Here is a 144,179-nt window from a genome sequence, read left to right on the forward strand (position 1 = left end):
TTGTGAAGCATATTTTTACTGGACATGGCATTCTAGGCTAACCATTTTTTATTTAAACATGTTGTTTCATTGTCTTCTAGCCTCCATTATTTCTAAAGAAAAGTCTGTTTTTACCCAGTATGTATGTTTTCCATCCTGCACTCAAGACTCACCCCCTGGCTACTTTCACAGTTTTCTGCTTATATTTCATTTTTTGCAGCTTAACTATACTGTGCCTAGTTGTGATTTTCTTTGTATTTATATTTTTGGTATTCACTGAACTTCTTGAATCTGTGAGTTGCTGTCTTTCATCAGTTTAGAAAAATTCTAGCACATTATCTCTTTAAACATTTCTTCTGTCCTGACTCTGTTCTGCTTCTGGAACTCCAATTATACACATGGTAGACTGTTTGATATTGTCCAGATATTTGGAATGCTCTGATCCACATTTTGCCAATTTTTTCCTCTTTGTGCTTCAGTTTGGATAATTTGTATTGAGTTGAGTTCAAGTGCATTAATTCTTTCCTCTGCTAGGTATAGTCTTCTGATAAGCCAATTGAATTAATTCTCCATCTTCTATATTGTATTTTTTCTAGTATTTCCATTTGTCTCATTATGTTTGTTTGTTTTTTCTCTCTATGGAAATTCCTCATTTGTCCTCATATGGTATCCACATATTTCACTACATCCATCTACTAATGTATTTATCATAGTTACATTTGAATTTCCATAATTCCAACATCTGGGCCATCTCTGTGTCTGTTTTTACTGACTGTTTTTCTCTTGATGATAGCTCACATTTTCTTCCTTCTATACATTTTTCATTATGTTTAATTGAATACCCACTATTGTTCAATAGATAACAGTAGATACTGAGATAAATAGGTCTATAGTTGAGCTCAGTCTAGGTTTTATTGTTGCTTTAGTTAGATAACAAGTTCACCACTTGCTTAAATGATTTGAAGTAGAAGTTTCCTTTAGCAGAACTTAAGATCTCTGTGCCTGCAGAGTTTGTCTCAGTCCCTGTGCCTTGGCCACAGGCTTCACCAGGCCCCAGTGCTTGCCCTTTAAGGAAGGTGATCCTTTTGTCTCTTTTTGCCTTGCTCAAGTCAGAAAAGAGCATTGCCTCATTCTCATTGTAAAGTGTAGAGAGTTTCTCTCAGTTCTCCTGCACGACCTTCAGACCTTAGCAGGCCTCAGTCACTTGAACCTCAGAGGAATATTTCTCATGTCTCATACTTCCCTCTCCCCCATCCTAACTACAAGCAACCACTCTCTATGTGCTAAAGCAGACTTTACCAATCTTCCGGCACCTTTGTCTCTACAGGGTCTCTTTCTGCTCTTCTGCCACCTCCCACCCCCAGTCACAGGCAGCCATTTTCTCATACTGAGAGAAGGCCCAGAATGTCTGAAAAGTGTCTTTCCATTTTCCTTTGTGCCTTCAGACTTCAGCTAGTTCTTTGTGTCCATGATAAGGACTTTTTTCTTCTCCTGTTCTACTTCAAATAATTCCTGATAGCACTCAGTGCAGATCTGTGGAAAAGGTTTTGGGTTTTTATGTCTTTAGTCCCTACATATTCAGAACTATCAGACCAGTGTATACTCTGTCTTTAATCAAAAAAAGTTCCAGTATTTTCTTCTTACTAATAATTATAATGGACATGGGTCGTATCTCCTAGAAAGGGATTGCCATTTTCTAAATTTTAGATTATTAGGGTCTTTGAGTCCTCAGCTCTCTGAAGGACTTTTTGAAAAGCTATGATGTTTTAGGTTAGCTTGCTTTCATGTTAGCATGGGAGCAACATTCTCTTTTTATTTTCTACCTCTTAAATTGAAATGGAAATCCAATTTTATTAATTAATATTAAAATAATAGCTTAGCTATCTTCCTTCTGACAGATTCTTTTAGATTTTTTAATGAAAAAATGAGATTAACTATAAATAATGACAGATTTATTTCCCCCTCTGCAAACCTTTTGCCTTTTGTTTATCCCTTTCTTGTTTTATTGTGTTACCTAGAATCTAAAAGACAATGCTGGCAAAAAATGGCTGTGGACACTTTTCTTATTTTTTACTTTAAGTAGAATTCTTCCAACATCTTCCCATTTAGAATGATGATTGTTACGGAGATTTTTTAGTATATTCCGTTTATCATATAAAGAAGTTCCTTCTATTTCTACTTTCCTCAAAGTTTTTACTATGAATGGGTTTTGAATTTTATCAGATGTTTTTTCTAAATCTATTAAGATGGACAAATGCTTATTATGCTTTAATATATTAATGTGGTAAATGATACCCACCATGAGATTTAGTTTGCTAATCTTTTGTTTAGGATTTTTGCATTTATATTTGTGAAAGATATGGCTCTGTAAATTCCTTTTTTGCATTCTCTTTATCTGTTTTATTACAGAGATTATATTGTTCTAATAAAATGAAATGGGAAATTATTCTTTTTTTCCTTTAGTATAGAAGAGTTTGTATAAATTTGGAATGATCCTTTTCTTGAAAATTTAGAAAAATTTAGCCATAAAGCCATGTGGACCATCTGTTTTCTTTGTGGGAAAATTTTTAAATGCAGCTTCAGCTTTTTTCTGTTTTTAAAGAGTTATGGGACTACTCAGGCTCTCTATTTCTACTTGAGTTCATTTTGTTAAATTATATCTTTTCTGAGTGCACGGGTGTTTCACTGGTAGAATGCCCACCTTCCTGTGGGAGACCTGGGTTTGAGGCCTGGACCATGCACCCAAAAATAACAAAATTATATTTTTTCTAGGAAATTTTCCATTTTATCTAACTTTTAAAATTTATGAAGTTGTTCATCGTATTGACATATTGTCTTTTTAATCTAGATTATATCTGCAAGTTGGTCCCCTTTTTAATTATAGTATTGGTTCTTCTCTCTTTATTTATGATCACTGTCACCAAAGGTTTATCTAATTTGATTGTATTTTTTCAGAAGTACCAAATTTAGCTTTAATTCACCCTTTTGCATCTTTTTCTACTTCATTTATTTTTTGTCTTATTTTTATTTTTTCCTTTCATCTACTTTCTTTGGCTTCTATTATATTGTTCTTTTTCTAATTTATTAAGATGGACAGTTCAGTATTTTCAGACTTTATTCATCTCTTTAATAAACATTTAAGGATATAAATTTTCTTAGAGGGAACACTTTCATCATATACTTTCAGTTTTGTTGTATAGTGCTTCAGTTATCAGTTAGTACTAAGTGTTTTTAAGTTTTAATTTGATTTCTTCCTTTACCTATGAAACTCTACGTAATACTTATTTTTCTAATATCTATACTCTAAATATAATACCTATCCAACTTCCCAAACTCTCTTTTCAGACATACCTCCCCCGAGTGTTCCCGGTTTCCATAGCATTACCTTCTCCTAGTATTCCTGCTACATTTCAGACCATTCCTTTTCTCTTACATTGATTTCTTTGTTTTACCCACAAATTCTCTAGTCCTTTTTTCCATCCTCATTCTTTTCCTATCTTCCTGTTTTTTCCCTTTCTTTTCTAGATAATCTAATTCAATTTACACTGTGGCTTCAGTTTCCATCTATGTTATCATAGTTTACAAAGTAGCTTAAGCCAGACTTCTCTCCTGAACTTCAGGAACATATTTGCAAATGCCTACTGAACAGCTCCAATTTGCTGTTCTGTGTTTCATATGTAAAGATGATCATTCCTGCCTCTATGCTTTTTATTATTATTATTATTATTATTTTAGCTACGAACCTTGCCTTTTCCTCTTTCTTACTCCCCACATCCAGTCTAACATCGCATCTTGTCGGTTCTCCTCAAGCACTTCTCTTGAATTAGGTTTTTCCTTTGCATCTCACAGCTACTCTTTCAATCCCAACATCCACACTGTCTTGCCTGGACATTATTGCTGGGGAATTTTTTCTTTAAGAAGTGGTAGCTAAAGTGTTTCTTTGTTCTAAACTTTCTACTAGTTTCTGCCCACAGGATGAATGTAAGTGGGCCTCAACCTTCCTTTCAGCTTTATCTCTCCACCCAAACCACCACTCCACACACCAAACTTCTAGAAGATTGAGCTTCTCACAGATTCCGGGACTGCACAGGGTGTTTATGTCTTTGGGCCCTTGAAAATGTTGTACCTGCATATTTTGAATGCTATTCTCTCTCTCCCCTCACTCATACCCTTTGTCTAATACACAAGCGCAAATGTTAGTATGTTCACACATGTACACAAACATGAACACAAATATTTAGCTGGAAAATTCTACTCATGCGTAAACAAGATTAGAATGGGGAATTTTTAAAAACTATTTATTGTTCTTCTAATGCTGATAATTAATGATTAATATAATTTTAGTGGGAGGGGAGCAGATGGATAGGGAGGAGTCAGAAATGGGTTGAAAATGTATTATGTCTGTAAAAAAATTCACTTTTCTTCATCTTCTTTCTGCTGACCTATTAGGAAATTTTCTTAAGCCTCCACGAAGTATGCTCATTTTCACTTCTTCTCAAATACCTAATTGCCCAGGCATTTGGATGATTGGATGACTCTATTCCCCAATACACTTTCATGTTACTTACCCCTGGGATTTGTTGCCTGGTAATGCTGTTCCTAGACTTACCTCCCTAGTAATTATGTTCTTTGCATTCTCCAATAATTATCTCCTTCTGGGTTTTCCCTATGTCTTTACATTTTGCTATTTCTAAATCCATAGTATGTAGACATAAATAAATGATTTTTTTCTTAGAACCATGTATAAAATATCTTTATATTAAAATATTTTAGCAAATATTTACTGACAGGAAAAATTTTTTCTGGGGCTATGCTCATTTCCTGGCAAATAAAAGTGACCCTTTTCTCTGCAGAACTCTGTCTTTGTGAGTTCGGCTTTATGTGAACCTGGCATACAACTTGAGCCAATTCTTTACATGCTTGTGGGTGGTCAAGGGCAAGATTCAATGCCATTTCAGGAATTAAGAAGAGAGAAAAGGATTAAGAGAAGATTAAAAAATTTCTAGCAGCCAAATAAACCTTAATTATGCAAAAAAGGTTTGAAATGATGGACTTTGTAAAACAGGTCTTTTATCATCTGCCCATATTGTAGTTATTCCTGAGTTATATGCAAATGAAGAATATCACTGCATATCAGGGATATACAGGATATCTATGTAAAAGTAAGACATATTGTATGTTTACAGTACACATGTTGTATATGTGCCAGCATTCAGGTCTTTTATTTTTGAACATGTACTATATTCAAACCTAAGAGTATTTTTCTGATTCATGGACAAGTCACCCAAAGTAACAGTTTGCCTTCTCAGATTTCATTCACTTATTCATGTGCATCCAGATTATACATTCTCCTTTTTGCTAAAAAAAAAAAAAAAAAGTAAAATATGGCATTTATAATAAAAACTTTCATTTCAAGAACCTTAGAGGGCTTACCAGAAAGAGATTGGAATGAAATATTCTTATTCCTAATTAAAAGACAGAGAAACCAAACCAATGTGCATCCAGGAGAATACAGACGTAGTAATGAATTCAGGTGAACTCAGGTATCTAGCCAAAATCCACAAATTGTAGGTAGAGGGGCTAGGAGATGGCCAACTAAAGCAGCTTGAGATTAAGCCTGCTCCACAGAAAAGTTAAAGAAGGGACAAGAGCGCAACTGAGGCAGCAATTCTGAAGTGCGGCTGACCTGGGAGAGTCAGCACCACATGTAGCAGCCCTGGTTGCAGACGCAGAGGAACTGAGAGACAGAAAGCTGGAGAGGGGCGTGGGGGCATGGGGGCATGGGGGCGTGGTGGCAGTGGCACCTGCAGGAGTGCACAGATGGGTACATGGAACTAGGAAAGCCAGGCCGCCTTCCTTGGGCGCACTACCCTCACTGGTGCAGCCCCATGATCGGGGACTCACCCCATACCCCATGCACCTGAACCCCATCACCTGCACCCACTCTCCACACTCCAGGCGCCCCCCACTCCACCAGCCCTCAGTGCACATACCTGCTCCATACCCCCACCCCAAGTGCAGTCCAACCCACCTCCCCTACACCCCTCCCGAGCACTACCTCCCCCTCCCTGTTCCCTACAGGCTGTTACCAGAGCTTAAATGTTGCAGGCACTATCCTCCATACCTAGGCTACCTCCGCCCATAGTGTTGCACAGCCAAATCCCGCCCTTTCTAAGCTCAGCGCACCCATTTACAGCACACTCAGGCCCACGCATGCACACTGACCCCCAATCATGTCATTCAGCTCTGGGAACTGCACATTACAGCAGTTCTAGAACCGTGTATGCACATAGCTGTCAGCCTCCCTTCTAGGTCTGAGAAAGTGCTGACCTGCACAGCCGGGTCACATGCCCAATCCACGAAGGCATAACACCGACCTGCTGCCACAGCTCTACACATGTGCACAAAGGGCCCCATGCCTTAGACCTGTGCACACCAGGATTACATCCCCCTGACTGGTGCACCGGCATAGCTACATCCTCCCTGACCACTGGGCACCCAGGTTCACAAGCACCAGCACAACATCTCCAACCTGCACCCATAACTGCCCTGAAACAAATCACTGTGCTGAGTGGTCCACCCCATGCCCTGCTCCCTGCTGTACAACCATCCCACAAACACAAGTCCTTAGACTACTCAAAGAAATGAACTACCAAAGTAAATCAATCAAGATATCTACATGTGATGAAGACAGCAGAAGATCACTAAGCATATCACAATGCAGACAGATATAGCCCTGCCTAATGACCAAATTAAAACACCAGAGGAGACACAGACATTGGAATAACTAATCAAAGATGTTTATACAACTCTACTTAATAAAATAAGTAGGACAGCAAATGACATAAAGGCGATCAAGAAGACATCAAAAGAGCACAAAGATGGTTTGAAAGAATAAATAGAAAAATAGCAGAAATCACAGAGATTAATGACTCTGTTGACCAAATAAAAAACATACTAGAGGCATACAACACCAGATTTGAAGAGACAGAAGAAAGAATAACTGATATAGAGGACAGGATAGCTGACTTCAAAGACTCAAAACAGTAAATGGTAAAAAAGATTGAAAAAATTCAATGGGAACTCAGGGAAATGATAAACAAAACAAAGAGCACAAATATAAGAATCATTGGTGTCTCAGAAAGAGAAGAGAGGAGTAAAGAGCTGAGAAGAGTAGTTGAGGATATAATGGGGGAAAACTTCACAACCCTCATAAAGGACATAAATATACAAGTCTAAGAAACCCAAAGATTTCCAAACAGAATAAATGCAAATAGGCCTTCCCCAAGGCACATACCAATCAGTCTGTCAAATGTTGAAGCAAGCAAAAAATCCTGAAAGCAGCAAGAGAAAAACAATCTACTATATACAAGGGAAATCAAATAAGACTGAGTTCAGATTACTCAACTAGCACTCTGGAGGCAAGAAGGCAGTGGTACGATATATTCAAGATCCTGAAAGAGAAAGACTTACAGCCAAGAATTCCGTATCCAGCCAAAGTTGTCCTTTAAAACTGAGGGAGAGATTAAAGTTTTCACAAACAAAGAAGTCCTGAAAGAATTTGTCAACAAGAGACAAGCCCTACAAGAAATACTAAAAGGAGTTCTGCCAGCTGAAAAAAAAAACAGGAAAGAGAGGTCTGGAGGAGGGTACAGAATTGAAGAGTGACACTGAGAGTAATTTTAAGAATACAAAGAGTAAGAGGGAAAATATTGATTTGACAAATAAAATTAAAAAGATGGTGGAATCAAGAAACACCGTTTTAGTAATAACTTTGAGTGTTAATGGAATAAATTTACCAATTAAAAGATACAGATTGGCAGAATGGATTAAGAAACATAATCCAGCTGATATGACATAATGCAGAGTGAATTAGCCGGACACAAAAGGACAAATACTATATGACTCCACTTTTATGACCAGCATAGAAGTATAATCAGAGACTTATGATACAAAATATAGGGAACTTAGAGATACATAGAAGCTAGAGAGGGGTGAACCGTTAGCTAATGAGATTGAACACCAACGTAAGGGAATGGATAGGAGCGAAGATGATTCTCTAGTGGGTCTAGAAGTAATATTACCATATTGAAGATGAACAAGACTGAAAGGGGTTGTGAAGATCTATGTGTCCCACTGACTCACACTAGAAATGTGAATGAGTTCTTGGAAGAATTACTTCAAAGATATGATTCTTGTATAAAGAGTATTTAAGTCCAGGGTACGGGGGAAAATGGCTATTGCATGTTACAAGTTATGTTCAAAAGGAAACCATCAGCACTACCAGAGCAACAGCAGAGGTAAATAATGGGGTGAGGGATAAGAGTTAAGAGGAGGTTTAGATTTCCTATTTGGTAAGGGTGTGTTTATTGGTTTTCTGTGTCTTGGGAACAATGAAATTATCTAAAATTGAGAATGTTGCTGGACTGCAGACTTTAGGCCATCTACATGATGCCCGATGAATGCCGGTGGCTGATGGATGCACTGATGGAGAAGTAGAATGGCGAATGATGCTGTATACTTATGAACAAAGGCTGTGCAGCTACGAAAAAGAACAATGCTGTGAGGCATGCAACAATGTGAATGAACATGTCGGACATTTGGTGAGACAAAATAAATCAGAAACAAAAAACAACAATGGTATGGTCACCTTTAGAAAATGCTTATAAGAAAACAGGAGCCTAGATTGTAAGCTTTTAGAGCAGACACATTAAGTCTGTAATGGTGATTATTATTTCCGGATTCTGAGAGGCTGTTTTGTATATATAACATGATAATTAGAGATAAGAATGAAGCTGAACAGGTTGGGGTTAAAGTAATTCAGAACATAGGGGCAAGGAAGACAGTGTCTATATTTTAGAACCACATATACTCTTTGAGACCAATGGAAGAAAGGTTTATTTGGTCTGGAACCGAAATTTTCTGTAGTGCATAATCTAACTCAACCTATCCGTAGAGCTCATTTGAACAACTGAAACACAGAGAGCACGGAATGAGAAAGAGGTTGGTCCTTTAATCCTGAATAGATTATTATAATGCCTGGAAACATCCTAGAGTTTATTAACCAGATAATCAAAAAGTATTGGCAAAGTCCCCTGAGGGAGGGGAGAAAGACTATGGAGCTGTTAAACCTTACCATCAGGGACTCCCCTGATACTGTGTCAAACTTTAGGGATATCCAAATCAATAGGTCATGCCCTCAATCATGAGGCTTACTCTTGTGAAGCTTATATAGGTAATGGAGAAGCTTAGACTACCTATCGGCATGCCTAAGAGTTACTTCTGGCAAGAGTTACTCTATTGTTGCTCAGATGTGGCCTTGGTATCTCTAAGCCCACCTCTGAAAGTGAAATCATTGCCCTCCCCCCCTACGTGGGACATGACATCCAGGGATGAAAGTCTCCCTGGTGACGTGGGAGAGGACTCCCAGAGATGAATCCAGACCTGGCACCGTGGGATCAGCAATTACATCCTGACCAAATGGGAGAAAAGAAGCATAATTAATAAGTATCAGTGGCAGAGAGAGTTCAAATAGTGTCAAGAGGCTGCTCTGGAGGTTGCTCTTATGCAAGCTTCAGGTAGACCTTGCTACCTATCACAGCCTGCCAACCCCCAACCAGGACCATTCCAGCCAATCCTAAAGGACACCTAGGGCAATTTATAAGATTCCACAAGGGTTCCAGGCATTAGAGTAACTTGTCAGAAACTTACAACCTCCAGATGGGTCCCAGGTCCAGGTAAGGCCTGACACCTAGCCCAGCCTCTCCAGAACATCAGATAGTTCCATCTTCCTACCCCATATTAGTGACAGACCCTTCCAATAACAAAAATTTAGAATTGCCATAACCCAAACAACCCCAATGAGAGGTATGGAAATATCAAAGGTGATGGTGAAATTATACATAGAAGATAGGACTTAACAAATGAACATGAATGCTGAATCATTAAATTGATATCTCTTTTAGTCTCCAGTATTTTAGAGTAGCTAAAAGTAAAAACTTAAAATTGCGGAATTGTAACCCATGTCAAAATCTGAAATATGTTCTACAACTAATTGTGGTGCTATGCTTTGAAATTTATAGCTTTTTTGTATATATGTTATTTTTCACAAAAAAAAGAAGGAAAAAAAGTCAATTGTGATGATAAAAAAAATATTTAAATCTTCTAGCCTCCTATATTCTGGAGCAGCTAGAAGGAAAAATCTGAGAGGATCATATGGTAGCCCATGACAAACTCTGAGATCCATCCTGTAGCTAATTGTCGAAGAGTGCTTTGAAAACTATTACTTCTTTATTTCTTTGCTTTATATATTCATTATATTATACAATTAAAAAAACTGTAAGTGAAAGATGTAAGAGAGTTTTTTTGGCTTAATGTCATGCAATTACTAGAGGTAGTTTGACCGTCTCGATTTTATATATTACATCTAAGAGGCCCAAGTGCAAAGATTAGACACAGGGCTTGGGTAGGGAGAGGAGAAATTGGAATGTATTCCCTGTTACCCAACTCTACTGATTTCTCACCCATCTAAACATCAGACTTTGAGAAAAGAAGAGGACAGAAAAAGGGGGTAGAGTACTCTGAAAATGATTGACCTCCCTCACTCCTATGAGTACTCACTGTGTCAACCTTCACCACTGAGGTTGTAAGGTCAGCATGTATTCTGTAATTTCAGAGCACTGGCAATAGCCTCCCCACCTGGCTTGTATACAAAATGTGCTGGTTTAAAACTATCACAAACCTCAGAAAAGCCCTGTTATTCTAATCCAATCTTGTGGGGGCAGACCTATTGTTGGCTAGGACCTTTTGATTAAGTTGCTTCTGTGGAGTTGTGTTCCACCCAGTTGTGAGTGGGACCTTCTGATTAGGTTGTTTCCATGGAACATGGTTTCTGCCCATTCAGGGTTCACCCACTAGATTCCTTTAAGAGGGAGACATTTTGGAGAAAGCACAGATGCTTGGAGAGCTGACATAGAAAGCCATTGGAATCAGAAGTTGAAAACACCACAACGCAGGAGCAAAGGACCAGGAAATGCCAGCCGTGGGCCTTCTCAGCTGACAGAGAAACCTCAGACATGTCTGCCTTTCTTGAGTGGTTATCCTCTTGTCAATGCCTGAATTTGAACATTTTCATGGCCTTAGAACTGTAAATATGCAACCTAATAAATCCCATTATAAAAGCCAATCCATTTCTGGTATATTGCATTCCGGCAGCATTAGCAAACCAAAATGCAACTCATATCTCAGAAATCTTTTAAAGTTGTCCCCTCATTTACATTTTTACTGCCTCTCACTTAGTTTATTATAGTACACTTCTGATTACTGTCCCTGCCTCTGGTTTATTTTTCCCACTGGAATATCTGGTAGGCAATTAGAGATATGGAACTGGAGCTTCTTTGAAGTTAGTTATGTAGAGTTGGTAATTGGAGCCCATGGGAATGGATAAGTTCTGCTAGACAGTGATGCAGCCTGTAAAACAAAAATAAAAAATAAAGCTACTAATGAACTAGAGAAGGAACATACACCTATCTGTTCATTATTCAACAAATAATTGTTATGAATATTCATTACTATATTGTTACTTCATTTATTACTACTTAGGAAATAAATGGGGGTATTAGGGTAGTATTTTCAGGAAAGGCTGTATGCTGGAAATGAAATTTCAGCTGACATGAAAAGTGAGAAGCATTCCAAGGAGGGCTGGGGAAGGGAACAGAAAGAGAGGAAAAGCAAATAAAATGTGTAGACATGAAGCATCTGGGCATATTTAGTTTTGCAAGCATTTCCCCATTTCTGGAAATTAGAGATAAGAGAGGTAATGAGGGAGACAGGTATAAGATGTAGCAAAAGGCAAATCGAAGCCTGATAACTGGAAGTCTTGTATGCCATGAGTGATTTGAGCTTTATCCTGGAGGCAATGGAAGAACCATTGGAGAGTTTTATTTAGAATAATAATTAGATCAAACTTTGGTTTTAAAAAGTCCAATCTAACAGTTATATGAAGGTTGGGCTGGAAGGTACAAGTGACTGGAGGCACGACTGCCTACTGTCTGAGTGATAAAGAATATGGGCCCAAATTGGGTAAATAGCAATGGAAATGAAGAAGAAGTAGTAGATGAGAGGGGTATCAAGGAAGTAGAATTTAATGAACTTAGTGACAGAATGGATGTAGGAATGAGGAAAAAAAGTCCAGGATAACTCAGTTATTTGACTTACATGAATGAGTGAATGACATTCATCAAGATAGTGAATAAAGAAGAAGAAAAGTTTTGAACATATTAACCTTCATATGATTATGGAGTATATAAATAGTGGAACCCAGAAGGCAGCTGAATAAGAAGTAGAAGTCAGTAAAAATCTAGACTGGCATCATGTATGCACAGCTAATGTTTGAAGCAAAGAGAATTCATTGATCCTCTCTGTAGTCCTGACAACGACCTGATCATCTTCTCTCCTTTGGATCATTAAAGCAGCCTCCTTATTGAACTTCAGACTCAATCCTTTCAGTTCATTCTTCATATTCACATTAGAGTGCTATTTCTAAAATACAACATATTTTCTTTCATTTATAGTGGCTACCTACCTGTGAGTCTGCAAAAGAAAAATCTGTACTTCTTGCTTTGGTTCCTTGACAGAGCACAGAGCAGCCTCACTAATTAAAGTCACCTATTTTTATTTTCTACCTAACAAACACATCGAACTTTTCAATTATTCCAAGGATATCGTGGAAAAGTGGTTCCCATTTCCCTATGTCTGTTGGTTATTCCCTGGACAGAGATGGCCAAGACCCTGAACCTCCAATTCCTCAACAACTTGCCTTTAACTGCCACCATAAGGTCCCAGCCACACCAAGAAAATAGTTTTTTTGTTGTTGTTGCCTGGTATGGCTTTGGCCCCAATCCCAATGTATTTTCCTAGTGAACTTGAATGAACCACATGTAAACTACCTAGAATAGGCAGCTCTAAAAACACTAGAAGAAAAGCAGATGAAGGTAGCTTCTTTGCTCCCTTACTCCTAGATCTATTCCCCAATCATTACCCTCAAATTCTTATCACCCTAATGACTAGAAGCTGCAGCTAAGAATGACACAAAGGAATGGGAACCTACTTTTCCACCCAGATTTCTAATATTTGAGTCAGCTTCTAGGCTAACTTCTTGCAAATATATATATTTTTAGCCAATACAGTGATGTCTTCCAGTATTTTTTTTAATAAAAAATTTCCTGTTGTCAAAAATTTCCCTGTTGTCAAAAAGTGGAAGAATGAGTCTACAAAAGAAGTGGGAGTGTTCTTTACATTTTTGCATTCACCAATCAACTGGAAATACAGCAATATTCCTCTTTAGATTTGGCTTCCAGTTCTTCACCCCCAGCCCAATTCACTCATGTGTGTTAGGCCAGTGTTTTTCAAGCATTAATGTGTATGCATATCACCTGGGGATCATGTTAAAATGCAGATTCTGATTCATTAGGTATGGGCTAAGGCCCAAGATTTGCCTCTCTAACAAGCTCACACGTGATATTGATGCTGCTGGTCCAGGAACAACACTTTGAATAGCAAGTAATTAGGTAAGAGAGCATAGTGCAATAGTTAAATACTTTTCTGTGGAGCTAATAGTCTGGGTTTGGATCCTAGTGCAGCCATTTACAGGGTGAGCCCCTCTGAGAAAAGTTCTTTCATGAGTTGTGCCTCAGTTTCCTCATTCACAAAATGGTTCTAATAATAGATCTTAACTCAAAGATAGAAAAGATTAAGTATGTTATATGTGACAGTACTCAGAAAAGTGACCAGCACACAATAAGAAATAACTAAATGTTAACTCTATTATTCATTATTGAAAATCCCTACATGGCCCACTTTAGGCACCCAAATTTTCCCCTTCTCTAATCCTTCCCCTGGATGGAGGTGGAGAAGAGAGAAATGGAACTAAGCCCATGAATCCAAAGAGAAAACTCCAAGAAAAGAAAATCCAAAAATACACAAAAACTTATAACACCTTCCCCCACTAAACAGACAGTCCCTCCACTTCCATCCTGCTTGGCACCACCTGAGGAGTAAATGAGTTGGAAGGGAAAGAGGGGGAATGAGGACCAGCCTTGGTCTCACCATATAAGATGGAGTAAGCAGTCAAGTATCACTCCTTTTTTCCTACCTTGACAGCTGGTCCTTCTAATTAGAATGAGTTTCCTTCTAATGCTTCCCTTTACCTCTACCTATTCTTTAAATGCTCATGTTCTCCATTGTTCTGTCTTTGTGTTTTTTCTCTCACACTCTCACTGATGATCTTGTTTAACACAAAGCATTAAGACAAGCCCAGATCTCGTCCCTAAATTTCATATCCATATGTCTACCTGCCTACACAGTGTGCATCTCTACTTAGATGTCTCATAGGTACCTCAATATGACAAGACAAAAACTGAATTAATCATTCCCCCATTCACATATGTGCTTCCTATTTCAGGGAATGGAGCCATAACCCATTTGCCTTCCAGTACACAAATGGATTATAAACCCATAAAGCCAGAAACCTGGTTATAAACACTTCATTCCTACCTTTCCCCAACTCCTCACACTCAATAATCAGAACTTACAGATTCTATCTCCTAATATCTTTCAAATCTAACACCTTCTCTTCACCACCACTCCTTTAGATGATGATTCATGCCTATGTTACTTACATTACTGCAACTAATCAGCTTCCTAATAGATTTCTCCCTGTCTTAAATATTGCAGCTCCTCTTATCCATTCTCCACATTGCCATTATAATAGGTCATTACTTTGTTTAAAATTATGTAATAGTTTTCCACTGTTCTCAGGATGACATCCAGACTCCTTGGCATGGATTATAATGTGTTCTGATCTGATCTTTGTTTTCCTCTCCACCCTAATCTCTGAACATTCTCTCTTTTGTCCTTCGTATTACATTTGAATCCCTCTCATCTTGTTCCCTTCGCCTATGGAGTTTCTCCACCTAGAATATCCTTCCCTTTCTTCATCCAGCCAACTCCTTCAAGTCCTTCAAAGCTTAGTTGAGACAACTCAAGTTACTTGAGTTGGAATTCTCCCCAGCCCCTCCCCATCACCACTGTGCACATCTCTGTCATACCCTTATCACATTGTATTGCAGTAGTTAAATTGTCTATCCGACCTCTGTAGGAAAACTCCTTAACACAGGGACTAAATAGTATTTGTCTGTCTAGCACAGTTTGTGACATGTGGTAGTAAAGGCTCAATAAATATCCATTTTGGAATTAATAAATAATAAATGACCAAATATGTTTCTTGGCACTATTGCAGACTCCTACTGGTCTAACTCTTTGATGGGACCTCTTCTTTTGTGGGTCCTGGACTTGGCCTTTAAGGAGCTATAGCCCTAGCCCCTATCCCAGGGATGCATACATCACCACAGCCATCATTCCACCAAGTAACTGGTATCACAGCAGTGCTGTAAATAAACAATAAACCAGGCATGGCAGAAGTTCTTGAATTTTCAGATCCAAGAATACCACTAATCAAAATACAGATGTGTGGATCATTCATAAGCTAAGCTTCTAGCCCAGCACAGCAACTTTAAACCTAGAGTCAACGGACTCAATTCAAATTATGCTAGGTGCTTTCCATATAACTTATTCATTTAACTTTTATAATTCATATCCATGGACTACAAGACCTTTTATGATGTAGTTTATGTTCACTCTACAATCAAGTCTCTTGTGACTTACTAGCCTCACTATACTCCAGTCACACTGCCCTGCTCTTACTCCTGAAACACATGGTTGCCATCTTCCCACTAGCAAGTTCCCTCTACCTGCAATGCACCCCATTCCACCTGCCACACTCTTATAAATGCACATATACACACAGCCTCCAGACTGTTTCTGCCTTCGTTTAACTTCCAGAATGTAAGTTTTCTTCACTGCTCTATTTCCAACAGTAAGAGTAGTGCTAGCACATAGGAAGAACTCAATATATATTTGATGAATATTGAATGATTTAACTCCTCCTGTGAGTCAACTCAAGTTAGTTGAGTTAGAATTCTCCACAGACCCATGCAGAGGTAGAACTCCACAGAGAGTTCTTCCATGTTCACCCCATTTGAAGGAAGTCCCCCACTCCCTTTAACTCTCTATGAGCTCCTTGATGAGCTTGTTTATTATTTTTTGGCACTTATCACTAATTGTAAACATTTTCATGCTTATCTCCCCCTCCTCTGCATTCTCTCCAATAGACTCTATATTCTGTTGGAAGAGATGATATTGGTTTTGTTTAATGCCCAGCACCTAGTAATTGATTGATAAATATTTGTTCTCTAGAGTTGTTCAGTGAACATTTAAGCTGAGCAAAGAATAGTGACACTATTCTCAATCATACTTCATTTGATATACAAAATCTTAAAAAGCTTCCAAAACCCTTAGAGATATTTCGTTTTAAAATCTATAGAAACAATTAGTATTAATGATAAAATGTTGGAAAAGGAAACGGTCTTAGACATTAGTAGGCCCATTTTCCTCCTCTTACAGATAAGTTCATTAAGGCCCAGGAAGGGAGAAGGAACTTGCATAGCTAGTTAGTAGCAGGGTTGGAAGTAAAAACCCAGGTTTTTTGATTCCTGGTCTAGTGTCTTTACTATATGATTAATTCACCAATGAGAAAAAATAGTTAGCTTTGTCTTATTTGCTCAAAGAAAAGCTAGACTTTAGATAGTGGCTCTCAGTTTTGGTTGTGCACTGGAATCACTTGAAAAGCTTTAAAAAATACTGATGCTTGGAGCACAACTCTGGAGATTTTAAGTCAATTACATTAAAATTTTTAATGCTTGGACTTAATTCTGATCAATTAATTTAGAATCTCTGGACATGAGGCCTATGCATCATAATTTTAAAACTCCCAGGTCAGTCTAATGTACAATCAGGTTCAGGAAACACAGATTAAGATTAAAAAGGAAGTTATCAAAACTGATTCATCTGGAATTCACAACTCCTGGCTAATATCAACCTAATTCCTAGCCCAGGTTTTCTCCTCTAATTATCAATCCTTGAAAGAGTCACTTGTAAACAGTCATCCCGAAAGTGTTGGAGGAGTGTTAACTGTCCCGGCATGCTGGGGTCAATTAATAATCTTATAAATGAGGACTTCTGAGATGATTTTCATAGTCACACATATAATGATCCAAGATAGGTAGGGGACAAGGTTGATATTTCTTCATGACTTCGGCTGCCCGGTGGAAATTATCAAGGGTTAAGAACAAACCATGTCTGTCTACAGTAGACTGATTTTAGACCCAAGGACAAAAATTGGTTGAAAGTAAAATGTTGGGAAAGGATATTTCATGCAAATAACAATCAGAAAAGAGCAGGAGTAGCTATACTAACATCCGACAAATTAGACTTCAAATATAAACCAATGAAAAGAGACAAAGAAGAACACTATGTATTAATAAAAGGAACAATTCAACAAGAAGACATAACAATCATAAATATTTATGTGCAAGCCAGAGTGCCCCAAAGTACATGAGGCAAACACTGACAACACTGATGGGTAAAATAGACACCTTCACCATAACAGGTAGAAATTTCAATTCCCCGCTTTCATCAATGGATAGAAAGTCTAGATAGAGGAATAATAAAGAAACAGAGAACTTAAATAATACGATAAATGAACTAAACTTAACAGACATTTATAGAACATTACACCCCACAACAGCAGGATGCATATTTTTCTCAAGTGCTCATGGATCATTCTCATGATAGACCATGTGCTGGATCACAAAGCAAGTCTCGATAAATTTAAAAAGATTGAAATTACACAAAACACTTTCTCAGAAAATATGCAGTGAAGTTGGAATGCAATAACAGGCAGGCAGCCAGAAAATTCACAAATATATGGAGGCTGAACAACACACTCTTAAACAACCAGTGGGTCAAGGAAGGGATTAAAAGAGAAATCAGTAAATACCTCAAGGCAAATGAAAATGAAAACACAACATATCAAAATTTATGGGATTCGGCAAAGAAAGTGCTAAGAGGGAAATTTATTGCCTTAAATACCTATATAAAAGAAGAAAGAGCAAAAATTGAGGAATTTACTATTCACTTGGAAGAACTAGAGAAAGAACAGCAAACTAATTCCAAAGTAAAGAAAAGGAAAGAAATAATGACGATTAGAGCAGAAATAAATGAAATTGAGAACATGAAAACGATTGAGAAATCAACAAAACCAGAAGTTGGTTCTTTGAGAAAACCAATAAACTCAATGAACCCTTAACTAGGTTGACAAAAAGAGAGAGAGAGAGAGAGAGGATGCAATAAATAAAATCAGAAATGGAAGAGGACACATAACCACTGACCCCACAGAAATGAAGGAAGTAATGAGAGGGATACTATGAGCAATTATATGCTAATAAACTAAAAAATGTAGATGAAATGGACAACTTCCTAGAAAGGCATGAGCAACCAACATTGATTCAAGAACGAATAGATGACTTCAACAAATCAATCACAAGTAAAGAGACTCAATCAGCCATCAAGAAGCTCCCCAAAAAAATCCAGGACCAGGTGACTTCACATATGAGTTCTACAAGCATTCAAGAAAGAATTAATACCATTCCTGCTCAAACTCTTCAAAAAAATTAAAGAGGGGGAGAAGCTACCTAACTCATTCTATGAAGCCAACATCACCCTAATACCAAAGCCACACAAAGATACTACAAGGAAAGAAAATTACAGACCAGTCTCTCTAATAAATATAGATGCAAAATTCCTCAGCAAAATAATTGCAAATCGAATACAGCATTACATAAAAGAATTATACACTATGACCAAGTGGGGTTTATTTCAGATATGCAAGGCTGGTTCGACATAAGAAAATCAATTAATGTCATGTACCATATCAACAATTCAAAGCAGAAAAACACATGATCATCTCAAATGATGCAGAAAAGGCATTTAATAAAATTCAACATCTTTCCTTTGTGAAAGCACTTCAAAGGATAGGAATAAAAGGGGACGTCCTCAGCATAATAAAGAGAATATATGAAAAACCCATAACTAACATCATTCTCAATGGGGAAAAACTGAAAGCTTTCCCTCTAAGATCAGGAATAAGACAAGTATGTCCACTGTCACCATTGTTATTCAACATTGTGCTTGAAGTTCTAGCCAGAAAATTAGACAAGAAAAAGAAATAAAAGGCATTAAAATTGGAAAGGAAGAAGTAAAACTCTCACTGTCTGCAGATGACATGATACTCTATGTCAAAAACCCTGAAAAATCCTCAGTAAAGCTACTAGAGGTAATAAATGAGTACAGCAAAGTGGCAGGGTACAAGATCAACACCCAAACATCAGAGTGTTTCTATACACTAGTAATGAGCAATCTGAGGAGGAAATCAAGGGAAAAAAATCCATTTACAACAGTAACCAAAACAATAAAATATTTAGAAATAAATTTAACTAAGGATACAAAAGACCTATAGACAAAAAAAAAAAAAAAAAACTACAAGAAATTGTTAAAAGAAATCATGGAAAACCTATATAAATGGAAGGGCATACTGTGCTCATGGATTGGAAGACTAAATATAATTAAGATGTCAGTTCTACCCAAATTGATTTATAGAGTCAATGCAATACCAATTAAAAATCCCCAAAACTTACTTTTCAGAAATAGAAAAACTAATAACCAAATTTATTTAGAAGTGAAGTGTGCCCAAATAGCTAAAAATATTTGAGAAAGAAAAATTAAGTGAGAGGTCTCATACTACCTGACTTTAAAGCATATTGTGAAGCTACAGTGATCAAAACAGAATGGTACTGGCATAAAGATAGATATGCTGACCAATGGGAATCTAATAGAGTGCTCAGAAATAGACCCTCTCATCTATGGACAATTGATCTTTGATAAGGCGGTCAAGCCAATTCACCTGGGACAAAGCAACCTCTTCAATAAATGATACCTAGAGAACTGGATATCCATATGCAAAAGAATGAAAGAGGATCCATATCTCACACCCTATATAAAAATCAACTCAAAATGGATCAAAGATTTAAACATTAGAGCTAAGACCATAAAACTTTTAGAAGAAAATGTAGGGAAATATCTTATAAATATTGTAATAGGAGGCAGTTTCCTAGACCTTACACCCAAAGCACGAGCATTGAAGAAAGAAATAGATAAATGGGAACGCCTCAAAATTAAACACTTTGTACATCAAAGATCTTCGTCAAGAAAGGAAAAAGGAAAAAAAATTTTTAATAAAATAAAATAAAAAGAAAGTAAAAAGGCAGCTTATGCAATGGGAAATAATATTTGGAAACCACATATCAGATAAGGGTTTAGTATCCAGAATATATAAAGAGATTCTTCAACTCAACAACCAAAAGACAAACTATCTGTTCTAGTTTGCAAGCTACCAGAATGCAACTTACCAGAGACAGAATGGCTTTTTTAAAAAGGAATTTATTAAATTACAAGTTTACAGTTCTAAGGCCATGAAAATATCCAAATTAAGGCACCAACAAGAGGTTAACTTCATTCAGGAAATGCTAATGAAGTTCAGGATTTCTCTCTGAGCTGGAAAGGCACATGGTAAAGTCTGCTAGCTTTCTATCCTGGCTTCTTGTTTCATGAAGGTCCCCGGGGTAGCTTCTTCATCTTCTTCATCTCTAAAGGTCTCTGGCTGCACTGGCTCTAAAGCTTTTTCCAAAATGTTTCCCTCTTAAAATGCTCCAGTGGAGAATAGGTGGAGACACATCTCTATGGAAACCATCTAATCAAAAGTTACCACCACAGTTGGGTAGATCACATCTCCATGGAAACAATAAAAAAAGCTACCACCCAGCAATATTGAATGAGGTTTAAAGAACGTGGCTTTTTCTGGGTTACACAACACATTTAAACCTGCATACAACCCAACGAAAAAATAGGGGAAGACTACAGTAACTTTTCAGAAACCTACAACTTCCAGATAGGTCCCTGGCCCAGATAAGTCCTGAAACCTAGCCCAGCCTCTCCAGAACATCAGATAGTTCCATCTCCCTACCCCATATCAGTGACAGACCCTTCCAATATGAAAAAATTTAGAATGGCCATAGCCCAAACACCCCTAAAGAGGGGGATGGAAAGATCAAAGGTGATGGTGGAGTTATACGGAGAAGATAGGATTTAACAAATGAGTATGAATGCTGAATCGTTAAATTGATATCTATTTTAGTCTCCACTGTTTTAGAGCAGCTAGAAGTAAAAATCTAAAATTGTGGAATTGTAACCCATGTCAAAATCTGAAATGTGTTCTACAACTAATTGTGGTGCTATGCTTTGAAATTTATAGCTTTTTTTGTATATGTGTTATTTTTCACCAAAAAAAGAAGGAAAAAAAGTCAATTGTGATGATAAAAAAATATTTAAACCTTCTAGCCTCCTATATTCTGGAGCAGCTAGAAGGAAAAATCTGAGAGGATCGTATGGTAGCCCTTGACAAACTCTGGGATCTGTCCTGTAACTAATTGTTGAAGAGTGCTTTGAAAGCTATTGCTTTTTATTTCTTTGCTTTGTATATATATATGTTATAGTATACAATAAAAATAGTTTTTAAAAATGGGCAAAAGAATGAACAGACACTTCTCACAAGTGGAAATATAAATGACTAAAGGGACACGAAAAGATGTTCAATTTCACTAGCTACTAGGGAAATGCAAATCAAAACCACAATGAGATATCATCTGACACTCACTAGAATGGCCCTTAGCAAAAAAAAAAAAACAAACAAAAAAAACACTCACACAAAAAAAACCCCAGAAAACAACATGTACTAGAGAGGGATGTGGAGAAAGAGACATACCTACCCACCTTTAATGAGAATGTAAAACGGTACAACTGCTCTGGAAGTCAGTTTGAAGGTTCCTCAGGAAGCTATGTATAGAATTGCCATATGATCCAGCAATCCCATTACTAGGTATATATTCAGAGGAGCTGAGGGCAAGGACAGAAACAGACATTTGTACACCAGTGTTTATAGCAGCATTATTTACGATTGCCAAGCGATGGAAACAGCCCAAATGTCCATCAACGGATGAATGACTAAACAAGCGTGGTATATACATATGATGGAATATTATGCAGCTGTAAGACAGGATAAAGTCATGAAGCACCTAACAATGTGGATGAGCCTTGAGGACATTATGCTGAGTGAAATTATCCAGAAACAAATGGACAAATACTGTATAGTCTCACCGATGCGACCTGCCCATCTGTGACATCTGTTTGGAACAGCTCAATCTGGATCATTACTGAAAGTGGCATCTTGGGCACCAGAACTCCTGATTCAACTGCACAACTGTACATAGGATGGCTGTCCACATTCAAGTGTGACCGGGACATCATTATGTAGCAAAATAAATGAATAGGGCAGCGTGTGTGCGGGGACGTGGGGGGGGGGGGGGCAATCAGCTCTAAGTGAACCAGAGCATACTTGTCTTCCACAAAATGCTATTGTTTTCTCATTTCTCAGCATTGCTAGCGGTAAACCTGTAACCTCCCATTCCCACACTCGGGGACTTACGTGGAAGAAGTGGCGGAAAGATTGTAAGACTGGTGGAATGGAATAGCTTATAAACATAAAAATATTTTTGCATTTTCCAATATCCTCCAACTCTTCCAACATTGTCAACAATTATACATATTCCTACGTGTACTCTCTCAACTTTATAAAAATGTCAAAAATTTATCCCTCAACCTCCCTTTAAGATTAAAGGGACTGAACTCTTTCAGGGAGGTATTGAAGCATGATAAAATAGGACACTGTAAGCCCCTGGTTTCCTACTCAGCTCTGAAAAGTTAACAGACAACATGCAAGTCCCTTGTTTCTTATATAGCTCCAACGGAACTAATACAGAGCTGCAAACTTCCTAGGACAAAAATTCCCCTAAAGTCCCCAAACCTCACAAAACCATTGAAACCTCCCCCCAAACCATGAAAACTTGTAAAATTCTGGGCCCAATGCAAACTCTAAGCTAATAATAGGAAGCACAGGGTCATAAAGATTGTTAGCCATTTGCCCAAAGACAAATTTTAGGTACGTGACAAAAAATCATGAATTCTGGTGGCTCTCTCTTCCTAGAACAAAGAAGACACCTAGTATTCAAAGGTTACTATGGAAACCTGCCACCCGTAAAACTTTCCTACAAAACAAGCTGGCCCACTCCACTCAGTGCGTGTCCCTCCCTTGAGCACTCCCGTGTTAACCTCTGTAATGTGACCTCTCTCTTTTTAACAAACTTCTCTTTTAAAAAAACTTTACTACTTATGCCTAAAAAAAAAAAATTTCATGGGACCATATATTATAATTATAATGCCCAGGTTGTCTACCACAGGGAGGATGGTGAGGTTGGAGGAATAACTAAAGGATACATGGTTTATTTGGGGGGCAATTCAAATGTTCTAAATTTGATTGTGGTGGTGATATTTGCACAACTACATGAATATACTCAAGACCATTTATTCATACACTTTAAATGGGTGAATTATATGGCATGTGCATTAATATCTCAAAGTTGTTTTAAAGAAAACAATCCTCTAAAAATTTTTTTTCAGGGAGAGATTGGCAATTAGAAAAATATCTAAAAAGGCTCCTTGGGTAGCCAAAAATGAAAAAATGAATCGAACAATATTGCTTTTCGATCCCAAGCCTAAATGTCCATGATGACAGATCATTTCCACTCAACCTACACAGTTCCTGATCCTGCCCAAGCTCAGCAGCGTCTAATGGGCCTCAACTCTACCAGTAGGTGGAGCCTGGAGTTAAATTTGCTACCCAGAACTTGGTCTGGAGGAAGCACGTCTTCCGAGGACCAGGAATCACAGATGCTCTGCAGTGGTCGTATTGGGTGGCCTGAGCCTACAAGAGACTCCCTGAGAAGAGAACCTTGAGTGTCGCAGGTTAGATTCCCTGTGAGACTAACTCTGGTGTGGTTAGCATGTATGGTATTTATTAGAGAGTGCTCTTGAAATCTACCCTTGTGGAAGGGAGGGAAAGGAAGTAGGATTCAGCAGAAGGGACAATTTGGCCTGTGATGCAGATCTGACAACTGGCTCAGTCAACCCCAAGAGCATATATGGTCCTTCAGGGTTTTCCCAACAGCTGGGCATAAACCTTTCATTCCCAAACAGTTATCTAGATGGTACATCACAGATCCAACACACTCAACTTTTTACAAGGGTCAGAATCAGTGTATTGAACACCAACAGAAGCTTAGGGATATTTTGGTTGCTGTGACTAAGGAAGACTACAGAAAGTAGCCTGAGAGATGAATTCATTCTGTCCATCACAGAACCATAGAGAATGAATTTGTATACCATCATACTGAATATAAAACGCTAAATAATAGCACAAATATATCTTGGTAAGACTAGGTACATGAACCAGCCATCATCAAAGAAAACACACTCATCAATGTAAGACTATTTAGTAAATGCTGCTAATACAATAACGCGCATTTCAATACCCTAGATCTATGTGTCATATTATCTCACATGCAACTTATCAGGTATGATCCACTATTTCCTTAAGAAAGATTATCACATGATATTTTAAAACTTTACAAATATATCTAATATTTTCATATGTATTTAAGGACATATTCATTCTATTTCCCATATTCTGTCAGACATAGTTCAGAAGCCACTCCCATCCCTGAGCTTTCCATGTTGTGCTAGTAAGGTGTCTTCCTGGTTCTTTGACAACCCTATATTCAGAAGGTCATGAAGAATCCAGAAAACCTACTGGTGGACTTCTGGGAGTCTGGGAACTCCTTGAAAATAAGTGCAAAATTGTGTGTGCCTCTGCCTAGGTACATTTGTCCATTCCTAATGAGTTTATCAACCATTTGCTCTTCCATGATGCTCTTGCTACTGTTTTCTTATGCTCACTTCGAAATTTGGTATTCCATCAAGGGTGCTCTTGCTGAACCAGATTAATTTCCACTAAGGCCCCTCTGAACACCCTGAAGTTTCTCTTTGAAAAAGAAAAATCCTCAACTCTTTTTGGTCCTTGTTGAACAGGCACGTCTTGATTGAAGACATACATTAATATTCACTCTCCAACAAAGGACATATTCCAGGTGGGTCCACTTCTAAAACTTCCAAAAAGCTCCCTATTGTAGTTAGCATGACTTTCCTAGACAAAAATATGCAAAGGGAATTCCTTTCCTTTTGCCTCCATCTCCAAATCCACCTGACTTGGCAAATTATGCGGGCAGGGCAACAGTTTTTTTTGGCACTGAATTTTCGTCTTTTAGGAATAGTTACCATTTGTTCAACATTTAACCAAATATCAGGCACTGGGCTAAGTACTATATAGGAAATCATGACAAGCCTGTAAGAGGCCTGTTATTATTATTCCCATTTTACAGAGAAGGAAATTGAGGCTTAGCAAGCTTAAGGTGCCCAAAGTCACATACAGTCACTTTGATAAGCTGATGAGCAGTGGTGCCACATTTGGATCCAAAGCTGTTGAATTCCAAGGCTCACGTTCTTAATGACTTAATTTTAAGTATCTCTGAGCCATACTAGGCTGGCTTTTTAACCCTGTTTATTGTATGTATGTATATATATATTTAAACATGTAGGTACATGACAAATTTACATGTATAGCTTAATTAATGGTTAAAAATGAACACCTTTTAACTAACACCCAGGTCAAGAAATCGAACATCCTAACCCTGTGTCCCTCCTTATCCTAACCCCCACCCTCCTTGCTGAAGGTAAACCCAATCCAGACTTTTATAATGGCTTCTTTTTCTTTATATTTTTACTACTTAACAATACATCCCTAAACACAATTGATTTGTGTTTTTTGAGAAATTCATAAAATGAGATCATACAGTATGTTTTCCTTGATGTCTGAATCTGTTTGTCCAACTTTGTTTTAAAATTAATCTAAATGCTTGTAGCTATAATATATTCACTTTCATTCCTGAATAGTGTTCCACTGTATTAATAAAATACAACTTAGTTATTTCTTTTGCTGGTAATAGACATTTAGGTTGTTTCCAGTTTGGGGCTATTTTAAATAATGCTCTAAGGAACATTCTTAAACCTATATCCTGTTGCATTTATGCATACATTTCTGGGTCATAGGGGTATCATATATTCACTTTTAGAAGATAGTATCTGACAGGTTTTTCGACCAAAACTCGATCAAAGGAGCTGTTTTTCGACCAAAACAGAAGAGACCAAAATTCGATCAAAGGAGCTTTATTGTGAGGCTGTATGCAGGCCAGCTGATGCCCAAGACAGTGACAGTACCAAGCAGGGGAAGGGGTACAGCTCATATAGAATGGTTGGCAGGAAGTAGGGAAAGGGAGGCGGTGGGTTTTCTTTGTCTAGCTTGGGAGTGGAAAGTTGGCAGGCTTCCATTGGTTAGTTTTGTAAGCAGGGGTCTAAGTTGGGAGTTGGCAGATTTTCATCTGCGAGATTTAAAATTTAAGCCCCACGCAGGGTTGTAACTGCCGGAGGGTGGATATTGGGTAAGAGGAACTTATCACAAGACTACAGCTGCGGGAGGGCAAGAGGGTGAGGGCTGGGGAGGGATCCGTGGGTTTCTTGGCAATCACGGGTGGAGGAAGCTTCTTGGAATATTTGCTAGGGGTTGGTCACATCATAGGGGAAGGGGTTCTACCCAACAGTATCAAAGTTATCAAAGTGACTGTACAACTTTACTTCCCAACCTGCAGTATAGGAGAGTTATCATTGCTCCCCGTGATAAGGTTTTTTTAAAAGACACTGCAAATTTGTCACTTGCCTTCTTTGGGGAAGAACCTCAAGTCATGTTCAATGGACTTCTCTTCCATCTCACCCAGCTCCACCTAGGCTACTTTAGTTATTGAACTTTGCATTTTCCAGCCACATTTCCCTTCCACATTTGTGAAATTTGTGAATTCTGTACCAGAAATTAATTCAAAACTCATAGAAATAATGAGGAAACCAAAAATGGAAACTTCCTATAAAGATATTCTCTATCAGTTTAGCTGTGCTCCCTTCAGAGCCTATACCAATGTTTTAGACACAGGAAGAGTTTTCCAGGTTATAAGGAACCTAGTCCACATGCTGACCAAAACCTATAGGCCTGACATGATCTGTCCAGAAAACTGGACTACATAGTGATGATGGGCTCTGCAGTTTTGGTTTGTCAGAGGATGGAGTAAACTACTAGAATGAAAGCTCCTCAAAGGCAACGGTCTTTGCTTGATTTTCGCAGCAGGATCCATCCAGCACATGGGAGGTACTCAATAAATATTTATTGATAGTTTAATGGAAACATAAGGTGTAAAATTTATAGAGTACAAAAATGCCAAGCAAAACAAAAAGTTCAAAATCATGGATATATGCATCCTTACTATTATTTCACACAGTTATATATATAGATAGAAGATTGTACAATTTGAGCTGGGTGTTAAGCCAGCTATTTTCCTTTTCCTCTGTTTTCTCCTTTGAGAGATTGACAAAGCATTTGCGAATGTCCTATAATTTTCCTTAATTGCATTTTTGTAACAAAGCAGTCTGTAACTTATTTATACCTACAAATATATATATCCAGGGATTATGTCTCATTGCTGAGCAGCTTTTAATATATCTCAGCCTGTGAGAATACAGTTCAATGCTATCGCCAAGAGCTAGCTCTTGCCTTGCATATAGTGACTACACAATGCCAATGGCTGCTTTATTCAGTTACTTCACTCTAGGAACCAGGAAGTTTATTAAATGTCCCTGAGTAAATGTAAGTTATGTGTAATTACTATTTTATACATGAAGACTAGAAGTTGTCTGAAACCAACATGTTTAGGTTTATGCATTTAATGAAAAACACGTGAAATAATTATGTAACTACTTAGAATATCCATTTTTTGGTTTCAGTACATGGTTAAATGATCTGTTATTAAAACCTATGTTTGAACCATAAATTTCCTTTCTGCGTTTCAAAAAACTTGCAACTCATCTAAATAACTGGTAATATTTAATGTGCGTGTACAGATCTAAACACCCACACATTTTGTGATTTAAATGGGAGAAAGCCTGTTAGTTATATGCCACAGAACAGCAAAATTTTAGCCAAATTTAAATCTTTTTTTGCCACAGGCATGGAGAATGCATGACAGTTTTCTTCCTTTATTTGCCCATGTATTTCATAATGAATGAGAACTTAATACACTTGGGTGATATAAAAGTAGCATGTTATGTTCCACCACTTTGATATTATACCTTCCCTTTTCTGCAAAGGTACTATTGGCGGGAAGAAAAACATTTTGGTCAGCTTTCTAGGAGAGTAGTCTTTCCCAATAGAGTTTTTCTATTTAAAAAAACTGGTTTTGTTATCATGAGTGCGAAAGGGCAGGTTGAATCAAGGTGAATGAATCTTAAATTGGGCACACCTGCCCGCCTTCACGATTCCTTCAACTCAGTGCTGCGCATCACTCAAGGAGAGAAAAATCCCGGTGCTTGGTGTCTTGCATAACATGGAGTTTTGCATGAAGATCAATTTAAAATGTACCTCTTGTTGACACAACTTGCATAATTAAAAACGATAATGTTACCAAATTTTAGAAATGTTAATGTTCAGACTGAAAATCTCCACTACATGTAACCTTCTTCCGCTGGATCAAATCTCAGCCAGTGGTTTGAACTGTTCCAGTGTCAACTGCCATGTGCTTTGATTCAAGGAGGAACTTGTCTTAAGTTTTTGTACATAAGTATTTGTTACAGATATTTTAGCAAATGCTTTCTATTTCTTGCTTGTGCATATCTTGGCTGGCTTTACAGAAATTAGTGCAAACATTATTTCCTTACTGGGGAATGAGAGTTTTTTCCCTTTTTTTAGTTTCTGTATTTGAGGGTAGGGGGGTTGGTTTATGTTGAATGCTTAGTTTTTCTTCTGCATGATATATCATGTTGTGGGATCTTTAGAAGACTTCATCCTGTATGAATAAAAAAATAAAATATTTGAAATTTGCTTGAATAAAAAAAAGTTTCATTTCTAAATATTCCTATGAGAAACCCAGTGACTAAATAGATTCTTAAATCTGAAAGAGGTGGAAAGGTTTTACATCTCGAGTTGTTATTATAGACAACATTTCAATACCCCTGTATGGAACGCTTGGCTCACCCCCTCTTTTCTGTAGGCTACATGCATGGGAATGAGCATTATGGACTAGGATAGAGAGAGAATAGCAGGATCTTTCGGTTTCTGATTATATGTTGATATCAGCAAGTGTGGCTTATTTAACCTTAAAAGGGCTGGAGTGAAAAAGGATACTTTTGTATTATTATTAATTCAAAAATTATTTTACAGTGTAACTGGTATGCTGACCACTCTGCTAGGTGACAGAGAAATAGCGGTGAACAAGATGGACAGAGTCTCAACATTTTAGCCTTGTGTGGGACATAGACAGAAACAGTGATAAACTACATTTTAATAAGAACTGCTATGGAGGAAACATAGTAGTATGAGACCATGAAGAGAGGGTACTGAACACATTAGGGAGATGGGGCAAGGCTTTCTGGGGGAAGGGATATCTAAGCAGACACAGGAACGTTGAGTAGGAGTTAGCCAGCTGAGGAGGAGGTAAGAAAAGGTGAGGCAGAGGGAAGAACATGAACTAGAATGAGGAGGCTGTAGAAAACAAGAAAGTGAAAATGTTAAGAATGGCTGGAGTCTAGGACATGAGAGATTAGGAAAGATAAGGCTGAAGCAGACAAGATCACTGTAAACTATTACAAGGAACTTGGACTTTATCCTAAGAACACTGGGATACAAATGAAAGATTTTTAAGGAGGTGAATGACATGATCAGATTTGAATTTAGATGTGTTACCATAGTCTAAGTTTGTAAAGATAACGGCCTACACTAAGCAAGTGACAATGAGAGCAAAAAGAGGAATTGATAGGAACTGGTGAAGAGCAGGGGGTTCAAGAGAAGAAGAATTCAAGATGTCTACTTTGCCAGTTGCATGGAAGATTTACTGAGATAGGAAACATAGATGGAAGAGCAGTACAGAGAAGGAGGTAGAATAGTTGGGTTTAATTTTACATGTGTTGAGTTTGAAGTGCCTGTGAATCATCCAAGTGAAGATATTTAACAGACAGTTAAAACTAAGAAAAACCCATGAATCACATATGTACACTTCAGAGATCTAGCAGCCACAGAGCATGCAATGGAAGTCTGGAGTTGCATTGATAATACTGTCCCACTGTGCCTGCATTGATGTAACACTCAGTTCTGGCTTCCAGGCCTTGTTAAATAAAGACCTCTGGAAACCTCTTGTTTGTTATGAAGCAGGTGCTATTTGCTAAGATCTTCCAGATTCTCTTCATTCCAGGTAGGTACTTGGACTACATTTGAGAGAGATGACTCAAAGAGGGTGTTAAAGGAAATCACAATGCTTTTGGAAACAAACAATAGCTGGTTTTTAAAAAGTGTTTAGATCAGGGTGATTCTTAAACCCCTTCTTTATCTGCCACAGACAAACAGTCCTACTAATTTCCTTCTCTAATCGTAATTCATCCCTGAAAAAATTTAGGCATTCTTCCAGAAAAGAATCCAGTCTAGATTAGACTGATGGCAGCCATTGGGTAAACATAAATTATGTTGACTCAGATGATTAGAAGAACACATTGGCCCTTCAAATTCACACTATAGTGAACTTCAACCCCAAACTCCTACTCCCCACTCCTCACTTTTTAGAGGGCACTAATGTGTTGCTCTCGTTTGGCACTAAACCTCTCTATATCAGCTTAGTCTAAATAGTAACCAAGTAACACTGGTGAGATATTGAATTGAGTTCAACAAGCAATCCTGGGAGAAGAAGACGTTAAATGGTTTTCCCGTTGTCACAGACTCCATCTTCTTTAGGAACAATGTTATACTGTCTCCCATTTTCTATCTATTATCTTAATCTTGACAGTGACAATAACTGCAATAACTAACATAGATTGAGCAATTACTATGCTCTAGAAACTCAATGCAAAACTTGACATGGATTATGGCATTGAATCCTTCCAACAGTCTTGTGAAGTGAGTACTGTGCACGTTTCCTTTTTACTTTTTTTCAGAATTAAAACACATTTTTCCCAGCAAAGTCTCATGTCCTACCTGAGATTCCAAGTACTGCTGGTTTGTCCAGAGTGATATCCCAATGAATAAAAAAAAAAGGAAAAAAAAACACATTTTTATTTATATGTAAATCAATTTTACTTACTACCACTTTAATAAAAACCTCATTTAGAGAAGTAGAACACCTTACTTAGACTGTTTTTTAATGCAATTTTATCGGTATATATTATATATTTACATACCACATAATCATCCAAAGTGTACAATCAGTGGTTCACAGTATCATCATATAGCTGTGCATTCATCATCACAATCGATTTTTTTTTTTTTTTTTTGCATGGGCAGGCACCAGAAATTGAACCCAGGGCTTTGGCATGGCAGGCGAGAACTCTGCCACTGAGCCACTGTTGCAATGACCCACAAATCGAGTTTTGAATATTTTCATTACTGAAAGAAAAAAACAAAAATCAGCATAAAATTTAAAGTAAAAAAGAACACCCACAACATCCCATACCCCCACTATTATTTACTTATTTATTTATTTTTTTGCCTTTATTTTCCGACTCCATACATTGGATATAGGGAGTGTCGATCACAGGGTTATCACAATCACATGGTTACAACATAAAAGCTATGTAGTTATACATAAAATCATGTTACAGAATCAAAGTTATTGAATTACAGTTCAACAGTATCTGGTATTTCCCTCTACAGCTGGTATATAGCCACTCCAATATGCCAAAAACTGAAAAGGAATAGCTATATACTGTATAAGAATAACCTCCAGAATGACCTTTCAACTCTATTTGAAATTTCTCAGCTACTGAAACTTTGTCTCATTTCTCCCTTCCTTCTTTCGGCCAAGAATACTTTCTCAATCCCACAAGGCCAGAGCCAGGTTTATCCTTGGGAATCATGTCCTATGTTGCCAGGGAGATTTACATCCCTGGGAGTCATTTCCACATAGTGGGAATGGTAGCAAGTCCACCTGTGGTGCCCCATTTTTAAGATGAGGAATCTGAAGCCAAGAGAAATTGCTTTCTGCTGAAAGCCGCACAGGTAATAAGTAGTAGAGCCAGGATCTGAACATAAAAAGCCTGACTTAGAGCCCTCATGATTGCTACGCCTTGGTCTAACTGCCCTCGGAGATCCCTTCCACTCTCTCCCACCTCTGCTACCCATTCAAAGACTCAGTGATTTGTTCCTATACCAGGGAGCTTCATCACATTTCACCTAAGTTACACCGTTTAAATGATTTTGAATGATTGCAGGGCATTCCTAATATTAGAATGTTTAATTTTGGAAACCTTATATTCCCCTTACATTATTTGTCTGGTCTAAGCACTGGAAGTGACTGAGAAGGAAGTGACAGAAGGGTTGGCCAAGGGCTGAGCTGAGGTAGAGAGCTTTATTTTTCAATCCCAACAGTGCAGACAAAGGACCTGAGTCTTGGTTTCCCACTCCACAGCTTGGGAAACCTGGTGCCTCTCTGCACAGTGGAAGCCACCTTTGCCAGCAGGAGCCTCTGCTTCAACAAGCAGTTTCCAAAGGCTCTACCTTTGGCTCCAGGAGAATGAAGCTGGCTGAATTTCCTTCTCAGTGCTCAGAGGAATCCTAGAGCCTCAGGGTTACCAGGACAAAAACAAAACAAAATGAAACACTTTACCTTTCTCTCTAGGATTTTTTTTTTTTTTTTTTTACTGAAAGAAAGTTGGTAACATAGGCAAGTATATTAATTTTTTTTTAAATAAAGCATGCGCATGAGTGCTACTTGAAGCCTTCAAACTTAATGGACTAGATTTGGAAATGACTATTTTACCTGCCATTTTGTACTTGTCCCCCGAGTTTTCACAGGCCCCAATTCACACATACCTTGTTCTGCCTGCCTCCCCCAACTCCCCACCACACCCCTGATTCAGGTCTATCCTTTTTGATTCTGACCTCTTCTCTAGGCCTTCCTCCCCTTCTCCCCCATCACAACCTACCTTTTTTTTTTTTTAATAACCTTTTCCCACATGTTCTGGTGGCCCTGATTATGGTAGTACTTCATGAATTAAATCATAGTTAACTCAAAAAAAAAAAAAATCAGTACCTTGTTGTTTTAGCTTGCTAACCTTGCTGGAATGCAATATACCAGAAATGGAATGGCCTTTCAAAAGGGACTTTATTAAGTTGCAAGCTTACAGTTCAAAGGCTGTGAAAATGCCCAAATTAAGATGCCAACAAGAGGTTACCTTCACTCAAGAAATGCTGATGCGGTCGGAACACCTCTATCAGCTGGGAAGGCACATGGCAAAATCTGCTAGCTTTCTCTCCTGGCTTCTCATTTTGTAAGGATTCCCCAGAGGTGTTTTTCTTTTGCATCTCCAAAGGTCTCTGACTGTGTGAGTTCTGTCAGCTCTGTGGGCTCTGAAGCTTTTTCCAAAATGATTCCCTCTTTAAAGACTCCAATTAGCAACCCCACCTTGAAAGGAGGGAGATACTGCTCCATGGACACCACCTAATCAAAAGGTACCACCCAGAATTGGGTGGGTCACATCTCCATGGAAACAATCAAACAGATCCCATCCAACAATACTGAATTAGGATTAAAGAATATGGCTTTTCTGGGGTACACAACAATTTCAAACAAGTACATTCCACCCTCTGGACCCCAAAAGACATGTTCTTTCCAAATGCAATATATATTTATTCTATTACAATATCAAAAATCCTTAAACCGGGAGAAGATGGCGGCTTAGTAAAACGCGCGGGTCTTAGTTCCTCCTCCAGAAAAGCAACTAAAGAAACAGAAACAATACGAAACAGCTCCCGGAGTCACGACAGAGACCAAAAAGACAGCGTACCCCATTCTGGAACAGCTGAACGGGCAGGGAGAATCTGCTGCGGTGAGCTACCCGAGGGGCGCGCGTTTTCCCGGCCGGGGCGGCTGGCGACTGGGGTCCCCTCCACGCACGTGGCTCCCCGGTCTGACTGGGAACGTTGGATAGCGGGGCCCTCCCGTCACACTTGGCGTTTCGGGCCAGCTGGGCAATTAGGACCGGCACTCTCCCAAGCCAGGGCGGCCGGCGACACCCCCCGCCCTCCACGCGCGGTTTCCCGGGCCGACTGCCGTGCAGACAGACGAGCGCCACGAGCGCCACCTACTGGGCAGGAAAAGAAAAACAGAGCCCAGAGTTTTCACAGAAAAACCTTTCAACCAGCTGGGTCCCACACCCAGGGAAATCTGATCAAATGCCCAGACACCAGCAGAAAATAATGGATGACGCTCGGAAAATTGAAGATATGGCCCAGTCAAAGGAACAAACCAATAGTTCAAATGAGATACAGGAGCTGAGACAACTAATACTGAATATACAAACAGAAATGGAAAAATTCTTCAAAAACCAAATCAATAAATTGAGGGAGGACATGAAGAAGACATGGGCTGAACAAAAAGAAGAAATAGAAAATCTGAAAAAACAAATCACAGAATGTATGGGAGTGAAAGACAAAGAAGAAAAAATGGAACAAACAATGGATACCTACAATGGTAGATCTAAAGAGACAGAAGCTACAATTAGTGAACTGGAGGATGGAACATCTGAATTCCAAAAAGAAACAGAAACTATAGGGAAAAGAATGGAAAAACTTGAGCAGGGGATCAGGGAACTGAATGACAATATGAAGTGCACAAATATACGTGTTGTGGGTGTCCCAGAAGGAGAAGAGAAGGGAAAAGGAGGAGAAAAACTAATGGAAGAAATTATCACTGAAAATTTCCCAACTCTTATGAAAGACCTAAATTTACAGATCCAAGAAGTGCAGCGCACCCCAAAGAGAATAGACCCAAATAGGCGTTCTCCAAGACACTTACTAGTTAGAATGTCAGAGGTCAAAGAGAAAGAGAGGATCTTGAAAGCAGCAAGAGAAAAACAATCCATCACATACAAGGGAAACCCAATAAGACTATGTGTAGATTTCTCAGCAGAAACCATGGAAGCTAGAAGACAGTGGGATGATATATTTAAATTACTAAAAGAGAAAAACTGCCAACCAAGACTCCTATATCCAGCAAAATTGTCCTTCAAAAATGAAGGAGAAATTAAAACATTTATAGACAAAAAGTCACTGAGAGAATTTGTGACCAAGAGACCAGCTCTGCAAGAAATACTAAAGGGAGCATTAGAGTCAGATACGAAAAGACAGAAGAGAGAGGTATGGAGTAAAGTGTAGAAAGAAGGAAAATCAGATATGATATATATAATACAAAAGCCAAAATGGTAGAGGAAAATATTATCCAAACAGTAATAATACTAAAAGTTAATGGACTGAATTTCCCAATCAAAAGACATAGAATGGCAGAATGAATTACGACCCAGCAATACCACTGCTAGGTATCTACTCAAGGGACTTAAGGGCAAAGACACAGACGGACATTTGCACACCAGTGTTTATAGCAGCATTATCTACAATTGCAAAGAGATGGAAACAGCCAAAATGTTCATCAACAGACGAGTGGCTAAACAAACTGTGGCATATACCTACGATGGAATATTATGCAGCTTTAAGACAGACTAAACTTATGAAGCATGTAATAACATGGATGGACCTAGAGAACATTATGCTGAGTGAGTCTAGCCCAAAACTAAAGGACAAATACTGTAAGGTCCCACTGATGTGAACCGACATTTGAGAATCAGCTTGGAATATATCATTGGTAACAGAGACCAGCAGGAGTTAGAAACAGGGTAAGATAATGGGTAATTGGAGCTGAAGGGATACAGATTGTGCAACAGGACTAGATACAAAAACTCAAAAATGGACAGCACAATAATACCTAAGTGTAATGTAACTATGTTGGAACACTGAATGAAGCTGCACCTGAAATATGGTTTTTTGTTTGTTTGTTTGTGTGTTTGTATCTTTTGTTTTTGTTTTTTTTTCTTTTTCCTTTATATATATATATATATAATTAGTATTATTATTTTAATTCTCTTCTCTATATTAACATTCTATATTTTTTTCTGCTGTTTTGCTAGTTCTTTTCCTAAATCGATGCAAATGTACTAAGAAATGATGATCATACATCTATGTGATGATACTAAGAATTACTGAGCGCATTTGTAGAATGGAATGATTTCTAAATGTTGTGTTAATTTCTTTTCTTTTTTTTGATTAATAAAAAAATTAAAAAAAAAAAATCCTTAAACCATTTCAGTAACAATACAAAGTCAGAAACACTACAAAATCTCATCAAATCAGCTACAGACATGGTCTGTCCTAAGGCAAAATTCTCCTCCGGCTCTGCACATATAAAACTCAGAACAAGTTATCCGCAACCAATATACAAAGGAGAGACAGTCATAGAATACATATTCTCATTTCCATAGGGAGAAATTGAAAGGAACACAGACATTTCATCTTCACTTTTTCCCTTTTCTGAGCCCTCCAGTTGAGACTGGCAGCAGTTCCGTTTATACAGGTCCCACAGAACTCTTGTTGGGCTTTCTATGCAGTAAGCAAGGATCATTCCCATCAGACAAAAGGAGTTTCCACAAATCTTTCCTGGATAACTCCATCTCCAATCTTGGCTTTTTCTGAAATGACTGATTGTTTCCATGTTTGGTTAAATCCGCACATGTGGGGCATTACTCTCTGGGATCTTCCTTTTTTAGAAGCCCAGAATTTTCTAGACCCTCAATTTCTGGCTTCCTTGTACTCAAGAGTTCAGTTCTTAATTTATCTCTTTCCTCTCACATTTTACTATAAGATGCAAGGAATAGGCAGACTGCATTTTTCCACATTTAGTCTGGAAATTTCTTCTGGTAAATATCCAAGTTCATCACTCTCAAATTCTGCCTTCCATGTAATCCCAGCACCTAATTTTGCAAAGTTTTCTGCCACTTGAAAACAAGGATCGCCTTCTTTCCAGTTTGCAATGACACATTCATTATTTCTGTCTGAAGCCTCATCAGAGGTATCATTAGAGTCCACATTTCTACCAACAGTCTTTTCAAAGCATTCTAAGCCTGTCTATCAAACTCTTCACAATTCTGACAGAATCCTCCCCTTAACCATTTAAAAAGCTGTTCTAACATGTTTGGTATTTGCAAACCACAGCAGCACCCCACTTCTCTGTTACCAAAATCTGTTTTCGTTTGCTAAAGCTGCAGGATGCAATACACTAAAAACTGGCTTTTCCAAAGGGAATTTACTAAGTTGGAAGTTTACAGTTTTACAGCTGTGAAAATGTCCAAATAAAGACACCAATAAGGGGTTACCTTCACTCAAGAAAGGCTGATGCCATCTGGAATACCTCGTCAGCTGGGAAGGTACATAGTGACAACTGCTAGCTTTCTCTCCTGGTTTCTCATTTCATAAGGATTCCGCAGAGGTGTTTTCCTTCTGCATCTCTAAAGGTCTCTGGCTGTGTGGGCTTTGTTGGCTCTGTAGGCTTTGAAGCTTTTTCCAAAATGGCTCCCTCTTACAAGACTCCAGTAAGCAACCCCACCGTGAATGGGTAGACACTTCTCCATGGAAACCACTTAATCAAAAGGTATCACCCACAATTGGGTGGGTCACATCTCCATAAAAACAATTTAAAAGATCCCATCCAACAATACTGAATTAGTATTAAAGAACATGGCCTTTCTGGGGGTACCCAACAGTTTCAAATAGCACACATCTTAGCACAGAAAGGTACTTGATGAAAACAGAACAAATCTCTCAACTGTATTTCCACTTAGTTGATGGAAAAATAGGAAGTAAAGATTGGAAGGAGACAAAAAGGAAAGTGGCAAAGAAAGAAAGAAATTGTTAATAAACCTCTGTGTGGTGCAATATGTGTTTTTGACATGTTTCACTCTTAATATTACCTGTAAGCAGCCTTTTCAATACCCCGTGTTGAGCCTGAACTTTGATTAATAGGGAAAGTTCAGAGAATCCTGGATTTCTGGTCTTAATAGGTCAGATATCTTAGACTCATAATGTAAAAGAAATAAGAAAAGAATCGAAGCTAAATGTTCTTTATTCTAATTCTTTCTCTTTGCTCTACACATCCTTATGTCCAAATACCTGTCTCCCAGGCCCACACCTCAGCTCTGAGTTTACTGAGGAAGACTCTGTAGCCTGTATGTGGGAAAGCTGAAGCAGAATGTAAGGAAAGGAAATAAATTGTGGATGATTAGCTTGGCTGGTGACAGATTGTTGCAGAAGCATCAGTCTGTGGGAGTTCAAATGCAATTCCGTAGGCCTGAAGAGAGCATGAGGACAAGAGAAGGGGAAAGAAAATCTGGCTAACCTCAGCAGCTCTGTGACTATGAGCCTACTTTTCCCAGGGCCACCAGAGAGGCCCCATATAATCCAAACATCTGTGGGGGTGGGGTGTGATTTGAGATGCAGGGAAACAGCTACCTGCTCAGAAAGAGCTCCTTCATACTGGGCCATAAATGCCCACATTCTTTCATCAGACACTGATAGTTCCCCAGTTCCAACATCATGACTCCAGAGGAACCATAATGTACCAGTCAGGTACTCAAATCTGACTGTCTTAAGCAGAAATGGGATTCATTAAGTGATTATGGGACTGACTATAGTGGTGAATGCACAACTATGTAATTATGCCAAGAGCCACTGATCGTACACTCAGGATGGATTGTATGGTAAATGAATAAGACTTTTTTTTTAACGGCTGTGGGGTAGCTAGCTCACAAAACCACCCAATAGGCTGCAATAATTAGACTAAGGGCTATGCAGGCAAGAAGTGTACCCCAAAGCGTGACACTAAATAAATGCAATGAGGGTAGCACACAACCATTACTACCAGGTCCCATTCCTGCAGCCTGCAACATTACCACCAGACAATGTCTCTGGCAACACGGCCTACTCTCAAAGGAGTTATGACCCCTCTCCCCAAAAGATTAAGAATTTTTGAACTATAAGGTAGAGACTGATAGAATAATCTCATGAAAAATGTCTATCATCAAGGTAGTTTCAGGGAAATGTTCCAGGACTCAATGATATTTTAACATCTTGAAAATGCATTGAGGGACCTTTTTAATTTTAAAATTAGAATCTTAAATTTATAGGGAAAAAACAAAGGAATTTTAGATCTAAATTCCTTTCATTGTTCTGAATTTCTTCTGACCTTGTATAAAAATACAAGCTTTTTTTACATTATTGTGATTGGTGACAAACCTCATTTTCTTTTTTTTTCCTAAATTCAAATTTAAAAAAATTAAATTAAAACATTTTCCTAAAGTAACATGTGTTACTATGATTTTTATTTTAATATTTATAAATTTCTAAAATTTATACTCTATTGACCAAGAAACAAAACCTTCTTTCCCCCTCCCTCCATCTTCCAGTACCCTCTAATCTATTTTCATCCTTTAGAGTGGGAATTAGTATTTCATTGTTTTGATTTGTATTTCCCTAATGGATAATGAAGTTGAGCATCTTTTTATGTGTTTATTGGCCATTTGTACATCCTCCTTGGAAAAATATGTAAGTCCTGTGTCCATTATTTAATTGGGTGGTCTTTTTGTTAAGTTTCAAGGTTTATTATATACTCTGGATATTAAACCCTTATCAGTTATATGATTTGAAACTGTTTGCTCTCTTTCTGTAGGCTGTGAAAAGACAACCTTTTCACTTTCTTGGTAGTGTTATTTTTCTTTTGATAGTACACAAATGCTTCCTTAAGCTCTAGCGTGTGGTGAGGCACAATAAAAACACACAATACCTATTTCTCTCTTGAAGTAGCCAGCCCCTAAAATGTCCCCCTGAGAACCCCCCTTTCCTGGTATTCATACTGTGTGTAGATGTGTAGCAGTCCCCTACCATCTAGTATTAGTTTGTGAGACCAGTAGGGTCACTTCCAAAATTAGGTTATAAAAGGCTATGGATCTCTTGGATATCTTGTTCTGAGGGAAAGCTCATCGTGAGGACACTCACATAGCCCAGGAGAGACCCACATAGTGAAGAACTGAGATGCCAAGACAACCACCAGTAAGGAATGGAGGACCGACAACAGTGATGTGAATGATTTTGGAACTGGAATCACCATCATTAGAGCCTTCAGCTAACTTCAGTCCCAGCCAACAGCTCGACTGCAACTCATGAGAGACCCTGAGCTATAATTACCCAACCTGGAAGTTCTCAAGTATTACAACACACTGTAATATAAATGTTGTTTTAAACTGCTGAGTTTTGGAGTAATTTGTTACATAGCCATAGATAACTAGTACATCTCTCCAGTACTTCAGCAGAAAAGGAAAGAAAAAGTAGATGTATGTGTGTGGTTCAGAAAAGGCTGTTAAAATGTTAAATGCTTGCTGATAGAAGTCCCAGCTCAGCCTCACAAACAATTATAAAAAATTGAATAATGAACAAACCTCCTACATGCTCACAACCTCACATACCATCAATAGACCAAGTCTCAGCACTTAGCCAAATAAGCTGCAGCCAATTACATAGGATCTGAATATAAAAATAGCTCACCCAGGTGGTGCAATGGTGGCTTAGTGATAGAATTCTCACCTGCTATAACGGAGACCTAGGTTCGATTCTCGGAGCTTGCCCATGACAGGAAAAAAAAAAAAAAAAAAATATATATATATATATATATATATATATATATATATATCTCACTCTACTAAACTGAAATTTACCATCAGAGATGAACTGCATTGGATCTTGTAGGATCAGGTCTTCAAAAGTCTCCTGGAAGGAATAACATCTTAAAATCGTATTTATAATAGAGTTATGAAGGGAAAGAAAATTTCACTCTAATTGTTCATCTGAAGAGACTGCTAATTTACAGAAGAGTGAGCATGGTTGTAGGAACCACAAAAGATGTTGAAGCAACCACACACTAGCAAAAGAGGAAAGATATTTGGCAAAAGGCAGACATTGTTACCGCAGTCTACTAGAGGTGGGACCATGGAGGATGGCCCCCAAACATAACTACAGTAGTGCAGAGACATGGTCACTGCCAAAGCCTGAGTGCAAAAGCAGGAAAGGAGTGGGAAAGAAATACTCTAACCCTTCTCTCTTCCCAGCCTCCTGTATAATGTTGGTTCCTCCCTTTGGCCAAACCTGACCAGCAGCAAGAGGACAAAAGAGTCTAGTTGGTGCAGGGGTCAAGGCAAGACAGAAAAGTTGGTGAGGAGTGTCCAACAGAGAATAGCTAGCACAATATTAGAGCTTCTACAGATTGGAAAGAATCTTAAAAGATCATCTAGGATAGCCTACCAGGCAGTCTCTAAATCTCTACCTCATCCCTAGTAGAATGGATGGTGGATCTAGTCCACTACTAAAAGCATGTACTAGATCCTTGCTTCAAAGATGCGCGACCTTGAACAAATTACCTAATCTCTGAAAACCTCAGATTTCTTCTATGTAAAGTGAGCATAATAATAATGACCTCATGTATGATGAAGGCAGAACAGGAAACTGTTGACTTAGCTAAACATGAAAGATTTGACACACCAGATTCACACTCCAACCTGACTTCTCAACTAGTCAAGTGGTTCATCAAAACATTTTGTTACTACTTAAACGCCCAACTGGTGCCTAGTAAGATACAGTCTCATGTAGCCATACAAACCAATACTATACAGTTATATTTTTTTAATGTGGCAGTTCCATATATACAGAATGCAATGATTTCTAAGATAACTGATAAGTGAAGACAGACAGACAGACAGACAGATAGACAGGTACATGGATGGATGGATGGATGGATGGATGATAGATTGATGGAGATGGATGGATAGGTAGATAGATACAGACCAATATCTCTGGACTAAGTAAGAAACAAATAACAGTAGATGCTATTGGGAAGAATTCTGGACAACTGGGACCAAGAGTAGAAGGAAAATTTAGTTTTTAATATATACTCTTTTATATAGAGCATATAGCACTGTTTGATTTGTTTTCCAAGTACATATACTATCTTTTTAAAACTTTCTTGACACCAAAATTCTTTCTATTTGGTGTCTTGTATTTTCCTGTTTATTCTATAGCCTTTCCAGAATACTTGTTAAGTGCTAGACTCCAAGATGAGTAAGACAATTCCTGTTTTCAAGGATCTATAGTCTATTTGATGAGACAAAATAGTAAGCAGATAACCATTATACAGTACAATAATTATGGCCAATCTGATTTTCCTTTTTTAAAATATTAAGACACACATACACTATCCCTACTAAGCCCCCTTTTCCATGACACTTATCACTTTCCAACATACAATTTACTTGTCTGTGATGTTTACTGGCAGTCTTTCCCAATTACAATGGAAACAACATGAAGATGAGAATTTTCACTTGTTTTGTTCATTGATAAATCCCCAAGGCCTGAAACAATGAATTTTAATATATATTTGTTGAATGAATGTTGAATAAGTGCTATATAATTTAAAAGTCTGAAAAAGGAGCCAATAGAACATAGAAGGAGGTCAGTAAAGCTTCAAGATGGAGGTTCACTTGTGCTAAGTCATGAAGCAAATTTGGGTGACTTTGACTGAAAGACCTAATGTTCTAGGAGCAAGAAAGTGAGGAATATAGAAACATGAAACAGAGAGGAAAGTGCAGAGGCAGAGAGCTATAAGAGAGAATGGCACGGCTTCTGGTCAATAAACATCTGAACTGAGTGTCATTTTGAGCTGCAAACGATTTCACAGGCACCTTTAGGAGTTACCACCATGGCAGAAGACATCAAAACCAAAATCAAGAACAACCAAACTGCCACTTTTTACAGCTGCTACCCCAGCCAGGGCCAGACCAGAACATGCCAGCAGAACTACCAGGGTGTTAGCCTGGGACCACTGCAGGGCAGAAGGCCCATTTCCTGGGAAGATCTGAACTGGTCCACCTCACTTCTCCCCCGTCTTTCATTCTTCTCCAAAAGTGGTAATCACCCAACCTGGAAGTTGTTGGTGCTCCCCACCCTGGGATCCTGAATTGTGACTTAATGTATTAGGGTTCTCTAGTGAAACCAACAGGAGATACCTGTAAATACGAGATTTATAAAGTTGTCTCACCCAACTGTGGGAATGGATGAGTCCAGGCCATGAAGCTTGGCAGCAATGACAAAGGTCTGAACAAACTCTACAGCAGAGGCTCACTAGCTGAAGAAGTAGTGAAACGTCTCTCTTCCCCCTTAAATGCCTTCAGTCGATTGGATTATACTGTTTGGGGAGAGATACACCTTAGTTGATCACAGACATAATCAGCCACTAATGCAATCAACTCACTGATGATTTATCAACCAGCCATGAAATATCCTTGTAGCAACAGTCAGGCCAGTACTTGCCTAACCAGACAACTGGGCATCATCACTTGGCCAAGTTGACAAGCTGACACCAGAACCTTACCATCACAGCTAATAATAAAAACTTATTGGGCGCGGTGCAATGGTGGCTCAGTGGCAGAATTCTTGCCTGCCATGCCAGAGACCCGGATTCGATTCCTGGAGCCTGCCCATGCAAAAGTAAAAAAACTTATTGGAAAGGGTACAAGCATAGCTCATGGGTAGAATTCTCACCTGCCATGCAGGAGACCTGGGTTCGATTCCTGGTCCATGCCCTTCCCAAAAAACAGACAAACAAGCAAAACAAACAAACAAACAAAAATGGTGCTGAAATAACGGGATACTCACATGGAGAAATAATGAAATGTGACCTCACCATACAACATACAAAAAAAAAAAAAACTTATTGGAAAAATGGGAAAAAAAGGAGAGGGAGTGAGAATGGCACATATGGAAAACTGAACACACAGCAATAAATATTAGTTGTTAATTGTATGAACTGGGTTATGGGTTCTTGGAGGTTCTTATTCTTTTGTTTGTATATGTTTAAAATTTTCTAAAATACAAAGAATAAATAAGTAAATAAACAATTTTTTTACAAATGTATGAGAATGCAAGAATGAATGTTTTCTAGGCAGGGGGACACAGGTGTGATTGACCAGCCACAGGCAATGGTAGCCAAACCGGGTGGCAGTAGGTGGTGGTTGAATAAAAGCAAGTACCTGAGAGGGAATATGTAAGTCAATAGTTTTCGACTATAAGTGACAATTCAAACTAGTATGAGTAGAAAGGGGATTTATTGGTTGACTTACCTAGGAAGTCCAAACATACATCTGGCATTAAAAACAGCTGGGTCTGAGAATTTGACTGATACCACCAGAGCTCTGCTTTTTCCTCATTTCTTTTTGCCTCTGCCCAACTTCATTTGTCAGACGGGCCTTCTCCAAGCAGTAGGCAAGATGGCAATTGATAGCTCCTGCCTCAAATTCTCCCAACTTCAAATCCCAATGGAAAAAGAAGTTTTCACTCCCAATGTCTGGATATGAATCTGAGTCACGTGCCCATCCCTGTGGGGTAGGGAGGAGTAACATGTTAGCCAAGTTTGGAATAGGGTGAGAGAGTAGAAGGGGAAAGGAGGCACTCTAATTGACAGCTCCACCAGGATCGCATAGAATAAAAGTAAGAGTCCCTTAAAGAAGGGATGCTAGCACATTCAAATAATCGACATCATGCCACCCCAAGGAGAACTATAATGGATATTTGGAAATTGGGGGATGCAGAGTGGATTGAGTAGTAGGAGAGAATAGAATAGGCAAAAGAAAAAAAGAAGGCCAGCCTGACAAAGGCTTTGAAAATAGAGAGAAATTTGTTTTGTGGGGAGGAGGTAGAAGATGAGATGAAGGAAGATATTAGCTCTCATTGGCCTCATATGCTATATCTGGGCATAAAACAGTTAAATATATCCCACTTTTCCATAAAGGATGAATGAAAATGGAATGTGGTTTAAAACTGGTAATAGAAGATGATTGTATAATGATGTAGCTTTTACAATGTGATTGTGTGATTGTGAAAACCTTGTGTCTGATGCTCCTTTTATTCAGAGTGTTGACAGATAAGTAAAAAAAAAAATGGCTAAAAAATAAATAAATAATAGAGGGCATAAGGGGTAAAATAAATTTGGTAGATTGAAACACTAGTGGTCAAGAAAGGGAGGGGTAAGGGATATGGTATGTATGAGTTTTTTTCTTTTTATTTCTTTTCTGGAGTGATTCAAATGTTCTAAAAATGATCATGGTGATGAATGCACAACTATGTGATGATATTGTAAGCCACTGATTATACACCATATATGGGCTGTATATTTGTGAAGATTTCTCAATAAAAATATTTTTTAAAAACCTGGTGTTAGAAAGCCCTGTAAATTCTTTTTTTTTTTTTTTTTATTTTTATTTTTCTTGCATGGGCAGGCACCAGGAAGCAAAACTGGGTCTCCAGCATGGCAGATGAGAATTCTGCCACTGAGATACCGTCACACCGCCGATCCCTGTAATTTTATCAGGTAAATTGTGAAGTTCAATGCAATTAGAAAAACATAAAAAAAAAAAAAAAAATCTTTGGTTTGGCTGGCATGTGACCAAGCCCTGAACAGCTAAGATTAGTATAAAAAAAGATTCAAAGATATATCTTTTGCATATGATTAAGAACTGAGCTGAAGGATGAGACAAAGCAGCCTGTACCATCTGTTTAGGAGGTATACAAGCTCCAGAGTAGGAACGGGAAGAAAGAGGGCTTCAGTTTTCTAAGACCAATGAGAAGTGAAAGGCAGAGGCTCAAGAAAACATAAAAAAAAAAAAGGACAAGACTTAGGGCAGACCCAGAGCCTGAGATCCAAAATGCCAACAGGTGCATTATGCCTTCTACATTTCACCACATTAAGTCTTTTCCTTCAGAATAGTTCCATGCACATTTTCTCTAAGAAACCATCCAGCATATTTCAGCAGTAATAGGTTATTCCATTAGTGTTACAGGATTCATTGACCTGTGCCCAGTGCTTGCCTGTTAGGGATGAAGGGAAAGGTTTTGATGATGTGGCTCAAGTAAAATGTGACTACTAGAACCCTGCTCAATCATCTCCCCTATAACATTTGTGAGGAAGTAACATATTCAAGGGCCATCAACAAATGAGAAATCAAAATACCTCTTTATTTTCACCTAAATAAATGGCAAACTTCTTAGTACATGGCTTTCTTGTAAAAACTAGATTGGAGCATGCAGCCTACCCTAAAGGCCTATTAGGGATTTCCCTTCCCACTAAGCACCAAAATCTTTACAACCTCTGTCCTGCCACATTAGACAAAAAAATGGAAGCAATAAAAAATATGCTTGGCTATGCATTTGAGGAAGAGAAAACAAAATGGCCAGATCCCCAAAGGAGGTCCTGGCTCAGCTTACCGGTTCCTACTGCATGAAGTGGAAGAAAAACCTGCATGGGGGTTCATAACCTTACCGTTGTTATATGTGGACCAGTTAATTCCTGACCAAATAAATGAACAGTTCCTCCTCTCTGGAAGAAGGTGAAAGTCAAAAGAAAGGGAGGAGAGATGGAGCTTCCCTTTCCTTTAAACACTTGCCACTCAAAATGTGGGCCAAGAGCCAGAAGCATCAGCATCACCTGGTAGCTTGTTAGAAATTCACGATCTTGGGCTGCACCCTAGATGAACAGATTTAGAGAACTGCATTTTAACAAGACCCCCAGGCAATTCATATGCACATTAAAGTTTGGGAAGCTCTCAGTTTCTGACTCCTAAATCCCTGCCCAAATATTCAGTCATGGATCCTTGTTTATTTCCTACAATAGTGTTCTGTGGATGTCAATAGTTAATGAAAGGATATTTGAGAACTTCAAATTCCATTTGAAGGGAGGAAGCATTTCTGGGAATCCAGCACACAATCCCCAGTGAGTGGCTTAGTCAGAGACAGAAGCATGCTAAATTAAACAAGCTCGTTCTAGACATACAGTCACAGATCTGCTGGGTGGGACAGATAGGTATAGTAAGTTTCCTCCCACCCCACTTCCCTATAATATTCCTTCCCTTACTCATGCTTTTCTTCATCCATGCTAGTGTTAAGCACTTCATACACAGAGTAGTACCATGAGGATTACCTCTCTTGCAATCCTGTCCTCAAACCCCAAATCTAAGAATGAGATATAGTATCCTTAAGCCAGAGCACAGTAGGAAAACACAAAGCAATCTGGCATGCTAGTAACTGCTGAAATTTAAATGGCTATGATCCTTGTGACCCAATTCATATCTTACTTCCGACAGTAGCCAAATCCCAGGCCTGAATCTTCATTGCATATTTGCCTTCAGTAGCCCTTCTTTCTATCCAAGTGACTTAAAGCACTGGTAAAAATAAAACTGCAGAGCACCCAACCCCTAATTCCTTCTCTTTGCTCTACTGGCACCATACCTGAAAGTAAAAAAGGCTAGCAATCGGCAAATATTTATAGATCATCTGGAGTTCTGCCACAACATTATTGTGAGATCCAATAATGACAAGATTTAATGAGTAATAAAGCTACCATCTGTTGAGCGCTGATGATGTGCTTCCCAACAACCCTATGAAGTAAACAGTATCCCCATGTAATGAGTGAGGAAATTTGAAGTTCACAGAAGTTGGATAACTTGCCCAGGAAGTAACAGAGATGGAATTACAGCCCACATCTATCTAACCCCCAAACCTCTTAACCACCGAACTAATGATCTCTCACTTGTGAGAAACTATTGCAAATTCACATTTCTCAAAAAGAAACATTTGCCTCCTATGGGGCTGATGTGAGAAGCAAATGAAATGAAAGATACTAAAGCATTTAAAAAGGTAATATGCTATAAAATATAAGGTGTAATTTTAGCACTTGAAGACTGTGTCCAATGGAAAAGCCGTCAGTACTATATAAACAGCAATTATACATATGAAAAATGTTCACCCTTATTGATAAAGAAATTCCAGTTAATTCAATATACAGTTTTCACTGATCAAATTAGAAAACATTTTTTAAATGTTAAGGATATTGGCAAGGATGCTGTGAAACTAGCACATTGCTGGTGGGAGCACATGTTGACACAACCTTTCTAAGTAGCAAACTGACAATATGTTTTGAGACTGTAAAAATTTTAACCTCAATTTTTTTACAAGGAAAAATAAATTGGGACAGAAATTTTTGTATAAAGATAAGGACCATAAACTCTAGAGCCAGATGGCTTGGATTTAAATGCCTACTTCACTACCTACTAGCAGCATGACCCTTGGCAATCACTGTCTCTTGGTGTTCAAGACGGGGATAATAATAGCACCTACTTCACAGGGTTGTTAGGAGACTTACATGAATTACTGTATAGAAAGTGCTTGGCCTAGTGCCTGGAACAAAGTAAGTACTACATATAGGTGGTATTTATTATTTTTATTATTTCCATGTTTTTGATAACAGCAAACAGCTGGACTCAACCTGGCTGACCATGGAAAATGGTTAATGCAGGTACAGACATGTACAATGGAATATTACGCAGCCATTAAAAGGGAGGATTAAAAAATAGTTAATCTACTCATATTGTATAATGTAAAGTAAAGAGTTGGAAACAAAATTACATACTTTGTTCCACTGCACTTACATTTGTTGATATAGATGCATGGAAAACTTTGTATAAATATAGAAATTGGGTAGGAATTACATCAAAACATTAACAAAGAATATAACTGCGTGATGTACAGGGCTGAACAGTCCTTCTTCATATTTTTCTGCACCTTCCAAATCCTCTAGAACCCTGCTTCTCGGGCTTTAGTAGACTTACAAATTATCTGGGATCTTGTTAAAATGCAGCTTCTGATTCAGTAGGTCTGGGGTGGGCCCCAGACTGCATTTCTAACAAACTTCTGGGAGATAGATGATGCTGGTGGCCCAAGGCCTACACTATGAGTGCTGAGTTTTTAGAGAAGGCCTTTGAAAACTTGAGAGTATATATGAATCAGTCTGAGGGCTTGCTAGATTATGGATTCCTGGGTTCCAGCCACAAAGTTTCTGATTTACTAGGTCTAGAATTTACAGTTCTAGCAGTTTCCCAGGTGATGCTGATGTTGAAGGTTGAACCACTGTTTTCTAATATTTCTGACTCCTGGCATCATATAGGAGGAGGAGGCACTAAGAATACACCAGCCTTCACCATTGCCTACAAAATCAAATCCAAATTCTTCATTCAAAGGCTTCCAATAATCTAATCCCCATCATTTTCATGATTTCTCTTTAGGCCACAAAATCAAATCACTATACCTTTAAACACACTCTATGGACACAATGTAGATCAGGACTCAATTCTATTTCCTCACTCTAGGTGCTGTGTCACTTCCTATCATTTCCTCATGCCCAAATCCAGCCCATCTTTCGAGGTTTTCAAATGCTATTTCTTCCACAAAGCCTCCTGACTCACCACCCTCCAACAGGCACCACTCCCTCCCCACCTCAGAGCTCCCCAGCACTCTTCCTCCCCAGTGACGCCATTGTTACCTGCTATATGGCTTCTCTCCAAGAAGACTGAAGGTTTCTTGAGGGTAGGGGGTGACTTGCTTATCTTTGTCCACCTTTTAGCTCTAGCAAATCTCCAACAGACCTCTGACACTCCAGACTGACTGAATGAAACGAATGAAGGAATGGAGCCTCCTGAGGAAGGAACAGTCCAGTAAATGGAAACTAGAATGCCAGCATGCCAAACCTGATGACCAACAGTAACAGGTGTTTTCCATCTCTGATGTCCGTGATTTATCCCGCACAGCTGCACACACAGAGGTGTAAGTACAAATGGGCTCCTGGAAGACAGCACCCCATACAATGAAGTACACGCCTGTTCTGGACTCCACGGCGGCCACACACGGAGGCAAACCTCAACGACAATCTGGGACCACAAAAAGGGAGCCCTGCCCACTTAAAAACGTTAATGCCACACTGCAAGGAACAAGTGCCTGTCCCTAGTCCCCACATCGTCTTTCTTTTTAGTTTTTAAGAAACCTATTACGGGTGAGCGTGCATGCATTTCGTAGCCTCCTCCCCCTCACCCCAAACACACACACACCTCCCCCCATTCGTGGTTTTCAGACTAGACGCGTCTCTCCGAGGGTTGAATTGAATCGGAAGGAGCTGGGCCGTCTCCGACTTTAATCTTCTCTTCCTTCGGGCGACCCAAGCTTCTTCCGGGTCAGTGATAATCAGGCCAGTGGTCCCCCTCCAAAACCGATAAGCCCTGGAGCGCGCAAGGGCTGGGTCGCCGCCGCCCGGCAGGTTGAAGGAGGAGAGGAGGGCGGGGAGGAGGGCGGGCGGCGCGAGAGAGGGGGAGGGAGGAAAGAAGGGGAAGGCAATCCGAGGAGGAGAAGGAAGGAGGTGGAGAGAGCAGCCTCCGGCAGCAGGCGAGGAGAATGGGAGTGAGAGGCGACAGACCGCCGCGGGGTGTCACGGCCGCCTCGAAGCCTGCGAGGCGCCCAGTCGGCGCCCGCCGCTTTTAAATCCGGGAGAGCGCGGCGGCGGCGGCGGCGGCGGCGACTGGCGGATCGCGGCGCGCTGGGCGCCGGGGCGGCGGCTGAATGGAGAAGAAGAGCTCGGCGGCCGGGGCCAAAGGGAACCCGAGCTCGCTAGCGGCCGGCGAAGGGCAGCAGGCACCGCCGCCGCTGTGCGTCCCGGGCGGCGGCGGAGGGGCCCCGGCGAGGGTGCAGGCTGGGGCGGCGGCCGAGCCGGCCGAGCTCATCCGGCGCGCACACGAGTTCAAGAGCCAAGGGGCGCAGTGCTACAAGGACAAGAAATTCCGCGAAGCCATCGGCAAATACCATCGGGCGTTGCTGGAGCTGAAGGGGCTGCAGCTGCTCCCCGGGGAACCGGAGCGGGACTCGCGAGCGGCCTCGCCGGCCGGAGACCCCAAGCCCCGCCGCCTCCCAGAGGAGCAGAGCAAGACGGTGGAAGCCATCGAGATCGACTGCTACAACAGCCTGGCAGGTGAGCCGCTCGGGCTGCTCCCCGGCTCCTCCTCCCCATGTCCTCGCGCCTCCGGCTGGTCGCTAGTCCCCATTTCCCGGCCCCCCTTCCATCACGGTCGACCACTGTGGTGTGCCTCCGGTGCAGATCCCCTCCTCTGGGGAGGAGAACCCGGGATGGAGGCGCTTTGGGAAAAGTGTGACTTTTAGGATGATATCTTACAAAGGCCATAGTCATCCCACATCCCTTTCCCTGCATAAATCGTAAATCTCGCCTATAAATAACTGGGGCAGACTAGAAAGGGACCCAGTTGGCCTGGTGGTGCCGCTGCTGCTACTACTCACCAGTGGACTTAGGTCCAAATACGAGAAGCAGCGCCCAGGTTAAGTCTCCCGCACCCACCGCATGCCCGCGTTTTCCTGTAGTAGGGTCCTAAGGTGCAGCCCATCCAGCGCACCTGACTATTCTCTGGTATCATTGGCATCAGCTGGCTTCTCCCCAGCTGACCGCATCCCTGCGGGTAAGGTCCTTCCCCAAGTTTCTTTGGCCCAGGGGCAAAGGGCAGTTTGCTACTATGCCTTCAGCATCCTAGGCAAAATGGATTCCAAAATGCCACTTTCTTCCGTCTGAGCTCTGCTGAGGCTTCTGGTTGCCAGGTGAGGAGAGAGATCTCAAAGGGAACACAGTTCATGGTTGGGCTTGAGCTGTGCTGCATTCTGTCTCCACTTGGGTGGAGAAATCCTCCTTTTCCCTGCTCTATTCTTACTAGCTGGCTGCTAGAGATGAGGAAAAGGGAACCCTTCTGTGGGCATAAGAAGACATATATTCCAGGGTTTACTTTAGGAATTAGGGTTAAAGACAGGCAGTGTAAAAAAAATTTTAATTCAGGCACAGAAAAATTTAAAACCTAAAGAAAAAAGGAATCTGGGTCTTTCTGGGACCTTTCTGTGAGAAGGTGGAATGTTGGCAGAGGCCATGGCCTTATATTTGAGAAGCATTCTTTCCCCATTTTCCCACCCCATTTGCTGGGATTTTGGCATGGTGGAGCTCCAAATAAAAGGCCGTTTCTCCTAGACCCTAACCCTTGAAGTTGCCTGAACTGGCTGGAGCTGAGTAGGGTTTGGAGTGGGGATGGGTGTGGCTTGGGTTGGTGTGTGCCTAGGGCCAGGCAGTTGGGGGATGAAAGTAAATATCCATACTTCTGCTCTGTTCCTAAGTGCAAACCTGCTCTGTTTACTTGGAAGTTTCTCATGCCATCCCATCTCTGCCCTCCTATAAAGCCATGTCCGATGTTGTCTTTAATCAGACAAACCCAGGTCAGGGAGGCACTTGGCAAATTGTGAAGCAGTTTACAAACTTAAAGGATTAATAGTAGGAGTGGTAGTAGCAGCAGTTGTAGTAATGGTGCTGCTAGTGTCAGTACTAGTAATAACAGCAGCAGATAAAGTCATAGGACACCAAAGATGGAATACTTAAATCCATCACGAGATCTGTCTGGCTTGATTGCCTTTTTTCCAGTAACTCTCTGGCAGACAGGCTGTTGCCCAATAAATAAAGGTCATGGCGGTCATGGGTGAAGGAAGAGACACTTTGGATCTGAGTGATAATGGAGTTTTATATTCAGTATTATTCATGGGTGTTCTAGAGCTGCCCCTCACCCCACACTTCTGGCTGTCTGCCAGTAGCTAGCACTGCCTGCCTTCCACCTCAGAAGTGGCTGCATTTCCATCCTGAAACCAAAGATGTGTCCTTGGTGAGGCCACCCTGGTCAGACACTTCCACCCCCCACTCCCCACACATTTTGGAGAACTTAGGCGGTGAGGGAGAGGGGGTTATCCATAGCAGATTTTCTCCCTTTGCTTCCTTCATCCCCAGTCCCCACTGCTTATTAATACTAATAATTTATTGTGTGCACTGTGCTAGGCACCCTATGTACATTATCTTTTTAATATCTTCCTAACAATTTGATAAAAGAAATGTGATCAATTTTGCAGAGGGGAAAAAAAAAACCAAAACCCTGAGGCTCCAGAGCTGTTTAACTACCAAGCCCATGTCGTTTCTGTCATCATACCTTGATGCACAAAGTCAGCATCCTCTGAACTACTGTGTCCCTTGAGCCCCGTCTCAGGTGGGCTCTAACGCCCACTTCCTAAATTCCCGTGGAAAGCTCTCAGCCCTGGTACCTAGGAAAAAGAAATATAGTACCTCTGTTCAGAGCTTTAATAGGGCTATTTCCAATATTATCACATGCCACAGAAGAAAGAAAAGATAAGCTGAACATTTCTTGTCAAAGCCACACTTCTGTATCTTGTATAGAAAACTGAGCTGGAAGGAGGACGCCACAGAGAAGTCCCCAGGGGGGGAGAAGTTGAATCCTGATGTTGACTTCCTTTGGGGCAATGTGTAAAATCAGTCACTACTCAGAAGTTCCAGCTTATGGGAAAACAGCCTTTCTTGTTATAGTGCAAAAGTAATATGTACTTATAATATATATTTCCTTTTAGAAAATAACAAAGTATAAGGAAGAAAACAGAAAATTACCTCTAGTCCCACCACTGAAATCCATTGTGCTGTATTTCCTTCTTGTGTTTGTTTCCATATATAAATGTAAACTGTTTCCAAAGCTGAAGACCTCCTATATATACAGTTACAGATCCTGGTTTTTTTTTCCCACTTACCATTATGTCGGAAGCATTTTTACATTTCATTAAAATACTTTCATGAAGATTATTTTAAATAGCATTATAAAATTTAAAAATATGTGTTTACAATGATCATTTGATAGAAAGGGAAGGAAAGATGATCAGTGTTCTTGTTGTTAGATTCAGAGCAGTGCAGCAGGGCCCATGAGATATTTTCCCCCTGTGCCTGAGAAAAGGAGATAGGCCAACAACTCAGGTGTATTTTGGTGGAAAGGTTGTTAGCCCTTCTATCGGGGCTACAATGCTGGATGTTCAACAGGCTCCAGGTGTGAGCAGTTTGAGGCTGCTCTTTGAAAGATATGTTTTATTTCTTTACAGAGCTGTGCATACACCGAAAGGTTTGGAATTTAGAAGGAAACTTGGACTAGCCCAGAAGTACCTGGAGGGTTAGGCTTTGTTGCTAAGGCTCCAAACAAGAGGCTGTTGTGAGGCTTCCAGAGGAAACCTAGGCTCAGCGGGCCTTTGTACTTTGCGTGAAAGGCTCCTAGAATGGCAAGGAGGCTGCTAGAATGTGCTAGGGGATGTTAGTATAACAATCTATATAAATGACTTGAGGGAATCCCATGGCAGGTGCACAGGTGATTTGCTAAGTGTCCATGGTTGTGGTCTGTTCTGCTTTGAAATTCCTTCTGATTGGAAGGGATCTGGCCAGTTTTGTAAGATGCCTCTGTCAACTTGATCTTGCATGTCTTATTCTGAGAAATTCAAGGAAAGGGATGGGGGAACATTCTGTCTCTGCAGAATTTCATATGACTCATATAATGGTTAGAAAAAGACATTGTGACCTGCCTGGAGAGATCTAGGAATCTGATCTATGCAGAGATTGCAGAGGAAGCATGTGTTGGCCTGTTGATTGCTCTGACCTTGAACAAGACACAGGACCTCCCATGGGCTCAGAATGTTCCTTGTACAACCCCTTGAAGGGCAAAGCCTTTTCCTCTACGTCTGTTCCTATGGGGCAAGAGTGGCTCCAGCTGGAGGTATGATCAAAAGGTTGCAACACATAATGGCTTTGTTGGTAATTTTCAAATGGTGTTCAGAGCTCAAATCCTAGCATAGTAGGAGGATGCCCACATGAGGTCCATGGCATTGGATCTCAAAGCTAGGAGTATGAGTGTCAGCTTTTGCTTGTATCCTGGGATGCTCTGATTCCTTGGATAGGCCCCTACCACTTCATTTTACCTCCATTTTCACACTCATTTAGAGCTATGTTTTGAAGGGGTTTTTTGGTTCACTTTCCCAAAAAGGCCAAATTCAACTGGGATACATTGGTTGGAGGCATCTGGAACCAGCCTTCTCAGTGCTTTTCAGCCTATCTTGAAGCTTGGGACCAGGGCCAGCTATATAATTTGCAGGCTGAATGCAAAGTAAAAATGTGGGGCTCCTTGTTCAAAAACAAGAAAAAGTGCCATTAAAGGTATTAAAATATGAAACTCTTTCCTTTCTTTTATAATCATTCTTTTGACTTGACCTGGTGTTTTTTTATTTGCAAATAATGTTATTTCAAGTAAAGAAAATTAAAATTTAAGATGATTGGCATGAATTTTACTATTCATGTTTATATTGTGCAATGCCAGTTTTAAGTGGAAATATGAAAGCTCTTAATTTGTATGTGGAATCCTACAAATTTCACAATTCTATTTCATAGCTCATGTATGCATATGTATCTTAATCTTACTAGAATAGTAGAAATGCTGCAGGAAACTAACTCAACTCTTTATATGTGTACTTTCTACCAATACTCTATCTTTGGCCTACTGATGAGTAAGGAAGGACAGAAAAGAAAAGGAAATATGGGTTGCCCTGTGTTTTCCTTTCTTTTTATACCTAATTTTTCAGCATAAGTAGTTGGCTACTACAGGGAAGTAACATAAGTAGGAAAGGATGGGATAGGATTCCTTGGTTATTTGTGTTTCTTAGAAACACCACTGTCTTACATCTGCATTTGAAGCAATTTCCCACTTGAATGGAAAGCATGGCCTCTCAGGGCTGCCAGTACCCCTGCTTTACTCACCCTTGCCTTATACTCGCATTGAGTCTCACTGAACTCTCACATTGTGGATACACTGGAATTCTGTGCTCATAGGGCAGTGTGAATGCTACATGTGAGGGGGTAGCATGGAGTGGGAGATGCACAAATTGTGCACATCTCCTCTACTCATGCTCATTCCCCATTGTCCCATAACACTTAACTTAAAATAAATACAAATTTAAAGGTAAAATTATTAAGAATTTCAAAAGGCAACAGCAGACCATTAAGCCAAGTATGGGACCCTTCTGAGCACAGGACTTTGTATAATTGTACAAGTCACCCCATAAAGCCAGCCCTCCATGAAACATTAGAAGACAATAGGGTGGCTACCTATTGTACAAAATTGGATATAGACTCTGAGGCAGATCCCCAAAATTGGTGTGGAACTAGAAAGCCAGAATAAAGAAGAATGAATTACAAATACAAAACTCAGCAGTGAAAAGGAGGTCAACAGCTAGAGACAATAATCTGGTAACCAGAAGATCAATGTGGAGGTAAGAATTGGTCGAAGTATGAAGAGACGAGGGGCCTCATGCTAGGATATTCAACCAACTTCTGTCATGTGGACTGGCGAGCTTGAAAGGCTGAGCCATTGTATAGATGGCATTGTTCCTTGGGTAGCAGCTTGGCCAATAGATCTTTAGGACCCTGTAGATCCAAGGAAGGATGTGAGAATTGAAACTTGCTTGAATGCTCTCAAGGAATGTTCAAGGAAGAACATTCTGAATGTAGACTTTGGGCTCGTTAATCCACTAAAGTGGATTCCGAAGCCCCTAAGTCTACCTCCAAGGGAAATGAGTTGGGTGGATCTTAGCCAAAAATTCATTAGGTGACATCTTAAAGTCAGAGTCTCTACAACATTCAAGTTAGTGGGAATCAGCTGCATTGCAGACAGGAAGGCTGAGATGTAGAACAGCCAAAAGCTGCTCCCAGTGCTTTGCAGGTTGTAAGTGACCTCCAGATGGAAACTTCCCTTCTTTCAGCTGTTCTCTTTCACCCCCAGAAGCTGTCTACTCTGAACAACTAAGATGTAAACCTATTGTTTCTACCAGTCAACTAGAGGTTTTCTAATGCCAGGTATTTGGCTTTGGGAAAGTCAGATATATGTGTTTGGAACAGTTTTCCATTTTACCCAGATGATTAGTGTGGCCCATTCCCAACCACAAGTTCTGGCACTGACAATGTACCAGACAATAAAGGGCAAAGATAATGCTACAAAAGATGAAAGGACTTTTGTCTTCCTGGTGGCATTCAGATGGCCTTGAATTATTTGTTAGGAGTTTAAAGCTCATTATCTTTCTGATATAGAAACATTTTTATATCAGCACTGAAATATTTTGTCTAGTAGGATCCCAAACCTAGAGCTCCCCAAAATTTTTGAAAAGAAAACAGGATGTGTAATGCCAAGGAGGATCACCTTGAATTACAAGAATCCCAGGTTGAAATGTGTCCAGGTAGACCTTGCCTCCTATCCCTCCCTATCTTTCACCTTTCTGCCAAAAGGGTTTTATAAAGAGCACCTGAATTGCTCTTTATAAAGAGCATGGTTTAAACTGAGAAAGCTTATGGGACAAATGTTTCCCTTCCACAGTGTTGCTGTGTGGAAAGAATAAAAGTGGCTTCAGAGTTATATAAAATCAGAATTTTAATTTAATATTTGAATATGACCCCAAACCTTACTTGTAAATGAATCTCCTTGTCAATGTTACCTACTTGTCATCCAGTAACAGCTTAGGCATTTCTAATGATAAAGAACGTACCAACATCTAAAGTTGTGTATTTGACAACTAAACCACCACTACAATAATAATAATAACAGTAATAGTTTAAGATTGTCATGAAGACCCAAGTTCCTGACACATAGTAGATGTTTAATGAATGTGTCTGAAATAAATGGAAATGCTTATCCTAGCATTTGCCTGATGTTAGGGACCCAATAAATGTAATCTCTCCATTAGTGTTTATTGAGAACTTAGTATACAGCAGTTAAACATGAAGGTCAAGGTCCCTGCTTTGATGATATACAAACACGCACACACACAAATATATATACATACATATATGATCTTACCTGATTTATACAATTTTGTGAGGCAGAAAACTCAAAACAGGAACAGTTAAGTAACTTGCCCATGGTAACATACGAATAAGTGACAAATTGGGACTTCTCATCCTCTAGTCTGTATTTCCAAAGCCTGCAGTATTAACCATTCACCCCACAGCTTCCATCTTTAGGAGTTTCTTCTTTAGATGCTAATATTTGTCTCTCTGAAATTTCTATCAGTTGGTCCATATTCTACCCTTTGAAGCAAAATAGAATAAATTTCATCACTGTAGCAAGGGCAGGCTTTGCCTTTCCTAGGGCAACTCTCTTGCTCATCCTCCAGTCTTTCCTTCTATAGATAAAACATCCTTTGACTGTAACTGTGCCTTGAATGATTAGGATTCCCATTTTTATGGCCATCCTAGGTGGTTAAGGAACAAATGTCCTGAGTTCTATAACCAGGTCATAGTATTCTCATGTCACTAGGTTGTGACCTGAATTTGTATGGACAGAGACCAGTGAGGAGCTCAGTGAGTCATAATTTCTAATGAGACCAGAGATGGCAGAATCCCTTCCCACATCACCTCCCATTTTCTCTCCAGTTGTTTCAGAGTGTGTGAATTCTGGTTAAGAGGTCTTGAAAATTTTAAGTGGAAGTGTAAAGAGTTCATTTTAGCCATTAAAAAATGCATCTAATGAACCAAAAGCAAGGTCATGCTCTTTGAAGGATAAATTTGTCTCAGTTCTTGTGCTGATTTGAAAGGAAGTGTGCCCCCTAAGATAAGCCATGTTTTAATATAAATATCATTTCATAAAGGTAGAATAATCTCTATTCAATACTGTATGTTTGAAACTGTAATGAGATCATCTCCCTGGATGATGTGATTTAGTCAAGAGTGGTTGTTAAATTGGATTAGGTGACGACATGTCTCCACCCGTTTGGGTGGGTCTTGATTGGTTTATTGAAGTCCTATAAAAGAGGAAATATTTTGGAGAATGAGGAATTCAGAGAGAGCATATTGATGTAGCCATGAGATGCAGAGAGTCCACGAGCCAGCAACCTTTGGAGATGAAGAAGGAAAACGCCTCCTGGGGAGCTTCATGAAACCGGAAGCCAGGAGAGAACAGTAGCAGATGACAACACCATGTTTGCCATGTGCCCTTCCAGCTGAGAGAGAAGCCCTGACTGTGTTCTCCACATGCCTTCTCACTTGAGAGAGAAACCCTGAACTTCATCGGCCTTCTTGAACCAAGGTATCTTTCCCTGGATGCCTTTGATTGTACATTTCTATAGTCTTGTTTTAATTGGGACATTTTCTCGGCCTTAGAACTGTAAACTAGCAACTCATTAAATTCCCCCTTTTAAAAGCTGTTATGTTTCTGGTATATTGCATTCCAGCAGCTAACAAACTAGAACAGTTCTCTACAGAGGTCCCCATCTTTAAGAACATAACAGGAGGGGTGGGGCAAGATGGTGGCATAGTGGAATTTAGTTCGTGCTCCATTCCGTTTCCAGTATATTGCATTCTAGCAACTAGCAAACTAGAACAACCACATACCAATGCAACTGGACCCAGGGAGCAGGAGTGTAGCTCTGTAAACCCTTTTTTTCTTTTAATTTATTAGATAGAACTGCAAGCACTCTGTTCTAGTTTGCTAGTTGCTGGAATGCAACACACCAGAGATGGATTGACTTTTAATAAAAGGGGATTTATTTCATTAGTTCTTCAGAGGAAAGGCAGCTAACTTTCCACTGAGCTTCTTTCTTATGCGGGGAGGCACAGGGTGATCTCTGCTGGCCTTTTCTGCAGACCTCTGGGTTCCAACAATTTTCCCTGGGGTGATTTCTTTCTGCATCTCCAAAGGCCTGGGCTGAGCTGCAGGTGCTGACATGAGGTACACTGAGCTACTTGTCCTGTGCTACGTTGAGCTCTCTCATTTAAGCACCAGCCAATTAAATCAAGCATCATTCATTGCAGCAGGCACGCCTCCTAGCTGACTGCAGGTGTAATGAGCAACAGATGAGGTTCATGTACCATTGCCTCATGTCCATAGCAGCAGAACTAGGTACCTTCACCTGGCCAAGTTGACACCTGAACCTAACTACCACACACTCTCAGACTCCAGCACTGTCCCCAGGAAAGGGCAGAACTAGGGCATGTCTGAGAGACAGAGTACCTAGTTAGTTGATAGAGGTTAATTCCCTAAAAACCTATGTTCCCCAAGAAAATGGGGGCAGGGCCCAACTAGAGTGGAGGCCCTACTTCAGAGAATTCTTGCCCTAGGGGCTGGAAAACAGAAGCAATAAAAGCCCGCCTACTACCTCACCCCTGTCTCAACCACACCCCTGGCAGAGAGAGTCTGCTGAAATTAAAGGCACCACATCACTTTACACTGGTGGGAAGCCCAGACAGAGAAGCACAACATACTGGTCAGGATAAGAAAAGAACAAAGTCTAGAGGCTTTATAGGAATGAGTGACAACCTGCTGGGTCTCACACTCAGGGAAAACTGATGCTGGCTACTCTGTCCTGATAGAGGGCTTATCTGGTCTGGGAAAATCTCACTGGGGTCAATGATATCTGAGGAGACACTCCTCAAAATAAATAAATAAATAAATAATAAATAAATAAAAGTTCCATTTAGCAAGGTCAAGAAGCAGAAAAATAAAAACTGAAAAATTCTGATCAGTTAAACAGAGCCTATGCTAGAAGACTAGAATGAGTTGAACTGAATGTGAAAAAACAGATAGAGAACAAAGCCATCCCAGCAAGAAAACCTTTGGTGAAAGAATGTAAAGAACCTCCAGAGTAAACTAATTAGGGAAATCAAATACTTAGATGCCAGCAGAAAATGAGACATACTAGGAAAATCAGAAATATGACCCAGTCAAAAGAGCAAACAAGCCTTTCAAATGAGATACAGGAGTCGAAACAACTAATTGAGGATGTTTGAACAGACATGCAAAATCTCATCAAAAATCAAATCAATGAGATCAGGAAGGATATAAAGAAGACATTGGGTAAACAGGAAGAAGTCAAAAGTTTGAACAAACAAATTACAGAATTTAGGGAAAGAAAGGCACAATAGAAGAGATTAAAAAAACAATGGAAAACTACAAGAATAGATTGAAAAAGCAGAAAGAGGATTAATGAATTAGAGGACTTTATGTCTGAAATCTAAGACACAAAAGAAAATATAGGGAAAATAATGGAAAAATATGAGCAGGGTCTCAGGGAATTGAATGACAGCATGAAGTGCACAAATTATACATGTTGTGGGTTTCCCAGAAGGAGAAGAGAGGGAAGAGGAACAGAAAAACTAATGGAGGGAATAATCACTGAAAACTTCCTATCTCTAATGAAAGACATAAAATTACAGATCCAAGAAGTGCAGCGTACCCCAAACAGAATGGATCATATAGGCATACTCCAAGACACTTACTAATCAGATTGTCAAATATTAAAGACAAAGAGAATTTTGAAAGCAGCAAGAGAAAAGCAATCCATCACATACGTACAAGGGAAGCTTGATAAGACTATGTGTGGATTTTTCAGCAGAAACCATGGAGGCAAGAAGGCAATGATATATGATATCTTTAAGATTCTGAAAGAGAGAAACTGCCAACCAAAGAATTCTATACCCAGCAAAACTGTCCTTCAAGGGGGAGATTAAAAGTCACTGACAGAATTTGTGACTAAGAGACTGAATCTACAAGAAATACTAAAAGGAGCACTACAGGGACATAGGAAAAGACAGGAGAGGTCTGGAGAAGAGTGTACAAATGAAGACTATCAGGAAAGGTTAAGAGAAAAAAAAAGCTATGACATATACAGTAGTAAAATGTTACTGGATCAAAAAACAGACTGGCAGAATGGATTTAAAAACAGGACACATCTATATGCTGTCCACAGGAGACACACTTTAGACCTAAAGACAAAAATATAGGTTGAAAGTGAAAGGTTATATTTAATGCAATAACTAGAAAAGAACAGGAGTAACTATACTAATATCTGACAAATTAGACCTCAAATGTAAAACAATTTAAAGAGACGAAGAAGGACAATATGTACTGATAAAAGGAACAATTCAACAAGAAGACATAATCATAAATATTTATGGATGGAACCTGAGTGTTCCAAAATGCATGAGGCAAACACTGGCAACACTGAAGGGAGAAGTAGATACCTCTACCGTAGTAGTTGGAGACTTCAATTCCCAGCTCTCATCAATGGATAGAGTATCTTGACAGGATCAATAAGGAAACACATTTTGAATAATACAATGAATGAATTAGACTTAACATATATTTACAAAACATTACACCCCACAACAGCAGGATACATACACATTTTTCTCAAGTGCTCATGGATCATTCTCAAGAATAGACCATGTGCTGGTTCACAAAGCAAATCTCAATAAATTAAAAAAGATTGAAATCATAGAAAACACATTCCTGGATCATAATGGAATGAAGTTGAAAATCAGTAACAGGCAGAGGGCCCCAAAATTCACAAATATATGGGAGCAAAACAACACACTCTTAAACAACCAGGGGGGCAAGGGAGAAATTACAAGAGACATCAGTAAATATCTTGAGGTAAATGAAAATGAAAACACAACGTATAAAAATTTATGGGATGCAGCATAGGCAGTGCTGAGAGGGAAATTTATTTCCTTAAATTCCTATATTGAAAAAGAAGAAAGAGCAAAAATCAAGGAGTTAATGGTTCACTTGGAATAACTAAAGAAAGAATGGCAAACAAAAGGAAAGAAATAACGAAGATTAGAGCAGAAATAGATGAAATTAAGAATATGAAATCAATAGAGAAAATCAACAAAACAGAAGCTGGTTCTTTGAGAAAACCAATAAAATGATTGGACCCTTAGCTAGGTTGACAATCAATCAATCAGTCAAATAAATAAATAGAGCAAGGATACAAATCAATAAAAGCAGAAATGAAAGAGTAGACATAATCACTGACCCCATAGAAATGACTCAGGTAATAAGAAGATACTGTGAACAACTATGTTCTAATAAACTAGACAATGTAGATGAAATGGACAGCTCCCTAGAAAGGCATTGTATTACTCAGCGTCCCTTAGAGAAACAGACCCAGTAGGAGATATCTGTAAATATGAGATGTATAAAGATGTCTCATGCTATTGGCCACGGTGGCTCAGCAAGCAGTTTCGATTCCCAGTGCCTGCCTATGTTTGGTAGTTAGATTCAGTTGTCAACTTGGCCAGGTGAACATGCCTAGTTCTGTTGCTGCAGACATGAGCCAGTGGTATGTGAATCTCATCTGTTGCTGATTACATCTGCAGTTGGCTAGGAAGCACGCTTGCTGCAATGAATGACGTTTGACTTAATTGGCTGGTGCTCAAATGAGAGAGCACAATGTAGCACAGCCCAAGCAGCTCAGCACTCCTCATCTCAGCACTCGCAGCTCAGCCCAGGCCTTTGGAGATGCAGAAAGAAATCACCCGGGGAATGTTGTTGGAACCCAGAGGCCTGGAGAGAAGGCCAGCAGAGACCATCCTGTGCCTTCCCATGTAAGAAAGAACCTCTGTGGAAAGTTAGCTGCCTTTCCTCTGAAGAACTAACAATATAAATCCCCTTTTATTAAAAGCCAGTCCATCTCTGGTGTGTTGCATTCCGGTAGCTAGCAAACTAGAATACCATGCAAAAAAAAAAAACAAAAACAAAAACAGGTGTCTCATGCAATTGTGGAAATGGAAGAGTATAAAATCCTTCAGACAGGCTGTGAAGCTGGCAGCTCCAATGAAGGGTCTGGACAAACTCCACAGCAGAGGCTCAATGGCTGAAGAAGAATGAAAATGTCTCTCTTTTTCCTTAAAAAAACTTTAACTGATTGGGTCATGCCTTAGTTGATTACAGATGTAATCAGCCACAAAAGCAATCAACTGACTGACGATTTCTTTTACCCGCCTTCTGGTTCATCAACCAGCCATGAAATATCCTTGCAGCAATGGTCAGGCCAGTGTTTGCCTGACCAGACAACTGGGCATAATCACTTGGCCAAGTTGACACCAGAACCAAACCATCATAGGCATGAACAACCAACATTGACTCAAGAAGAAATAGATGACTCCAACAAACCAATCACAAGTAAAGAGATTGAATCAGTCATCAAGAAGCTCCGAAAAAACAAATGTCCAGGACCAGCTGGCTTCACGTATGAATTCTACCAAGCATTCAAGAAAGAATTAGTACTAATCCTTCTCAAACTCTTCAAAAAATTGGAGAGAAGGGAAAGCTACCTAACTAATTCTATGAAGCTATCATCACCCTGACAGACAAAGATACTACAAGAAAAGAAAATTACAGACCAATCTCTCTATGCATATAGATGCAAAAATCCTCAACAGACTACTTGCAAGTCAAATCCAGCAGCACATTAAAAGAATTATATGCCATGACCAAGTAGGATTTATTCCAGGTATGCAAGGCTGGTTCAGCATAAGAAAATCAATTGATGCAATGCGACCTATCAACAAACCAATGCAGGAAAACCACATGATCATGTCAGTTGATGCAGAAGAGGCATTTGACAAAATTCAACATCTTTCTCAGATGGAAACACTTCAAAGGATAGGAATAGAAAGGAACTTCCTCAACATAATAAAGGGAATATATGAAAACCCCCCAACTAACATCATCCTCAATGGGGAAAGACTGAAAGCTTTCACTCTAAGATCAGGAACAAGACAAGAATGTCTGCTGTCGTCATTGTTATTCAACGTTGTACTGGAAGTTCTGGTCAGCCAATTAGACAAGAAAAAGAGATAAAAGACATCCAATTGGATAGGAAGAAGTAAACCTCTCACTGTTTGCAGATGACATGATATTATACGTTGAAAATCCTGAAAAATCTACAGCAAAGCCACTAGAGCTAATACATGAGTATAGCAAAGTGGCATGGTACAAGAGCAACCTCCCAAAATCAGTAGTTTCTATACACTTGTGGTAAGCAATCTGAGGAGGAAATGAAGAAAAAAATTCCATTTACAATAGCAACCAGTAGAATCAAATATTTAAGAATAAATTTAACTAAGGGTACAAAAGACCTATACACAAAAAAACTACAAGAAGTTCCTAAAAGAAATCATGGAAGACCTAAATGAATGAAAGTACATACCATGTTTATGGGTTGGAAGACTAAATATAGGTAAGATGTCAATTCTACCCAAATTAATTTTCAGAGTCAATGCAGTACCAATTAAAATCCCAACAACTTACTTGCAGAAATAGAAAAAACCAATAACCAAATTTATTTGGAAAGGCAGGGTGCCCCGAATAGCTAAAATAGCTTGAGAAAGAAAAATGAAGTGGGAGGTTTCACACTACCTGACTTTAAAGCGAATTACAAAACTACAGTGGTCAAAACAGCATGGTACTGTCATAAAGATATACTGATGAATGGACCTGATTGAGTGTTCAGAAATAAGCCCCCTCCTCTGTGGACAACTGATTTTGATAAAGTGATCAAGCCAACCCATCTGGGACAGAGCAGCATCTTCAATAAATGGTGCTTGGAGAACTGGATATCCATATGTAAAAGAATGAAAGAGGGTCCAGTTCTTACACCCTATACAAAAATTAGTAATCAAAATCCCAACAACTTATTTTTCGGAAATAGAAAAACCAATAAGCAAATTTATCTGGAAGGGCAGCGTGCCCCGAATTGCTAAAAGTATCTTGAGGAAAAAAAACGAAGCTGGAGGTCTCACGCTGTCGGACTTTAAGGCATATTATGAAGCCACAGTGGTCAAAACAGCATGGTATTGGCTTAAAGATAGATATATCGACCAATGGAATCGAATAGAGTGCTCAGATAAAGACCCTCTCATCTATGGACATTTGATCTTTGATAAGGCAGTCAAGCCAATTCACCTGGGACAGAACAGTCTCTTCAATAAATGGTGCCTAGAGAACTGGATATCCATATGCAAAAGAATGAAAGAGGACCCGTATCTCACACCCTATACAAAAGTTAACTCAAAATGGATCCAAGATCTAAACATTAGGTCTAAGACCATAAAACAGTTAGAGGAAAATGTAAGGAGATATCTTATGAAACTTACAATTGAAGGTGGTTTTATGGACCTTAAACCTAAAGCAAGAGCACTGAAGAAAGAAAGAAAGAAATGGGAGCTCCTCAAAATTAAACACTTTTGTGCATCAAAGAACTTCATCAAGAAAGTAGAAAGACAGCCTACACAATGGGAGACAATATTTGGAAACGACATATCAGATAAAGGTCTAGTATCCAGAATTTATAAAGAGATTGTTCAACTCAACAACAAAAAGACAGCCAACCCAATTACAAAATGGGAAAAAGACTTGAACAGACACCTCTCAGAAGAGGAAATACGGATGGCCAAGAGGCACATGAAGAGATGCTCAATGTCCCTGGCCATTAGAGAAATGCAAATCAAAACCACAATGAGATATCATCTCACACCCACCAGAATGGCCATTATCAACAAAACAGAAAATGACAAGTGCTGGAGAGGATGCGGAGAAAGAGGCACACTTATCCACTGTTGGTGGGAATGTCAAAGGGTGCAACCACTGTGGAAGGCAGTTTGGCGGTTCCTCAAAAAGCTGAATATAGAATTGCCATACGACCCAGCAATACCATTGCTAGGTATCTACTCAAAGGACTTAAGGGCAAAGACACAAACGGACATTTGCACACCAATGTTTATAGCAGCATTATTTACAATCGCAAAGAGATGGAAACAGCCAAAATGTTCATCAACAGACGAGTGGCTAAACAAACTGTGGCATATACCTACGATGGAATATTATGCAGCTTTAAGACAGACTAAACTTATGAAGCATGTAATAACATGGATGGACCTAGAGAACATTATGCTGAGTGAGTCTAGCCAAAAACTAAAGGACAAATACTGTATGGTCCCACTGATGTGAACCGACATTAGAGAATAAACTTGGAATATGTCATTGGTAACAGAGTTCAGCAGGAGTTAGAAACAGGGTAAGATAATGGGTAATTGGAGCTGAAGGGATATAGACTGTGCAACAGGACTAGATACAAAAACTCAAAAATGGACAGCACAATGCTACCTAATTGCAATGTAATTATGTTAAAACACTGAATGAAGCTGCATCTGACTATAGTTTCTTTTTTTTATTTGTTTGTTTGTTCTGTTTTTTTAATATGTATTTTTTGTATTTTTTATTTTTATTTTTTTCTCTATATTATCATTTTATTTCTTTTTTTATTGTCTTGCTATTTCTTTTTCTAAATCGATGCAAATGTACTAAGAAATGATGATCATACATCTATGTGATATTAAGAATTACTGATTGCATATGTAGAATGGAATGATTTCTAAATGTGTTAGTTAATTTTTTTTAATTAATAAAAAAATAGGCAAAAGACTTGAATTCACATTTCTGCAAAGAAAATATACAAATGGCCACTGAGCACATGAAAAGATACTCAACATCATTAGCTATTATGAAGATACAAATCAAATGAAGTACCACTTCACATTAAAATTGCTATTATTAAAATGGAAAATAACAAGCACTACTGAGGATGTGGAGAAATAGGAACCATTGTACATTGTTGATGGGAATATAAAATGGCGTAGCCTCTGTGGAAATCAGTTTGGCAGTTCCTCAAAAATTTAAACAGGAAACGACCATATGACCTGACATTCATACTTCTAGGTATATACCCAAAAGAATTGAAAGCAGGGACTCAAACAGATATTTGCAAACCGATGTTCATAGCAGCATTATTCACAATAGTCAAAAAATGGAAACAACCCAAAATTCCATCAACAGATGAATGGTTAAACAAAATGTCGTATTGTGCATACAATGGAATTTTATTTAGTCATAAAAAGGAATAAAAGTCTGATACATGCTACAAAAAAAAAAAAAAAAACGGGTCACCCCAAAGAAAGAAATGTTTACTTGGTATGAAATATATATTTTCTGTAGTACACTATCTAGTCTAACATGTATGGTTAGCTTATTTGAACACAATAATTTCATAGAACCTTGAAAAAAAATTAGCCGAAAATGAATCAAGCACCTAAAGATTCAAACTAAGACTGTACAAGAAAATGTAGGAAAATACTGTATAAATCTTGTAATAAGAGGTGGTTTCCTAGACTTTTCACCCAAAGCAAAAGCATTGAAAAAAGAAATAGCTAAATCAGATCTCCTCAAAATTAAACACTTTTGTGCATCACAGAATTTTGTCAAGAAAGTAAAAAGGCAGCCTATGCAATGGGAGACAATATTTGAAAACCACATATCAGATAAGGGTTTAGTATCTGGAATATATAAACAGATTCTTCAACTCAACAACAAAAAGACTAACAGCCCAGCCCAATTAAAAAATGGGCAAAAGATATGAACAGATACTTCTCGGAAGAGGAAGTACAGATGGGTATAAGGCATATGAAAAGATGCTCAACTTCACTGACTTCTAGGGAAATGCAAATCAAAACCACAATGAGATATCATCTCACACCCACTAGAATGGCCATTATCAAAAAAGCAGAAAACAAATGCTGGAGAGATGTAGAGAAAGAGGCACACTTATCCAGGGCATGTAAAATGGTACAACCATTCTGGAAGCCAGTTTGGCAGTCTCAGGAATCTAAGTATAGAATTGCCATATGATCCAGCAATCCCATTACCAGGTACATATTTAAGAACTGAAGGCAAAGACACTGTGCCAGTTTAAAAGGATTATGTACCCTGGAAAAGCCATGTTTTAATCCTGGTCCATTTCATGGAGACAGCTGTTTCTTTTAATTCCTATTCAGTACTGTGGGTTGGAAGCTTGGTTAGATTGTCTCCACAGAGATGTGGCTTGCCCAATTGTGGGTATTAACCTTTGATTAGAGGGAGATGTGACTCTACCCATTCCAGGTGAGTCTTGATTACTTTACTGGAATCCTTTAAGAAGGAGCCATTCTGGAAAATGCTTCAGAGCCATGAGACCCAGGAGAGTCCACTCAGCCAGAGACCTTTGGAGATGAAGAAGGAAAACGCCCCCAAGGGAGCTACATGAAGCAAGAGGCCTAGAGAGAAAGCTTGCAGACGTTGCCATGTTAGCCATGTGCCTTTCCAGTTGAGAGAGAAACCCTGAACCTCATGGGCCTTTCTTGAGTGACAGGTAGCCTCTTGTTGGTGCCTTAATTTGGACATTTTTATAGACTTGCTTTAATTTGGACATTTCCATTGCTTTAGAACTGTAAACTTGCAACTTAATAAATTTCCCCTTTTAAAAGCTGTTCTTTTTCTGGTATATTGTTTTCCGTTAGCTTGCAAACCAGAACAGATTTGGGTATCAGGAGTGGGGTGCTGCTGTGGTTTGCAAATACTGAACATGCTGGAATGGCTTTTCAAATGGATACGGTGAAGATTTTACAAGAGTTGTGAGGCGCTTGATAGAGAAGACCTAAAATGCTTTGAACAGACTGCTGGTAGAGACATTTCTAGGCTCTAGACAGAACTGAGGCATGTGTTATTGCAAACTGGAAGGAAGGTGATCCTTGTTTTAAAATGGCACAGCATCTGGCAAAATTGACTAGTGGCTTTGGCTGGAAGGCAGATTTTAAAAGCCATGAACTTGGGTATTTAGCAGAAGAGATTTCCAAATTAAATGTGGAAAGTGCAGCCTTGTTTCTCCTTGCAGCTTATAGCAAAATGTGACAGGAAAGAGATAAGCTGAGAACTGAACTCTTGGGTACAAGAAACTAGAAATTGATGTTCTGGAAAATTCTGGGCTTCCAGAAAGGGAGACCCCAGAGAATAGTACCCCATGTGAGGATTTAACCAAATGTGTAATCAGTCAGCCATTTCAGAAAAAGCCAGGATTAGAGATGGAGTTATCCAGGAAAAATTTGTAGAAACTCTGTCTGACGGGCATGATTCCTGCTTATTACATAGAAAACCAGTAAGAGCACTATGGGATATGTATAAATGGAACCATTGCCAGTCTTGACTGGGGGAGCTCAGAAAAGAGAAAAAGTGAAGGTAAAATGTCTTCAGAGGCAGAACCATTGAGGCTGGGGTCCGAAGTCAAGAAGCCTTGGGCCAGGAAAACCGACCCACCCAAGCACGCTGAAAGGGTGAGTTTGCCCAGAAGGCAGAGGCGGGCCTCTCACCTTGTTGCAGTAGAAGAATTGTGCTGCCTCAGGCGTTGGAAAGGGTGGAGCACATTCCTTGGGGGATGGGGAGACCCTGGCTGCCACCACATGGAGGGGTTGAGCATGTGCCCCAGAGATGGCAGGGAGCCTGGGTACAGGCCTCAATGCTTGGAGAGGGTGGAGCCAGGAAAAAAGTGGTCTTCCCAGTGTCCCCCAGGGGTGCATTCAGAGAGAGGTGGGCCACTACAAAAGCCCTTGGAAAGGGCGGGACTGCTACTTTCTGGAGCCCCAAAGATAAATGACTGTCAGACTTTGAAATCTAATGGACTTTGCCCTGCAGGTTTTCCAAACTGCTTGGGCCTGGTGACCCCTGTGTTCCTTCCAATTTCTCCCTGTGGATATGGTAATATGTATCCTGAGACTGTTCCTCCTTTGTGTGTTGGTAGCAGATAACTTCTTCTGAGTTTTACAGGTCTAGAGGCAGTGGAGATTTTTGCCTTAGAATAGACCATGCTTATAACAGACTTTGATCAGATTTTCTGACTTTGTATTGTTAGTGAAATAGTTTAAAGCTTTCTGATATTGTGATGGAGTGAATGTATTTCATATAAGGGAAAAACATGTCTTTTTTAGGGTCCAGAGGGTGGAATGAACCAGTTTGAAAGGATTATGTGCCCTAGAAAAGCCCTGTTTTAATCCAGATCCATCTTGTGACAGTAACCATTGTTTTGAATCCCTCTCCAGGCCTATAGGCTGGAAACTTGATTGGATTATCTGCACGGATCTGTGACTTGCCCAATTGTGGGTATTAACCTTTGATTAGAGGGAGATATGACCCCACCCATTCCAGGTGGGTCTTGATTAGTTTACTGGAATCCTTTAAAAGTGGAAACATTTTGGGAAAAGTGGGAGCCCACGTAGCCAGAGACTTTTGGAGATGAAGAAGGAATATGCCCCCAGGGGAGGTTTATGATCCTGCAACCCCATGTTGCTCGTTATATACCTGGAGATACTAAGTGTGGAGGCACAAATGGACATTTGTACACTGATTTTTATGGTGACAGTGTTCTCAGTGAGCAACAGATGAAGGTGTCCTAAGGGTACAACGACAGAGGGAAGGAAGGAGGAACTGTAGTGTGTACGTGCAATGGACTGCTGAGTGACCGCAAGAAGGAATGGAGTGTGAGGCATGCAACTAGGTGAATGAATCTTAAGGATTATGTGTTGAATGAAATGTCAGAAACAAAAGACAAATAGCATGCCTCATTCATATGGACTAACTATAATATACAAATTCAGTGAATTAAAGTCGAGAGCATGGGTTATCAGGTTGGAGCCTATTATAAAGGGTCCTAGATTGTAAGCTCTTACAGCAGTCACGTCATTCAGGAGTTGAAACTGATATTTCTAAACTCTGAGATACTGAGTTGTTTGTTTATAACCTGGTCACTCCCAGAAACTTCAGCTATTTATGTGACACCGGAGACTCAAGAGTCAGAGCTCTGAAGCTATGAAAGTCAGCATCACCCCATACAGGAATGTTTAAAAAGTTGAAAGAGGGATCAGACTTAGATAAGAGATATGAGTGAAGCTGATCTGGATAGGACTAAGCTAAATCGGAATACAGCATAAAGGATGATATGGTCCATATTTTCAAACCTCAACTTCTGTGTGAGACCAAAGGGAGAGGTGTTTATTTGTGCCAAATTTTTATTTTGGGTAGCACATTACCTAATTTAGCTTTTATGGTCAGTTTACTTGAACATTATAAGTACATGGAGTCTTAAATATGGCATGAGATCTTGTTGGTTTGTCCAGGTTAGTGTGATGCCCCAGTGTATTCCAGAGTAATTTGGGCAGTGACTAAAAAAGTATTTGCAAAGTCCCCTTAGAGGACTGAGACGAAAGGAGGAAATATTAAACTTCCCCATCTGGGTAATTCCTGATATTCTCACAAGCAGTAGGGACAACCAAATCAATAGGCTGAGCCCTTGATCTTGGGGTTCCCCACTATGAAACTTATTCCTGTAAAGGAGAAGCTAAGCTTACTTATAATTATGCCTAAAGTCACCTCCAGAGAACCCATTTTGTGGCTCACATGTGGTCTCTCTAAGCCAACTTGACAAGTAAACTTGCTGCCTTCCCTCCTATATGAGACATGACTCCCTGGAGTGTAAATTTCCCTGGCAATGTGGGACAGAAATCCTGGGATGAGCCAGGTCCGGGCATCATGGGATTGAGAAAGCCTTCTTGGCCAAAAAAGGGAAAGAGGGAAATGAGACAAAATAAAGTTTTAGTTGCCTAGAGATTTCAGAGTTGATAAGTTATCCCGGAGGTTATTCTTATGCATTATAAGATAATTATAAGATATTATAGATATCCCTTTTTAGTTTATGAAGTATTGGATTGGCTAGAGGGAAGTACCTGAAACTGTTGAGCTGTATTCTAGTAGCCTCGATTCTTGAAGAAGACTATATGAAGATATAATTTTTATAGTATGACTGTGTGATTGTGAAAACCTTGTACAGGTGCTCCTTTTATCCTTGGTATGGATAGATGAGTAAAAAAATATGGGTAAAATATATATAAATAATAGGGGAATAAGAGGTAAAATAATTTGTGTATATTGAGAGACAGGTGGTCAGTGAGAGGGAGGGGTAAGGGGTGTGGGGTGTATGTGTTTTTCCTTTTTATTTCATTTTCTGGAGTGCTGCAGATGTTATAAAAGTGATCATGGTAATGAATACACAACTATGTGAAGATATTATGAGCCATTGATTGTACACCATGTATGGACTATATGTGTGTGATGATTTCTCAAAATAATATTTTCTTTTTAAAAAGAAACAAATATAGTGAAAAGTATGGCTTGATGAAGAGAGGGACCTGGACAGCAGGTTTTGTCTGTAACTTGCCATGTGCTTTATGTCAAGAAATCTTACCTCTTGGGCAGTGGTTTCCTGATCTCTTAAAACCGGAGGTTGGATTTCAAGGTCTCTAAGGTTCCTCCAGCTCTTAAAGCAAAAACTTCTCCATGCTATTCTTCCTGAACTATGCAGCCATTACAAAGGGTGTGGTAGCTATGTGTGTGCTGACATAGACCAATCTCCACAAATCTATTATTATGTGAGAAGGCAGAGTGCAGACAGCTGTTTAATATTATTTCTTTTATGGAAAATTTTAAAAAGAGAATGAACAAACGTTAGTACAATATTTTCATTAAGAAAAGATAACCTGAAATCATACAAGTGTGGCTGTTAACTGAGAGAGGAATTGGGGAGGGGGGTCTTTATATTTTATATCTTTCTGTGGTGTTTGTTATTTCCAACTATATGTATAATTACTTTTATTGATTTTTTTTTTAATGATGACATGGGATATCTATGTAGAGGAACTATTGGTAGTTTTGTTGTCTTCTTGCTTTCCTAAAAAAACCTACCTTATACATATAATTTTTAACACCTTTTTGGCCATTGCCTATGTTTTGCCAGACTAATACTAAAGATATTAAGTAAAAGCATTCCAAATTCCAAATGTTCTCTTACTGTCCGATAATAGGATTCATCTACCTTTGTGTCATTGTATCATGCCCCACCAACCCAACCCACACCCAGGACTCGATCCTGGTACCTTACAGGGTAGGGAACAGCCCCTCTCATACTGTTGCATTGTTTGGGACATTGTTGAATCTGCCTGGGAAGTAGGGAATGATGTTGGGTCAGAGCTTGTGGTATAAACTGGTTCTGAATATTCATGATGTGTCTCTGGTGTTGAGAAGGGGATGACATGGGTTTTCTGTATCTAAGATTCTTGTCAGCACCTAAGTCTAGCAAAACCTGCCACTCAGACAGAATAGCCATCGAAGAAACTATCACTCATTCATCCTGTCTTTGCTGGATGCCTTCTGTGACTCTTCATAGCCCAAACCTAAACCTTATCTGTTCTCAAAATGTTGCATAGGGGCAGTGGGGACCAGGGTTCTAGTCTGTTGCTAACTTGCTCTGTGACTTTGGGCAAGTTGCATCACTCTGAGTTTCAGTCTCTCCATCTGTAAACAGTCAGGGTTGGACTAGATGCCCTCCAAGTCTCATTTCAGAAGTGCTAAACCACTTAGGATTTTGAAAGTCCCCTAGCCCCATCCCCTGTTCTCTCTGGGAGCAGCTAGATTTGGGGAAAGAAACAGGAGACAAGCTCTCTCTTTTATTCCAGTTGACTGGTGTGTGTTGTCATATAGTCATTAAGAGATCTCAGCTGAGATTGCCAAAGCAACCTTGGCAAATTTGGAAGGAAACCAAACTAAGGAACCTCCCAGCTTCCTAGGTTGACAGAGGCAAACTAGGAGTTTCTGAAAGAAATGAGATTAGAAGCCTATGTAAAATGTTACCTGGGCCTTAGCATCTAAATTAATGCCATATATTCCCAGAGTATTCCAAATTCAGACTTTGAATCTGATAATGCGGTCATTCACCATCAGAAACCCTCCAACACTGGCAAAACTAGTCCAGAAAGTACTGGTGACAAAGTGGGGAAAACAGCTTTCCTGGAAGGTGCTGGCAAGGCTAAGACTTTCAGGGAACCGTTATTGGCTTAGTTATAGGATCTCATAGAGTTGTCCCCCAGGCCAAGGCTGGAGGGTCCTGAGGAGTCTGGGCCAGATGTGAACCTTTTGGGGTGTGATTCTGGCTCTGTTCCTCATGCTGCAGAAGAATCAAGCTCCTTTAATGGAGTTGCACCCCCAGATTTTGAAGGCCACAGGGACACTGGGAACATGACTGGACTCTTCCTGATGCCTATAGCGGGAAAAGGATTATGGCCCTGTGTGCACCAGTGTGGGTTGAAGGGGAGAAAGAGAGAAAAGAAGGACCTCTAACCAAGACTTATCAAATCCTGAGGGACAACATGGCATGGTAGAAAAACAACTTAGTGTGAGAACCTGGGTTTGGATCCAGACATCCCCATTAATCTCCACGAACTTGTTTCCAGGACAGCAGAGGAGCAGTACAGACCTCACAGGACTGTGGTAGTGAGCAAATCGAATGATACATACATAGTAGATGCTTAATAAATGATGGCTATATGCAAATTTACCTCCTGCTCCGGTATATACTAAGGCAGAGCAAAGTTTGTGATCTCTGAAAATGGTTGTATAGCCTTTATCTTGTACCCTTGTGGTTGTAAAAACCTGTGACTAGCCTTCACTTGTACCCATGTATCCACCTGTACAAATTTAGAGTCTTGTGATCACTAAAAACAGCCCCTAATATTTGTTAATGAAGGGTCTTTGATCAGCCCAGAGCTAAACCACCCCAAATCCAGAGGTTTCTTGATAACTAAAACTGGTTCTAACCAAAATGGGCCCACCTGACATGCACAGTAGTTTAGATTTTAACCTATAAGTCACCTATACCTCATTATAATACTAAAAATTACACCCATCATCATATAAAGGCCGCCATTTTATTACATACGTTCTGTGACTAAGCATGTAATCACTCTTCGCATGCTCAAGAATTAGATCACCTCTTATCACATCTTCTGGAGCCATTTGCTCATTATCCTAAAACCTGCCCATCTTTAGTACTATAAAGCTATCAGAATTACTGTAGTTTGGGGAGACAGATTTTCAGCCAATGGGCCATCTGATCTCAGCTTAGCAATAAATCTTTTCTCTCTTTGAAACCCCAGTGTCTCAGGGTTTGGTTATTGAGTGCATCGAGTAAAAGAATCTACCACCTTTGTCTGGTAACGATTTGATGACTGTATCTGCAGATCCCTCTTCATTAGAAAGAAACTACCCAACATGTATAGTGAAAGCATTACCATTAAACAGATGTGTGCTATAATTCATAGATGTTAAAAAATAATAATTTCTCAGCAGGTTATAAATAGGGGGAAATTACCTGATTTTAATAAGGAATTTCTACAAAAACCTACAGCTGACATCATACTTAATGGTTAAGATTGTATGCTTTCCCCCTAAGACTGGGAACAAGGCAAGGATGTTCACCCTCAACATTCTTCAACAAAGTCCTAGCCACTGTAATAAGACAATAAGAAATAAAAGAAAGGCGTACAGATTGGAAAGGAATAAATGAAACTCCCTATTTGCAGATAACATAATCATTTATGTAGAAATCCCTCCTAGAACCAGTAAGTGAGTTCAACAAAGTTGCAGGGTACAAGATCAACACACAAAAATTAACCATATTTCTATATGCTAACAATGAACTTGTGTAAACTGGAATTATAAACACAATAACTTTTACAATCACTCCAAACAAAATTAAATACTTAGGTATGTACTTAATAAAACATGTACAGGAGCTGTATACTGAAAGTTACAAAATGCTGATGAAAGAAATCAAAGGAGACATAAATAAATGGAGAGGCATACTAAGTTCATGAATTGGAAGATCAACATAGTCAAGATGTCAGTTCTCCCCAAACTCATCTATAGGTTTAGCATAGTTCCTGTCAAAATCCCAGGAAGGTTTTTTGTGGTCATAGACAAGCTTGTGTAAAATGTGTAAAGAAAGGCACAGGCCCTGGAATAGTTAAATCACTCTTGGAAATGAAGAACAAAGTGAGAAGAATTTACTTCTATTCAATATTTAGACTTTCCACATACCTACAGTGATCAAAGCAGTGTGGGGTACAGATGAAGATCAATGGAACAGAATAGAGGACCTAAAAATAGACCCACATAAGTTTGCCCAGCTAGTTATTGACAAAAGTACAAAAGCAATTCAATGGAAGGATAGCCTTTTCAAGAAACGATCCTAGAACAATTGAACATCCATAGGCACTAAAATGAACCCTGATCTATACCTCTTGAGTTATTAAAAGTTAACTCAGAATGACTGTATTTCAGTAACTTTGATTGTTGAAAACGATTGTATAACTATATAGCTTTTACAGTGTGACTGTATGATTGTGAAAACCTTGTGTCTGATACTCCCCTATTCCAGGGTATGGATTGATGAGTGAAAAAAAAATGACAATAATAATTGTCATTAAATCAGGTAAGTTGGACTTTATCAAAATTAAAAACTTAGAATAAAACTTTTGCTCTGCAAAGACCGTGTGAAGAGGATAAAAAGACAAGCCACTGAATTGGAGAAAATGTGTGCAAGCCACATATCTGACAAAGGATTGGTGTTAGAATATACCCAGAACTCAAAAGCCAAAAGACAATCCAGTTAGAAAATAGAGGACATGAACAGACATCAAAGAAAGTATGTAAATGAACAGATAAGCACCTGAAAAAGATGTTCAACATCATTTACCATCAGAGAGATGCAAATTGAAACCACAATGAGGTATCACTACACACCAGTGAGAATAGTTAAAATAAAAAGTACACCACCCACATGGGACAGAAATCCTAGAATGAGCTGGGACTCAGCATCAGGGAATTGAGAAAACCTTCTCGACTGAAAGGGGGAAGAGAGAAACGAGACCAAATAAAATGTGAGTGGCTGAGAGATTTCAAACAGAGTCGAGAGGTTATCCTGGAGGTTATTTTTACGCATTTATAGATATACCCTTTTTAGTTTAAAGTGTATTAGAGAGGCTAGAGGGAAGTACTTAAAACTGTAGAGCTGTATTCCAGTAGCCATATTTCTTGAAGATGAATGTATAATGATATAGCTTTCACAGTGTGACTATGTGATTGTGAAAACCTTGTGTCTGATGCTCCTTTTATCTGCAATACTGACAGATAAATAAAACATATGGATTAAAAATAAATAAATAATAGGGGGAACAATTGTTCAAATAAATTGAGTAGATTGAAATAAGTGAACAATGAAAGGGAGTGGTAAGGGGTATAGAAAAAAAATAGGCGGAACAGAGGTTAAAATCTATTGAGTAGATGGAAATACTAGTGGTCAATGAGAGGGAGGAGTAAGCAGTATGGTATGTGTGAATTTTTTATTTTTCTGGAGTGATGCAAATGTTCTAAAAAATGATCATGGTGATGAATATACTACTATGTGATGATATTGTGAGCCATTTGATTATACAGCATACACGGAATGTTTGTATGTTAAGAATGTTCATGTTTGTATGTTGTTTTGGTTTGATAATACAAAATATAATTAATTAATTAATTAATTTTTTGAAAAGTATACCACCAAATCCTGATAAGCTGATGGGAATGTAAAATAGCACAGCCACTCTGGAAAACAGTTTGGCAATTTCTTATAAAAACTGAACATCGATTACCTTACAACCCAGGAATTGCATTCTATGGGCATTTACCCCAGAGAATTGAGAGCTTACGTTTACATAAGACATGCATGTTCATAGCAGTTTTATTTGTAATAGCCCCAAATTAGAAACAGCCCAAATGTCTTTCAGCAGATGAATGGTTAAATGAACTATACTGTATGACACCACGGAATACTACTCAGCAATAAAAAAGAATGTACTATTAATACACAACTTCAGTGCCTCTTGAGGAAATTATGCTGAGTGAAAAGAAAATCCTGTTTCTAAAGATTTCATACTGTATGGTTCCATTTATGTAACATTTTTGAAATGACAATTCTAGAAATGGAGAACAGGTTAGTGGTTGCCAGTTTTAATTAAGGCGGAGACAAGGTGGGGGAGGAGAGAGGTGGGTGTAATTAGGAAAAGTTATAAAAGAGCAACGGGAGGCAGCCTATGGTGATGGAACTGTTCTGTATGTTGACCTGATCATCCTACACATGTGAGAAAAACTGTATAAAATTAAACACACACACACAAATGAGTACAAGTAAGAGGGGAAATCTGAATAAAATAAGTGAATTATATCAAAGTCATCATCGTGGTTGTGATATTGTCCTATAGTAGTGCAAGGTGTTACCATTGGGAGAAATTGGGCAAAGGGTTACAGAGGCTCTGTCTGTATTATTTTTACAACTGCATCTAAATTGTCTCAAAAATTTCTATTAAAAAATAATAATTTGGGGTTAGTTTGTAAGCACCAGCTAAGGTAAAGGGTTGTTTCAAGAAGAAACTAGAAACGTGTTGTGTCGTGTTAACACTGTTAGGATGAAAGCAGACTCTCATTGAAATCGAAGATGCTGATGGTTTTAACCTAAGCTTTTGTTACAGAAACTTTAAAAAAAAAAAAAAAAGGAAAAGAAAAGAAACCATAGTGGAAAGTCTGCACTTGGTTTTGTTTGTTTTTCTCTCTGAAGGCAGAGGAACAACTGGGCTAGAGGGTCCTAGAGCATTATATGGAAGCCTCCAGATAAGAAGTATTTCCATAGAAAGCTCACATTAGTCTCACAGGAAGCAGAACCCAGGCCTCAACTCCGCCTGATAAAGGAAGTGAGTTAAAATTCACTATAGACAGTTGAGCATCCTAGGAGGACAGTATGCATAATGGTTAGAAGCATAGTCTCAGGTGCCAGAAAGCCTGGGTTTAAATCTTAGCTCATATACTTATGAGTTTTGTGACTCAACTTTCTAAGGACTTAGTTCCTCCATCTGGAAAATGGACATAGTACTCGAATCAACCTTGTAAATTCCTGTCCAGATTGAACAAGCTGATGCATAGAACAATATCTGGCCCATTTGTGCTTAATAAAAATCACCTGCCCTTGTTCTTATTACCCTTCTGGAAGGATGGCTAGATATTACCTTTGGTGCAGGGCTGGAGTCTCCAAAGCTCATCCTGGGGCACATCATTCGTCTGCCCTGCTTCCCGTATGTCCCAACTTGATCATCTGTCTGAGAACGATTTTTGCCCACCTATGCAGATTTCCCAGCTCCAGGACGTGACCCTCTGAGACCTGCCCTCCTTTGTGGGTAATCCCAGAGCTCCCCATGGCTTTCCTGGGCTCTCTTCATTTAACATTTCCAAAGTGCTAGAATATACAGTACTGTCTCAGGAGGTGAGAAGGCCCAGCTGCGGGGGGCCCACTAGGGACTTACTAAAAATGAGAATCCCTGGGCTCCACCTTAGCCCTTCGGAATCTACGTCCCTGGGGCTGGGCCTGGGATTCTCCTTGTTGCACAAGCTTCCACAGGTGACTTTTGAGAACCACTGGTCTTTGGGATTCTCTTCAGATGCATAGACACTGGCATTTGGGAGACACTGACTTTTTTCACCCTGCCAACTAAGCCTTCAAGAAAAAGACATGTAGCCACCATATGGTCTTCATATTTACCAGCATCCACAGGAGACCCAGAGGTGAGGTCTTTTAGCCCAAGGACATGAAGACGAATGCCTGTGCTGGGATCATTGTCTTTATTTAGCCGGCTAGGACCATCTCAACTGGCCTGCAGCTTCTCTGCTAAAAATACCTTCCTCCTTCCTCGTAGGCCCTGTAAAGCCGTGTAATGCCGTGTAGAGTCAGGAACCAGGCCTATTCATTTTCCTGCCACGGCTGACTTTTAGAGCTGCTGGCTTTCCTGAATTATCAGGATTCCAGGAGAGCCCAGTGACTTTTGTTCTCCTCTCCCATCCATAGAGCTGTCAGCCAGATCCTGATTTTGGAATCCATTCATGGTGAGGGCAGGCATCAGGCATTACTAATCTTTGAAGTATTCTCCTCCCTCCTCCCCAGATTCCCCTTTCCTGGCTGTGAAACTGCATTTGTAACATTCTCTGCATTTACCCACCCCCCACACCAAGAGGGAAAACACACACCACTACCCCCTTTGAAAGGAAAACTGGTAATTAAAACCAAATATCAAACTTTAGATTTGGGAACTATTTGGGAAAAATGGGAGTTTTTGTACATCCAAGACCATGAAACAAAAAAGGAGAAATCAAATGACTGTTGTTTTCAGAACTGTGAATGTAAAGCCTTTGTGTGTGCAGAAGAGAAAATCAGCACTTTGACGAGAAGGTGCAATTGGGTGGGTCATTGCATTCCTGGATACTAGCCATATGGAGTAAAAATCAGTTTAATTGTATTTAGTGCACTGCCATTGCTCCTCTATAGGAGTTACCCTCAAACTTGCCCTCCAAAATGATGTATAGGTTAAGCCTGGTTTCCTTGTGTATCTGACCCATTCTTGGAAATTTGCCTTGAATTAAGCTGTAGCTTCATATCTGGATCACACATTGTGTGGGGGACTTAAAATGGAAACGTTCTCCAATTAATGCACACATTGCTAGCCATATGGAGTAATCTGACAAATGACTTCTTAAAAGAACTAGTATTTACTGAGAAGCAATTTTTGTGCCTAGCACTGTGTGAGACATGTAACGTACTATCTCATTTCTCATTTCTTCATCACAAGAGCGCTCACAAAATAGGGATTGTTATCTTCATTGAACGCATGAGAAGAATGAGGCCCAGAGAGATTAAATAACTTGCTGAAAGGCGACTGCTAGTAAGTGGCAGAGCTCAGATTCCAGCCTAGGCCACTTCCTCCAGATCCGTGTTGATCCTCAACCAGGACACCCCAGAACTGGCTCAGCAGCATGTGTCTATTCAGTTTAGGTTCCTTCTCACTCCTGGCCCAGAGAGGGTTTTTCTTTCCTCCCCATCTACCCTGTGCATTCCTTCTATTTCAGCAGAGAAGATCAGCCTACATTGAATCAACTATATGAAGAAAACCAATGATTTTGTTCTTGGCGACATGAGCTTATTCTGTCTCTCATCTAGTTTCCCTTCATCTCATGATGGTGGGTGGCATTTTGCCCAGTCAGCCACTATGCCCCATATACACTAAGAAAAAACAAAAGCAGGGGCTGGAGCCACAGAGCTGGGAGACTAGGAGAACCTGACATTTATTAATCTGAGGTTTTGGTATGACTACTTTTGAGAACATCAAACATAATTTTCTCTGTACATGTACATAAGTTGCAGTGGGACTCTTTGAGGTGCTAATTTTCTAACTTTCTCTGACTACAGACCCTTTCATGGATTTTAAGAAAGCCTTCCAGATTTTTTCATAAAATCATGTTCCACCTATTCAAGGTGGAATACAGGAGGAATCTCCGCATGAGAGGGGTGTTTACAGATGAACAGCCCCAATTCTTGTCCCCAAAATTTACCTTTCCATTGCCAATTGTCCTAGCACACTTGCCATCACAATATTAGGCTCAGGAAAGGCTGTTTATCTTCTAGAGCTTCTTCTTAAGCATGACTAGAGGCTTGCTTAATTCTACAGAGCATGGCTGATTCCAGACTACAGAGGTTATTTAGACTTTTCCGAAGACCAGGGTAGACCAGAAGGTTAATAGCATCCTTCTGGATATGACTGTCTGGGAGCCCTGCCCATTTTCATGTATCTACTGCAGATGGTCTCTCCCTGGCCTGTACCTCTTCTGTCACCAAGTGACTACATTTTTTAATCTAAATATATCCTCACAGTCTAGGCCACAGACAGAAACAGGCTCCTTCTCCATCCAGTTTAAGACCTAGCTTCCTCTTCTGAGGATGGCCGACAATGGGAAAGCTTACTTCCTTCAGGGTATGTTGCTTTTTGGGAAGACCACATCAGAACATAATCCAAACTCTATAAGAAAAACAAAAGCAGTCCACATAGTGGGAGAGAATTGCTGTCTTACAGAAGCCCTTTTCATCAGTTCCCTGTCAGTTCCAATGGTCATTCCCAATGAAAGGTGCTTCACTGTCCGTAATAGAGAGAACAGAATTCCTTTTGAAGAGGAACCAGTGGAAAAAAAAATCTGTCCTTCCATTAGGTGGCAAAAGTTTGTATTTATAGACTCTAAGATCTAAACAGATGTTAGAAATTATTTAGGGAGACTCGGGCCCCTCATTTTGTAGACAGGATCCAGGGCCCCAAAAGGGAAAGTGATTTTTGTAAAGTTGGCTAGTGGTGGAGATGGGAGTAGAGTCCATCTCTTCTGATTCCTAGCCCAGTGCTCTTTAATATATTGATTCATACCACATGGCAGACTGTGGAGACTGTCATATTATAAACCTTAATTCAAATAGAGATTGGGTTACTACAACTTGGAAGAACAAAGCTGGATCATCATGTAAATCCAAAATGGCAAGCTAAGATCTCCTGGATGAAGAGCTCTAACTATGCAAATACGGACAACAGAAGGAAAATATTTCAAGTGTTCCCTAATGCTATTCATTTCCACATTTCTCTCCACTTTTCTGCCTCCCCTCGAGTCAATCTAGTCACCATCATCCTATCATCTCAGTCCCTTAAAATAAAGTCCCAGGTCCTCAGCATGGACCAGAAGAGCCTCTGTGTTCTGGTTTCATCTTGCTTTTCTAGCTTCACCCTTTCACTCTTCCCTTCTGTCTCTGCTCTAGCTAGCATGGCTTTTCAATGTTGTTTAAAATAGGTCTTGCTTTTCTCTGTCTTAGCTCTGCCAAGAAATCTCCTTTTGGCCAAGATTAGTGGACTCTCAACCAAGAGTGATTTTAGCCACTCCCCACCCCCACCCTAGGGAACATTGGAAAATGGACACATTTTTGGTCATCATAACTGGGCTGGGGGCATGAGAGGAATTACTAACTGGCATCTCCTAGTGAGGACAGCAGCCCAGTTGGACCATCCCTAACTATAGATCTCTGGGTCTTTCTGGGCTCTGCCCTTATATTAGTAAAGACTTCACACCCTGTACCAGCCTGGCCCCACCCTCCCACCAGGTCTGTGTCTGAATTCCCCAGCCAGATATCTCAGTTCCTACCAGCTCAGATCTGCCAGTGAATTGGAAACATTTTCACTGAGTAAGTTCCAGAAATTGATGGAACTTACTGGTCCCTTTTACCCTTGGGTGGGGAGCTTTTCCATTTCCAGGCTCTTTGCTTCCTTTCCCATTTTAGATATTTGACAACTGTATTTAAAGGAAACAAAGGTCTGTTTCCTTGGGTCAGCAAACAGAAGTGTGTGTTTGAAGATGGAGAACTGGCCAGGAAGAGGGCTGCTCAGTCTGGTCAGAGAGGACAGCAGAGCTGCAGACAGGAAATCCTTTAGCTCTGAGAACAGATGGTTAGAGCCAAGTTCCCCACAGGTAGCAATGAGAAACCCCTCTCAGTATGCAGAGCTATATAAGCCCTGAAGATGCCACTGGTATAGGGATGGGGAGAGGGGCCTAAGATCCCACAGTTGAGAGAGCAGAGGGGAAGGGAGCTTGGAACATCAGCGCAGTGGGATTGACCCTTACAACAAATACTGGCAGAGTGTGGTTCACAGTGAATAATAGTCACCCATGGGGTTGTAGTCCCTGCCCTCTCCCCACCCTCATTCCCACTCTCCTAAAGCCAAGAAGACCTTACTGAGGGCTCTCACCTGATAAAATAGACAGGTACAAAGATCAGTCAGCCTCCTGGCCAGCCTGTAGCTTCTGTTGACTTGTTTGGCTTCCTGCCCCATGGCCAGTGAAACCTGATGGGTCAGTTTCTAGACCTGGACTGATTGTCTTTCATGCCCTGATTCTCACACTTTCACCTTGAGAGCATGTGTGGTTCAACTCCTCTTAGTCTGCAAAAGGGTATGTTTTTTGTTTAAAATGCACAATGAAAGGTCTGATTTCAAAAACTCAGCAATTCTGATGCCTGGGAAGTTATTTGAAAGATCAGAGCAATTGAAGTTAAGGCCCCCATAAGATTAAAATCAGCGATCCACCTCTGTCTCAAAAGCAGTGCTTCCAAGGTGGGAAAAATTTGAGTGCAGAGAGAGAGCAGGGCATCAACAACCTCCCCACATTGCCCCACCCAGCTGGGTTTTGGCAGGAAGTAACAGTTTTGCCTCCAGAGCTGTAGCTTGGATGATGCTAGTCACTAGCGAGTCAGAAGGCCCCTGGTTCTCAGGAGGTACAGAGATGAACATGGCAGAGGATGAAAAGGAACTTGAGGGAAGTCAGAGGTAGATGTCACTGGTACAGGGATTTAAATGAGTTGTAATAATATTAACTAACACTCTTTGAATGCTTGCTATGTGCTAAAGTCTGTATTAGATATTTTATAGTCATAAATTTTATAAAATTCACCCCAAAACTCAATGAGTAAGAACTTGGCTCTGGAGATAGATGTCTTTGTTTTAAATCCCAGCCATGCCTCTTTCTAGTTATATAACCTTGGGAAATTACATAACCTCATGGGCCTCAACTTCATCTGTAAAATGAGAATAATAATAGTATCTACCTCTTAGTAGTCTGAGGAATACATCTGGTTATACATATAAAGCAATGAGACAAACATCTCGTACAAGGTACTCAGCAAACATTAGCCGTAGTTGTTATTATTATTATTTCTACTTACCGTTTAACAAGGCTAAGTAACTTGCCCAAGGCCACACAGCTTGTTAGTTATGAAATTGGTCTTGGGGCCCAGAATTACTTGATGACAAATCTCGTGGTGTAAACCACCGCCCTGTACTGCTAAACCTCTGGGAAGAAAGAACTAAAGAGAAAGATTCAGAACCCGCTGCTTTTTCCCTTCTTTCTCCTTTCTTCCATAGCCTGCCTGCTCCAGGCTGAACTGGTAAACTATGAGCGAGTCAAGGAATATTGCCTCAAAGTCCTGAAGAAGGAAGGGGAGAACTTCAAGGCCCTTTACCGGTCTGGTGTGGCCTTCTACCACCTTGGTGACTATGGCAAAGCACTCTACTACCTGAAAGAAGCAAGGACCCGCCAACCAACAGGTAAGGCAGCAAATGCTGTTTTCTCACTATCGCCCTCTCTGACAGCTCTTGGGGCCTTCTTATCAGGAGGTTAGCTTGCGTGGCTAGGAAGACCAGGCAGGGGCAGAAATGGCAAATTATACATCAGGGTATGTGCGAAGATCCAGAGCCAGGAGATCACATAGTCCATGCAATTTGCCTGGGTCCAGGAAACATGTCTGCTTCATCTCTTCATATGGAGTACAGAATTCTTTATCTTTTCCAAATCTGAACCTAGATCCCTTCATTCACTCATAAATACAAATACCCTGCCTTAAGAAGCTCACATTCTTGTTGGGGAGACAAAATACAGACAGATCATTTTGGTGCTGAGCCCACCATCTTCCAGGAAACATGTTTTGACTTCTTCAGTCAGATCCCATTCCTTAGAGCATGCATTATCTTCCATTCACTTATCATCTTTACTAGCTTACCCATTCATTTATTCACTCCACAGATATTTAGCAAGCAACTACAATAGGCCAGGTACTCTTCTAGGTGCTGGGTATAAAGCAGGAAAGGAAAAAAGTTGTTGCCTTCAAGGAGCTTCTGTTATAATGGAAGAAAATAGGCAATAAACAAATGGACAATTAAATGATGTAATAATCAGTAATGATATGTGCTATGGCATAAATAAAGCAGAATAAAGGAATTTAGAGTGATAAGATGCTAATTTAGACTAAGTGGTTAAGAAGAGCCTCTCTGAAGAGGTAACATTTAACCGGAGCTTTCATTGGCTGCTGCTACTGTTGTTCATAACTTTTAAACAAATGCCATCTTCCTTTAAGCAATCTTTAAGAACTTTAAGATCAATTTGCAAACACACAACTGTATACCTTTTCCTTTATCTTTTCTAAGAACACCAAGATCTTTATTTCTAAGTGTTGTTGGTTTGTTTTCTGTATATAAATGTTTTCTGTTCTGTTGTTCTCCCAACTATACCATCCATAATCAACTTGAGAACGATGAAATGGACTCACGCAACATGTTCTTCTTGAGCTCCTGCTCAATGCCAGTACTGTTCTGGGTGCTATGACTGCCATTTTTGGAGCATTTTTCAGCATTCATTCCTGCTTCTGGAATAATATCCCAGGCATATCTCCAAGACTGATCTTCTGGTATATGCAGAATTAAGCAGCTATCCAATGTCATTCCCTATTCACTTACTTAAGGATACGAATTAAGGAAAATTACCCAGTTAGTGGTGAAGTGGTTGTCTGACCCTATTTATAATGACAAAGCAAGACAATGAACCAAAATCATTTTAGCCTTTTCAAGTTTAAAAAAAATTACATTCAGCTATTATTTATTGATCATTGTATCAAGCATTTTTATGTTTATCTAATTTGGTCCTCAAGGCGATTTTATGAGCAAGATATTATCCTTGCAAGAGGAAGTCTTCAGAGTCAGGCAGCACCACTTACTATTTGTCTCTTTGGACATGTTACTTAATCTCTTTAAGACCCAGATTTCGCTACTGTCAGAGTGAAGATGATGATACATACTTTGTAGGATTATAGTGAGGATTAAATGAGCTGATGAAGGTAAAAAAAAAAAAAAAAAAAAAGCTGGCACAAATTAGACATTCAAAAATAGAGGCTGATTTTTGTTTCTTGCAGATATGACACGAGGCTCAGAAAGGTTTGTAACTTGCCTGAGGTTAAACTTCAGTGGGGTCTCCACTAACTCTGCTGATGTGCAGGCTGCTAAGAGATGCTGCTATATAGAAATTAGGGCAGAAATTCCCTTTCTTCTCCTTCTACCCCCTGGACCACACTGATCAGGTCCACGTCTGCTGAGGGAAGCAGAAAAGGAGATGGATAAGCTGAGGGGACCTTGGCTAAGTGAGTTTGGCCTGTCCATTATATACAGGCACGGCTTTAGCCGCAAGTCTGTGTAGATGCCATAGTTTCCCCCACCAGATGTTCTCTAAGGTGTGTTTCTCTCCTCACAGATACCAACGTGATTCGGTATATCCAGCTGACAGAGATGAAGCTCAGCAGATGCTCCCAGAGAGAGAAGGAAGCCATGTAAATAGGAAGCCTCTCCAGAGCTAAACCTGTGCCCGACCTGGGACTTCCCAGCAGTCCCTGGTGGACAGTCCTCCCTGGTCCTCTTCCTTCTTCCCCTACCTTCTTCCTGTTGTCCCTCAATGCTTTGTCTCCTCTCAGTGTGAAAGAAGGAGAGATGCAAATTTGGAACCTGGTGGGTTGCCTGGACAATGGAGAAATCGTCTCCTTTAGCAGGTCAGTGACCGAGACCGGCCTGACTTCTATCGGGACAGCTGGAGAGGAGTCTCATGGTCCCTCTTTGACTTTGGCCAGTGCTTCTGTCAGAGGCAGAACCTGACAGGTGAACCATCCCAGAGGCAGCAGGCACTGAACCCATGGGCTGGACCCTTCTACACCTCCCTGACAGACCAGAACATCTCAAGCCAACCACGACAAACCCAGGGATGAGACAAACACCAGAATTGTTGCTTGAGCCAACATAAGAGACTATGAATTTGTACAATGGAGTCCCTCCCAGTAACTTCATGCCCTGCCTCCCTCACTCACTTGTTGTCTTGGCTTGTGCTTTCCTCTCTCCCCCTTGAGGATCCATGACTCAACTCTGCCAGGATTCACATGCCACTGAAGCCCACTCTCGGTGCCCTCTGATGACCACACATACCGTTCTTTGTACTCCCACATTCTGCAACAGCAGGAGGGCAGGGGAGAACAGGGCAAAAATTGGGCAGGGCAGATGATGTAGATTATGCAGGCAGGGAGAGGTGATTCCTAGGAGAAAGAGCTCTATATAGATCGGGGGATTGTTCCGTGCATTAAGTATGAATAAAAATAAATTAGTTCCTGTCATTTCTGTTGGAAGCTGCCTACTCTTTTACTTTAATTCCCTTTCCCAGCCCTCAATCAAAGCTACTTTCAGCCAGGCAAAATGGGGCTTCCCCCAGAGCAATTGGCCATTTGTCCAGTGGTATGCAGTGCTGGCTACAGCCTTTGTAATTTTAGAGTGGGCTGGGATTGTGGAGATTGCCCAGCAGCTTGGCTTTGTGGGAATTTATACAGCCTCTCTTTGATGAAATTATCTGAACTCAATATCCAGCACATAGAATGTGCCCAACAAATATGTGTTGAATGAATAAATTATGCCTGTAGACTGGCTCTCCTGCCTTAAACTTTATCGCAGCCTAGTCTCCTGACATCTATGCTCTTTATGCTATGCCGTACCGCTTCAGTCAAATTAGAAACATTTACTGAGGGCTTACTGCTTGCCCATTGTAATACAAAATGCTGTGGGGTATAGGATGTAGTCTCAGTCTTCAAGGACATGGAGGAGTTGAAAAATATGCATATGAGATTATTACAAGTGGCACCTTTAATTTATATGATGCTTTAAAAATTTCAAAGCACTTTCATGTATTTTTCATGTGATTAGTGAAAGAGACTTGTACAAAACTAAAATATATACAGATGCAATAATGTTAATAGTTAGCATTTATTAAATGCACTATCCTCAGATCTTTACATGTATAACCTCATTTATTTCATGTAATTACCCTATGAATATTCCCATTTTATAGATAAGAAAAATTTTCTCAAGGTTGCATGGCCCTCTGACAGAGCTAGGATTTGAATCAGGTCTGTCTAATTCCAGATCTCTCTCTATTAACTGCAGTATAAGTTGCAGGTCCATTAATTATCACATTGGGCAGTTATAGCAATTTGGGATTAAGAAAATGTACAATAAGCTAAAAAGCCCTGACCATGTTAGTGGTGGTACATGGGACTCCTCTTGTTTTTAGCCCAAGGCAGAAAAAAGTCCCTGAAATGACTCCCTCATGATCAAATCAGTGTAGGTCAGAATAGTTAGTTAAAACTCAGCAGATATTTCTGTGTAGTATTTTTTCTACTTGCTGATGGGGCCAGCACATACCCAAACACCCCATCTAGCTTTCCTCACCCATTCCCTGCATCAGGAAAAAGTCACAATTATAGGTAGGAAACACAAAGTTAATTATGGGTTATTTGTTTAATCAGTGGCTACACTGCTGCAGGCTCCAGTCACTGCCCAGGGGCCCAGAAGCCAGCAGCACAAGTTATACTCACATGGCTCCCCTAAGGCTTTTGACGGGGACTGCAGGAAGGTGCTAGAAATATCCAGAGAACCACAGCTGCTTGTCTTTAGCTTACCCTTTGGAGAAGAGTATAAGGAAAAAGCTGTTCTGTGGTCATATTCTCCTCTATCCCTACCACATCCTCTCTGCCCGCTTCGTCTAAAATGGCTTCACATGACCCCCAGCTCAAAACCACTCTGAGGCATAGCTTAGGCATGCATGAGAAATATCCCCCCTCCCAGGCCTCCAGCTGAAAAAGTTTGTGAGTTGGCAAACAGCTTGTTGAGATCTGAAGAATGATAATGTTGTCAGAGGTGTCCTGCAAGACCAGTTCAAACTGACAGTGTTCCTTTGGTCTTCATGCCACCAGGAAGGACTCAGAGTCTCTAACTTCCCAACATGGCCGCAGGAGAGAGCGCTGGCTTAAACCAGTATGTTGTGGCAGGGCTGGACTGATGGAGACAAAATCGTTACCATCTCAAGGAGAATGACTGAAAACCAGTACTAAGGGAGGACAACTTCACAGAACCTTATAGACAAGTGCACATTCAGTCTATTTGTCTGGTGACAGATAGATATGCTTACTGGCATGTCAGATACTCTGACCTCTGTCCTTTGAGTTTTCCCATCTAAAGCCCCAGACATCATGGTTTGGAAACAAGTCAAAACTACCATGAAGTTAAGTGAGCCCAAATTAAAAAGCTGCCTGGGATATTGGTTGAGGATACATGGGGGAGGTGGAGCTGAATTATCTGTGCATTTGTCCAACAGGAACTACAGAGAGCTGTTCAGCAAAAGCCAGGTCCCTTCACCTCACCAAACCTTCGATTTCCTTCTCTGCACCCCTCCCCCACAATGGGATTGCCATTAAATTACACATGTTATTTGCAGACATCACTGCTGAACTCTATGTGGAACACTAATCTTGGACTTGACTTGCTTTGTCTTTCTCTTGCCTGGACTTTTGGATAGACTCTGGTGAAAAAAAGTGTACTTTTCTTTTGATTATTATGAAAGCATTACACGTTTATTGTAGAAATTTTAGGAAAAACTTTTTTAAGACAAAATCTAACTTAAAAAAGGTAAATATTACTCATTTTGGATAGACCTTTTGGTTCTTTTGGTTATAAATGTACACACTTACATAGAATTTTTTGAAACAAAAATAATTGGATTATACTGTCGATATGCTTTAATAACTTACTTTTCAAAATGTGTATTTATATTTTAGAATATGCAATAATTGCACTGTTTCAAAATTCGAAAAGTCCAAAAAGGGAAGCTCTATAGTAAGACGTAACTCTCTCTCCCAGCCTGTCTGTCAGCACCTAGTTTCTTTCCAATTACTTGTATTTTCTTCTAGAGATCTTGATGCATTTTTAAATGTATGCGTATTTATGTTCTTGTATCATGTGCAAATGGTAGCATATTGGACACACTTTGCTCCACCCATTAATTCACTGACTGTATCATGAACGTTTTCTGCATGTCTCATAAACTTTTTCAGCCATATCCTCATTACACAGATGTACCTTCATTTTGTAGCCAATTCTCTAATAGTGATTATTTCATGGTTTCTCAATTTTTATTGTAAAATAATGTTGCAGCAGACATTCTTATAGCTAAATATTTGCACACAGCTATGACTATATCCTTAGAATAAAATCCAAGAAGGAAAATTGCTTGACTATTTTTAAGAATTTTTATACATGTTGTTAGTTGCCCTCCAGAAAGTTTGTACCAAAACAATCTCCTGTTTGAGGTGTCGAGAGTATCCTGTTCCCTGCATCTTCATTAACACTAGGTATTATCACCTCATCTTAACCAATTTGATAAGGAAAATAATATTTCAGTGTTTTAAGTTGTAATTTTTTGATTATTAGTGAATAACATTTTCATATGCTTATTGACCACCTGTATTTCTTTCTTTGTGAATTTTCTGTTTACTTGATATAGGTATGTTTATCCCTATGATTAACATGTACTTGTATTAAGAATATTATTTTTGTCCAAAAATGCTGCAAATGTGCTTCCCAAATGCTTTGCTTTCAAATTTTGTTTGTGGTGCTTTTTGACACATAAATTCTTAATTCTGCAAGTCATTTGTCCCTCTATTGCCAGCTTCTCCTGTCTACGGTTCAACTTCTCATTTCCACCGGAGAGACCCTTCTAAAACACAGTCTGGTCATTTCACTCTACTGCTTAAAAAGCTTTATAGGCATTCTCACTTTTAGGATAAAGGCCAAATTCCTTAGCATAGCAAACTAGGTCTTTAATGAGATTCCCCCCACTTACTTTTCCAGGTTTACCTCCTGTTCCTCTTTTTCAAGGTACAAGCACAGCTTCTAGTGATTCCTTGAACCACTGTTTACAGTCTCTGTGCCTATCCGTGCTCTTCCCTCTGCCGTCCCTCATTTCTGCAACCCTTTATTTACTTTGCTAATGCCATAGGACTTGACTGAGACAGCACTGCTGATTTAGACCTTACTGCTAGAAAGCCTGCCTAGACCCCTTAATCGTCCCTCCTACAACAGCATGAGCTTCCCTCTGCCTAACATTTGCCTCAGTGTATTGGAATTTCCTATTTACCCCTCAGTCTCCCATACTATCTGTCTGTTTCTCAAGGGTAGGTGCTGTGGTTTGTCTTTGCAACCAGAGTGTCTAGCACATTGCCTGGCACATAGTAGGGGCTCAATAAATGTTGAGCACTGAGCGTGAGATAAATGAATAATGGATTCAGTGGTAAATGATACCTGAGGTAAATGTAGAGCTGGGTTGAGTCTGTTCTTCTGAGAATTGAAGAAATTCCAGCAGAGTTAGGTCAGGAGAGAAGTCATGTGTTCCAGTGCTGTGCTTTCAAAAATGGGCTAACCATGAGAATCACTTAGGGAGTGTTTTAAAAACACAATCTTGGGCTTTGCCCCACACCCATTGAATCAGATTCACAGGGATAGTGTGCAAGGTACTATAGTTTACTGAATGTTCTAGAGTAATTCTGATGACCAGCCAGGTTGAGGAGTGACTGCTAAGGTAGTCTAGCAGACAAACTTCAGTGTATCTGGTTCCACCATTTCAAACCGTATGATCTTTTGGAATGGAGAGAAGGAGCTTTGTTCGAATCCCAGCTTTGACATTAGCTCGCTGTGCGATCTTGGGGGGAGTAACTTAACTTTTCTGATCCTCATTTTTCCTCACCTATAAAGGGAGATAATGTTACCCCCTTTAAAAAAGTATGTTGGGAGGATTAAGAATTAACCTTCTTCTAGCTCAATGCCTGGCACAGAGTGAGCATGCAATAAACAGTTTTTCCCTTTCCCCCACACTCCTCAGCCTCAGTTTCTTCAAATATAATATATCTGCTTATACCTGCATGTTTGCCTTCTATATTCCCATGCTCTGCACTCCAGAAGGAAGGGACCTTCCAAAAGGCCTTTTGGGTTATTCTGATCATATAGAACAAGTACGTGTGGATTTAGGGGGCACAAGAACCCCAATCCCCCACTCCGTTCTTCAGGTATATCAGAGACTGCACAGCAATCAATTGGAATAGGTCTAATGTTTCTCAGAACTAAATGTCTTCCAGTCATATCCAAATATTAACAGTTTTCTTATTAGTTCTCCCGGAGAATGGTAACCTCTGAGCTGCAAAGAGAAGATGCTTCCACCATAAGGTACAGATGGGGTGGTTGTCAGGGGACAGTGGTCATTGCCCTGCTCTCCTTCCAATGCCTCTGGTATCCTTTCATAAACCTGGGGGCAAGAAAGACAAGCCTGGCTGTAAGGTCAGAAGAACCCATCTGCAACAACTCTGATTAAGTGCCATTGCTCCCTGCTCCCAGTGCCGGCTCAGGGTGGACAGTGGAGGCAGGAAAAATGCGTTTGGTCCATCAGGCGTGACAGAGTTCAAATTACCAAGTCAGCAAGAACAGTTCCACTCTAAATGGACTAAAATTGGATTCTATTAAAAACCACACTCATCAAGCCACTTGGCTATTAATATTTGCTTAGAGTTGGAGACGGGGGGGTGGGAGGCAAAGGTTGGGAGCTCAGCTGTTCTGTTGAATTGCTTATCTGGAAGTGAGCCTACATTTGAAACCTAGACTTACCCTGTTTTCAAAGTCTAACAATACCAGGGCTGGAAGGAGATCATATGGTCCAATCCTCTCATCTTACAGATGGTCAGTCAGCTCCCAAGAAATGACTTATTCAGAGTCACATAGCTTCCAAGTAGCAAAGTCAGAACTGGAACCTAGGTCAGTTTTCTACCAACAAATTTGATATTCTTTCCACCAAACCAAAGTTCACTTGCAAAGGTATCTTTAAAAAAAGAAGATATTTTAATGCCATAAAATGTATTCTCTTCCAAAGAGCAAGAACACAATCTTCATTTATTTTACTCGTCCCCCCCCCCCCAAAAAATTCATAATTCCTGTGACTGCAGTAGGTAATGCAATGGTTAATAAGGTATTATCTCTTCTTAAAGTCTAGTAGGGAAGAAAGAAAATTTTAAAAAATAAAATTTTTATTTTATTTGAAGTTCTGTGAAATAAATGCTTCAAAAACATCACAGACACACATAGAAGGGGCAGCTATACCAATCCCAGAGGATCAGGAAAGATCTTGGCAGGATGCCTACTGTGGAGACATGAAAAACCAGCAGTAGTTAAGTGAAGAGCAGTGCAAAAGGTAAATAACAAAGGCCTGTAGGAAGAGGGGACATGACATCATTATAGAAATACCAGTTGCTCAAAATGACTGAGGAATGGAGCTGAAAAGTGAGAGATAAGTAGATTTCAGGCAAGTATCTCTGTTCTGCTACTCCTTTTTGGAATATAAATGAGATAATATTTGAGGCAGTCACCATGAACTGTCTTTTAACTACTTACTGGATTTTCATGCCTGGACTCAAGCAATGTCCCTTTTACTACCCTGCACCCTGGGGCTGAGAAGTCACACCTGCAAGTTATATCTAATTAAATCTCCCAAGTAGAGTGAGGACAAGTGGTTATACCTGTCTTCTCTGAGCACAACCAGAAACTTTTCTAGACTTGTGATTTCCATAATGGAGGAAAATTCTAGACCAGGTGTCAGTAATGTAGCTCCAGAGACAAAATACCATGACCACCCTGAGCTCACCCTGTATAAATACCTTTATTTTATCTTCCACTATTTGTCAAATATCAGCCTCTTTGTTCTAGAGGCTTTATTCCATCCAATAACGTAATGTGAGCCACTTGCATAATTTAACATTTTTCTTTTAGCCACATTTTTAAAAGTAAAAACAAATATAATTCACTTTAGTTCATATATTTTAACCAAACATGAAATAAAGAAAATTCCATTTACAATAGAATAAAATATTTAAGAATAAATTTAACAAAAGTACAAAATAGTATATTTTAAAACACTGTTTACAAGGTAAAGAAGATCTAAATAAATGGAAAGGAATCCCATGTTCATGAATTGGGGCACTTCAATATTGTAAAGAAGGCAATCTTCCCCAAAGTGACCTATAGATTCAATGCAATCCCTTTTAAAATCACATCTAACTTATTTGCAGAAATTGGCAAGTTGATCCTAAAATTCATAGGAATTAGAAGGGACCCTGAATAGCCAACGCCAACTTAGAAAAGAACAAAGTCGGAGAATTTCAAAACATTACTAAGCTACAGTAGCCAAGAGAGTGGTCCTGGCATAAGACATAGAGAACCAATGGAAAAGAATTGAGAGTCCAAAAATAAACCTATTTTCAGTAAAATGATTTTTGACAAGGGGCCAAGACAATGTAATGGGAAAATAATAGTCTTTTCAATAAATTGGTGCTGTTACAACTGGATAGCCACATGCAAAGGAAAGAAATTGGACCTATAACTCATACCATGTACAAAAACTAACTCAAAATCTATCCAAGACCTAAATGTAAGTGCTAAAAACTATAAAACGCTTAGAAGAAAATCACCAGATTGGTGAGGCCTTCCCGGTAATTTTAGTCTTGCTCTTTTATGGAGTTTCCAGTGCCCCCACTCAAGACTCATTATAGCTACCACCAGGGCAGGGGAGCCAGGTCTACAGTATTGCAGGAGAAAGAGTAACAGGAGAAAGGGCTCAGCAGCTTGTTCCATGGACCCCACTTCCACCCCCATACTGGGTCTCACATTCTTAGTAAAGTGGGCCAAGCCCAGGTTCAACTTCAGACTTGAACACTTAGTTGTGTGCCTCATTTCTGAAAATGAGGATAATAACGGAACCATCCTCACAGGATTATTGTGATGATTGAAGTGCAAGTGTAGGTAAACAGCTTAGGGAAATGGTACCTGGCATAAAGTAAGAATTCTTTAGTGTTAGCTAATTATGATATAATAATAATTATTGTTGTCGTGTATTTATTATTAATTTTGTCTCCGGGTTTTGGCAGTGTGTCTGGCACATAATCAATTCTCAGTGGAACATAGATCTCCACAATGGAAGCTTACGATACCCCGAACAGGTGATTCTGTATCCTGAATACTTCCAGGGAGTCCTGTTTCAAAGGTCGGCCATTCCATTTTTAGGTAGTTCTACTTGTTAGAATGTACCTTCTTGCATTGGGCCAGAATCTGTCTTTCATAGCTGCTATCCACAACCTAACTTGGCTCTGACCAGAGCATGTTAGTCTTCTCTTCAACAGGCCATTCTTCCAGATATTTGAAGACAGCCATCTGGACTCTCTTTATAGTTTTCTATTTTTCCAGCCTGTATGTTCCCAGTTCCTTCAATTATTCTCCTCTTAACAGGTCTTTCAGCTGTCCCATGTTTTGCAGTCTATTAGTGTCCTTCTTAAAATGCAGCATAGAGAACTATACTGGCCAGCACAGAAAACGAGGGGACCATCATCATTTCTTTACATCTGGGCAGCCAAAATACCTAGATTTTTTGCCAGACCATTTCACGGTGGGTTTGTTGTATGCCTGTGACCCCATCTTCTACTTGCACCACTGGCCTTAAAATTTTTGTATTGTTTTATTGAGGTCTAATTATATAATATAAAATGCCCAGATCTCAAGTGTCAGTTGATAAGGCAAAACAAATGAATATACCCCTGCAGCCAACACCCCAATCACAATACAGAACATTTCCATCACCTTAGAAAATTCTTTCATGCCCCTTTCCTCTCATTCTCCCTATCCCCAATCCCCAGACAACCACTTTTCTGATTTCTGTCCCATAGAATAGTATTGCCTGTTTCAGAAATTCATATAAATGGAATTATATAGTGGTGTAACATTGTGTTTTTATCTTCATGCACAATTTTATTCCTATTAAATTTGATCATACTGATTTCAGCCTTTTCTAACAGCATATTATGGACATTTTCATCTTGATTTCATCATCCATAACTGCTAATTTTCCCAACTTCAGGTCATTGACATAGCTGATAATAATTTTTTCTGCTCTTAAACCAAGTTATCAGTAAACATAAGACAAGAACGAAGATGGAGTCCAGCAGCTAAACTTAACTAGAAACCTCCTTTCAACTTTCAAGCTTAGGGGATGGTGAGAATTGTACAAGAACTGGCTGAAAGGAATCACAGGGAAATAATCCACGTTGATGGAGAGGCCTGAGTTGTATTTGGGGTGCTCTGAACTGAGAAGTGATAACAGGACATCCCAGTGAAGATGTGTGCTGTGGTGAGGGCAGGGCTGCAGAGGAAGGTCACATACATACAAATGATCACTGAGGTCAAGGGAGGAAACAAGCTCTGTGGGGGAGAACAGAGGGCCAGTCAGTTACCCACAATTAAAAGACCACGATGGTTTCCAAGGTCATCTGAGAAGTCCTGAGCTAAAGCTATCATTTAGTCTGGTTTGATGTTTTGTTTTGTTTGTTTTGACAAGTCCTAAATAGAAACTGGCAGTTTACAGGAATATTATTTTCCTTGATTTAGAATCTACTGAAATTGTCAAAATCATGGAGAGCATTTAGTCTTCTCCCTCACTATTCCAACCTCAAAGCAGTAAGTGGGTACAGGCAGAGTACAGACTGGGAGGTAGGGTGGAGAGGAAAAGGATGTTTGGAGCAATTTGATTCTTTCAAAGGAAGAACTCTGGAAAAATAAAGTTTATCTTGTTCAAAATGCTCCTTAAGTTTTTACGTTTTGATAAGTTTTTATTCCACAAAAGGGGCTTCAATTTCTTTGACACACACAAGGGCTATGAAATGCAGGCAAGCATAGGGTCTACGATTGAAGAAACAGTGTCCTGCCATCACTGGCTGTGGTATCCTGAGCTGTAGCCACCTCCTTTATTTCATCCTCGTCCATAAATAGGTGGAAATAGTTCAGATATCTAACAGAGGTTCAGAATCACCTACCTAGCACTTTAAAAAGTACGGGGCGGTGGGGGGCGGGGGGGTCCAGAAAACTATTTTTTAGAAGCTGAAATTCTGATACTGGTTCATGTACTGATATTTGGGGATCACTAAACTGAGATAACATCTGTTACAGTTCTAATATTCTGTAGATACATGTTGCAGCTCAAAAGTGAGTCCTCATCTGATGCTCAAGAGTCAATCAGTAGACACTGGGATCTTGAGAAAAGAAAAGGTTTGTTTACCAAGATTAGCCTCACGAAGACAGTCCTCAAATCTGTCTCCCAGAACTGGAGAAAATGTCAGTATTTTATAGCAAACAAAGGCAGGCAGACTTAGCATAATAAACAAGGTGGTTTGAGATGATGAGGTCAGAGATAGTCTAATTATTGATTATGGATAGAGTGATTACACACTTAGACTACTACGCATGCCAGGTGTGCTAACTTTGATTAGAACTGGGTTGCATCAGCAAAACAGTTTAGGAATTTGGGGTGTTTAGTCCTGGTCTGACTCATATTAATCAATAAGAGGCTACGTGCAAGGGCACCCAACTTCAGGGGGCCATGTGCAAGGGTACACAACTTCAGGGGCTATGTGCAAGGAAACACGACTTCAGAATTGCAAAACAAGGTAAGGGGATACAAGTGGGGCCAGCCACAAGTTGTCTTGTTATTGTCCAAGTACAGGGTACAATTTCAAAACACAGCATCAGCAAAACAAGATATCTGGGTTACAGTTCAGTGAGTGTGATTTTTACTGTTATGACTAAACAGAATTTCCTTCTAAATTAACTTTCTTTTTAACTGCATGAAATAAGGGTCAGAGTGGTTACATACAAGGTAGTATGTCTTCACTGATGCCAAACAGAATTTGCTCAGCCTAGTCCATGCGTCTATTCGCATTCATATTCCAGAGGATTTCGGTTTTGGCCAAAGGTAGGGAAGATATTGGTTTTTGTTGTTGTATTTTGATTTAGTTTTGTTTGCAGAAGAGCTTGAAAGAAGATAGAGGGATAAACATAAAGACAATAGGCCAATTATCTGACCCTCAGTTACAGTTAAAAGGTAGATTGACATTGGATGGAAACTTCTATGATAAGTAAATGAAGAGATTAAAAAAGACACTGCCAAAGCCCCATTTGGCACATAATTTGGGGTAAGCAGGGTAAGATGCCTCTCCCCAGTGGTTGAACTGTATAACCTTTGAGCATGTGGTAACTTAGAGTTCTCAGGTACCAGCAGAGCTGGTGCTGAATATGTGGCAGGACTAAATTCTTTAGCATTCCCCATCCTCCTTCCACTCTGTGCATTTGCAGTTACCTTTTGTGCCATGAAGCCCCACTCTCTTAATCTGGGTCAAATCCTACTCCAGCTCAGGTTTGCAACATTTCTGGTTTATAGGATCCAAGATTTTAGTCGAAGCATGTCCTGAGATCCAGAAAAAAGAAAAGGTAAAACTGAAGAAGAAAGAGTTCAAAGTCAGCTCAATAAGCTAAAACCCTTTTTGCCAATCACATAGCTCATTTTTCAGGTGAGAAGCTGAGACACAGCATAGCGATGTGTCTAAGGAACCATCATGGGTGCCACAAAAGCGTTATTAACCCGGCTCTCAATTCTTCTGATATTCACTGCGCAGACCTCAGAGTCTCCCTTCAGGGCTGTTGGAGATGCTTGAATTGGTTTCCTACACCCCCTGATAGGGAGAAAAAGGAAATTTTGATAAGACTATTAATAGAAATTATGATTAGGGAGTCTAGTGAATCCAGTAATAGAGGAGTTATGTCTAGTGATCAAAACTGATACTGAATATTACTGATGTTATATTGTATGTGCTTTTGCCAAGGCCAGGAATGTTCAATGTATCAAAAGCGTATTGTTGATGTGGTTCCCTCCTGCTACTGGTCTACCCATAAAGACCTTATTCAAAGATGACCCCACTAAAATATAAAGTTAGTGTAACATTAGAAAGTAATCAAGTTCTTAGCATCACTTGATGATCTTCTGTCCTAGTACAGAGTTTAAAAACTTCAGCAGCTCACACGTCCCCTCTGAGCAGACCGGGACCTAGGTGAGTGACTGTGGAGAGCAGTGTCCCTCGAGCTGTAAGGTGCACATGAATCACCCGAGGATATTGATAAAATGCAGATTCTGATTCCTAGGACTCGAGTGGGACCTACACCTGTGCATTTCTAACAAGATCCCAGGTGATGCTAAGCAGCTGGTCCCTGGGTTCCACTTTGAGGATCAGGTATGGAGTATCAGTGTGCCTGACTGCTGAGCAGAGGCAGACAGCCTGTGGAATCATCTCATACCCAGCCCTACATTCAGATACTCCTTTTGGCTTTAACTTTACCTACATGTGGTTTAAACTACTGTATTCTTACGTGTCACTGAGACTCTGGGCTATTCCTTCATTCCAAAAATCTGGGGAACTAGGATTAAGAGCCCACACCCCCACCTCCACCTCCAACCTTTCCTACTAACCTCTAAGTCCTTCTTTGACAGTCACCCCAATCCATCCCTTATAATCCATATCCTAAACCCTGCCATTTAGTTTCCCATTTCCTTCCCTCCAGAACAAACCAATCCTACCATAGGAAACATCTATTGACTACTCTGTGCCAGACCGTGTTTAGCTATCCTCTGAGTTTATAAATGCCATCTTATGAGGTAGACACTATTATTACCTCCATTTTACTGATGAGGAATTTGAGACTCTGACGATTAAATAAATTCCCAAAGTTCACATAACATAAGTAACAATGCCAAAATGACTCCAAAACTCCAAGTCCTTGGCCACTGTGCTGTGGGAAGTTTTGTCCTGGCATGGTGAACTATCCATTCTTACTGGTATGTCAAAGAGTGTCACATCCTCTTTTTAGCCTAATTACCTAAATTGTATTTGGTCCTAACTCACTTTGCCTACATTCCTTAGCCTGGAATGAAACTCGATTAGGTCCTGAGTGCTGGAATAAAACTCTGACCTAACCTTTGAGCATCTGCAGCACTTGAGAAGTTGACCAAATTAATCTCCAAGGTCTGTAGCCTCCTCCTCCTGAACCTAAGCCTAACCTCCACAAAGATTGCCTTACAGGGCCCTTCTTCCACTCACTTCAACAGCCTCTGTCCTACCTCATTCTCTACCCTATTTCCCCTCCCACATCAAAAGTGGCTTTCAGGGAAAAATCAGAGAACGCTAAGAATGCTTCCACATGTGTGAGTTTTTTGAAGCAATTGCATTTTAAGCCTTATCACTCATCAAGGAAAGAAAGGCTCAGTTTCCAAGGAAGACCTCCTCCTTTCAAGGAGCTGAAGTCTGACAAGATAAATGGTTGTTGATCAGGCCCAGGACAAAAGGAAAGGGGAAAGAAGATCATTCCAGGCATTCTAGGAAGAAGGACCTATTCTTGCATTTTGTAGTTGCTCAATAAATGTTTGTTGATGAAACAATGTATAGAAAATGTATTTTTAGGTCCATTAGGGACTCAGAAAAGGATAGTTCTGCAAAAACTCCTGGGCATGGCTGAAGGATGCACTGACTGAGAAGCAGATTAGTAAACAATGGTGTATACACATGCTCAAATATTGTGCAGCTATAAAAAAGAATGAAGTTGTGAGGCATGCAACATTGTGAATGAACCTGTGGGATATTTGGTGAGGCAAAATAAGCCAGAAACAAAAGAGTAAATATTGTATGGTCTCATTTGGAAAATACTTACAAGAAAACAGGGGCATAGATTGTAAGCTTTTACAGCACTTACGTCTAGCCTGGAGTGGTGATTGTTATTTCTGGATTTTGAGAGGCTGATTTATACATGTATAACCTGGTATTTAGAGATAACATGAAGTCGATCAGGTCAGGATTAGGATAATTCAGAATACAGGGGTAAGGAAGATACTGTCTCTATTTTAGAACCTCATCTACTCTTTGAGACCAAAGGAAGAAACCTAAATTTTGTCCAGAACCTAAATTTTCTGTAGCACATAATCTAACTCAACCTGTCTGGATAGATCATTTAACCAAAACAAACACAGGGAGCCCAGATTAAGAATGAGGACCTTTAATCCTGTATAGTTTAATGTAATGCCTGGATGCATCCCAGAGTATATTAAGCAGATAATAAAAAAACACTGGCTAAGTCCCTTGAGGGATGGGAGAAAAATAATAGAACTACTGGAATTTACCACTGGGGAAACCCCTGATACTGTCTCAAACATTAGGGACATCCAAATCACTAGGCCAAGCCCTTGATTTTGAGGCTTGCCCTTGTGAGGCTTATGTGTGTAGCTGAAAAACTTAGTCTACCTATAGGTACGCCTAAGAGTTACTTCCAGGGGACCTCTTTTGTTGCTCAGATGTAGCCTTATTATCTCTAAGCCCAACTCTCTATTGAAACCATTGCCCTCCCCGCTACATGCCGCATGACATCCAGGGGTGAAATTCACCCTGGCAACGTGGGAGATGACTCCCAGGGATGAACCTGGCCCTGGCACCATGGGATCAGCCATGCCATCCTGACTGAAAGGGGGAAAAGAAGTGTAACAAATAAGGTATCAGTGAGTGAGAGAGTTCAAATATATTCAAGAGCCTACTTTGAAGATTACCCTCATGTAAGCTCCAGTTACACATTGCTATCTACCATACCTTGCCAAACCTCAATCAAAACCATTCCAGCCAATTCCAAAGGACACCTAGGAGATTCTACAGAAGGTTCAATGCACTAGGGTAACTTTCCAGAAATTTACAACCCCCAGATGGATCCCTGGACCAGATAAGTTCTGAAATGCAAAGGGGCCAGCCTCTCCAGAATGTCAACTAGTTCCATTCTCCTATCCCATATTATCAACAGCCCCTTCCAACATGAAAAAGTTAGAATGGGCATAGCCCAAATGCCCCTAAAGAGTGGGGAAAGATCAAAGGTGATGGTGGAGTTATACAGAGGAGGTGGGATTTAACAAATGAGTATGATCGCTGAATCATTATATTGATATTTCTTTTAGTCTCCAGTATCTTAGAGCAGCTAAAAGTAAAAACTAAAATTGTAGAATTGTAACCCATACTAAACTCTGAAATCTGTTCTACAACTAATCGTTGCAATGTGCCTCAAAATTTATTGCTTTTTTGTATATATGTTATTTTCCACAAAAAATGAAAAATAAAGTCTAATGTGATAATGAAAAAAAAAATTCCTTCTAGCCTCCAGCACTCTGGAGCAGCTAGAAGGAAAAACTGAGATGAAGGTATGGTAGTCCATGACAAACTCTGGGATCTGTACTGCAACTACTTGTTGAAGAGTGCTTTGAAATTATTGCTTTTCTCTTTCTTTGTTTTGCATATATGTTATATTATACAATTTAAAAGTTTGGAAAAAAAACACCAGCTTGTGGGCCTCTCCTCTTGCCTCTTATGCAACTCTAAGAGAAGAAAGTTGGAGGGAAAAAGGCTTAACATATAGCATCTTCCTTCTTCTCCTGACCATATGGAGTTGATTTTTCCTGTAATTGAATATTCTAAAGCAAAAATAATAATTCTACCAGCCACTACTTAAAGAAGGGAAAATTTATGACTTCCAACTGAACTGTCTTTATTATGGAGAAACAAGGTGGAGTTGCTTCCTTTATCCTCCCAACCACTTATGCAGCTATTCAGGTCTCTACAAAGTTTCTTGTTCTGGTATTGTGGCACTACTCCTGGCATGTGACCTCTGGAGGCCTATCAGGAATGGGAATCAGAACCTAGTGCTTTGCTGTGAAAGCCATTTATCAACCTAGTGCATGATCTGGCAACTCCATTTCTTCTCTTTGTGTGGCTCATTGTTCTTGAGCTCACTCTCCAATCCTTGCTTATCTGAGTTATGGAGAGCTGTGGTTCCTCTAAGCACTAGAAGGAAAAAAAATAAGTAACAAAATCAGCTTTGAGATTAATTTCAGACAGCTGGAGGAGTCTAGGTTTGGCTGATGCTTTTGCACCTCTATAATGGTAGCAGTGAGGAAGGGAAACCAGGATACGATGGGAAGATGTGATCATGGACCAAGAAATAAGGGACCAAACAGAGTTAGTTCCTTATCGTGTACTAAAACACTTCCCCATTACCTTTTGGATTGGGACCAGGGCCACTTAACTGGCAATGTCTTTCTTATAAGAACAAAGAGCAAGATGGACATATTAGCCTGGGCATTCAGGAGGAAAATTCTAAGCTTTTTCATAAATAGATGTGGGATAAGAGTGCATGAAGTGTTTGAACCAGATCTTCCTCACCAGTATAACATTGTATTGACTGTTTCTAGAGAAAAAAATAAAGGTTCTTGTCCACAAATTGTTTGCCCACTGACATGGATAAGAGCCAGCTTATTCTAACAGCAGCCAGCAAGGCTCTAACCTGGTTCAATCTAGTTTTAAAATGTTTAAATACTCTTTCGATATTCAGTTAAGTATTGATCATCTACCCATTAGCCTTCTCAAGGGCAGAAAACATATGTTGCTCCCTTGTGTGTCCTTGACAATAGACATACTAAGGCTTTGTAGCCCACTAATTTTTCAGCAATTACTAGCCAGGGGAAAGAGTTCACAATTAAGATCAGGGGCAAGAAAAAGAAATTGAATAGCTACAGCTATTTCTGCACTACCTACTACTTCAAAACTTTAAAGCAAGGGAAGTCCCGTGCCCTGAATGTGTTGTAATGAAAGCCCAGCCTTTCCTTGAACTTTCCTGCTCTAACTTCCCATTTTGCCTAACTCCTTGGTATCCTAAGCATCCCAGCCTTTACATGCTATATTAGTTAGGATTCTCTAGAGAAACAGAATCAACAGGAAACACTCACAAATATAAAATTTATAAACGTGTCTCATGTAACCGTGTGAACGCAAAGTCCAAAATCCGCAGAGCAGGCTATGAAGCCAATGGAGGGTCTGGATGAACTCCACAGGAGAGGCTCACTGGCTGAAACTGGAAAAGGGCCTGTCTCTTTTGAATCCTCCTTAAAAGACTTCCAGATATTAGATTAAGCATCACTCATTGCAGAAGACACTCCCCTTGGCTGATTACTAATGGAATCACCTGTGGATGCAGCTGATGTGATCATGATCTACTTCTATGAAATGTCCTCATTGCAACAGACAGGCCAACACTTGCCCAACTAGACAAACAGGTACCACCACTTGGCCAAGTTGACACATGAAGCTGACTGTGACAGTCCATCCCTTGTCAACTTGGCAGCTATACATACCACCTTAAACCATACCTAATTTTTAAATAAAAAACAATAAAACACACATCTTTTCTTTCACCTAACAATACTCAACTGTCCTGCATATAACTGTAAACACATTAAATCTCTCCAGAATAGGGTGCAAGTCATTGGGTAATTTTCATTCTTAAACTTGATATCTTACAACTTAAATAGTTTAACATGAACAAAATGGCATTAAAGTCCTTGTTTCTGTAACTATCCATGTGGTCGTAGTTCATATTTATCATTACCTTCTTCCACTACCCATTCCATGCTTCCTTTACCCTCAGCAAGCACTTCAGCTGGCCATGGTTCTTTGCCTGGTGGGGTGACCCAAACCTTCATTTCTGAAGTTTCAGAGCCATTGGTAGTCCTGCCTGGATTGGGTTGTTGCAGTTTTCCATTGATTTTAATCACAGGGCATGGTAGTACTAAAAGACGCCCTAGGGGATCTCCTATATTCCAAGAAAACTCTTCTTTACCTCCATTGTGTAGTTGCAGTCCTACTTCCCCCTGATAGTCAGGGTCAATCACCCCAGCCAATAATGTAATCCTCCTCTTGGCTTGTTGATCCAGGGGGCATGAGTAGCATAAAGTGACCAGGTGGCAGTCTTAGATTCCAGTTCAATGGAATCATTGTTGTTTCTCCTGGTGAAAGCACTCCCCCTTTTGGAACTAAAACCTGTAGACCAGTAGAGCTCAGGGTTGCAAGGACAGGAAGCAAAAATTTTCCTAGTGGATCACTACGGGTAATAGTGAGTGGTACCACTCCCATTTCAACCCCCTTGGTTCCTGGACCCATGGATCCTGGCAATAGGAGAAGCAGCACCATACAGCAGACGCTGATTCAGAGCATATACAGCTTTCTGGAGAACATTACCCCAGCCCTTCAAGGTATTGCCACCTAGTTGGCAATGTAGTTGAGTTTTCAAAAGGCCATTCCACCGTTCTATCAATCCAGCTGCTTCTGGATGATGGGGAACATGGTAAGACCAGAGAATTTCATGAGCATGTGCCCATTCCCACACTTCATTTGCTATGAAGTGTGTTCCTTGATCAGAAGCAATGCTGTGTGGAATACCATGATGATGGATAAGGCATTCTGTAAGCCCATGAATGATAGTTTTGGCAGAAGCATTGCATGCAGGGAAAGCAAACCCATATCCAGAGTATATATCTATTCCAGTTAGAACAAATTGCTGCCCCTTCCTTGAAGGGAGTGGTCCAATGAAATCAATCTGCCACCAAGTAGCTGGCTGGTCACCTCGGGGAATGGTACCATACTGGGGGCTGAGTGTGGGCTCTGCTGCTGGCAGATTGGGCACTCAGTAGTGGCTGTAGCCAAGTCAGCCTTGGTGAGTGGAAGTTCATGTTGCTGAGCCCATGCAAAACCTCCATCCCTACCACCATGACCACTTTGTTCATGAGCCCATTGGGCAATGACAGGAGTTGCTGTGGAAAGAGGCTGACTGGTATTCACAGAATGGTTCATCTTATCCACTTGATTACTAAAACCTTCCTCTGTTGAAGTCACCCTCTGGTGCGCATTCACATGGGACATAAACATGTTCATGTTTTTAGCCCACTCAGAAAGATCTATCTACATACTTCTTCCCCAGACCTCTTTATCACCAATTTTCCAACTATGGTCTTTCCAAGTCCCTGACCATCCAGCCAAACCATTAGCCACAGCCCATGAGTCAGTATACAAACGCCCCTCTGGTCAGTTCTCCTTCCAAGCAAAATGAACAACCAGGTACACTGCTCAAAGTTCTGCCCACTGGGAAGATTTCCCCTCACCACTGTCCTTCAAGGACAACCCAGAAAAGGGTTGTAGTGCTGCAGCTGTCCACTTTTGGGGTGGTACCTGCATATCGTGCTGAACCATCTATAAACCAGGCCCGAGTTTTCTCTTCCTCAGTCAGTTCACTGTAAGGAACTTCCCAAGAGGCCATAGCTCTGGTCTGGGAAAGAGAAGGTAATGTGGCAGGAGTGGAGACTATGGGCACAGGACCTGGTTTTGCCCTATCTCATATATACCATTTCCATTTTGCAATAGAGTGCTGCTGCACATGCCCAACTTTATGACTTGGTGAGTCAGACAACACCCAGCTCATGATAAGCAACTCAGGTCTCATGGTAACTTGGTGGCCCATAGTTAAGCGTTCAGTCTCTACTAAGGTCCAGTAGCAGGCCACAAGTTGTTTCTCAAAAGGAGAATAGTTATCTGTAGCAGATGGTACGGCTTTGCTCCAAAATCCTAAGGGTCTATGTTGTGTTTCTCCTATAGGGTTCTGCCAAAGGCTCCAAACAGCATCTTCATTTGCCATTGACACTTCCAGCACCATTGGATCTACTGGATCATATGGCCCAAGTGGCAGAGCAGCTTGTACAGCAGCCTGGACCTGTCGCAGAGCCTCCTCTTGTTCAGGTCCCCACTCAAAGTTAGCAGCTTTTCTGGTCACTCAATAAATGGGCCAGAGTAGCACACCTAAATGAAGAATATGTTGTCGCCAAAATCCAAAGAGACCAACTAGGCATTGTGCCTCTTTTTTGGTCGTAGGAGGGGACAGATGCAGCAACTTATCCCTCACCTTAGAAGGAATATCTCAACATCCCCCACACCTCTGAACACCTAGAAATCTCACTGAGGTGGAAGGCCCCTGTATTTTTGTTGGATTTATCTCCCATCCTCTGACACACAAATGCCTTACCAGTTAGTTTAGAGTACTTGCTACTTCTTGCTCACTAGGTCCAATCAACATGATATCATCAATATAATGGACCAGTGTGATGTCTTGTGGGAGGGAGAAACGATCAAGATCCCTGCGGACAAGATTACGACATAGGGTTGGAGAGTTGATATACCCCTGAGGTAGGACAGGAACGTATATTGCTGACCTTGCCAGCTGAAAGCAAACTGTTTCTGGTGGTCTTCACTAACAACTATTGAGAAAAAAGCATTTCCAGATCAATAGTATGTATTGATCCTGGTATGTATACCAGGTACCATGGGATGTATTGATTTGCTGAAGCAATGATACCACATCAGGAACAGCAGCTGCAATTGGCATTACCACCTGGTTGAGCTTATGATAATCCACTGTCATCCTCCAAGACTCATCTGTTTTCTGCACAGGTCAAATAGGAGAGTTGAATGGGAATGTGGTGGGAATCACATTCCAAGTCTTACATCCTTCAAGTCCTTAAGAGTGGCAATAATCTCTGCAATCCCTCCAGGAATCCAGTATTGCTTCTGATTTGCTATTTTGCTTGGTAGGGACAGTTCTAGTGGCTTCCACTTGGCCTTTTCCACCATAATAGCCTTCACTGCATGAGTTAGAGAGCCAATGTGGGGATTCTGCCAGTTGCTCGATATGTCTATCCCAATTACACATTCTGGAACTGAGGAAATAACTACACAATGGGTCTGGGGGCCCACAGAAACAGACCTGAGTTAAACTCCATTGATCACCAGACCTCCATAAGCCCCCACTCTGACTGGTGGACCAGATTGACATTTTGGGTCCCCTGGAATTAATGTCACTTTTGAACCCGTGTCTAATAATCCCCAAAATCATTTGCTTTTCCCCAGTGCACAGTTACCCTGGTATATGGCTGTTGGTCTCCTTGGGGAAGGCTTGGAGGAAGAGTAACAGTATAAATTTGTGGCAGTGTAACAGGGCTCTCCCCCAAAAGGACCTGGCCTCCCCTTTATTCAAGGGGCTCTGGGTCTGTAAACTGTCTCAAGTCTGGAAATTGGTTAAGAGGCCATGACTCTGTGTTTTTGTAATTCATATTAGACTTTAGTTCACTCGACCTAGAACTCTTTTGTTTATACAGCTCGAACAAGAATTTAGTAGACTGCCCTTCTATTGTATTTCTAGGTACCCCATGATTTACTAGCCAATGCCACAAATCTCTGCGAGTCATATAATTTTGACTCCTGCTTTGAGACTGCTGTCTATTATAATAACCACATCTACTCTGTCTTTGGCGATTAAGTGCTGCCACCTGGCTCCTGCCAACTCAGAATCTGGCCATCCCCATTGTATTTAAGGATTCCAGCTCAGTGACAGCAGATCCTACAGTAATATCTGACCTACAGAGAAGTGCAACTACAGAGCTCTTCAGGGATGATGGTGCTAGTCTCACAAATTTATTTCTCATTGTTCTGGTAAAAGGTGTATCCTCCAGACATTCCTGGGGTGTAAGAGCAGGCTTTGCATGATAAATCCACTCTAACATTCCAATCTTTCTAAGCCTCTGAATCCCCTCATCTACATTAAACCAGGGCAGTTCTGGAATTTCAACCTCAGGTAATGTCAGCCACCTTTTGATCCATATTTCAACCAACCATCCAAACAAACTGTTAATACCTTTTCTAACCCCTCAATCTAAAACATTGAATGCAGAATCTCTGCTTAGTGGGCCCATATCAATAAATTCAGCCTGATCCAGCCTTATATTCCTCCCACCATTTTCCCACACCTTAGGATCCATTGCCACACATATTCCCCTGATTTCTTTCTATATAAATTGGAAAACTCCCACAGTTCTTTTGGAGTATAACATACCTCCTCATGTGTGATACTTTGTACCTCACCTTTAGCGTCCTGTTGGGACTTTAGTCTAGTTATAGGTCTGGAAGAAATGAGGGGTGGTGGGGGTGGGTAATGAAAAGAATAAGAAACATCTTCCAAACCATTTGCTTCAGGACATTCATTTGCAGTTTCATCTGGTGAAACAGGATTAACCACTCTAGGGCTTATCCCTTCAGGAGAAGGTTGGGTGGTCAACTCCTCACAGCAGGCTGGAGGTGGGACAGCTATGTCCTCAGGGCAGACTATTACAGGGTTATCTAGAGAAGAACCAGAATGACCTAAAATTTCAACCTCACCCCTGACATCATTATCAAGCCATATGTCACCATCCCATTTTTCAGGGTCCCACTCCTTTCCAATCAATGCCCTCACTTTAATGGCAGACACCATGCAACATTGAGATTTCAGTTTATGTTGTGAAGTTGCTATTCTAACAATAGATTTTGAGTCTGATTTTCAGAGAGCTCAAGTTTACAGCTATAGGAAATAAGATTTTCCTTCAGGATACTCATAGAAACTTCTACATCTCTCAGACAGCGCTTAAGCTTCTCGTTTGAAGCCTTAAGCCTATCCCTTTCACTCTTTAATGTATCCAGTGTATCTAACAACAACCAGCCAATATCTCTATACCTCTTATTTCCACAAAACTCTGTAAAGGTGTCAAAAATATTATCCCCCAGAGCCTGGCTTCATACAAGCGAAGCATTAGGAGAATCGAATGGTGATATTTTGACTATCTCTTTTGCCAACTCACTCCATGGATTGGGAGTGTCATTCTGATTATGGGAATCAGAGTCCTTAGTGCCTTTGAGTCCAGTCAGAGTAGAAAACCATTCATAAAACCCATTTTTAATATTCTGTTTCTTAAGAACCACAACTGGTATCAAGTTGTATTAGTTAGGGTTCTCTTGAGAAACAGAATCAACAGGAAACACTCGCAAATATAAAATTTATAAAAGTGTCTCATATAACCACGGGAATGCAGAGTCCAAAATCCACAGGGCAGGCTGTGAAGCCTATGGAGGGTCTGAATGAATTCCACAGAAGAAGCTCGCTGGCCGAAGCAGGAAGAAAGCTTGTCTCTTCTGAATCCTCCTTAAAAGGCTTCTAGTGATTAGATTAAGCATCACTCATTGCAGAAGACACTCCCCTTGGTTGATTATAAATGGAATCAGCTATGGATGCAGCTGATGTGCTCATGATTTAATTCTGTGAAATGTACTCATCACAACAGACAGGTCAGCACTTGCCCAACCAGACAACTAGGTACCACCATTTGGCCAAGCTGACACATGAACCTGACCATGACACATTCCAAAACAAAAATCCCTAAGTAAGCTGTAATTTGGGAGTTAAAGTTCTGACCAGGGTTTGGTCACTGTCTCAGTTGGAAAAATCAATTCCCATAAATCCATAGAAAGTAACCAGCAAAGCTCGGTCACTTTTTCAGGAATGATTCAGGAAATACAGTCTTTAGAGCCATGGGACTAGTTCAAGAGGATCAGAGGGAGGATTTTGGCTTTCACATCATTGGCTTTAAGGAGAAGCTTCTGGGCTGATTTCAACACAGCTGGAAGGTCCTACATTGCCACAGAATAAAGTTTTTTCACATCCAAAGCTAGAAGAGTTCAAATTCTTCCTCTCACCTCAGCCCCCCACCTCAGGCCCCCATCTCAGGGCCTTTGCACTCCCTGTTCCCTCTCTCCAGAATTCTCTCTTTCCAGAAAACAACACAGCTAGCTCCTCACTTCATTTCAGTTCTTTAATAAAAAAATACCTCCTTAGTGAGGCCCTCCCTGACTACCCCTATATATATATATATATAATTGACATTCACCCCACCTGGCCGACATTTCATATATTCCTTACCCACTTTATTTCTTCTCTTTAAGTGTTTGCCAGTAACATATTATGCATTTTGCCAGTAACATATTATGTATCTTATTTATTGTCTGCCTTCCCCATTAGAGTGCAAACACCGTGAGGGTACACAGTTCACTAGAACAGTACCTGACACATAGTAGGTACTCGACAAGTATCTGTTAAATGGAAAAACAAATGAAAGGATGGTTTGGGTGCCTGAGCATTGACCTGGTAGCACGGCTCTGCCCTGGTTTGGAATCAGGAATTAAGCTTCTGAAACTAGCAAATTTGGGATCCTCATTCCAAATCATTTATCACCTTGTCTCCCTCAATAGACAAATGACTGGAGACACATTCCCTTGAGGCCTTGGCATTGCCTTTCCCCATATCCACTTTCCTTTCTTAGCTTCCCTCTCTACCCTGGCCCACCCCACCTCAGAGCTCCAAATGAACCAAGTCAAATGAACCTTCCCTTGAATAAGAGCAAGCAGTGGCACTTAATGCATATCAATCACTATATTAAGAATTTTACACAGATTATTTTATGGAATCCTTACAACAATTCTATGAGGTAGGTAATATAGTCCACACTTTTATAGGAGGAAACTGAAATTCAGAGTCTGCACTGAACACCTAATTGGGTGATAACCCCCCATTTCCCCTCCTCTGAGAACCTTCCACCCACCCACTATGGTGGGCTTTTACTGGCATGTTAGTAACAAGCATATACCACCCCTCGTCCTCAGGCTAATCTGGCTGCTTTGGCCAGGGTAGAAACCTGATCTCAGTGGACCCATCAGTTTCTTTTTTCCAGAAATGTAGGTTTGGACATAGAGACATTGTTCTTAGTCATAGACCCTTCAAAAAGGTGGACTGGGGCATCCGTGGCTGATCATGTACACCCTGGGAAAGAAGAAAGGACACAATGTGCTGAGAAAAAGCCTCTCCAGAGAAGGCAAATGAGGAAGAGGAAGGCTGAACCCTGATCCCCAGTGACTCTTCCACCCCTGCATTCAGTTCCTTCAGGCCTCAGCTCCCAGCTGAGGTTTTAGGAGGTTATGAGGTTCTATGTCCAGCTCCTAGTTTTATGTGGCCCCCTCTTATCCTTCCAATTAAATACTCTGTTTTAAGATAAGCCGAGACCTTCATTATTTGTAACCAAAAGAATTTGACTCAAAGAAGTTAAATAACTCACCTGATGCCACAGAGCTCAAAAAGGATAAGGCTGCCTAGCCCACACATTTTTGTAACTGCCAAAACCATTCAGATTTTGCTTTTTTTCAGAGGTTGGTAGGGCAAATGTAGGGCATTCTCAACCAAATCACACTGTCTCCTTTTCCCTTCTTTCATATCCAGTGCATTTTCCTAAGGGAAGTCAAGGTCAGAGTGAACTCCAGGGCAGCCTTGAAGGGGAAAAGAAGATACTTAATAAAGAGAATGTGTGGGAAGGGGAGAAGGGCAGCACACTTTTGGTGGGTAGGGATAGGTCATCCTGGGGTGTTTTCATTCCCAGGGCGGCTATAACAAATTACCACAATGTGGGTGGCTGAATACATCAGATATTTATTCTCTCACAGTCCTATATTCTAGACTGAAATCCGGTCGGTAGGGTCAGGCACTCTCTGAGGGCTCTGTAGTAGAATACTTCCGGGCCGCTTCCTAACTTCTGTTGGTTCCCAGCAATCCCTGACATTCCTCAGCTTGTAATTACATCAAACCCAACTTCTGCCTCTGTCTTTACATGGATGTCTTACCTCTGAATTTGACTCCTCATCCCTGTGTCCAAATATCCTCTTCATAAAAGGGCTCCAATAATTGGACTTAGAATATTGCAGGGTGTTGAAAATAGATGATCATTCATATCTTAAAACTTCAACTTCTATGTGAAACTAAAGCAAGAAATATTTATTTGGTGCAAAATTGATGTTTTTGACTAGTGCATTTCCTAATATAATTTATACAGACAGGTTAATTGAACACCATAAATACATGGAACCTTGAATAGGGCATGAGATTTAGTAGGTTTGTCCAGTGTGATGCCCTAATAAATCCCAGTGTGATTTGAACAGTGAATAAAGAAGTATTTGCAAAGTCCCCATGAGGAATGGTGATAAAGGGGGAAAATTCAACTTCCCCATTTGGAGAATTCCTGATATTCTCGGAAGCAGTGGGGACAACCAAATCCATAAGCCAAGCCCTCAATCTTAGGGTTTGTTCATATGAAATGTATTCCCCTGCAAAGGATAGACTAAGCCTACTTAAAATTAGGCCTAAGAGTCACCCCCAGAGAACCTCTTGTTGCCCAGATGTGGCCTCTCTTTCTCAGCCAACATGGCAAGCAAACTCACTGCTGCCCTCCCCCTCTATACAGGGACATGACTCCCAGGGGTGTAAACCTAGCTGGCAAAGTGAGACAGAAATCCGAGAATAAGCTGGGACTCAGCATCAAGGAATTGAGAAAACCTTGACTGAAAAGGGAAAGAGAGAAATGAGACAAAATAAAGCATCAGTGGCTGAGAGATTTCAAACAGGGTTGAGAAGTTATCCTGGAGGTTATTCTTATGCATTATATAGATATCCCCTTTTTAGTTTAAGGTGTATTGGAGAGGCTAGAGGGATGTGCCTGAAACTGTAGAGCTGTGTTCCAGTAGCCATGTGTCTTGAAGATGAATGTATAATGATCTAGCTTTTGCAATGTGACTGTGTGATTGTGAAAACCTTGTGTCTGATGCTTCTTTTATCTATGATATTGACAGATGAGTAAAGCATATGGGTTAAAAATAAATAAATAATAGGGGGAAAATGTTAAAATAAATTGAGTAATTTGAAATACTAGTGATCAATGAAAAGGAGTGGTAAGGGGTATAGAAAAAAAATAGGGGGAGCAAAGGTTGAAATATATTGAGTAAATGAAAATGCTGGCAGTCAATGAGAGGAAGGGGTGGGGGATATGGTATGTATGAGTATTTTCTTTTTGTTTCTTTTTCTGGAGTGATACAAATGTTCTGGAAAGTGATCATGGTGATGAATATACTACTATGTGATGATATTGTGAGCCATTGATTATATACCAAGAATGGAATGTTCATATGTTAAGAATGTTTGTGTTTGTATGTTGTTATATTTTGTAAAAATTAAATAAATAAATAATAAAAGAAAAGACAAAAAAAATAATAATGATGATTGAACTTAGCTTCCTACCCCAATCTAGTCTCACCTCATCTTAATCCGATTCAACTTCACAGACCCCATGTCTACATAAGATCATATTTACAGGTACTGGGGCTTAAGACTTGAATGGGGGGGGACAGAGTTCAACCCGCCAAATAGGTAAGTCTATGTTTTTGCCGAGTCTTGGGTCTTTGGAACAGCAGGTGCAGCCATCACCTCGTTCTGCCTAGACCCAGCAGAGCAGCTAGGTAGGATGAGAGAGGGAGAGACCAGGAAGGAGTATGGGGATAGTTTAGCCTTTGAATTGGGGACTTCTTCCATGCGGCGTGCAGGCCCTCATCAACTGAGCTGTGTACCTCTGAAGCAGACTTGCTCTAAAGATGCAACTGAGCCAGGTGAAGCCAAAAGAAAAGTGGGCCAAAGGCTTCTCTGGGCAAATCCATTAGAGGCGGCTACTCCCTTAGAGCCGCTTAAAGCACGCAACTCCTGAGGCTCCATTTATTGACTGCGTTTATTTTTCTAATTTGTCAAGTACTTTCTGCATTCTTGAGCTTGCCTCCTAAGTGCTCAGCTTCTATCCTGCCTCTCCGGCTCCACCAATTTGATTAGCATACTCTGCACTCCATCTTTTGGGTCATTAATGAAAATACTGATGAACACTGAGTGTGTCAGGTCCTGGGAAGCTGCTCTGCCACATCATCTTCTGTCTGGCTAACAAACTGGAGAGGATAAGTCCTCTTTTCAGACAGATTTTGCCCATTGTTCAGGAGGTTTTTCCCCGATTTTCATTCCCTCGTTATTCAATCACTGATTTTTTCATTGTGCTAGTGCTAGAAATTTAGCTGCAATCCCTGGAACATGGAAAATGCTTAACGAATGCTAGTGATTACTGTTATGAGGAACTGTGGGGAAACACAGATGCATAGGACAGGTTCTGGCCCCCAACAAAGGACTGGGACTAAGAACAACACCTGCCATTTACAAAATGCTTGCCAGCTACTGTACTAATTTTGTACGAGCATAGTCCAGCCTGTGCTGGACAGTATCCTCTTAAGGGCGGCAGTTTGTTAGGTAAGGATTCTAAAATCCAAGTTCTTATGCTGGATCTTCTACTTCCTGGCTTAAACTTCCTTTGCCTTAGTTTCCCCATCCATAAAAGTAAGAATACTATTATTTAGCTCATAGGGTTGTTGTGAAGATTTAAACTATTAAATATGGTAATTTATACTAAGGTTCTTGGAACACTGCCAACAAACACATACTAAGCTTTCAATCAACGTTAGCTATCATTGTGATGCCATATAATCAACTCCCTATAAGATGTATTACCTATGTTTTCCTGACAAGAAAGCTGAGGCTTAGAGAGGCTAATAATTTGCCCAAAGTCCTATGGCCAATAATGGAATGAGGATCCAAGCTCACATCTGTTTGATTCCAAATCCTATTTGCTTAATTGTTATAAACTAGTGTGCTGACTTGAAAGGATGTGTGTCCCCTAGAAAAGCCATGTTTTAATCCTAATCCCATTTTGTAAAGACAGCCGTTTCTTCTAATCCCTATTCAGCATTGTGTGGTTGAAACTCTAATTAGATCATCTCCCTGGAGATGTGATGTAATCGAGAGTGGTTGTTAAACTGGATTAGGTGACGACATGTCTCCCCCCATTCAGATGGGTCTTGATTAGTTTCTTAAGTCTTATAAAATAGGAAACATTTTGGATTCAAAGTGATTCAGAGAGAGCAGAGCAGAATGACATAGCCACAAGAAGCAGAGTCCACCAGTCAGCGACCTTTGGAAACGAAGAAGGAAAATGCCTCCCAGGGAACTTCATGAAACAGGAAGCCAGGAATGAAAGCTAGCAGATGATGCCTTGCTCACCATGTGCCCTTCCAACCGATAGAGAAACTGAGACTGTGTTCACCATGTGCCTTCTCGGGTGAGAGAGAGACCCTGAACTTCATCGGCCTTCTTGAACTAAGGTATCTTTCCTTGGATAGCTTTGATTGGACATTTCTATAGACTTGTAATTGGGACATTTTCGTGGGCTTAGAACTGTAAACTAGCAATTTATTAAATTCTCCTTTTTAAAAGTCATTCCATTTCTGGTATGTTGCATTCCAGCAGTTAGCAAACTAGAACAACTAGAAAGGAACAAGGCATGTATAAGTAACTACAAGATAGATGGCACTTCCCTGAACCACCCAATGCCCCTTCCCCTGGGCCCCAGGACCTCCTGCAATAAGACACAGAGTATTTTCATGGCACATAGTAGACTCACACAAATACTACCAAATTATAATGATGACAATAATGATTAGGGTGATGATAATATTATAAATGCCATAACTGAGGTTAAAAAAATAAAGAGTTTTGGGATGTCAGAGGAGAGAGAGAGAATTTCTGAACAAAAGAATACCTGGTGATGTTCATGGAGAAGTTGACTTTTGAATAGATCTTCGAGGATAGGTGTGAGAAAAGAGGAAAAGGTACCCCATGTAGAGGAAACCACATGAGCAAAGTCATCAAGATAGGAATTCTTAGGGTATGAGAGAGAGACTAAGAAAAAGAAAAGCAAGAAATTCCATTTGGATGGTATGTGCTATATGAAAGGAAATAGTGGGGAATGAGCTGGAAAGGAGGGAGACATACCAGCGTTAATAAACAAGACCTTGACCAAAATACTGGGCAAAGCAGAGAGATCTTTCATATTCTTCTTGAAAGATATATTGGGGAAAGACCTATAGTAGGGATTCGGGGTGGGAGGGCTGGGGAGATTTCTATAATATTCAGGCCATGGTAAGTTCCAAAATTACTATTTAATAGAGAAGTTTGAGGTGGGGGCTAAGCAGGCTGAAATTCAGCCAACTCTTGTTGGTAAAAACAGGTTTAAATATTACGCTGCTTTGAAAGGATGTATGTACCCTAGAAAAGCCATGTTTTAATCCTAACCCCATTTTATGAATGCAGCCATTTCTTCTAGTCCCTATTCAGTACTGTATGCTTGAAACTCTAATTGGATCATTTCCCTGGAGATGTGACTCAATCAGGAGTGGTTGTTGAACTGACTCCACAGAAATAAAGAATGTAATGAGAGGATACTATGAACAATTTTATAGTAATAACTAGATAATGTAGATAAAATGGACAACTTCCTAGAAAGGCAGTAACAGCCAATATTGACTCAAGAAGAAATAGACAACCTCAACAAATCAATCACAAGTCAAGAAATTGAATTAGTCATTAAGAATCTCCCCAAAAGAAAAGCCCAGGACCAGATGGCTTCACATGTGAATTCTACCAAACATTCAAGAAAGAATTAGTACCAATTCTGCTCAAACTCTTCAAAAAAATTGAAAAGGAGGGAAGGCTACCTAACTCATTCTATGAAGCCAACATCACCCTCATACCAAAGCCAGACAAAGATACTACAAGAAAAGAAAATTACAAACCAATCTCTCTAATGAATATAGGTGCAAAAATCCCCAACAAAATTCTTGCAAATTGAATCCAGCAGCACATTAAAAGAATTATACACCATGACCAAGTAGGACTCATCCCAGTTATTCAAAGATGGTTCAACATAACAAAACCAATTAATGTAATAAACCATATCAGCAAATCCAACAGAAAAACCACATGATCATCTCGATTGATGCAGAAAAGCATTTAACAAAATTCAACATCCTTTCTTCTTGAAAACACTTCAAAGAATAGGAATAGAAGGGAACTTCCTCAACATGATAAAGGGAATATATGAAAAACCTACAGCCAACATCATCCTCAATGGGGAAAAACTGAAAACTTTCCCCCTAAGATCAGGAACAAGATCAGGAACAAGACAAATATGTCCACTATCGCCATTGTTATTCAACACTGTGTTGGAAGTTCAAGCCAAAGCAATTAGACCTGAAAAAGAAAGACAAGGCATCAAAATTGGAAAGGAAGAAGTAAAACTCTCACTGTTTGCAGATGACATGATACGATATGTTGAAAACCCCAAAAAATTCACAGCAAAACTATTAGAGCTAATGAATGAGTACAGCATAGTTACAGGTTACATGATCAACACTCAAAAATCTGTACTGTTTCTATACACTGGTAATGAGTAATCTGAGGGAGTAATCAAGAAAAAAATTCCATTTACAATTGCAACCCAAATAAAATATTTAGGAATGAATTTAACTAAGGATACAAAAGAGCTATACAAAGAAAACTACAAGAAATTGCTAAAAGAAATCACAGAAGACCTAAATAAATGGAAGGGCATACCATGTTCATGGATTGGAAGACTAAATATAGTTATGATGTCAATTCTACCTAAGCTGACTTACAGGTTCAATTCAATACCAATTGAAATGTCAAAAATTTACTTGTCAGAAATAGAAAAACAACCAAATTTGTCTGGAAGGGCAGGGTGCCCCGAATAGCTAAAAATATCTTGAGAAAGAAAAATGAAGTCGGAGGTCTCACACTACCTGACTTTAAGGCATTTTATGAAGCTACAGTGGTCAAAACAGCATGGTACTGGCACAAAGATCGATATACTGACCAATGGAATCGAATAGAGTGTTCAGATATAGACCCTCTCATCTATGGACAATTGATCTTTGATAAGACAGTCAAGCCAACTCACTTGGACAGAACAGTCTCTTCAATAAATGGTGCTTGGAGAACTGGATATCCATATGCAAAAGAATGAAAGAGGATCCATATCTCACACCCTATACAAAAATTAACTCAAAATGGATCAAAGACCTAAACACTAGATCTAAGACCATAAAATTTTTAGAAGAAAATGTAAGGAAATATCTTATAAATCTTATGATAGGAGGCAGTTTCCTAGATCTTACACCCAAAGTATGAGCATTGAAGAAAGAAATAGATAAATGGGAACTCCTCAAAATTAAACACTTTTGTGAATAAAAGAACTTTGTCAAGAAAGTAAAAAGACAGCCTACACAATGGGAGATACTATTTGGAAATGCTGTGTCAGATAAGGGTCTAGCATCCAGAATATATAAAGAGATTGTTCAACTCAACAACAAAAAGACAAACAACCCAACTACAAAATGGGCAAAAGACATGAACAGACACTTCTCAGAAGAGAAAATACAAATGACTAAAAGGCACATGAAAAGATGCTCAACTTCCCTGGCTATTAGGGAAATACAAATGAAAACCACAATGAGATATCATCTCACACCCACCAGAATGGCCATTATCAATAAAACAGAAAACGGCAAGTGCTGGAGAGGTTGTGGGGAAAGAGGCACATTTCTCCATTGTTGGTGGGAATGTCAAATGGTACAACCACTGTGGAAGGCAGTTTGGCAGCTCCTCAGGAAGCTAAGTATAGAATTGCCATATAATCAGCAATACCACTGCTAGATATCTATTCAGAAGACATGAGGGCAAGGACACAAATGGACATTTGCACACCAGTGTTTATAGCAGCATTATTTACAGTTGCCAAAAGATGGAAATAGTCCAAATGTCCATCAACTGAGGAAAGGTTAAACAAGCTGTAGTATATACATACGATGGAATATTATGCAGCTGTAAGACAGAATAGAGTCATGAAACATGTAATGACATGGATGGACCTTGAGGACATTAGGCTGAGTGAGACTAGCCAGAAACAAAAGGGCAGGTACTATATGGTCTCACTGATATGAACTAACATTAATGAATGAACTTGGAGAATTTCGCTTAAGAACAGAGGTCATCAAGAGATAGAAATAGGGTAGATATTGGGTAATTGGAACTGAAGGGCAACAGGACTGATTATAAAAATTTGGAAATGGATAGCACAATACTACCTAATTGTAGCACAAAAATGTTAATACACTGAATGAAGCTGAATGTGAGAATGATAGAGTGAGGAGGGTTAGGGGGCACAAATGAAACTTGAAGGAAAGATAGACAGTAAACACTGAGATGGTATAATCTAGGAATGCCTAGAGTGTACAACAATAATGATTAAATGTACAAATTAAAAAATGTTTTTACATGAGGAAGAACAAAGGAATGTCGGTATTGCAGGGTGTTGAAAATAGATGGTCGTTCATATTTTAAAACTTTAACTTACACATGAGACTCAAGCAAACAATGTTTATTTGGTACAAAATTTATATTTTGACTAGTGCATTTCCTAATATAACTTATATGGACAGTTTAATTGAACACCATAAGTACATGGAAGCTTGAATAGGACATGAGATTTAGTAGGTTTGTCCAGTGTGATGTCCCAATAAATCGCAGAGTGATTTGAACAGTGAGTAAAAAAGTATTCCCCTTGGGGGAGTAGCAAGAAAGGGGAAAATTCAACTTCCCCATTTGGAGAATTCCTGATATTCCTGTAAGTAGTGGGGACAACCAAATCAATAGGCCAAGCCCTCAATCTTGGGGTTTGTTCATATGAAACTTATCCCCACAAAGGATAGATTAAACCTACTTAAAATTAGGCCTAAGAGTCACCCCCAGAGAAACCTCTTTTGTGGCTCAGATGTGGCCTATCTCTCTCTCAGCCAACAGAGCAAGCAAACTCACCACCCTCTCCCTCTCTACATGGGACATGACTTCCAGAGGTGTAAATGTGGAACAGAAATCTGAGAATGAGCTGGGACTCAGCATCAAAGAATTGAGAAAACCTTCTCAACCAAAAGGGAGAAGAGAGAAATCAGATAAAATAAAGTGTCAGTGGCTGAGAGATTTCAAACAGAGTAGAGAAGTTATGCTGGAGGTTATTCTTATGCATTATATAGATATCCCCTTTTTAGTTTAAGGTGTATTACAGAGGCTAGAGGGAAGTTCCTGAAACTGTAGAGCTGTGTTCCAGTAGCCATGTTTCTTGAAGATGAATGTATAATGATATATGTGACTATGTGACTGTGAAAACCTTGTGTCTGATGCTTCTTTTACCTACGATATTGACAGATGAGTAAAACATATGAATTAAAAATAAATAAATAATAGGGGGAACAAATGTTAAAATAAATTGAATGATCAATGAAAGGGAGTGGTAAGAGGTATAGGAAAAAATAGGGGGAACAAAGGTTAATATCTATTGAGTAGATGGAAATACTAGTGGTCAATGAGAGGGTGGGTTAAGAGATATGGTATGTATGAGTTTTTTCTTTCTTCCTTTTTTTTTTTCTGGAGTGATACACAAGTTCTAAACAATGATCATGGTGATGAATATACTACTATGTGATTATATTGTCAGCCATTGATTGTACACCATGCATGGAATATTTGTATGTTAGGAATGTTCATGTTTGTATGTTGTTTTGGTTTGATAAAAAATTTTTAAAAAATTTTAAAAAGAGTGGTTGTTGGGCTGGATTAGGTGTAGACGTGTCTCCACCCATTCCAGGCAGGTCTTGAATGGTTTACTGGAGTCCTATAAAAGAAGAAACATTTTGGAGAAGGTGGGAGATTCAGAGAGAAAGAGCAGAGAAGAATGACAGAGCCACGAGAAAGCCACAACAGAGAATGCCACAGAACCATGAATCAGACAGTCCACCAGCCAGCAACTTTTGGAGATGAAGGAAAACACCTCCCAGGGAGCTGGAGAGGAAGCTAACAAATGATGCTGTCTTTGCCATGTGCCCTTCCAGCCGAGAGAGAAACCCTGACCATGTTCGCCATGCGCCTTTGCACTTGAGAGAGAAACCCTGAACTTCGTCGGCCTTCTTAAATCAAGGTATCTTTCCCTGGATGCCTTAGGTTAGACATTTCTATAGATTTGTTTTAATTTGGACATTTTCACAGCCTAAAAACTGTTAACTGGCAACTTATTAAATTCCCCTTTTTAGAAGCCGTTCCATTTCTGGTATATTGCATTCTGGCAGCTTTGGCAGACTAAAACAAATATTAAGATACTTTCATTAAAACACACATCAGTCACATCAGTGAATGGGGCAGGGCAGTTGCTGATAGACCATGAAGAAGGGAACAGGATCAGCTGCTGCACTCTAGCCTCCAATATTTCTCAGATTAAGTCCCTGCAAAGGAGAAGAAGCATTGCCAGAACTCACTTCCTGCTGAGTCACAGAGCTTGCAGCCCTACCCGGCCATATGAATGTTTTGTTTGGGAGCCTGGAAGTGCAGTCCTTGAGTAGGTCCTTCCTGAGCCCAGGGAGACCACAAAGCCCATATGAAGACATTGGGCATGGCCTTGCTAGCTGCACACCCATCTATTCCCGATGTAGACTCTCGGTTTTCCTGTTGCCTCCAGGATCAGATATCCTTGATCCCTCCATTAATTAGCCTGGCAATCTATGGAAGGTGCCAGAAAAAGAATCCTAAAGAGTTGGGTTTTGGCGATTTTGTCCAGAACCTAAATTTTCTGTAGCACATTATCTAACTCAACCTGTCTGGATAGATCATTTAAACAATCCTAACCCAGGGAGCCCAGAATAAGAATAAAAGCCTTTAATCCTGTATAGCTTAATGTAAAGCCTGGATACATCCCAGAGCATATTAAGCAGATATTCAAAAAGTATTGACATGTTAAAATAAATTTGGTAGATTGAAATGCTGGTGATCAGTGAAAGGGAGGGGTAAGGGGTATGGTATGTATGAATTGTTTTTTCTTTTTCTTTTTCTGAAATGATGCAAATATTCTAAGAAATGATCATAATAATGAATATACAACTATGTGATGATATTGTGAGTTATTCATTATATAACAAGAATGGAATGATCATATGGTAAGAACGGTCATGTTTGTAGTTGTTGTGTTTAAAAAAATTTTTTAATTAAAAAAAAAAAGTATTGGCAAAGTCCCTTGAGGGATGGGAGAAATATATGGAACTACTAAGTTTTACCACCAGGGAACCCCCTGATACTGTCCCAAACATTAGGGACATCAAATCAATAGGCCAAGCCCTTGATCTTGAGGTTTGCTCTTGTGAAGTTAATGTATGTAGCAGAGAAGCTTAGCCTACCTATAGGTATGGCCTAAGAGTTACTTACAGAGGACCTCTTTTGTGCTCAGATGTGGCCTTTCTCTCTCTAAGCCCAAATCTGCAAGTGAAATCATTACCCTCCCTTCTACATGTTACATGGCATCCAGGGGTGAAATTCTCCCTGGCAGCATGGGAGATAACTCCCAGGGATGAGCCTGGCCCTGGCACCATGAGATCAACAATGCCATCCTGACCAAAAGGGGGAAAAGAAGTGTAACAAATAAGGTATCAGTGGCAGAGAGTTCAAATAGAGTCGAGAGGCTACTCTGGAGGTCACTCTTATGCTATCTTCAGTTAGACATTGCTACCTATTATAGCTTGCCAACCCCCAACCAAACCCATTCCTGCCAATCCCAAAGAACACCCAGGATGTTATATAAGATTCTATAAAGGTTCCATGCACAAGGGTAACTTTCCAGAAACCTACAACCTCCAGATGGCTCCCTAGAACAGATAAGTCCTTTAATGGAGAGGGGCCAGCCTCTCCTGAAGATCACCTAGTTCCATCCCCCTATCTCTTATTATCAACGGACCCTTCCAACATGAAAAAGTTAAAATGGGCATAGCCAAAATACTCTGAAAGAGAAGAAGAAAGATCAAAGGTGACGGTGGAATTATACAGAGAACGTAGGGTTTAACAAATGAGTATGACTGCTGAATCACTATGTTGATATTTCTTTTAGTCTCCAGTGTCTTGGAGCAGCTAGTAGTAAAAACCTAAAAATGTGGAACTGTAACCCATACAAACTCTGAAATCTATTCTACGACTAATTGTTGCAATGGCTTTGAAATTTATTGCTTTTTCGTATTTATGTTATTTTTGACAAAAGAAAAAATAGTTGATTGTGATGATAAATGCATATCGTGAACTATTTATTGTACACTCTGGTATGTGAATATATAATATATATCAATAATAAATAAGTAAGAGAGTTGGTTCTTGGTAACTTTGGTTCAGGTAGTTCTCTTCCTAATGACCCAGCGGTGCTGTGGGTAAATATCACTCCTTACCCAGTTCCCAGTTCATCATTTTCAAGGCAGTATGGCCCACTCTGAAACACAAAGTTGCGAGGAAAGCGATGCTGGGAAAGGTTGGGGCCTGCTATCCTTTGGGCCACAACTTTTCTCCTCCTGCCCACAGCAGTGGCCTCTCTCAGCCTTGCACTTCATTGTGATTACTCCCATTCCCCATAAGTCTCCTTCAGACCCTCATAAAAGAGAGCCAACCACAGGGAAGAAGGGACCCAGGAGGCAGAGCCCATGATCAGACTGGATCTGTGGGGCCACCAGAGGTCACCCAGGATCCTGAGTGCAGTGTTGCTGTGTGTCATCTCCTGCTCCTTATCTCATAAGACAGCATCCGCCATTAAACCAGGGAACACTAGACAGAAGTTTCTAGATCTTTGATATTTGCTGCAGCAGCCCTTGCTCTCTGATCCCTGGCTTGCTGCTGGCCTGATGCTCACTCAGGGCCAATGATTGATGGAATAACATCATCTCTGCCTGTGTGGAACCCACTTTCCATTCGTGTCTCAACTGTGCCCCTTTTCTATATACTAGCTCCCAAGTTTCAAGATGGACTGTGCTGATTTAACGATTAGGCTCAGCTTTTTCTGGCCATCACTATTGCTGGCCTAGGCCGCTCTGATGACAATAGACATTATCTGGCCACTGCCCAATGGCCTGGTCACCCCAATGATGGCCCTTAATTCAGCTTGCCATGGCATGGAAGGGGGCCTCTCCTCCCTGCAGAGTAGCTCCTTATTGGATTACATCACGTCAATTTATATTCATATAGATGATAATATCTCAATTTTATAAAGCATTTAGTAAGTGTCAGGCACAGTCCAAAGTGTTTATTTGCATTCTTAATTTAATCTTCAAAACTACTATTCTCTATTTTATTTAACAATAAAATTATATTGTTAGCCCCAATTTTCAGATTGAGGAAACTGTCACATAAGAAAAGTTTACTAGAATACCCAAAGTTGCCTGTAAGGAACAGGATCCAGATTCCAACCCACGCTATTAAATTCTAGAGTACATGTATGTCCCAAACATTGTGTCACAGCACCACTCGAGGTATACACGACCGATACCCAATCCTTCCCTAAGAACAGGTTATGATTTGAGGGGTGGAGAAGAATATGGAGAAGCAGATGTCTGAAAGATGGAGTGTCTAGAATTAGCCAAACTTTAGGGTTTAAGGGTATAGTCATCTAGACTGCCAAGTCTTCCCAAGATTTTTCACACCAACCGCAATTTCTGGGGTTTCTTAAAATGACCCTCATTTTCAATAATTTGCTAGAATAACTCATAAAACTAAAGAAAGTGCTATACTTATTATTATAGTTTTATCTATAGAGAAAAGATACAAATTAGATCCAGCCAAAGGAAGAGACACACAGAGCAAGCTTCAGATGTGAAGCTTCAGTCATCCTCAGGGATGCATCACCCTCCCAGTACTGATATCTAGCAATACGCATGAAGTATTGCCAACCAGGGAAGGTCACCCAAGCTTTTGTGTCCAGAATAATTTTTATTGGGCCTTCATCAGGTAGGTGTGATTGATTATTTTTCTACTTGGTTGAAATCAATCTCCTGCCCCCATCCTCCCCTCAGCCTCCCCAGAGATCAGACTGATAGCAGATGACCCAAAGCCCTGGTACAGAAAGGGGGCACTAGGAGCCAAAGGGCCAAAGATGAGCTTGGACTCCCTCTTCCTATTCCAAGGCCTAGCTCTCACTGAAGATGGTGAGTGTGAGGTGGAAGTGAGGAGAAAAGAATAAAGAAAACTAAAGAAACGAAGGGATTAAGTGAGAAGTTGGAGTCTAGAAGGAGAGGACTGCAGACAGGCTAAATTGCAAGAAGTAGAGAGATGGATAGGGCATCAGGGGAGTCACATGTGAGGAGAAACTTTGAAACCAGCATTTTCGCAGAGATGCTGACCCCTCTCCATGGATCGCTGATTCTGTGCTGACCCAGGTGTTTGCAGTCCTAAGCCCTGGAAGCAATCATTGCAGCTTTCTTATTGACCAACTTTTTCTAAAGGCATTAGATTCCAGTGGCTTCTCAACAGAGTTGCCCAAGTCCCAGGGGAGAGAGGAGTAAGGCAGCAGAGACAGAGACCAAACACTAATGCTTTTCTAACAGCAGGGCCTGGGGCATGCCTGGTAGTGCTGGTTCCCAGCCCTTAAGTGGGCTGTTAGCTGTCAGGAGAAGCACAGGGTAGGAGTGAGGAAAGAGAGACCCTCAGGATGCCTTATTAACAGACCAGTGTGCCCTCAAAAACACTCCCCAAAAACCAGCAAAGTGAGACAGGATTTCTTTCCTCCTCAGCAGGTCACAAATTCCCTCGGGGTTCTTTCATGAGCCATGAGTCTGTCTTTATAACAATCCTAGGCACTGGTTAAGGTTTTTACCACCACAAACAGGAAATGGGAATGGAAGCAATTCTCAAGAGTTGGGTCAGAGGTTGTTGCTGTTGCTGCAGGAGCTTGTTGGTTCTTGTCACAGGAGACAAAGCTGAGGAAACCAACAGCCTAGAACCGAGGTTCAGAGGAAAACAGAGTGTTCCCATTAGAGAAAAGGGGTTAGCTGGAGAAGCAGAGGAGATGACAGACAGGGTTATAGGGAGAAGAGAGGGAAGAATGTTTGATGGGAAAGGAAGGAGAAAGAAGAAAGGAGGGAAGACAGAGGAGGAAAAGAAAAAGAAAAAGGAAGAGGGCAGGGGAATCATTAATTTTTCTGTCTTCACTTTTCTCTGCCTCTCCCACCTCTATATCCTCTCAGTCCACAAGTTCTTGCCATTGGCACTTGAATTCTACTTTATTGACCCTGCCCCACCTCTCCAGGTGCTTCCTGCTTCTCCCCTGGATGAGTGGGTGGCTTCCAACAGTCTTCTGATCTTTAGTTTCTGCCATCTTCAGCCCATCCATCCTACCACTCTAGATTTAGCTTCTTCAAATAATTTTTTCACAATATTATCCTCCTACTATATTGTTTCTCATAACCCCTTTTCAACCTCACCTCCCTCAATTTGGTATAATCACAAGTTTCATGTAGAATAGACCTCAGGGTTTCCCAGCTTCGCACTTTTGATATTTGGAACTGGATAATTCTTTATTGTGGGGGCTGTTTTTGTTCAGCAGCATCTCTGCTACCTAGTAGTACACCTAGTACTACATAAACACACACACACACATACACAAACACACTTATGACAACCAAAATTGTTTCCAGACATTGCCAAGTGTCTCTTGGAGGACAAAATCACTCCTAGTTAAGAACCACTGACCACTTTAAAACTTCGATTTCTGTGTGAGACCAAAGGGAGAGATGTTTATTTGGTGCAAAATTTATATTTTGGTTAGGCATTACCTAATTCAACTTTCATGGTCAGTTGACTTCAACTACCATAAGTACATGGAATCTTGAATAGGAGTGAGCTTTTATTGGTTTGTCCAGGTTAGTGTGATACCCCAATATATCCTAGAGTAATTTGGGCAGTGAATAAAAAAGTATTTGCAAAGTCCCCTTGGGGGACAGGGGAGAAAGGAGGAAATATTCAACTTTCCCATTTGGGGAATTCCTAATATTCTCACAACCAGAGCAATAGGCTGAGCCCTTGATCTTGGGATTCACCCCTGTTCTAGTTTGCTAGCTGCCGGAATGCAACACACCAGAGACAGATTGGCTTTTAATAAAAGGGGATTATTTCATTAGTTCTTCAGAGGAAAGGCAGCTAACTTTCAACTGAGGTTCTTTCTTACATGGGAAGGCACAGGGTGGTCTCTCCTGGACTTCTCTCCAGGCCTCTGGGTTCCAACAACTTTCCCCAGGGTTATTCCTTTCTGCATCTCCACAGGCCTGGGCTAAGATATGAGTGCTGAGATGAGGTATGCTGAGCTGCTTGGGCTGTGCTATGTTGAGCTCTCTCATTTAAGCACCACCCACTTAACTCAAACATCATTCATTGCAGCAGGCACACCTGCTGTTCTGATTAGGTTGCTCCTATGGAGAGCTGACCCACCCAAATGTGGGTGCCAACTTTTGATTAGTGGTTTCCATGGAGATGTGTCTCCACCCAATCATGGTGAGGTTGTTTACTGGAGCCCTTTAAGAGGGAACCATTTTGGAAAAAGCTTTAGTGCTGACAGAGCCCACACAGTCAGAGATCTTGGAGATGCAGAAGGAAAATGCCCCCCTGCCCCGGGAAGCCTTATGAAAGGAGAGAGAGCAAGCAGATGTTGCCGTGCGCCTTCCCAGCTGGCAGAGGTGTTCTGGATGGCATCAGTCTTTCTTGAGTGAAGGTAACTTCTTGTTGGTGTCTTAATTTGGGCATTTTCACAGCCTTACCAGTAAACTTGCAACTTAATAAATTCCCTTTTCAAAAGCTGTTCCATTTCTGGTATGTTGCATTCCAGCAGGGTTAGCAAACTAAAATACCCTTCATCTTTCCTACTATGCACTACTCTCCCCAACGCACACACACACACACACACACACACACACACATGCACACACATTGTTTCTTCTCTTAAGCTCCTTATGTTAGTGGAGAACATCATCATCTTCCTGTGGACTAATGTTTCTCTTGCTCCCATATCCAAATTCCAAATCTCTTCAAGTTCTACCTTAATACCTTTTTCCGTCGACAATTCCACCAACTTACTTTAGGTCACTGCCACTTCTCACATTACAAAACAACTTCCTTTCTAATCTCCCTCCCTTTAACCCACTCTCTACCCTTCAACCAAAGTGACTTTGTAAAACATAAATAAAATAGTATCACTCCCTGGATTAAAACCTGCTAAGGATTTAGCTTTAGACAAAACTCCAAATTCTTCGGTCTGAAAAAGGAATTTTTCATGCTCTGGGCCCTTCTCCTCCATTCAACCTCATCTCTCCCATCCTGCCCATACTCTTTACATTCTTTATTATGTTAATTACAATTTCCCTGAGTGTTCTATGCCCTTTCTCACCTCCCCCCCAACTCCTCACTTTTATATGTTTTTCACTCTGTCTGGACTGCTTTTTTTCTTCTCCTCTTCTCTTGGCTAATTCTTATTCATTTTTCAGATCTCAGTTTAGACATAACATCTTCTAAGAAGCCTGATCATTTCAAAACAAACTCCTCTTTACACCTGTTCTAGTTTGCTGGCTGCCAGAATGCAATATACCAGAAACAGAATGGCTTTTAAAAAGGGCAATGTAATAAGTTACTAGCTTACAGTTCTAAGGCCAAGAAAATGTCCCAATTAAAACAAGTCTATAGAAACGTCCAATCAAAGGCATCCAGGGAGAGATACCTTGGTTCAAGAAGGCCGATGAAGTTCAGGGTTTCTCAAGTGGAAGGGCACATGCTCAACCCCTCCATATGGCGGCAGCCAGGCTTTCCCCAAACCCCAAGGAATGTACTTCACCCTCTCCAAGGCCTGAAGCAGCATGAGTCTTCCACTTCAACGAGGTGGAAGGCCCATCCTCTGCCTTCAGGGCAAACTCACCCTCTTCACAGGCTTGGATGGGTCTGCTCTCCAGGCCCAAGGCTTTTTTTTTCTTTTCTTCATAGAATCGAACCCAGGTCCTCTGGCATGGCAGGTGAGCATTCTAATCTGCTGAGTCACAGTGGCCTGCCCGAGGCCTGAGGCTTCTTGACTTCAGACCTCAGCCTCCATGGTTTTGCCTCTGAAGTTATTTTTCCTCCAATGTGTCCCTTCTCTGAACCCCCCAGTCCAGACTGGCAGTGCCTCTGTTTATACAGGTCCCACAGCACTCTCGTTGGCTTTCTATGCAGTAGCCTTGGATCACGCCCATCAGACATAAGGAGTTTCCACAAATCCTTCCTGGATAACTCCATGTCTGATCCTGACTTTCTCTGAGATGGCTGACTGGTTCAACATCTGGTCAAGTCCTCATACAGGCCTCTATTCTCTGGGGTCTCCCTTCCTGGAAGCCCAGAATTTTCCAGGACATCAATTTCTGGTTTCTTTGTACCCAAGAGTTCACTTTTCAGCTGATCTCTCTCCTGTCGCATTTCACTATAAGCTGTGAGGAAAAATCAGGCTGCACTTTTGACATTTAATTTGGAAATCTCTTCTGACATTTAATTTGGAGATCTCTTCTGCTAAATATCCAAGTTCATGGCTTTTAAAATCTGCCTTCCAGCCAAAGCCACTGGTCAATTTTGCCAGATTATCTGCTATTTTAAAACAAGATTCGCCTTCCTTCCAGTTTGCAATAACACGTGTCTCATTTCTTTCTAAGGCCTCGTCAGAGGTATCTTTAGAGTCCACATTTCTACCAACAGTCTCTTCAAAGCGTTCTAGGCCTTTTCTATCAAACTTCTCACAACTCTTCCAGATTCTTCCTCTTATCCATTTAGAAAGCTGTCCCAACATGTTTGGTATTTGCACACTGCAGCAGCACCACCCTACTCTCCAGTACCAAAATCTGTTCTAGTTTGCTAGCTGCCGGAATGCAATATACCAGAAATGGAATGGCTTTTATAAAGGGGAATTTAATAAGTTACTAGTTTACAGTTCTAAGGCCGAGAAAATGTCCCAATTAAAGCAAGTCTATAGAAATGTCCAATCAAAGGCATCCATCCAGGGAAAAACACCTTGGTTCAAGAAGGCCGATGAAGTTCAGAGTTTTTCTCTCAAGTGAGAAGGCACATGGCAAACACTGTCAGGGCTTGTCTCTCAGCTGGAAGGGCACATGGCGAACATGGCATCATCTGCTAACTTTCTCTCCTGGCTTCCGGTTTCATGAAGCTCCCCAGGAGGCGTTTTCCTTCTACATTTCCAAAGGTCACTGGCTCATGGACTCTCTGCTTCGTGGTGCTGCAGCATTCTCTGCTCTCTCCAAATCTCTTTCTTTCTCCAAAATGTTTCCTCTTTTATAGGACTCCAATAAACCCATCAAGACCCACCCAAATGGGTAGAGACATGTCATCACCTAATCCAGCTTAACAACCACTCTTGATTAAATCACATCTCCAGGGAGATGATCTGATTACAGTTTCAAACATACAGTATTGAATAGGGGTTATTCTGCCTTTAGGAAATGGGATTTAGATCAAAACATGGCTTTTCTAGGGGACGTGCATCCTTTCAAACCAGCACACCTTTCCCTGAAACCACTACTACTACCACTTTCCCAGCCCCGAACTTGATGCACGTTTACCCCTCCCTGGTGGAGTTCAGTTCCGAACACCTGAGCTCCCTTGCACCCTGTTCATATCTTTATTAAAGCATTTATCATACTGTAATTTATTTTTGCACTCCTGTCCCCCTCACTACATTGTAAGCTCTTTGAGGACAGTAGGCAGGGTGATAGAAATCTTCTATCCAGTGTGTCAGAAATCTTCTGCTTGCCTTTTCAGACCTTGTCTCTACCTTTCTCCACCTGCCATGAGATCCAGAAAGCAACTACATCTATGGAGTTCAGCCAGTGGAGAGAAGTGAGTGAGGTGAAGGTTTTCATTTCCCCAGCTAGATTAGTCCCTCAACCAAACGTCACAGCTCCTGTTGAATGACACTCTCCATTTCACCCTCTCCTCCTGGATTCTGGGAATTTTCTCTACCCTTCCCCTTCAGTCTGCAGTTGATAACACATTCCTGATGCCACTAACTCCAGGGCATGGCACTATCCCTTGTTTTCCTACACTCAGCCCTCACCTTCGAAAATAGTCTCTTCAAATTACCAATTACCCATCTGGCCCTTTATTAATTCATATCGCATGGGTGTTTTTTTTTTAATTTATTTATTTATTAATAAAAAAAAATTACCGATTACCCACGTTTGCCAGGGTCCAGCTAATTTCCTCTTTGAATTATTGGGAGAGCTCACACAAATGTTTTATGAATGAGTGAGTAAAACAACCCAAGTCATTGGTTGGCCCTCCATTTCACAAGAAACACAGAGATTTCCCAGTTTAGAACTAGGAAATGAAGTGAGACAATTTTAGGGTTGGCAAAGAAGGGGATCCTTAGGGCTCTTCTGGTGGGAGGCAGGCTTGGGAATAAGAAAGAGGCTGCTTTCATGCCCTTTTATACAAGCAGTCCCTAAACCCTTCTGCAGTAGCTTCCAGGCTGTGAGCCTTCCAGAGAGTTGAGGGTTATCTCCTGTGGTCTGGCCAAGGGAGTTCATTTCCTGCGATAACTCTATCTCAGGTTGAGTGGAAAGACTCTCAAACCTTCCTTTACTTTATCTTCAGGTCTCACCCCTAAAGAAGAGATCATGGAGTCACTGTAAATGTTGTCTTCTCCTTCCTCCCACTCAAATCCAACATCCTGAAATTCAAGCTCAGGACCCGTAGGAGGGGAAAACCCAGCAGTCGTCAGGACAACATTATTGAGCAAAGCAGGGTTAAGGCTGCATCCCGAGGGCAGGATCCTCAGAGATGATTTATATACTACACCACTCTGTGGTGTTCTCCCAGCCATCCCAAGGGCTGTTAGAACTAGGAGAGACTCTCTGCCCTTTTACACCAGAAGAGCCTGGGGCCCAGGGAGGGGAAGCGATTGCCCAAGATCAAACAATAAGTCAGTAGCCAACAAGGTGCTAGAAGGTAGGTCTCCCAACTAAGGAACCTGCCACTCTCAATTGCTATTCCACGCTGCCTCCTGAGAATTAGGGGATGGTTCAAGATGTTTCAGTGGAAGGGACACGGTCACAAAAGAAGAGGAACAGACAGACCACAAGCATCTACTACACTGCGTGACTTGGAAAAGGGAATAAGCGCAGGTTGAACTGCGGTGATGCACTGCACAGTATGGTATGGGGCTATGTGCTGGCTCTGAGCTCACACAAATAAGGGCTTGAATTTTGGGTGACCCTGGATAGGTGATTCAACCTCTCTAGACCTCAGTTTCCTCATATGTGAAGTGGAGACAAAAGAATACTCACCTCATAGGGTTTTTATGAGGATTAAATGAGATAATCCACGTAAAGCACTTAACACTTTTAAAAAACTGGTACAAAAAAAGTGCCCAGTATAGATTGGCTATTATTTTTATCTATAACAATAGTCTTATTTAATTCTCATGCACTCCTTTTAAGAGAGGGAGGGCATAGGCTAAGAGAGGTAAATTCCTTGCTCAACTTTATGTATTCATTTATATAAAGTTCTTAGAAAGGGCCAGATACCCTTCTAAACACTGGAAATTATAGCAGTGAACAAAGTAGACAAAAATCTCAGCTCTATGGAGTTTACACATAGTTGGGAAAGATAGACAATACAAATATATGTAAGTAAATCATATGATATAGTAGAGAGTGATAAGTACTATGGAGAAACATAAAGCAAGGGAAGGGATGGAGTAAAGGAAGGGGAGGTTACGATTTTAGAGATAGTGGCCGAAGGCCTGGAGAAGGTGGGGGCGTAAGTGTGTGGGTCTCTGGGAAAGATCATTGCAGAGAATGGGAAGAACAAGTGCAAAGGCCCTGAGGCAGGAGTCAAATATATGAGGAGCAAACCAGAAGACAGTGTGCTGAAACAAAGAGAGTCCAGAAGGAGCAGTAGGACACAAAGCTAAAAAACATGTAAATTAGGGAGCTGGTATTTGAACAAGGGACAGATTTTCAAACCCATGCTCACCCTCTCTTGCTCAGTCCTGTCATTGGCTCCCTGGTGACAGGCTGGAGTGAGTGGATGGGTTGATTCTGTTCTTTCCAGACAGGGAGTTGTGTGGTTCAAAGTCAGATGCCAGGAAGGGGCTGAAGAATTATGTTTCCAAACAAGTGTGCTGTTTCCATCTTCTGAACCAAAGATCAGAATATAAATTTCAATAAGTACATGTAAGTATACATAAGAACCTACAAAAAGGGTAGAACAGAATATCTGTAGTGAGAGCATACACAGTATCTAGAACATGTAGTCGTCGTAAACAGACAAATACTTTTTGATCCCAAAGATCCTTAGATACATTACCTGTATTCGCCTTTACTGAGGAGGATCTGAGAACCTCCCCCCTCGCCTGGGCAAGGGGAAATAAGCGTTCTTTAGAAACCTCTATCTGCTGTGGCAGCAGCAAGGTCCAAGTGGGCAGAGGGCAGGTGGGGACCCCCTGCGTGTCTTCTTTTCCATCCTGAAGGGATGGAAACCCCCCTCTGAGACTATTGCTAGGAAGGATCAAAGAGAACCTCCTGAAAGGGCTGGCTCCTACTGCATGTAATTGCCGGGTAAATAAATGCACAGTGTCTTTATGATGAAATGGGCCTGTGCAGGCAGAGCCAAAGGGAGGAAATTACTCACATTGGGGAGGGGCAGGAACTCTTTCAGGCCATTATGGTCCACTAAGTATGTTGCCTCTGCCAAGGTGAAATGGTTCCCTCGTGATTTCAAAAGTGGACGATCTTCTACCAATTCACAAGTCATTTTAGTCCCCTGGACTGTAGCTTTCCTCCTCTCTCTCCATGAAACCTCCGCAGGAGGGTCACCATACATGGATTTCAAGGGGGGGTGCAGTTCATGTTTAAAAAGATAGGAGAAAGAGGACTGAGAAGAGGTGGCTCTAGGGCTAAGAGGGGCCACAGGGTTATACCAGAAAAGACCCAGTACCTGGGTCCAGTCCTGTTTTTTTCCTAACAGTACCCATTAGCACAGTAACCTTGAGCAAGTCAGCTGGCAATTTTGACCCTCACATGTGTCGTGCATAAAATGAGAAGATAATTGCTAAGTTCACATTCAGCTCTAAAATTCTACGATTTTAAGCAGAGGAATGACGATGATGATGATGATGATGATGATGAAGAAGATGATGATGATAAGGTTCAGCTGAACATTATTGCCACCCAGCCAGACTGAACTCTTAACAGGGATTTTCACAGAGGCAGCAAAAAACCCATTTAGGAAGGTGGGTCATTTTTACTTGTTGCTTAGCGACCCAGAGGAAAAGTATAGAAATAAGGCCAGGGACACACACATATTCAGCCCTTGAATTTTAATATGAGAAGATAATTACCATAAGCTGCATCAACAACTTAGTATTCCCACTGATGCCAACTAAGCCCTTTTGCTCAATTATATACTTAGAGTACTACAATTTTTAATCCTGGCAACTATGTTCTATGCAATTAAGAACAAACTAACAAACAGACCTTACTTGTGCCATTAATATTTTGTTAGAGTTTGTCCCTGTTGTTCACTCACTTCCCTGTTAACACTTCAAGCTTTTCACCAAACATCTTCTGTCCCCAGTTCCCTAATGCTTGTGAATTGCTCTCCAATTTCAGTCAATAGGCCCAAGGTCAAGTGCTGTTCAAACCAACAGCTTTGCTTATTACTGATCTAGCTTCCAGGCAACAAGGTTTGCATTTTCCGATGGAGGAAAGCAAGATTCCTTGACTGAGTGTGAGATGCTGAGTAGGTTTCAGATCATCAGTGAAATTGAGGCTTCGTTCATCTCTGCTTCCTTTGCTTTTCCAGTTTTATGAGCAGAAATCAGTACCTAAGATACACTCGCTATCAGCTAGAATCACAGGAGACAGAGACCCAAAACCCCAAAGCACTAACATGTACATATCACCCCAAATCAAACTTTAGCCACAACCACATATTCTTATGACAGCTACTAGCAAAGAGACATATGGTCAGACTTGAAGTTTAACCTCTTGAGCTAATGATTTTACCTCACCATGCAGCAAAGGAAACACTGTGGCATATACTCAGGGATAGAATTTCTATATCAAATCCATCAACAAGAACTGGGTGTACCACTCCACAAATCTTTAACATTTATCTACGTCTGTTCATCTCCAGCTCTACCACCCCAATCTATGCCACTAACATTTCTTGGGTGACAGGTAGACAACTGCAATAGCCTCTTATTACTGCTATTACTTTCAATATTATTGTGAGTCAGTCCATCTTCCACTCCACAGCCTGAACGATCTTTACAAAATTCAAAGTAGATTATGTCACCCTTGGTTGCAAAAGTTGAAAGCTATGTACTTAGAATAAAATTCAAACTCTTTATCATGGCCTGTGAAACCCTCCGTGCAATCTTCTTTTCAGTGAATCTTCATGATTCAGGTCTCAGCTTAAATCCAAGGTTCTCCTCTAGGGCAATTTTATCCCCCAATTTGGCCATGTTTGAAGACATTTTTGGTTGTCAAAATCATGTGGGGACTACTGGTAGCTATTGAGCAAAGACCAGGGAACCTGCTAAATATCCTAAATTGCATAGGGCAGCCCTACACAACAAAGAATTCCCCATCCTAAAATGTCAACAGTGGACAGGTTGAGAGACCTTGGCTTAAATTTACTTCTTCAGAGAGGCCTTACCTGACCATATTTATCTAAAGTTGATTCCCACAATCACCACCCCATGTCCTTCATATCACTAAACACAATTTGTGCTTATGGTTTTGTTATTGCTGTTGTTTACATACTTGTAAACTCCATAAGGTTAGAGACCAAATATGTCTTGTTTAACTTTGCTGCTTCAGCACCTATTAAGTACTCAATAAATGTTTGTGGAAGAATGAAGATCAGGAAAGAAGAGAAGAAGGGAAGGTCAAACGGCATTCCCACCCCTTTTTCTGAGTCTTTGTCAGTATCATTTCTACCCCCAACTTCATGTGGAAAAATCTTCCATTCAATTTGCCAATGGCACTAATGTTTTAGTACAGAATGAGCTAATTGGACACTGGAACATTTTAAAAGCCTATGAGGAGGGTGCACAGGTGGTTCAGTGGTGGAATGCTTGCCTGCCGTGAAGGAGATCCGAGTTTGATTCCCAGCCCATGCACTGCTCTTCTCCCCCCCCAACCTCGCCCCCCCCCCCCCCCCCAAGAAAAAGCCTATGAGGAGATCTGGAAACACGGTGCAGTAAGGAATTACACAGCTCACTCTTCTTCAAAAACAGCCAGTGGACAGACAGAAACTATGCCAAGCAACTGCTCTGGGACTCCAGGGAGTACTGTGCAGCATCCAGGGAAGAGTGGGACAAAGAGACTCAGAAACTGCAATGAAGAACTGTGAGTAACTTGTGTGGCTGAAGCTCCTGGGGCCCACCTCCCACCCTTGAAACAAGCAACTTTGGGTTGGTCTGGTCCCTTCCTGGCAGGCTGCTGTGGACTGGGAGGGCTGTAAAAGTACTTCTCACTGTAAGAACAAGGGGGGCATAGTCCAGTACTGATCCAGCTATTGGCCAATGAATTTAGACTACTGGGTTCTACCACTTTAGCCTGTCTCAGACAGGCACCACCATACTACTGTGTCAATCTGCCTCAGAGGCAGAACAAGCAGAGGGCTAAATATACCCTGCTTCTGAGCACTGCCAGTAATAGGGTGCTGAAGAGCAGGCAAGGAGAACATATTCTTAGGGAGCTGAAAAAAAAAACGTTCTGGCATCTTTTCTGACCCTCTCTCCAGGGTCCTTTGGAACTGGTCTGCATCTCATGCATGGGTCCCTGGCTCTGTTTCAGCTGGAAAGTCCTGATGAACAAAATGTCAAAGAAGAGCCTTAATATAAATGCAATCAACAACAAAATCCTAGATAAGAGAGAGAAAAACCAACCTTCAGAATAATCTCATTAAGATAATCAGATGTTCAGATACCAGCAAAACAATTACAAGCCATAATAAGAAAGAGGAGGATACAGCACAGTCAAAGGAACAAATTTAAAAGTCAGAGGAGATACAGAATTTGGAAAAAAAACTAACCAAAGATGTTCAAGCATATCTCTTAAACCTATTAAGTAGGTGAAGGAAAACATGGCTAAAGAGAGAAAGGTTATTAAGAATACACTGGGTGAGTATAAAGAAGAACTTAAAAGCATGAAAAGAAAAATAACAGAACTTATGAGAATGAAAGACACGATAGATGAGATTAAAATTATACTAGAGACATACAACAGCAGATTTAAGCAAGCAGAAGGATAAATAAGCTACAAGACAGGACATCAAAAAACTTACAGACAGGAAAACAAAGAAAAGAATGGAAAATTTTGAGCAGGACCTTGGGAAACTGAATAGCAGCATGAAACATATAAACATATCTGCCATGGGTGTCCCAAAAGAAGAAGAGGAGACACAGGGGGCAGAAAGAATGTTTGAGGAAATAATGGCTGAAATTTTTCTGACCCTTATGAAAGACTTAAATATACATGTCAGAGAAGTGCAACAGACTCCAAAGAGAATAAACCAGAATAGACCAACTCCAAGACATACACTAATCAGGCTTTTGAATGTTAAAGGTAAAGTAAGAATTCAGAAAGCAGCAAGAGAAAAACAATCCATTACATACGAGGGAAGCTTGATAAGACTAAGTGTGGATTTATCATCACAAATCACGGACGTGAGAAGGCAGTAGTATGATATATTTAAGACACTGAAAGAGAAAAATTGCCAGCCAAGAATTCTTTATCAGGAAAAACTGTTTTTGAAAAATGAGTTTAAAATATTTACAGATAAACAGAAGTTGGAAACTTTGATAACAAAAGACCTGGCCTACAAGAAATATTAAAAGGAGTTCTTCAGGCTGAAAAGAAAAAACAGGAGAGAGAGAGTTGGGGGAGAGTATAGAAATGAAGATTATAGTAGGGATAACTTAAGGGGTAAAAAGAGAGAGAGAAAAGTAAGATATGACATACAAAAGCTAAAGGATAAAATGGTTGAAATAAGTACAATCTTTACAATAACAATGAATGCTAATGGATTAAACTTCCCAATTAAATGCAGCAGATTGGCTTTTTAATGACCCCTCTATATGCTGTCAACAAGAGACTCAACTTACACTCAAAGATACAAATATGTTGAAAGTTAAAGGCTATAAAAAGATATTCCACACAAACAATGATCAAAAAAGAGCTGAAGTAGCTATACTAATACCAGACAAAATAGACTTTAAATGCAAAGGTGTTTTTAAGAGACAAAGAAGGACATTATATATTAATAAAGGAGGCAATCCACCCAGAATAAATAACATCCATAAATATTTATGCCACTAACCAGGGTGCCCCAAAATACATGAGGCAACCACTGGCAAAACTGAAGGGAGAAATAAAGTGTCTTCAATAATAGTTGGAGACTTCAATACACCCCTCTCATCAAGAGATAGAACATTTAGACAGAGGATCAATAAAGAAACAGAGAACTAGAATAATATGATAAATGATGCAGACCTAATAGACATACAGAACATCACACCCCAAAACAGTAGGATACACGTTCTCCTCATGTGCTCATGGATCATTCTCCAGGACAGACCACATGTTGGGACACAAAACAAAAGACAGGTTTCAATTGATTTTAAGAGAATGAAATTTTAAAAGATCTCTGATCACACTGGAATGAAGCTAGAACTCTATAACAAATGGGGAACCATAAAATGCACAAACATATAGAAACTAAACAACATACTGTTACACGGCCAGTGGGTCAAAGAAGAAATTGCAAGAATTATCAGTAAATATCCTGAAACAAATGAAAACAAGTACACAACACATCAAAACTTACGGGAGGCAGCATGGGCAGGTCTGACAGGTGGATATTTATAGCCCCAAATACCCACATTAAAAAATAAGAAAGAGATAAAATCAAAGACCTGGATGAACTAGGGAAAGAACAAACTAACCCCAAAGCAAGCAGAAGGAAAGAAATAACAAGGAGTAGAGTAGAAATTAGTGAAGTGGACAATAAAAGAGAATCAATAAACCCAAAATTTGGTTCTTTGAGAAGAACAATGAAATGACAAACCCTTAGATAGACTGATAAACACAAAAGAGAGAGAAGATGCAAATAAGTGCAATTAAAAATAAGAGGGAGGACATTACTACTGAACACCCAGGGGATAAAAGTCCATGTAAGGATTCTGTGAACAACTGTATGCCAAAAAATTAGACAACTTAAATGAAGTGGACAACTTCCTAGAAGCACATAAACAATCTACACTAATTCAAGAAGAAATAGACAATCTCAACAAATCAATTACAAGTAAAGAGATTCAATTAGTTATCAAAAATTTTCCTACAAAGAAAGTCCACGTCCAGATGACTTTACAGAGGAATTTTACCAAACATTCCAAAAAGAACTAACACCAATCTTGCTCAAACTCTTTGAAAACATTCAGGAGAAAGGAACACTACCTAATTTGTTTTATGAAACTAACATCACTTTTTACCAAAACCAGATAAAGATACAAGAAAGGGAAACTACAGGTCAACTTCCTTTATGAATAGAGATGCAAAAGTTCTCAACAAAATCTTACAAATCAAATCCAGTTGCACATTAAAAGAATTATACACCACAACCAAGTGGGGTTTATTCCAGACCTGCAAGGGTGGTTCAACACAAGATATTAACAAGTTGAAAGGGAAAAATCACATGATTATCTCAATTGACATTGAAAAATTATTTGACAAAATTCAGCATTCTTTTTGGATAAAAACATTTTGAAAGGTAGGAATCAAAGGAAACTTCCTCAATGTGATAAAGAATATCTACAGATAACCTGCAGCCAGCATCATATTCAATGGTGAGAGACTGAAGCCTTTTTTTTTTAAATTTCACAATAAAGTTATATTTTGTCTTGCAAAAACAAAACAAAACCTCCCAACAAAGCAAAACCCAGGAACTGATGGCTTCGCAGTTGAATTATATCAGTCATTCCAAGAATTAATACTAATCCTGCCCAAACTCTTCCAAAAACTTGAAGAGGAGGGAACACTACCTAGTTCATTCTATGAATTGAACATTACCTTAATACCAAAGCCAGATAAAGACACTTCAAGAAATGAAAATTACAGACCAGTCTCTCTAATGAATATAGATGCAAAAAGCCTCAACAAAATAAATCCAGATTGAATCTAACAGTGCCTTAAAAAAATTATACACTATGATCAAGTGGGTTTTATTCCAGGTATGCAGTGGTGGTTCAACACAAGAATATTAATAAATGTAATACACCACATTAACAAACTGATGGGGAAATGCACAAGATTGTTTCCGGACAAAGGCCATGGATTCTTTATCTTGACATGCTCAGTAACCAATTCCTAAGAGATAGGGGTTTCAAAGAGAGAAAGAGTTCATTATTAGGCATGTAGTAGGGCAGCAGATGGCCTATCGGCCCAATATCTGTCTCCCCAAACTGCAGTGACTCTGACAGTTTTATTAGAGAAAAAAATGGACAGGCTTTAGGATAATGAGCACAGTGGCCCCTGATGATGTAATTAGAGGTGATCTAATTATTGAGCATGTACAGATTGATTACTTGCTTAGAGAATGTATGTAAGAAAATGGCAGTATGAGGTATAGGTGACTTGTAGGTTAAAAGCTAAGCTACTGCACAAGTTAGGCAGGCCCATTTTGGTTAGATCCAGTCTTGGTTATCAAGATAACTTTGGATTTGGGGTGGCTTAGTTCTGGGCTGACCCAAGACTTTTCACTAATAAACATTAGAGGCTGTCTTTAGTGATTGCAAGACTTAAAAGTTGAAAAACTAGATGACTGGGTACAAATTAAGGTTAGTCACAAGGTTTTTATAACCACAGGGACAGAAGGTAAGGGCTATACAATCATTATCAGAGATCAAGGCAGTCAGATTACAACTAAGAGATTTCAGGAATTTCCTTCTGTCTACTCCAATATACCAGAAAGCAAAAAGGAATATCTATATAATGATTCAGTAATCAAAATCATCCCTTAAATCCTGATTTCTCAGTTACAAGATCATATCAATTTATGCAGAAAACAGATTTGATAGAATCCAGCATCCTTTCTTAATAAAAACACTTAAAATGATAGGAATAGAAGGAAACCCTCAACATGATAAAGGACATATATGAAAAACCCACAGCTAACATTGTACTCAATAGTGAAAGACTGAAAGCTTTCCCTGTAAGACCTCGAACAAGACAAGAATGCCCACTGTTACCACTGTTATTCAACATTGTACTGGAAGTTCTAGCCATAGCAATTAGGTAAGAAAAATAAATAAGAGGCATCAAAGTAGGAAAGGAAAAAGTACAGCTATCACTGTTTGCAGATGATGTGATCCTGTATTTAGAAAGTCCTAAAAAATCTATAAGAAAGCTACCAGAGCTAATAATGGAGTTCAGCAAAGGGGTGGGATGCAAGGTCAACAAGGAAAAAAATAGTAGTGTTTCTAAACACTAGTAATGAGCAATCTAAGGAGAAAATCAAGGAAAAAATTCCATTTATGATAGCAACTAAAATAATCAAATATCTAGAAATAAATTTAACCAACTATGTAAAGGGTTTGTATTCAGAAAACTACAAAGCATTGATAAAAGAAATAAAAGAAGACTAAATAAATGTTAGGAAATTCCATGATCATGGATTGGACACTAAATATCGTTAAAATGCCAATTCTACCCAAATTGATTTACAGATTCAATCACTCTCAATCAAAATGCCAAAAGCCTACTTTAAAGAAATGGACAAGTCAATTATAAAATTTATTTGGAATGACAAGGGACCCTGAATAACTAAAAACATCTTTAAAAAGAATGAAGGTGAAGGATTTACACTTCCTAACTTTAAAGCATATTACAAAGCTATAGTGGTCAAAACAGCATGGTACTGGCATAAAGATAGACATATTAATCAATGAAATTGAATTGAGAACTCAAAAGTAGACCTGCACATTTATGGTTAATTGGTTTTGGTCCATTCAACTGTAGAGACAGAACAATCTCTTCAATAAATGGTGCTGGGAGAACTGGATATCCATATCCAAAAGAATGAAGGAGTACCCATAACTCCCAACTTATTAAAAAATTAACTCAAAATTGCTTGAAGACCTAAATATAAGAGTCAGGACAATAAAACTCCTAGAAGTAAAATAGGGAAGCATCTTCAAGATCTTGTGATAGTTGAAGTTTTCTTAGACTTTATACCCAAAGCACAAGCAATGAAAGAAAAAATCAATAAATGGGAATTCTTCAAAATTGAACATTTTTATCCAAAGGACTTTGTCTAAAAGCAGCTGTGTTAGTCAGGGTTGTCCAGAGAAACAGAACCAACAGGAGAGATCTGTAAATATGAGATTAATAAAGGTGTCTCAAGCAACCATGGAAATGGATGAATCCAAAATCTGTAGAGCAGGCTGTGAAGCTGGTGCCTCTGATGAAGGGTCTGGGCAAATGCCACAGAAGACGCTCATTGGCTGAAGAAGCAGTGGAAGTCTCCTCCCTTAAAAGCCTCAAACTGATTGGATTATCTCATTGTGGGAGACGCGCCTTAGTTGACTGCAGATGTAATCAGCCACAGGTGCAACTGACTGAGTGGTGCTTTAATATACCAGCCTTCCAGTTACTCAACCAACCATGAAATATCCTTGCAGCAATGCTTAGGCCAGTGCTTGCCTGACCAGACAACTGGACCTCATCACTTGACCAAGTTGACCCCAGAACCTAACCATCATGGTAGCCTACTCAATGGGAGAAAATACTTGGAGACCACATATCC

General features: G+C 40.1%; 1 protein-coding gene and 2 long non-coding RNA genes across 3 annotated transcripts; 1 reads left to right on the forward strand and 2 right to left on the reverse strand.

The window, feature by feature from the left end:
* Positions 1-27,044: 27,044 nt before the first annotated feature.
* On the reverse strand, positions 27,045-50,184 carry LOC143651285 (uncharacterized). Its single transcript, XR_013159950.1, has 5 exons — positions 49,996-50,184; positions 49,434-49,586; positions 44,185-44,439; positions 31,118-31,135; positions 27,045-28,943 (listed from the first exon to the last, which is right to left on the reverse strand). It is a non-coding gene; the product is annotated as an uncharacterized LOC143651285 (long non-coding RNA).
* Positions 50,185-50,500: 316 nt separating this feature from the next.
* On the forward strand, positions 50,501-91,606 carry TTC9 (tetratricopeptide repeat domain 9). Its single transcript, XM_077122882.1, has 3 exons — positions 50,501-50,906; positions 85,230-85,412; positions 87,385-91,606. The coding sequence occupies exons 1-3, from the start codon at positions 50,501-50,503 to the stop codon at positions 87,462-87,464; spliced, it is 669 nt and encodes a 222-aa protein (XP_076978997.1). The 3' UTR covers positions 87,465-91,606.
* A 21,193-nt stretch (positions 91,607-112,799) lies between these two features.
* LOC143651286 (uncharacterized) lies at positions 112,800-134,891 on the reverse strand. Its single transcript, XR_013159951.1, has 4 exons — positions 134,673-134,891; positions 134,340-134,557; positions 113,348-113,482; positions 112,800-112,996 (listed from the first exon to the last, which is right to left on the reverse strand). It is a non-coding gene; the product is annotated as an uncharacterized LOC143651286 (long non-coding RNA).
* Between the last annotated feature and the right edge of the window lie 9,288 nt (positions 134,892-144,179).

Source organism: Tamandua tetradactyla, chromosome 12 (genome assembly GCF_023851605.1).
Source record: "Tamandua tetradactyla isolate mTamTet1 chromosome 12, mTamTet1.pri, whole genome shotgun sequence".
Classification (NCBI taxonomy): domain Eukaryota; kingdom Metazoa; phylum Chordata; class Mammalia; order Pilosa; family Myrmecophagidae; genus Tamandua; species Tamandua tetradactyla.

What these genes read in the sequence shown, in the direction of transcription:
- TTC9 (XM_077122882.1), top strand. Translation starts at nt 50,501, where the DNA reads ATGGAGAAGAAGAGCTCGGCGGCCGGGGCCAAAGGGAACCCGAGCTCG. An exon ending in CTGCTACAACAGCCTGGCAG is followed by an intron (nt 50,907 to 85,229) that starts GTGAGCCGCTCG and finishes TTTCTTCCATAG; the next exon opens with CCTGCCTGCTCCAGGCTGAA. An exon ending in AAGGACCCGCCAACCAACAG is followed by an intron (nt 85,413 to 87,384) that starts GTAAGGCAGCAA and finishes CTCTCCTCACAG; the next exon opens with ATACCAACGTGATTCGGTAT.